This window comes from Asterias rubens, chromosome 16 (genome assembly GCF_902459465.1).
Source record: "Asterias rubens chromosome 16, eAstRub1.3, whole genome shotgun sequence".
Classification (NCBI taxonomy): Eukaryota; Metazoa; Echinodermata; class Asteroidea; order Forcipulatida; family Asteriidae; genus Asterias; species Asterias rubens.
Window position 1 is genome coordinate 2,770,012 of NC_047077.1, and position 110,619 is coordinate 2,880,630.

The following is a 110,619-nucleotide window of genomic DNA, read 5'->3' on the forward strand; positions in this document are numbered from 1 at the left end:
ACGAAAATGAGCTAACGCTCCAATTAAAAAAAATTTTGTTTAGCAATGGAGCTGTTTGACGTAATTATTTTATTAGTGAGTTCATTTCAAGTTTTAGTTTAGGCCCGGCACAATTTTTCGTATGAAGTATAATAATACACACAGAGGAAAGATTACACAACTTGTGTAAAATATTACCTGTTTTAGATGTAGTGGGCGAACACCATAACTATTAGGTAAAACTTTACCCAACAGGCGTTGGGTAATATCTTGCTTAATAGCTGTGTAAAAGTTTACATAAATATTGGGTAGTTTTCTTTACTGAATTGTTGGGTAAACCCACTCATGTAAAATATTACTTAATTGTGACGTAAGACTTTACCGCTTTACAATGTAAATAGTTGTGTAAAACTTTACATCAATATTGGGTATTTTTTTTTACTGAATTGCTGGGTATAAATCCACTCATGTAAAATAATTACTCAATTTTGAAGTATAGATTTTACCGATTTTTAATGTAAACTGTGTGCCTTTAAAACTGGTAATAATATACACAATGCTTGTGTTGAATACTAGCAAAGTGTTATTTCATGGAGTTTAGGGCTGTAATAAATGGACACATCATAAATACTGAGACTTGGCGACTACAACATGAATTTCAAGATAACAACTTTTTAATAAAAATTTAATGGTAATAATATTAACAATCCAAAACATCACATGTGCAAAAATGGGTTTTCTGTATGTTTCATAATCAGTCAACAATTTCAGTGAATTTAAAAAATTACAAAAAATCTACCTAATTGGCAAGGTCAGAATAAATACTTCCAGGCTAACACAGTTTAAACTGTAAGGTTGTTCCATAAATCAAAACTATCACAACTATCACATCTCTTATGATTTTGATACGTATTTGCAAACATTTTGTGCAAGAACTTTCACTGCACCACCCGAGTTTCTGAAAACCAATTTTTCAAGATTCTTGCAGTAAACAACTGGAATCGTAGTTCAATTTTTAACAGATAGCTTAATATTTATGCACAATTTTTTACCCTTTTGGTAATGTTTGTATAAAAGTACAAGCTCCCATTGGGAACAATAATCAGCTCTCGAATATTTTTTTGTAAGGATAAAATGGACACAATAGCTTTTCAAGGCTTTTATCTGGCTCAATGCTCATACTAATTAAATGCGAAGGCGTTAGTTTTCGACAATATCATCAATCATTAATGATGAATAAATACAGTTTCCTTTGTGCTTACTAATTAGTATGAGCTAAATTATTTCATCAAAGCTAATGACGATGAAATAATTTAGCTCATACCAATTAGTAAACACAAAGGAAACTGTATTTATTCATCATTAATGATTGATGATATTGTCGAAAACTAACGCCTTCGCATTTAATTAGTTTGAGCATTGAGTCAGATTAAAGCCTTGAAAAGCTATTGTGTCCATTTTATCCTTCCAAAAAAATATTCGAGAGCCGATTATTGTTCCCAATGGGAGCTTGTACTTTTATACAAACATTACCGAAAGGGTAAAAAATTGTGCATAAATATTAAGCTATCTTTTAAAAATTGAACTACGATTCCAGTTATTTACTGCAAGAATCTTGAAAAATTGGTTTTCAGAAACTCGGGCGGTGCAGGGACTAGAGGGTTAACTACAATGCTTCTGGAATGGTCAAATTACATTAATTGGCAAGGTCAGAATAAATACTTCCAGGCTAACACAGCTTAAAGAAGAACTCCAAGGTAAAAATTCAATTTTGGGTTTGAACAATTTGTATGGGGAATTATTGGTTTATCCTCATTGTCGCTAAGCAATCAAAACGGCGTTGAATTTGACATTTTGACAAATTTGACAAAACTGGAAGGGTGTTGAATACAAATTTGAATTTGACCTTTGAGTTCCTATTTAAACTGTAAGGTTGTTCCATAAATCCAAACTACAAGGGAAACTGACTGGGTAAATTTGTAAATGATTTTTGGGGTTGAACAAAGAATTGACTAGAGTGGGATTTGATAGGGACACCGCCAATATAGGGCTAGATAGCTCAGTTGGTAGAGCGCCGGCACGTTAATCCGGAGGTCGTTGGTTCAAATCCCACTCTAGTCAATTCTTTGTTCAACCCCATAAATCCAAACTATCACAACTATCACATCTCTTATGATTTTGATACGTATTTGCAAACATTTTGTGCAAGAACTTTCACTGCACCACCCGAGTTTCTGAAAACCAATTTTTCAAGATTCTTGCAGTAAACAACTGGAATCGTAGTTCAATTTTTAACAGATAGCTTAATATTTATGCACAATTTTTTACCCTTTTGGTAATGTTTGTATAAAAGTACAAGCTCCCATTGGGAACAATAATCAGCTCTCGAATATTTTTTTGTAAGGATAAAATGGACACAATAGCTTTTCAAGGCTTTTATCTGGCTCAATGCTCATACTAATTAAATGCGAAGGCGTTAGTTTTCGACAATATCATCAATCATTAATGATGAATAAATACAGTTTCCTTTGTGCTTACTAATTAGTATGAGCTAAATTATTTCATCGAAGCTAATGACGATGAAATAATTTAGCTCATACCAATTAGTAAACACAAAGGAAACTGTATTTATTCATCATTAATATTGATATTGTCGAAAACTAACGCCTTCGCATTTAATTAGTTTGAGCATTGAGTCAGATTAAAGCCTTGAAAAGCTATTGTGTCTTTTATCCTTCCAAAAAAATATTCGAGAGCCGATTATTGTTCCCAATGGGAGCTTGTACTTTTATACAAACATTACCGAAGGGTAAAAAATTGTGCATAAATATTAAGCTATCTTTTAAAAATTGAACTACGATTCCAGTTATTTACTGCAAGAATCTTGAAAAATTGGTTTTCAGAAACTCGGGCGGTGCAGGGACTAGAGGGTTAACTACAATGCTTCTGGAATGGTCAAATTACATTAATTGGCAAGGTCAGAATAAATACTTCCAGGCTAACACAGCTTAAAGAAGAACTCCAAGGTAAAAATTCAATTTTGGGTTTGAACAATTTGTATGGGGAATTATTGGTTTATCCTCATTGTCGCTAAGCAATCAAAACGGCGTTGAATTTGACATTTTGACAAATTTGACAAAACTGGAAGGGTGTTGAATACAAATTTGAATTTGACCTTTGAGTTCCTATTTAAACTGTAAGGTTGTTCCATAAATCCAAACTATCACAACTATCACATCTCTTATGATTTTGATACGTATTTGCAAACATTTTGTGCAAGAACTTCTTTAACTACAATGCTTATGGAATGGTCAACATTAATCAGATGCATCATGAGATGAACAGTAAGCCCTGAACTCTCGAATAGTGCTGCTCTTCACACCGCCTTTGAGTTCAAACACAACCAATTCAATGAACTCCCAAACGCCAGAACACTCCTCCTGGTAGCTCAAGTCGAAGACAAAATGTGTTTTGAAACACACATCCAGTGCTTTCACAAGGGATGACTGTTCAAATGCATTTGCTCAAAAATTACGAACACTTGCTGTGGAGCCAGTGCAGACCCACCTAATATCAGCATGGTTGCGATCTGGTGTCCCTGTTGATGTCTTTCAAATACTGGTCCAAACTTGTGTTTTCCTGCATAAAGGGGAATAATATTAAACACAATAGGTTAAATTTCAATGGGGGTGCAGTACAAATTGTATGACACGTGTATATTGTCTGTAATGAACTTAAAGTATTGTAATATTACAATTAAACCAATTTTGCTGTAAAATAATGATTTAATCTGATTGTCTTAAGGATGGGGTACACACAATGTCAGATTAAACCATTATTTTATATCAATAGTGGTTTAATTATCATATTACAACACTTCAATAGAGACAACGTTCCAGTACTGCAATGTATGTGCAATACAATTTGTACATGATGTACATGCACATAAATTTAAAAAAGTACAAAAACAAATTGAAATAAAATAAAATAAATAAACAAATACATAGGGGCTTAAAAAATAAACAAATCAACAAAAGGTTCAATGATGGAGACTTGCAGTTCTGGAATAAGGTGATAGGATCCCAGGAGGAGAGATAATTTTGGTGCTATTTTATATGCAATCCCACATAACAGTAGGCTACCTGAAAACTTTGATTTTTCTTGATCTTTATCTGATTTTTCTTTTTGTTCTTTTTCTTTCGTCCTTTTTTTTTGTGTGGGGGGGGGGTGAGATTTCTTGAATAATTCCTTTAACAGGTTAAAATAAACAAAGGGTAGATGTGTTTGTGCGATTCCCCTCTCCCAGAATTTGCATTTTAAGTCAGTTGTATCATTTGTCAGTATCTTGTAAAGACAAAATGTTGAAAAGTTATTTGATTGTTCTTCTGAACAAATGAGAGATTAAAGTTAGCCCAATCATTGGCCTGATGCACCGTGGCTGTATGCAGTGGTGGTGCTTTAACACAGTGGCGATGTACATGTGTACAATGGTCTTCAACGATGCATGCTGTACGTGTACTATGTGCACAATACGGGGACCATTGATCAGACCTACGTATGTATTTGTGATATTCAAGTCACTGTTCAAAAGTGTTGTCAGTCAAAATATGACGTTCAACTGTCCCTTTATCTGTGCTAACTCGTGCTAACGAGTCGTGTATAGTCTATCACTACAGATAATAACATCAATACAGAAATAATGTTATAGTACTTACCTTCAAACGTCTCAACTAAATGAGGGAAGTTCCACTCAAGAAGGTTTTTTTTTTCATGAGATCCATTTCGTTACGTTGTGTGTGGTTACACTGTGGTACTGCAGAGCGCGACCCCAGCAGACAAGTCACACGCTGCGTATTTTGCACAATACTTGAGTAAAATATCGTGGTTTACTAAACACCATGTAAACTTTTACAACCAGTTCAGTAAAATTTGCATAATATGTGTTTAAAGTTGCTAAGTTATGTAAACTATTAGTTTTACTAACTATTTGAGTAGTTTTTTATTTACACAAACATTTTGTTTAAATTTTTCATTAATTTTTACTTATGTTAAGTATTTTTTCACTTAACACATTTAACATAACTTTTTTTTACCATTCTTTTTCTGAGTGTAGGCTATGTTAAATTTGCATCTTCATTTTCGTTTTGAAGTAAGTTTACCTCTTTTGGGGGGATAGTACGTTTTATTTGTATCGGTAATATGGCTGTTAACTTGATAGCAATATTGGTCAAATAATAAACTATTGTTTGTTTGCAGTAAATGCCGCCCGTACTTTTCCCAAGTAGGTTGGCAAAACTTGCGTCTGTGACGTCATATAAAAAAGCAAGATGGCGGACCCACGGCAAGAGCGCCGCCCACGTTTAACGGCATCGTATCGTGGCTCTTTGGTCAACCCTGTGTATATGATGGGAATATTTCAGCTCATAATGGCGTTGATTATTGGTGTTGTGGGCATGCTGGCATCTTCACGGACGTGTGCCTTCAGTATAATGTGGGTGTATTTCTTTATTTCTCTTTGGGTGAGTGAGATTTTGTGATTCTTTAAAAGTTTAAGTTTAGTGTTTGGAATTTAATGGTAAAAGGTTTAAGCATTGGAAATTACGTGATTTATTATTTATTTTAATGTGCTGTATAACTGTGCTTTCCGAATCCTACTAGAAAAACGCGACCCCTGCATTTGTGAAAGTGCTGCCTTTGTTTGAAGTAATACGGAGACCAGTGCTATTACGGGGACCAGGGGGTATACCCCTCATACGGGGACCAGTAATTTGGGTCATTGTACTAAGAGATTATTTAAAAAGATGTAGACAAGTACAAAGCGTTAATATATTACACAATGAATATATATTGAAAATCGTGAACAGACACGTTCTTAAGAAGGTTTTACGTTTATTTGTGACTCAAAATTTCTTCAAATCCTCGATTTATTGTTTTGTGTTGACGTTTCTTTTAGTATATTGTGGCAACTTCTGTTGGGCTGTCGCCAACAAGACGAGGAATGGCAGAATGCAGTTTAAAATACATGAAGAGAACGGTAAGGAAATTGTAAATGTTTGTTTTTATAATTTGTTGCAACTGTATGTTTAGTTAAAACCATTGTTAAACAAAACAATACACTATAAAAAATACTCCTAGGTCAGTAAATGACCTTTTTCAGTGGGGCCTGAACCATTTCTGGGTCAGTTTGACCTTGAACTTGTGTCAAAACGAACACACATGGGTCAAACTGACGCAGAGTATGAGTTTAAATCCAATGTTAAACCAGTTTCCGGGTCAGCCTGACCAAGATGGGGTCATGTCAGTCTGACCCAGAAGGGTCCGGGTCAGTTTTCGGGTTTGGTATGGGCTCAGTCTAGGCAACAACTAACTTAGGAAGTACAATGTTACATACAAAAATAGTGAATAAATAGTTAGTACTTATATTTAATTTAAAAAACTAAGATTAGGCCCTACTGGATTGTATAGTTCATAACAATGCAGCAAAATCAAAGTTTTAATAGATGCAGTTGGAAAGGGACCCATATTCAGCGTAGGTTTGACCCCTCTCCGGGTCAACTTGACACACAGATGCCTTTGTATGTTGAATGCGTGTATGTTTGTGTATCATACTGACCCACAAATAGGTCAGCACTGATACACTTAAGCGGGCCAATAGTGACCCGGAAGTTTTGAGTATCTTGTTTTTGATTTTGTTTTTTCCATTTAGATGAAACTCTACAGGTTGATGTGTACAGCGGGACTCATGTTCGTACTGGCTATTATGATCATAGAGCTGATTGGTCTACTTCAGGAACCAGAGGAAGCTAAGGCAAGTCCTTTTAATTTTGAAAGTTATTTTTTTTATCACCATGCCAGGGCAGAGGGTACCCGAGCGCCCCCCCCCCCCCCCCGTCTCCAATTGCCCATACTTTGATACACTTTTTCCCTTTGCCCAAAACCTCAAAAGAAAAACAGTCATTGGTTTCATTATAAAAAAAAATTACTGACAAAACAAAGTTTTCAATAGTTCAATGTTCATTACCCGATGTCCTTTATTTTGTCTTTCATAAAGACAAAGGGATGGAGCTGTGTAACGATCCATCTGATTCTGGTTGGTGTTGGAGTTATAACTGTACTCGTCACTATCGGAGGAATTGTGACGTCAAGCCGAGTCATTGTAATCTACACTGCATTGCAAAGAGAGGTTGGTCGTGTCTGCTGCCCTAAATTGAAACTTTTTACTTATACGATTCCTGTGGCTACGAATCCATTATTGTAATTTCTATAATTATATTAAGTTGTACATTGTGACACTTAATGGGAGACTTTGGAACGCTAGGTGGCAGCAGACTTACCAGGTAAATTTCCATTGTTTACGTAGTTCTGAGCATGTGCACATTACCGAGAACAATGGATTTTACCCGGTAAGTCTGCTGCCACCAAGCGTCCCAAAAGTCCCCAAAACCTACTGCTTCCTAACTAATGTTTTCAACAAGAAATTATTGTCACTCTGATATCAATTTTCAGCTAGCCTCGTTTCTAAGGCCGTTTCGCCGAGGGCCGAAACCCCAAAATAACAAACTCAAAGTAAACTAAGGTGGCTGCGACTGAGGGGTCAAAACACCTTACAAAATACTCGGCGCAAACAAGAAGAAGATTCTTGTTCTGACTGGGAGCCGAAATCACAAATATAAAAACTTTAAGAAAACAAAGATTGTTTCGGCTGATGGCTGAAACTCTCAATTAAACAATCAAGGAACTTATTATTTCTGTCATTGTTGAAGGAACGGAGATTTTATAAGTTGCATTTCGGCAAAGCATTTAATGTTTAACAAAACTCAACTTACTAAAACAAAAATTGTAAATTTATTTTTTGTTTTTCCCATCAGCAGGAAGGAAGTGTATCATTTTCGGTTCAGTCAAACACAATATCAGCAAACCTCGGTCAGACAAATTTTGCTTTGAATCCGGGTAAGTGGGTTTGTTTGGTTTGTTGTTTGTTTGTTTGTTTGTTTGTTTGTTTGTTTGTTTGTTTGTTTGTTTGTTTGTTTGTTTGTTTGTTTGTTTGTTTGTTTGTTTGTTTGTTTGTTTGTTTGTTTGTTTGTTTGTTTGTTTGTTTGTTTGTTTGTAGGGGTGTTTGTAGGGGTGTTGGTTTGTTTGTTTAGATGATCTTCCCGTCAAGGGAACTCCCACAAGGGGATATAAACACCAAGCTGGCAGCAACCAATCTCTCTCAAACAAACACTGGTTTAACTTTAATGATTATTAATTGCACAAAATCAAGAAATTGTGACTCAATAACTAAACGTCAATATCCATTGACCCCAGTAAAGTCAATGTTCAAAATGGCGGCTTTTAGTTATGGTTATGGCTAGTTAAGGCATAGCCATTGAGGCTTGTAAGCCAGTGTACTTCGCTTCGGCTAAGGCTACAAATCCATAGCTGCAGAAATAACACTTCAACGTAACGGTATGCAATGGTTTTTATTAAGCGCGCCCTCTGTTGAGCATTACAGTTGCAGTTTCTTTAGCTAGCCTTGCTTTGGTAGTGGAAAGGCGAAAACTTTTATTAAACAGTAACTTGGTGTTGTCATCACACTGTTTGTTTGTTTGTTTGTTTGTTAGGATAGTTGATAGTTTGCTTGTTTGTTTCCTTTTTTATTTAAATAAATGTATTACTTATGTTTGAAAACTAAATAAATCATAACTTGGGCTATATTGAAAAACTACTTTTCTGTTCAAACTATTTTCTTCATTTTGACCTAGAACTTATGGTGCCGCCTGCATATTCGCTTGTTGCTGACTTGCCACCTACGTACGATGACGTCATGTCAGGGAAGGCTGATGGATTAGAACAGGGTGTGAGCGATACGAGAGATGACATATCAAGAATACATAACAATGGGTGACCTACTAGAGGAACCAATGTCTAAAAGTACGGCTTAGACATTTTCATATTGATTTATTATGTTCTCCTTAATACTTTTCACTGCAGCAGTTATGTAGTATTACTAACGTTTGTTTCTTACTTTTAAAGGTTCTGGGTACTTTTTGTAAGACACTAAAGACAAGGTTCACAGATTTCCATTAAAGGACACGTTGCCTTGGATCGGTCGAGTTGGTCTTTGAAAAGCGTTTGTAATCGTTTGTTATGAAATGTATGTTGTTAGAAAGAAGTTTAAAAGTAGAATACAATAATCCACACACATTTGTTATACGATAACGCGACAAAGGAATTTTCAAACGTAGTTTTGAGAACGTGTGCACGACTTATATTCATCAGCAAGTTGTCACATATCGTTGAGATGGATATCTTGAAAGTTCACTCTCGAAAACCATTCCCTCAAATTTCAGAACGTATGGTGTTCTTAAACAAAGCAGTAGTGCTTATTACAACTATATTACATTTAATCGATAAGTTAATGATCGAGAACGACACGAACATTCCAGTGCGTTGGTGCTGGGGCCAAAGATACAAAGTAATTTTACTAGATACATGTAGATAGTAGTAGTTTCTTATTGCATTTGATTGACAAGTTTTGAACTAAATTCATCCATAGAATAGAAAAGACACTTACCTGTATCCATTGAATCACTGCCTGATTGCATAGTCCATCCCATCTGCTTCAACTGACAGGTCGACTTGACTTAGTGTTGACTTCAACTGAGGGTCGACTTGACTGAGTGATGAATTCAACTGAGGGTCGACTTGACTTAGTGTTGACATAGTGGAATGGTCACCTTTTCGGAATATTCCGGTAGAAGTACAAGAGTTAATACAAAATGTTGACCAGCGAGTCGTTTTAAAGCATTTGAGCATGTTGAGTATATTCCACAGCAAATTAGATATTCCTTTGTGTACAAATGAGTAAAAAAGTCTCGACAGGATACGGAAAGTTTTCCCACAACACAGCGGCTCAGACACAAGACATAGCCTGATCCGTTGACTGTATACGAAACATTACACAGCATCAAGTGAACAAGATGGCGAAATTGAGCTATATCTATTGGGATCATTCTTAGCAATGGTTACAATGGGCATTGTTAGTTTTGTTGCTCTCTGAAAGGTTTCCTTTGCGCATTTCACATTCCAGGACTAGTTCCCCACCTTCTGTACTCTATTAGCTATGCCTTAACTAAGAGTAGTCGGGTGTACATTCAAAAGGGGGCGTTCTAATGTCCAGCCATTGTTTTTTATTGTCGGGCAGTGAAAAGAACAGATGTAGACTGGAATGGCCAGGTATTGCATCGGCATAAAAGGTATATGGTGCGACTAGTTTGCTCATTGTTCTACTTGAGGCATGTACGAACAGTTTGTCTTGAGTAATTGTGTCTTTAAGTGTTTTTAAAGGCACTGAACACCTTTGGTAATTGCCAATATTCTCACTTGGAGTATCCCAGTATTATACGCATAAGATACAACATCTGTGAACATTTCTGATCAATTGGTCATCAAGTTGCAAGAGAATAATGAAGGGGAAAAAAAACCCTCGTTGCACTAATTTGTGTGCTTTTAGATTTCTAAAAGCTTCAGATCTAAAGTCTTTTAATTGAGTAAAAAGTTACCTCATTCTCAAAAACTATGATACTTCAGAGGGAGCCGTTTATACAATGTGTTGTACTATCAACAGCTCTCCATTGCTTGTTACCAAGTAAATTGTTATACAAACCATTATTGTGAACAATATTACCAAAAGTTTCAACTGCCTTTGATATTTATTTTTTAAGCTAAAAACCTTTCTAGACACTGTAGAGATAGTTAAGCAAAATAAATAAATGAAGAACAAAATTTGCCCGACGTTTCGACCCAAGCAGGGTTTTTCTCGAAGGCTATTTGGCAACAACAACAACATCACACAACATAAACATAAAACCACAAACAGGAGAATTGGAAATAAGTAGTTTGATGCATGTGTGTTTAATATAAACAATAATGACAAAATAACTACGAACATATTTTGAACACAGTCAGAATTGCTAACCAACATCCCTGTATGTTTATTTATTATTAATTATCATTTTTTTTTAAAGAACGATCAGCGTGTTTATAGACCATGTGACCTATGACGTCACATGATTATATAATAGCCACAGAGCCTAGAATTCCTGCAGGCTTAATTTGTACACAGCTCAATGGAAGAAAATATTCAATCCTATATTATTTTACGAACATTTCATTGTCTGATATTAAACAATTTTTGATACGAAAAGGGGGCACCTCTTGAATCTATATGAAAAATGATACGAAAAATGTAAACATTTCCCTATTATGACCGGTGTTCTTAAAGATGCTATGTCAGATTTTTGGCCCCAAACATTAAAAAATAGATTTTTTTGAGAATATGGTAACAAAAGTTTAACTTTTACTTTTAATCGTCAGGAACCTTGACAAAAATTTAAAACGTTTCTTATAAAACACATAAGAATTGGTCACGTGATATATTGTAGGGATACTGACAAAAACTAATTTTGAGCACTTTATTTCACTGCTACTAATAATTGGCGGACTTTTTCGAGCAATGGCTCAAATGAAAGCTTGTAACTTTCTCGACCCCCATCAAAATACCTATTGAATTTTAAAATCCAAATTTTGGAGTCAAATCGGCCAAAAATCTGACATAGCATATTTAATGCTTAAACCTTATAATAGCGCTTCATCACACCCATGGGGCATATCAAAGTGCGCAGTATTTTTCCTGCAAGGTATGTGGAGCTACGTTTTGAAGTATGACGTATTATCCTTTAAAGCACCATATGGTTTGAAGGTGCCGTGGCGCAATATGCTGCCGATCAAACCAGAGACCTACGGTATTACGTCCTATCTGAAGGACACATCAATGGTGGTTTAGTGTCTTACTTAAGGAAACAAGTGCTAGACTGGGACTCGAACCCACACTCTGCTGATCAGAAACACCAACGCTCGAGTCCGATGTTCTTATTCAGCGAGAATCTTGCCTGCCAGATAAAGCCCTGGAATGTACTACGTCATCACTCGTTGTGTAAACCAATGTTAAAATGTCTATACTTTTGCAGTCTATCATAATATTTTAACTTTCAATGCTTTAACCACCTTACTATTGTCAACACTAACATTCCCTTGAAATGTAACCATATTTAAAGGATTTGGGTACTTTTTGTAACACAAAACAAAATGTCCACAGATTTACATTAAATTTACACCGTTTGAAGATAATGATAGTAGAAAGCGTACCTTAAAATATTAGTTGCTGAGGTAATAAAGTTTTTGAGAAATGAGTAAAACAATGTCATGAAAAAACCTTTCCACATGCTTAAATATTGTTCGCGTCATGATCACTGAGACAAGAATTATTTTCATGACAAATTGTTTTACTATAATGTCTCAAAAACTACAGCACCTCAGCACGTAGTATTTTAAGAGAAGCCTTTTCTACAGTCTTTATCTTCAAACTGTGTAAGTTGAATGTAAATCTGTGGACATTGTTTTTTTTCTGTCCTTTAAAAAAGTGCATAGACCCTTTAATCAAACTGTAAAACCAAACACTGCAAACACTGGAGTGTTAAAATTTACACCGTGTGTGTTGTTACAAAAAAATATACCCAGAAGAGAATCAATATAGCATAAGGTGTTAAATTAACACCAATGTAATGTAACTAAGTTTTTAAATAATTTGATTTTGTTTTATTTGTTTTTTGTTTTATTTTGGTATATGTGACACCCGTGGTGTAAGTTTAACACATCGGGGGTGGATTTCACAAAGGTGAGGACTAGGACTAGTCCTAGACAATGCTAAGAGATAGGACCATCAGTCCTAAGTTAGGACCAGTAACTCATCCTAACTTAGGACTGGTCCTATCTCTTAGCATTGCCAAGGACTAGTCCTAACTTAGGACTACCTTTGTGAAATCCACCCCGGGTTTTGTAGTGCACACAATGAGATTAATGAAACTATTTCGGTTATATTATATACATGTACATAGGTGAACACAAATATATTTACGTATCTATGCAATAGTTTGGATATACAATTTGTGTAAACATATTATGGATAGTATAGTATTAAATATATTAAATATAGATATAGGTATAACATTTTGGTTGAATACACTCTCACCTGGTTTATTGATATTACTGTGAATAATTACCTAACGCCAACAGAGAATAATTATGTAAATGTTTTACAAAAACCAGACGACCGAAGACAATTTCTAACAAATCAACAAATACAATTAGCACCTTCAAGAAAAAGGAGGGCGATGCATTGCATTGCAGAAAGTGTATATTGGTGATTTATATTAAAACAGCACCGTTTGAACTAACTGTAGTCTGTATTATCGTGCGTGATTAAACATTACAAATAAATTAACAATAGAGACTTTTTGACGCTAGGTGGCAGCAGAGTTATCAGGTAAATCCATTGCTCTTGTGTTCATGCTCGAACAACGTTTCCTGAATATCTGACGATAAACTTCGTGGCTCGTGATTAATGCCAGATACCGGCCTCCAAACTGGTGTGTACATTCACTTTTGACCTACATTCATTTCACATAGAGATACGTAGTTAAATTATTCACTAACGTTACATGCAAGTACATCCACATGCATGTACTGTATTCAAAATACCCAACGTGATAATACCCACCACACATGGACAAATGCAAATGACCAAAAGTAAGCTTTCCATATTCATTGTTTCGTAGCATTTGTTATTGCAGTTGTCTCTCAAAAAAAAGTTCTAAATCTGAGGTCTCGAAATCAAATACGTGGAAAATTACTTCTTTCTCGAAAACTATGGCACTTAAGAGGGAGCCGTTTCTCACAATGTTTTATACCATCAACCTCTCCCCATTACTCGTCACCAAGAAAGGTTTTATGCTAATAATTATTTTGAGTAATTACCAATAGTGTCCGCTGCCTTTAAGGAGAATGGACGAGAAAGTGTAGATTCGTGAATAGAACGTACGAGCCGAAGACGAGTACATTGTAGTCACGAATCTACACTTTAGAGTATTTTTATTCTCTTTCCCCCTTTGGTTTTAATAACAGTTTCAACGAATTGGGTTTCTCAAAAAATAACAACGCTACAGTTAGTCTATCTCGTTTCGTATACGATGTCAAACGACGGTTGGTCACATTTTATGATTATTTTACAAAATAATTAGGCATACTTTAACGCTTGCAACATTATCTAGTTACGTCAGTTTGTTTTAAATTGAACGATAACCTAATTATTTCAGCTGTGTTTTGTTGCACTTCATGCTATCTTTCAGTTTGGAAAGACAGTAATTTTCAAGTTGAACTATTTACTTCAGTTAAATCTGAAGTAGATTTTGTTACGAGTCTACACTTAAGTGTAGGTTCGTAACGAAAGTGTAGATTCGTGCAAACTAACCTACACTTTCAACAATAGAGTGACGTCACAGAAACAGTTCAAAATAAATGAATTATCAGTGTTTTTTGGAAAAACTAAAATATAAAGCTGAAAAATGCAAAGTTTTCGTTGATAATTTATTGTGCTTCACAAATAAAATTTAAAAAACACGCCGATATACACATTCATCTCTCTCACGATAGGAACAACAATAATCTATCATAAACTTTCAGGAGTTGTATTCATGGCAGTGGACACTATCGGTAATTATTCAACATAATTATTAGCACAAAACCTTCCTTGGTAACAAGTAATGGGGAGAGGTTGATAGTGTAACACATTGTGAGAAACAGCTCCCTCTGAAGTGACGTAGTTTTCCAGAAACAAGTAATTTTCCACGAATTTGATTTCGAGACCTCAGATTTAGATTTTGAGGTCTCGAAATCAAGCATCTGAAAGCACACAACTTCGTGTGACAAGGGTGTTTTTTTTCTTTCATTATTATCGCGCATCTTCGACGACCGATTGAACTCAAATTTTCACAGGATTGTTATTTTACGCATAAGTTGAGATACAACTGTGAAGGCTAGTCTTTGACAATAACCATAGTGTCCAGTGTCTTTAAATGCAAACTAGTTAATGGCCTGACGTTTCAACCCTCGAGGCGTCTTTCTCGAACGCTAATTAATAACAACATAACACACACCCCACATAGACAGGTATACTGGTGTAACAGATTTTGGACGGGATTGTTTCTAAAAATAACTTGCACCTAATAATAAGAATTAAAAATAGAACTATACATACGGGTATTCAAGATAATTCCTTTAAATAAACAATTTCAGTGATAAACTCTATACTTACAAATCCCCAGGTCAGATTTGACCCGGATTCCGGCATTTGTGGTTCAGGACCCATGTTGGGGCTCGGTTGACCCGGAAATGGTTTATGAAATGGGATTTTGACTCCTATCGAGTCAGCTTGACCCTTTCTAAGTCATTTGATGCATATTCCGGGTCAATCCCACGGGAACCTCAAGTCTGACCCGGGAATTTGTCAATTGTAGGAGATAACTCCACGTGCAACTTCTATATTATTATATTTCAGATTACTCAACACTACACTGCACTCGCCTCCTCTACAGCCTTACCAAACACAAAGGTCATTCATTCTCGCACTAAATATTTGCGTACTACCACCCAAGCATTCCTGAACGAGCAATAGTCTATAAACAGCAACTTACATACTTGACTACAACTTTCTTTATGTTCAGCATTGTTAGAAATATACTTTTGAACTTTGAGACTAAAATTCTGCCTCATGCAACTCAAAACTGCAGGGCTTTAAAAATATAGATTTTAACTCGGACTCTGCGTTAGCTTGACCCATTTCTGGATGAGATGTGGGTCTGCCCCACCCATGGGACCTGGATCTGGGTCAGTTCTGAACCAGGAGGTTTAAGGGGCATGTCTTACGAGGCAGTTTACAAGCAACCATTTCCAGACGAACTCCAAGAAGAGAATCCATTCACATTTGAATGTCCACATTATTGGGATCGAAAGACATTGTGTGAGAAATGAAGCAAGTGGTTTTAGAGTGCTCCTGTAGTATGCACTGCAGTGGGTTGCCTCCAAGTTGCCTGTAAAAGTTGCCTTCAAGTTGCCTGCAAAGTTTGCCTCGGGTGACAAGGCTCTTTGACACTCTAAAAAGCGCAGGCTGTAGGTTTTTTTCGCATAACGATCCTCTAAAATGCGAACTTGGTTCGTTTCTATACTTTGGAGTGATACTGCGTACACTTGATGATTACAACATTGGGCATTTAGAGAACAGTGCCATTAGCTCCGCAATTTCCCACACAGCCCAAGATGGAGTTCAAATAGATTCCTACGTTTCGAAAACGCTCCTAACAATGAGTGGTTTGTAGGTACTTGGACACCTTTGGTAATTGCCAAAGCCCGGTGTTCTCACTTAATGAGAAATTAACTCTTTCTTAAAAACTCTTTTACTTAAGAGCGAGCCGTTCTCACAATGTGTTATATTAGGGAGGTTTCGCAGGCGAACGGATACGCATATTTTAGCTATCAGTAACCTACGTGTAGCGAGCAGGATATCAGTGTCGTCTGCACGTATAGCGGATATCATTAGCAAGTGGCTTATGACGTCATACTGATGACGTATCCGTCGCAAACCGTATCCGTGTGCATGCGAAACCTCCCTACTATCAACAGCTCTCAATTGCTTCTTACCAAGTAAGTTTTCATGCTAACAATTTATTTTTTGAGTAACTACCAATAGTGTCCAGTGCCTTTAAACATGTGACATCTGTGAAACATTTCCGCTGGTTCGCCTCGTCGTGCCGACTGCAGTGAGTGTAGTTAGCCGCATGGTTCCCGACCCCCGTTGAAAACGCCGTTTATTGCACATAATCTGGAAGAGGCAACAGTGTTGTCTGTGCTTAGAGCTCATAATAAAAATAATCCACGGGTTTGTACAGGAAATAGTAAGCTCCATGAGAAAGCTGACAATCCGAAGATAGTCCATTGGCGAAGGGTATACCGCCTCGTACGTCATAGACTTTGTGGCGTACGCTTTCAAGTGGAGATACACAAAATGCGGTAGCCAAAACACGGCGAACAGAACTGTGATTAATAACACGATCAAAGCCAGTCGTTTCCGAAGTCGACTCTGTTGAACATGACTCTCCGAGTTGCCGAACTGTTCGATGCTCTTGTAGAGCGAGTGAGCAATACGCACGTAGTAGCCAGCAACTATATTCAGAGGTATGACGTAGCCGAGAATAAAACGCACGGTCACGAAAGCCTTTTTGAAGCCGAGGTCTTCGGGAAGCTGGTTGCAGAAGTGGGATTCTTGCAAGTAGGTTGAGAAAATGAAGGCTGGGATAGCGAGGAGTAGGGATGCAGTTACTACTACAGCTGCAGCACAGAGGCTATTTGCTGAGCATGAACCTCTCCTCCGGCGTGTCTCGATGCCTCTCACGATAGCGAGGTACCGCTCTCTGCTCAGGGCAGCCAGACTGAAAACGCACATGCTCTGCCCTGCATCCTCAACATACGCTTTCAACTTACATGTGAACTCAGTCGACTCCCATTTGGGGTTCAATTCCTTCTCAATAAACAGAGGCGCGACACTGAGAATATACAGCAAGTCCCCAACTGTGAGGTTTATGATCAAAATATTTGGCGCGTTGCGGAGTTTCTTGTGCCTCAACACGAGGTATATGATGCTCAGGTTGCCCAGAATGCCGAATATGCTAAATATCGCCACGCCGATCGGCCCGGTTTTTCTGTCAGACGTCGGGAGCAAAGTGTCGTTGACATCGGAAGAGTCCCAAGAGAAGCTTTCGTAGCTGGCTTCCATTGTTCAACACTTGAACCTCAATGAGGGTACTGGTTTTGCTCAACAATTGAACCTCAAGGTACCTCACATGCGTTGTTCATTAATTCACCCTCAATGTACCTTACATGTTTTGTTCAACAATTGAACCTTAATGTACCTCCCATGTGTTGTTTTAACAGTTAAACATTGAAGTATCCCACAGGTTTTGTTCAATAATTGAACTTCATAGTAACTCACATGTTTTGAGCATCATTCTCCTCGGCAAATTTTATTCCTTTCCCAGCAGCGAGGACTGAACGGAGAAATATGAGTGACCATCTACATTGAAACTACTCATGACCCTGTAACAAAACAAAAACAAAAAAAATAAGTTAAAATACAGTAAATTCCAAGAAATATTCAGTGTATCCGGACATCATAAGGCAACCATAAGCTCAATGTACCTCATAGGTCCGTACAACAATATTGAACTTCAATATACCACATAGGTTTTGTATAACATTTGAACCTCAATATACCACAGGGTTTGTACAACAATTGAACTTCAATATACCACATAGGTTTTGTACAACAATTGAACTTCAAAATACCTCGCAGGTTTTATACAACAATTGAACCTCTATAACCACAGGATTTGTACAACAATTGAACTTCAATATACCATATAGGTTTTGCACAACAATTGAACTTCAACATACCACATAGGTTTTGTACAACAATTTAATTTCAATATACCTCACAGGTTTTGTAAAACAAGTAAACCTCAAAATCCCTCACAGGTTCTGTATAACAAGTGAACTTCAATATACCTCACAGGTTTTGTATATAACAATTGAACCTCAATTTTCCTCGCAGGTTCTGTACAACAATTTAACCTCAACATACCTCACAGGTTGTGTACAACAGTTTAACATACCTCATAGGAGCTGTACAACAATCGAACACCAAAACACCTACTAGGTTTTGTACACAAAACCTCTGAGCAGTTATGTTCGCCAAATGAACCTCAATGTACATCATAGGTTTTGTACACATCAATTGAACCTCAAAATAAAATACATCAGAGGTGTTATTCAATAACTGCTATTTTTTTTTACTGATGCTCATTCTTGCCGGCTCACTTTAATCCGAAAAAATACGAAGTAAAGAAAACCCATTGGTCGAAGCGTCTATGTGTCCCGAGTATAATTTGAACCATTATGCTGTATCATTTTAAAATGAGAAACTTTAACACATTGGAGCAGGTGATGATAAAGTCCGTTCGTTCACCCATGGGTCCTATCCATGACATGTGATTACGGCTGCATCAGTCTAATGTGTGTTATGAAATGTCTTAGGATGAGGATCGCAGACAGGTTGGTTGAGCAGACACTCCGGCTATCCATGCAGTTATGTTCCTCATATCCCTAATAAACTCTATGCCATCTTTTAACATTAATCTTAATTAGCATCACCACAAATACCCATTAGGAATGATCCCCCCCCCCATTACGTTTAAGCTTTCCCCAGTTGCCCCGCCCCAGATTAACAGGACTGGTGTCGCCGGTTTGGAGCCGGATTCTTAAAGTCTTAAGCCCCTTTCACACGAGAGTCATTTAGCAAGGGTCCCTTGCTAACTTGAGCTATGATAATAATTTACCTCGTGTGAAAGGACGAACAATGTTTTACTCTCAAAGTTCCAATGTAAAATATTGTCAAACATTAAACATTTGACAACCATGCTAAAATTAGGCAATTTTGGGCAAGTTCTGTCGTGTGAAAAGGGCTTTATTGTTTACTGTTCACGATGTGATGTGTTGTGTTCCGCCACTCATTTTTTTTCTAGTCTTGATTGGACACCCATAGAGAGTGCAACAACGACTGCTTTATAGACCATGTGAACTTTACAATAAGCGCAACCTTGTCCATTCCTTGGCTGGTATGGCAGGCAAGAGTGGTAATATGGGAAAGTTGACATTTTGTGTCATAGTTTCCACATAATCTAAGAGTTATGAAAGTAAAAGCTGGTAGTTTTGAGACGGTGCCCCCTTTATATCACAAATTGAAAAGAATTAGACAGTTCCATCTTCATAAAATATAAGATTTTGTGTTTCCTTCCATTGAGCTGTGTATATAAATCATGCCTGCAGGAAGTCCAGACTTGGTGGCTCTTTTGTAAACATGTGATGTCACAGGTCACATCGTTTATAGGCCGACTATAAATAGGAACTGAGCAAGTCTGTAAAGTGAAACAGATATATCTTCATCAGACATTCGTGTTGCGGACACATAAACAGTTTAATGCTGTTTTTTCATCAAGCAGACGCCGTATTTAGCCGAAACTTCCCCGCAGATGCCTAAAAAGGCTTCAGGCCTGGGGCCAATTTCATAGAGCTGCTTAAGCAAAAATTTTGCTTAAGCACGAAAATAGCTCGCTTATTTTACACATGTTACTGGCTAAAACTTCATGCAATATACATTGCTTGTGACTGGTATTTAGCTGTTGTTTACTTAGCACACCAATTGAGTGGAGTCTTGGCAGGTAATCTGATTTTACTAAGCAAGGTTTTTTTTTGCTTAAGCAAAATTGTGTGCTTAAGCAGCTCTTTAAAATTGGGCCCTGAAGTATTTTAATATTCGAGTGAGAAATAACCTCTTTCTCAAAACTACGTTACTTCAAACGCTACATGTAAATCAACATCGAAAAAACCTATGACCCTACTCCTTTAAGTTCACCTAAATAGATTCCATCAGTCGGACATTTTAATTTGTATATTGCTGGCCTCCAGTCCAAAGTATAATTAATGTCCACATGCTAACGGAATAACACCAATATCCTGTTCCATTATAGACAAACTTCTTGTCAAAAGTTTAATTAAACTAAACCATTTTTGTGATCATCTCGTCGTTGTATGTAGCAGAGGGCACTCGACGAACCTTAAGGAAATGAAGCGAGGGTCGCGAGGGAATTGGACCAGAGCAGAGCTTCGCTCTCTCGAATAAGGACATACAGAAAGCACCGTGATTTTTCTAACATCAACCCACGACAAAAGAGGGGCATAGAACCCTCGAGGCTTCACCGGGGCTTTTTGACAATAAGACGGGGGGAAACAGCGGGGTCTCTTGGGGTGTACCTTCTTGGCGGAGTTGACACATGATATCCTGTTTCTCATCATACCAAAAGAAAGGAATTCCATTCGGAGAAATCAAGGTAGACGTCTTGTCGACGCCGTTGAGTACACTATATATTTTTCATCAACTCATGACTAGTGCTTCATGTTATTGTTAAAGGCAGTGGACACAATTGGTAATTACTAAAAACAATTACTATCATAAAACCTTACTTGGTGAAGAGTACTGGGGAGGGGTTGATAGAATAAATCATTGTCGGAAACGGCTCCATCTGAAGTGGCATAGTTTTCAAGAAAGAAGTAACTTTCCACGAATTTGATTTCGATACCTCAGATTTATAATTTAAGGTCGGAAAATCAAGCATCTGAAAGCACACAACTTCGTGTGACAAGGGTGTTTTTTCTTTCATTATTATCTCGCAACTTCGACGACCAATTGAGCTCAAATTTTAACAGGTTTGCTATTTTATGCCTATATTTATATACTTAAAGCGAGAAGACTGGTCTTTGAACAGTTACCAATAGCGTCCAGTGTCTTTAAGACATGCGGGGAATTATCAAAAATTCATTCATATCAGACTATTGATCGTCTTCAAAAAAAGTTTCTATATTTTCAAATTGCTTAAATTCGTCATGGGGATAAAAATAACATGTTTTGAAAGTGACGATACGAGCTGCATTTTCAAAAAATAACTCTGTTTAAAAAGATGTTAACGTGAATTTGATTCCGCAGGGGAAAAACATTTGCGAAGAAAAGATGGTTCACCGATATCAGATCTGTGTTCCGACATCCATTTGTTCCGACACTCCTATGTTCTGACATCCCTGTGTTCCGAAAACCTTATGTTCCAACAACTTACATTTCGTGATCTGCAGGCTATATGGGTTAGGGTAGAGTTCAGATTGAGTTATTGTCAAGTTAAGGGGTCGGAACAGGAATGTTTGGAACATAGGGATCAAAGGCTGACATTCGAATCATTGGTCACGTGGGTTGTTTGAACTACCCGTGATGTTAGATACTGTGCGCATGCGTAGTACATGAGCAGGTTAATTGCAGGTCACTTAGAGAAACAAATTGACGTGGATGTATAGTGATTTTAATTCACCTCAATGGTTTGACGTAGAATTAATAAAATACACTGAGCCTGCTGTCTACACACGCGGTGTTTGTACACACTTCAAAATGTCAAAAATATTACGCGGAAAGTAAACAAAGAGAGTCAACGGGTAATACAAAGAAAAACTTAACATAATAGTTATTTTTGTTATTTTTTATTACAGTTTCAAGGTTGTTTTAAAATGCACAGTGTACCGTTGTTTTTTTTTAACCGTTCGATTGTTTTAGTTCTATCAAAATGTAGATATTTCATACAATAAAATTAACATGTGAAAATTCAATTTTAAAAGGTGGTTGTGTTTTGAATCCGAGAAGCGTTTTAGTTGACACTATTGGTAAATGTCAAATAAAAAAACCTGAGAAAATTTGAGTTCAATTGGTTGTCGAAGTTGTGATATAATTATGAATAAAAAACACCCTTGTCACACGCACTGGTGTGCTCTTTTTAGATGGTTGATTTCGAGACCTCAACATTCTAAATCTGAGGTCTCGAAATCAAATTCGTGGAAAATATCTTCTTCCTCGAAAACTACATCACTTCAGAGGGAGCCGTTTCTCACAATGTTTTATACCATCAACCTCTACCCATTACTCGTCACCAAGTACGGTTTTGTGATAATAGTTGTTTGTAATAATTACCCACTGTGTCCACTGCCTTTAAAGGCAGTGGACACTATTGGTAATGACTCAAAATATTTGTTAGCATAAAACCTTTCTTGGTGACGAGTAATGGGGAGAGGTTGATGGTATAAAACATTGTGAGAAACGGCTCCCTCTGAAGTGACGTAGTCTTCGAGAAAGAAGTTATTTCCATCGAATTTGATTTTGACACCTCAGATTTAGAACTTGAGGTCTCGAAATCAACCATCTAAACGCACACAATTTCGTGTGACTAGGGTGTTTTTTCTTTCATTATTATCTCGCAAGTTCGATGACCGATTGAGCTCAAATGTACACAGGTTTGTTATTTTATGCATATGTTGAGATACACCAACTGTGAGGGCTAGTCTTTGAAAATTACCAATAGTGTCCACTGCCTTTAACCATGGTGCACCGTCGACTTGCTCCAAGATATATCTTGTCCAATGACCTATCCGGTCAGACAACAGGGCTTAATGTATTTGGTTCACAGATCACCAATGAACACGACTTTTTAATCAGCTGCATTTAAATTGTACATTATACCTAAATAGAACACGATATAATACCGTATTTCCGGTGGAATTGGTGTAACAAAGAAACAATAATAACCAATACTTATGCAAATAGTGTGTGTCGGCCTAAAGGTCTTTTTTTGGGGTCAGTCAACAGAACCAATTAATTTATGTATTACCTGATTATATGTATACCTTGTGGATTATTGGGGAAAACCACACTGTTAACATATAAAAATACTTGTAAATTAACGGGTGAATTCTTAAAGTCACCTGGAAGTGGTATTTTTCAAAATAAAGCTTTTGTCAATAATATATGTGTTTTGATGAGTGGATAAACAGTTAACTAAGGTTTAAAAAAATCAGTTCTTATGTTATTTACAAATTTAAGAGTAGACCCCGACCCGAGAGGGCGCTGTTCGTGACGTCATCGTATATCATATAAATCGTGACAAACAATTACTAAAAAAATTGTTTTATTGTTCGTAAGCATATACTCTTATGTTTGAAAAAAAAAATCAATTTCCAGGTGACTTTAAATGCCTAAAGTCAAAACAATCTTTTCAAAGTATAATTCTTAGAAACACCTTCCTTACAATAATTAGTGACACGTGTTTTACATTTGCACGGTGGAGGTAAAACAAAGAAAGGTTTGCTGTAAACAAACCTGTAGAAAATTCAGGTTTGAGAAAAGGTGAAAAAAACAGAGCAATCTTTTCAGGACAGAGTGTTAATCCGTTGTACATGCTAAAACAATTTTCCTGAAATTGTTTTACTAATTTCTCAAAATCTACTGCACCTCAGCAAGCAATATTTGAAGGGAAGCTTTCTACTATCGTTATCTTCAAATCGTGTAAGTTTAATGTAAATCTGTGTACTTCTGTATTTTTGGTCGCTCAAAAAATACCCAAACCCTTTAAAGAAACTTGATTTTTTAATTAATAGCAGCACTCTAAAGTCTTGGCCCGCTCTAGACGTCTAGGTCCTTCAAGAACCTCGTTCAGAGTTCCTCGGGAAACACGATCCAATGGTAAGGGAAACAAATTGGATTAATAAAAAATTATATAAACAAGAAACCAAGGAGAGTTTCAATGGTGGCTTACTAACCGATATATATATATATTAATTAAAAAACCACCGTGTTGCGAAACTCTCTGCGTCTCCTGGGTGGCTTAAGGTGCCTCCCAAAGAAAACAAAAACACATGACTTATCTAATTTTTGACAACCTTCATTTCATTCTTGATATTATTATTCGATGTTTATTGTTATCATTAGTCGAGTAAACACAAAGCCGTTGGGAAATTGAAGGGAGAGCTATGGGATCAAACGACCATCCCCAAACCCCAGAACAAAAATAGGTCTGTTGATTTTGTTTCTAATTAATTGTTTGATATGAAGCAAAGGAAAGGAAAGAGGGGTTGCATAAAGAAACTAAAACAGCTTGTAGATGATAACTGTTTTTATAGTGTGTTTGTTTATCAAATAAATGTAATTTTGATAATAATGAAAGAGATAATAATGAAAGAAAAAACACCCTTGTCACACGAAGTTGTGTGCTTTCAGATGCCTGATTTCAATACATCAAAATCTTATTCTGGGGTCTCGTAATCAAGTTTGTGGAAAATTACTTCCTTCTCGAAAACTAAATACGTAACTTCAGTAGGAGTCGTTTCTCACAATGTTTTATACCATCAACAGCTCTCCAATACTCGTTACCAAGTCAGGTTTTATCCTAATAATTATTTTGAGTAATTACCAACATCGTCCACTGCCTTTTAAAGGAATAGGCCCAACCTCTAAACTATTTTTTACTATGTTTCAAAACTTTGTATCCAGATGTTTGTTTGACACACCTCTTCTCCAGTAATTTGAGCTGTGATATTCGACTACGAACCTCGTCAATCAAGAATACACTTAGGGGTATATGGGGGGGGGGGGGTGGATAGAGTTTTTAGAATATACGGTCAATTTGCGTATAGGATTAGATTGATATGTGAAACAATGCCTTGTTCGCTACAAATGTGCCTGTTCAACTTGAGTTCATCAGACAGAATTCAGAGTTGCTATTAGGCCCATTCACACGAGTGCGATTCTCTTGGTAGTTGGTGCTGGTCAAGTTCTGAATGGGAATTAACGCAGTATCAATCACAATTTCAGATGTTCAAGTGCTATGAACGAAAGGAAGGGTATATTTATTTTTCAGATATTGTTTTGCTTATACAAAGCTTGATAATGCTAAGCGTCTCATGGTTGTTGGTGCTGGTATCAAGCTGTGAATGGGAATTTAAACGCGTTATCAATCATATTTTTAAAGTTTAGCTTAAGCAAAATAATTATATGAGATATGTTGCAGGTCAATCGTTTCTGCTAAACAAAGCTTGATATATGCTAAGCATCTCATGGTAGTTGATGCTGGTATCAAGTTGTGAATGGGAATTTAAACGCATTAAGATACATATTATTATAAGTTAAGCTCAGCCAATTGGATACGTTTCAAGTAATTGTTACTGCTAAACAAAGCTCGGTAATGCTAAGCAACTCGTGGTAGTGTGCTGGTATCAAGTTGTGAATAGGAATTTTAAACGCATTATCAATCATATTTCAGAAGTTAAGGTAAGCAAAAGAAACGGGGAATGTAGCAGGTCACTGTTTCTGCTACAAATCTTGGTAATGCTAAGCATCTCTTGGTAGTTGTTTTGGTATCAATCTGTGAATAGGAATTTAAACGCACATAAGATTCATATTTTTTTAAGTTAAAGTGCTAAGCGAAAGGAAGGGGAAAATTGGCAACCACTCCTCGTCTCTAGTATTAAACTGTCATGATTAAAGAGTGCTCCCACATTGTTCAGTGACAGAAATACTGACAATAATTATTCAGATAACGACCGGAGAGTGCATAAGTCAAATAGAGCCGAGAATGTGATAAGCGAATCCGCCACTTTGTCATTTCCAAGTTTCACGATCAATCAAACTGTGATTCTATTTCGGGTAGACAGAACTCAAATCACACACATGGCAAGCAACAAAAAATAAAATAAAAAAAATGATTGATTACGGTTCCCAGTGCATGTTTTTTTCATTACGATGAAGTCTGCTGAAATGATTGGCAGTATTTCCCATGAAATTGATCGTCCATTCAGAGACGATGATATCGGGAAATATCTATCTCGTGCAGTAACTGCCTGAAACAACTTGGGGTTTAGTCCGTTGATCCTGATGTGGTCGGTTAAAGACCCTGGATTTTATCGGTAATTGTCAAAGACTAGTCTTCACAGTTAGTGTATGTATCTCAACATATGCATAAAATAACAAACCTGTGTAAATTTGAGCTCAATCGATCGTCGAAGTTGCGAGATATAAATGAGAGAAAGAAAACACTCTTGTCGCACCATGGTCACACGAAGCTGTGTGCATTCGGATGCTTGATTTCGAGACCTCAAATTTCAAATCTGGGGTCTCGAAATCAAATTCGTGGAAAATTACTTCTTTCTCAAAAACTACGTGACTTCAGAGGGAGCTGTTTATCACAATGTTTTATACCATCAACCCCTCCCCATTACTCGGAATCAAGGAAGGTTTTATGATAATAATTATTTCGAGTAATTACCAATAGTGTCCACTGCCTTTAATTTAATCACTGAGATTTAGTACTTTTTACTGCAGGGAAGCATCTTAATTAAAGGTATACGTTTGGTAATCACAGACTTTTAAAGTCAATGGTTGTACAAAATATTTGTTAAAAGCTTACATCAGGTTCCGAATAAATCATTTGAGAAGTGGTGTCCTTTTTAAAATAGGAAACGCCTGGGTGCCAGTTCAATTTCAAGAATAAAACATCGGGCACATTTGCCTCAAACATTGTATACATGATGAGCAATAGGCCTTTAAAAGGATGTTTAACTTTGATAGACTTTATACAGAGAAGGTATACGTTTAGTAATCACTGCTCTTAAAAGTAATGGCAGTATAAACTATTGCTTGGAAGCCTTTATACATCACCTTTCGATATGTATATCGAACCGTGATATGTATATGTAACTGTCTCGTATAATGTTGCATATGTCAATCTGATGTCTACTACAGTTTACGTCCACTCCGTTTGTTTGTCTGTTTTTGATTCATTGTTTTGTTTTGTTTTGTTTTGTTTTGTTTTGTGTTTTGTATTTTGCTTTGCTTGGTCTTTATTGTTTACTTAAGTCTATTTTTTGTATGTTTAAGGCATTCCGTTTATAAGCTTCGGCTTCCTGGGTTATGCCTCCACGTATTAGTTTTATTGTATCTATTGTTTTGTTCACAGATTTACAATTAACTTACAGGGTTTACAGAAGATAATGGTGAAAGAGTTCGCTTGAAATATTATTCCACGAAATGCTTTACATTTTGGGAAAACATTAAAACAACTATCAATTCTCGATATCGAGAATAACGGATTTATTTAAAACACATGTCATGACACGGCGAAACGTGCGGAAACAAGGGTGGGTTTTCCCGTTATTTTCTCTCGACTCCGATGACCGACTCCGATGACCTAAATTTTCACAGGTTTGTGATTTTATATATAAGTTGTGATGTTTACCGATGTTGTGCGATTGCTTTAAAGGAATGTCCGTTTAGTAATCACTCTTAAGATAAATATTTTGTTAGGTATACTTTGGTGTTTAACACAAAACCTCTATATTTAGAGATTAAAAAAACAAAAACATGGCCTAGGTCACTATCCTCCAAGAATGAAAAAAATTATTACAATCTTTCACTGACTAGACATGGGTACATTTCTGACATTTTGTGGCAAGCTGACCATCTTTGGGATATTTGTCAACGGAGGGTTTCACATTGTGCTATTTCCCCAGTTGATTCACCAGTATTCGCCTTACAACCCCGTGCCAGACATATCTCGGCATAGTCTCTTGACGTTATTATAACATTGGCTGACCCTTAAAGGCACTGCACACATTTTGTAATTGTCAAAGACCATTATTCTCACTTAACTTCACTCTCTTCCTAACATATGCATAAAATAAAAAAAGAGATGTTTTTTATTTCATTATTCTCTTGAAACTTCAAAGACCAATATAGCCCAAATTTTCACTGGTGTGTTATTTTATATAACAAGTGAAAATACTGTCTTTTACATTTACCAAAAGTGTGCGGTGCCTTTAAGCCTGGCTCTGTGGATGTTCTTAAATGGGATCAGAGCTGGCTATCGCTGCACCCAAGAGATCACAATTTGTTGTTGGACCTTTAATTACTCCAAAGTTAAAATGCTATCTTTAAAACATGACTGATGAAGACATTTATTTGTATTAATCGACACAGTTCGCATTCTGATCCGTCTCGGTTGACAAGTACAAAAATATACATGTTTTTTTAAATGATTTATTGCATTAAAGATACTGGACACCTTTGGTTATTGTCAAAGACCAGTCTTCTCACTTGGTGTATCTCAACATATGCATAAAATAACCAACCTGTGAAAATTTGAACTCAATTGGTCGTCGACGTTACGAGATAATAAAGGAAGAAAAAGGTCGTGTGCTTTCAGATGGTTGACTCCAAGACCTCACGCGTGAGGTCTCAAAATAGATTCAAATATTGTACTATCAATATAAACCACAAGGGAAACTGACTGGGTAAATTTTGAAATGATTTTGGGGGTTGAACAAAGAATTGACTAGAGTGGGATTAGAGGTATCCTCTGTGCAGCAAGAATTCCTGCCGTCGATCGATCAATGTTGCCCCATTGACAGCTGCGAGTGACCCGTACCAACCCATCTCACAAATTACCCCCACGGAATGATCATTAACTGCATACCACGAACATCGCACTTTTACCTGGCATTACCTGGAATGTTATTATGATGGGGAAGTTGGGTGTATCACCACTATACATAAACTCTCCACTACATAAACTCCCATAGACTACAGCGCAAAATGCAAAATTTTCGAAAAAAAAAACACGAAAAATACTTTAGAAGTCCCACATTTTGTTTTAGAGTAGACGGGAAATTATTCATTGACTCGAACTTTTATCCTCTGCTAAAGTTGATATGGGGAGTCCAGGGGTCCGTCGAATTATTTTTCTCTACGAAAGATTACAGAACAAAAACACCACTATACCGGTGTAATTTTCCAAACATTCGAGCATCATTCTTGCAAAAATGTCCCTACACCTCTCGGCCTGTGTCATCCAAAATACCTCAAGCTGGAACTCAACAACCCCAGGTCACAATTGGGCAAACTCTTTACACAATGCATTCCTTTTTCTTCGCCTCTCAAATCTGTCAAGAATATAATATGTTCAGGGGTGGATTTCACAAAGGTAGTCCTAACTTAGGACTAGTCCTAGGCAATGGTATGAGAAAGGACTGGTCCTAAGTTAGGACCAGTAACCCATCCTAACTTAGGACTGGTCCTATCTCCTAGCATTGCCTAGGACTAGTCCTAGGACTACCTTTGTGAAATCCACACCAGGCCCTAAACACAATAGTAAGGACGACGCTCCGTTTTCTCCTACTTGGTGTGCACCCTTAATATCACAGGGCGTGGAGGTATGGAGGTGTTTTACTCCAAATTTTTAACTATGTAACTGTTCATGTAATTCTGCTGCTGGCAGCGAATTGAATAGAATGTTAATAAACCATTGAATGAATAAACCATTGAATGAAAATGAATGAATGTATGGTACCCCGACTGGATTTTATTTCCAGTGGCTTGCTAAGTCACCGGGTTTGGGTTCGAAACCTGGTCATGACCCCTGAACGAAGTACTTATAACTATAATTGCTTTTCTACACCCAGGGGTAAATGGGTACATGTGAGGGCAGAGCTGGTTATTGTGATTGATTATAGCTTACTGTATATGCTACATACTTGGCAGTGCAGGCTATGGACTCCCAGGGAGCTGAGATGGTTTAAAGAATGAACTCAAATGACCTAGTGACTGGCAATAACTTTCAGGAGCTATGTGTAAAATAAAATAAAATTAAACAGGCAGATACCAGCAATACACAATTGTGTCCAATATAATTATTGTCAAGTATGACCTTGATACCACAAAGAAAATTGTGTAGAAATGTTTTATGCAAATACGCTCCTGCACTTTTTTAAAGACTAATATTATAGTTTCAGCCTGTTCACCCTAAATACTTCCGCGTCACACTGCACCTTAACCAGTTGAAACAGGGTGCCATACAAAATGGCTTATAGTTCTTACCTAAGTATTAGAGGAACTTGCTAAGCACCAGGGCCCAACTTCATAAAGCCTGTAAGCACATAACTTGCTACGAAGAAAATAGTATTGATGAGCAGAACCAGCCCAAGCTACATTAAGTTTGCATTGTTGGGGCTGGTGTACGAGTAAATTTTTACTTAGGAAAGCTTAACAGCTTTATGAAATTGGGCAAAGTTATGTTCAATATTGTCATGAATTTAGGTCCAGGTTGTTTGGGGGGGGGGGGGGGATTCTGGTCAAGGAAGATGCGCAAGGGGGTGGGGTGATACACATGCTATGATTCTGGTCTTACATCGGATTAGGCTACAGAAATATACAGAGATAAGGTAACATGAAGATTCATATTACCTCATTATTTTACGGAACTGCTTCCAGAGGGAAGTGTTTCTGTTTGAGGGGGGCTTTGGGTTCAAGCTTTGGGGCTTGAATCGTTTCTGCTCTTTCCCAGCTTTCTACGTTTAATATATATTTGACTTCAATTACTTGAAGGGTTGACATTACTGATTAGCAGATGAAACCAACCCCATTCTCAGATGTAGTCTTGGTTCAAGAGGGCCTTATTGAATTGGTCAAACTGAAGGGCCTACGTATGTACACAAACGTTGCGACTATGAGTGATACTGGACAACAACGACTTCCAACGAGACTATACACATTTGAAGTATATGTGCAGACATAGAGCTTTCCTCCGATTCAAACATATATCAAACTAAGGTATGCACTGTAACAACTGGGATGTTATCAGATTTAAATGTCACGGGGTGTTTAAAGTACACTTATTCCAAAACAACTACGTTTGATTCTCTCTGTACCTAAACTTGCCATCGGAACTTTTTAAATATTTCATTTCAAGCAAAAGTAGCTAAAATTCGGGAGGAAACAAAATACACTAATTAACACCTTTAAGCCATGAAAATTTTGTGTAAATCTGTGACAATTTACTGTTTTCAATCTCGCCCGCTGTGCACATCTCTGGTTTTTGCAACTTAATGAGTAAAAAGTTAGTTGTGATCTCCGAAGTCCGAAGCCAGATGTTTTGAAAAAGGCTGACACATTCTGATATGGTTTGTAACTTGACTGCAATAACCAACTGAGCTTTACTTTTTTCAGGTTTGTTATTTTATAGTGAATGTTCAGTCAGAGTGCAAAAACTGTGGGTTAAATTTAATTTGCAAATTACATTCACTGAAAGAAAACAACGACAACTAAAAAAGATCAACCCAAGGATAAAAATAATCTGGACTTGCTGAAAGGAAACATACAATCCATGACCAAAACCTCTTCACAAACAACTGCCAAAATTTAGACTCACCAATGAAAAAGAACCAACGACCTTCGCATTAACATGCCGGCGCTCTACCGACTGAGCTATCTAGCCCTATAATTGCGGTCTCCCTATATCTTTGTTCGGTTCGCCGAAACTGCAATAAGTTGTCAAAACCAATCAATGATTCTAAACGGCAATTTTTAATTCGATCAATTCTTTCAGCATAAGACTGGATACCACAAACAGCACAACGAACCACAATTAAACAAAGCCAATGAATCAAACTAAAGGAACAAATAAACCAATTACATACAACCAGTCAGATCTGTATACAGCAAATCACACGGGAATAGAAGGCGTGGTGAGGCACTGGACACGTTTAGTAACTGTCAAAGACCATTGTTCTAACTTGTTGTATCTCAACATAATGCATAAAATAACAAACATGTGAACATTTTAGCTCAATTGGTCATCAAAATTGCATGGTATAGGCTAAATGCTAACGTGTTAAAAAAGAACGGCAACTTTAAATATATATTTTGAGAAGCTTTTCACTTCGAAGTACTGCAGTTATCCAAAAAGATATCAGTATTTTTATCCAGAAACAAACAATCTGAGGAGCGATACTGACAGATGCGTTCCAACGTTTGAGGAGCAGAACATGGTGGCCGTTCAGATTGAAAACAAGGTAGGCGTTCACACGTTTAAATTTTGGTAGTGACCGCCCATTTCTATCCTTTCTACCCTAAACGCCATAACTTCCTCCCCATTGAGTATTTCAATTGCATGTTATTTTTTTCCTGCGTGGACATAATCGCTCAAGACTTTCGTCAATTTCTCAAAAACGCTACCACCTTTTGAAATGATTTTTTACAGGTTAAATTTATACCCGGATATACAGCTACATATAAGGAAAGTGCAGGGCCCAAATTCATAGCGCTGCTTAGCGGCCGATTTTGTGCTTACTGTGCAATTTCTATTCCATAGCACTGCTAACCGTAAGCACACGAAAAGGCATGCTAACCTTCCGGTGCTTACCGCACGAAAATAAATGACGTCACAATGCAAATCCAAGGTAAACACGCAATATGGCCGCCCAATTTTTCTGCTAACCTGTGAAATACGCTAAGGCTTAAGCAATTTTTTTCTGCTACAGGAAGCACGCAAATTTGCTTACTGTTAAAGTCACCTGGAAGTGGTATTTTTTCAAAATAAAGCTTTTGTCACTAATATATGTGTTTTGATGAGTGGAATGTGAACAAACAGTTAACTAAGGTTTTAAAAAATCAGTTCTTATGTTATTTACAAATTTAAGAGTAGACCCCGACCCGAGAGGGCGCTGTTCGGGACGTAAATCGAGGCAGACTTTGCCTGTAATGCGTATAGTAAACACAATTGCAAAGTACATGTACGGACCAAGTCGTGAGTTTGTACGTTTCAAAAATATATATATATATTTTTTTTCCGGCAATGCCGACCAGGTGTATTGCTGCTGAATGCAGACAATCACTTTTTGAAATGTACCAACTCACGACTTGGACGTACATGTACTTTGCACGTGTGTTTACTATACGCATTGCAGGCAAAGTCTGCCTCGATTGACGTCACAAAAGGGGTAGGCGGAGTCAGCCCCCATACAACTTTTTATATTTTTTAAACATATAAATCGTGACAAACAATTACTAAAAAAATTGTTTTATTGTTCGTGAGCATATACTCTTATGTTTGAAAGGAAAAACATTCTATTTCCAGGCGACTTTAAACAGCGCTATGAAATTGGGCCCAGGTCTCCAAATACCAAACGTAAACGATCCCTTAATAAAGTTAACAGCTGTCCATATCGCATGCTGCTAAATTGGCAATTTTTAAGTCGATCAATCCTTTCAGCACATGGCTTGGTAACACAAAAAGCACAATGTAATGGCAATTAAACGAAGACAATGAATGCAATTAAAGAACAAATAAACCAATTCGGTACAATCTGTCATCGGACCATTATGCATAAAGTTAAAATGGGCGTCAGTTTAGTGTCCATGAAATAAATGACAAACGCTTCTAGGAAATCACCATGAGATCTTTACCTGCTTCTGTCCATGGAGGATCTCATGTTCAGTCGTTGTAGCCCAATCGGGCCAATCTTTTAAATCAAGTGTACATTGCTTAAAGGCTATGGACACTATTGGTAATTGTCAAAGACCAGTCTTCTCACTTGGTGTATCTCAACATATGCATAAAATAACAAACCTGTGAAAATTTGAGCTCAATTGGTCGTCGGAGTTGCGAGATAATAATGAAAGAAAAAACACCCTTGTCCACGAATTTGTGTGCATTAAGATGGTTGATTTCGAGAACTCAAATTCTAAACTTGAGGTCTCGAAATCAAATTCCTGGAAAACACTTCTTTCTCGAAAACTATGTCACTTCAGAGGGAGCCGTTTCTCACAATGTTTTATACCATCAACCTCTCCCTATTACTCGTCACCAAGTAAGGTTTTATGTTAATAATTACCTGAGTAATTACCAATAGTGTCCACTGTCTTTAAAGGCACTGGACATTACACTGTAAAAAGAAATATCAGTAGAATTTACAGCACCTTTACCTGGCAGCTAGGGTGCCAGGTAAAGTGCTGTAAATTTCACGGTGGAAGTTTTGTAAATTGAGCCTTGAAGTGGTAGTTTGCAAAATTTCCACCGTGAAGTTAACGGGACTTTACTTGGCACCCTAGCTGCCGGGTAAAGTGCCGTAAACTGTACGGATATCATATTTTAAAAAAAATAACAGTGTATTGATATTTACTCAAAATAATTGTTGGCATAAAAACCTACTTAGTACCAAGCAATGGAGAGCTGTTGATAGTTTAAAACATTGTGAGAAACGGCTTCCCCGTATCGTTGTTTTCGAGACCTCAGAATTAGATTTTGAGGTCCCGAAATCTGAAAGCATCTGAAAGATCACAACTTCGTGTGACAAGGGTGCTTTTTCTTCCATTGTTATCTCGCAACTTCGACGGCCAATTGAGTTCAAATTTTCACAGGTTTGTTAAAATTTGGATATGTTGAGAAACACCAAGTGAGAAGACTAGTCTTTGAAAATTACCAAAGGTGTCCTTTAAACAATACCCTGCTAAAATGTATGAACTCTAGCTATGGTTCATCACTTATACTGGCTTCGTGTTCACTCGGGTGGGGGGATCTATACAAAACTCTTTTTCCAGGAATTTATCAAGGGACTTCGGTCCACAGATCAGCGCCCAATTTCATAGCGCTGCTTAGCGGCTGACTTTGTGCTTAGCGATGCTAGCGATGCTAACCGTAAGCACACGAAAAGGCATGCTAACATTCCGGTGCTTACCGGACGATGACGTCACAATGTCAATCCGTGGTAAGCGCGCAATATGGCCGCCCAATTCTTCTGCTAATCTGTAAGATACGATTGCACATTAGAAAATATTTCTACTACAGTAAGCAAGAACATGTGCTTACCGTTAAGCAGCTCTATAAAATTAGGCACTGAATCTTAAGTCACAACGTAAAAGCCATGCTCGGCCCAATTTCATAGCGCTGCTAAGCACCAACATTTGCTCAGCATGAAACTTCTTCCTCGAGAAAAACAGGATTACCAACAAAATTTCCATTTGCTGCATATTGCTTGTTATTGGTATTCAGCTGCTGTTGTTTGCTTATCCTGAAAATCACGTGGACATTTGGTTGGTAATCCGGTTTTCACCAGAACGAGGAAGAAATTTCATGCAAAGCAAATGTTTGTACCGGATGAATCAGCTTTAACTGCATACGATTTATCACATGCGCTGAACAAATTACCCGGTACGAACACGGACCAAGCTTTCCTTTGCGGTGTTTTAATATTAAACAATGCTGATGGATTGCTTTATTAATCAAGGGTGAAGCCAGTCTGTCACAGAGCGGCGAGTCACCAAAACGGCATACCGTGGAACGAAGCGATCCACGGTATACAGTCAGACCGGGATAGAAAATGTAAATCAATCGTTCACGCCTGATACTAGATATGATTTAGAGTGGAATTATTTCAAATCCGTGAGGTATTGAGGTTAATCGCAAAGTCCTGTCACGTAACCGTTCATATTTAACATAATCTCAATTACGTTGTATTAAAGAAAACACGGTTTTGTTTTAAAGGTTATGCATATTAACGCAAATTGCTTTGTATTTATTTGGTGACATTTTGTATTTATTTATTCATTCATTTTGTGGTGTGGGTAGTGTGTACGACCACACACGTGTGCGTGGGTGTGTGGGGGCTAGGTATGAAAGTGTGTCATATTCAGTACCTTCCACACAGTAACTGCAACACAGAGCTGTGTGTAGACGTGTCCAAGTCCACATCGTGTTTTACATTCATACACTGTGTGGACCGATTTTGTTCTCGGGTCCACATGTAACACTTAAAGGTGTTTTGCAGTGTATCTCTCTAAATGCAAAAGAGTGAAGGCACTCTTTGAAGAGCTATATAAGGGACAACTCTTTCTTCGAGTTGTCTTCGACTCTTTGAGATTGAAGTTTGCATCTTTTTTGAGTGATTTTTTATTCTGTCCTGGAGTGAAACCCTTTCTAAAAGAGAGATAACCACCACTCTTTTAAAGCCATTGGACACTTTAGGCACAGGAAAAAATATTTAAAGTTCACAGATTTACAAATAACTTGCAGGGTTTACAAAAGTTAATGGTGAAAGACTTATTTTTAAATATTGTTCCATGAAATGCTTTACTTTTTGCGAAAACATTAAAACAATATCAATTCTCGATATCGAGAATTACAAATTTATTTTAAACACATGTCATGACACGGCGAAACGTGCGGAAACAAGGGTGGGTTCACGGCGAAACGTGCGGAAACAAGGGTGGGTTTTCCCGTTATTTTTTCCGACTCCGATGACCGATTGAGCCTAAATTTTCACAGGTTTGTTGTTTTATATAGAAGTCGTGATACACGAAGTGTGGGCCTTGGACGATACTGTTTAACGAAAGGGTCCAATGGCTTTAAAGAGTCATACTCGAATTGTAAAGAGTGGTGTTTTTCACTGTTTTACATTAAGAGCGTAGAGAAATAAAACCATTCTGAATTATAGTTGTTATCATTAGCACATATCCACTGTCGAATCCGTAAATTCGCACACAGTCTGTCAATGCGTGTCGATGCATGCACGATTTTTTTAATTTTTTGATTTGACCTGCTTCGAATGTTACCCCGAATTGTCTATGTTGTTCGAATTCCCAAATGGACATGGCGCACAATTGAATATTTCCCATAGGAAACAGCGGGAAATGGATGAAATTTCGAGTTAATATTTTGCTACATTACAAACAGGAGAATGGCATTGGATTTCGATCCGCAAAAATGGATCTCCAAAATGTATAGGGTAGACAAACTAATGGGGTGGCCTATGTATGACATTTTTATACAATACTATTTATAAAAGAATACTATTTAAAAATGACAAATAGTATATAACCACTTTTAAATATTTCGATAAACACACATTGTAACAACCACCGGTGAAAGTTAAAAAAAAAAATCAGAGAAAACTCAAAGAAATGTCAAATCCTCAGAAGTTTTTGGGGGATTCAGTGAAGGTTACGATATGTTTATGTCTGATGCTAAACAACGGTGAATTGTTCATACACTTACTTATTTATTTATTTTAATTTGGGTGGGCTTATCCATTTTGCTTTATATGCATTTGTTTCATTCTATACGCAGCTTTTATTATTTTAATATACGAACATAATCAAACAATATACTTGTTTATTTGTTTAATCATTCATATTTTATTTTGTATATCATTTATGTGTATTGATAATTTTTTCATTATGGTGTTTTTGAGTTTGTTGTTGTGTTGTTTGGTTATTTATAAATTTATTTGTATTTAATTTTCAAATTAATTTTATTGTGTTATAATTTGTTTGTATTTCTTGTTTTTACAACCTTTTTTGAGCGGGTGTTTTTATAATAGATGTTAAATTTGCATCGGGGATAAAGAATAGTACTCAAATGCTCAAGTGTTGACACTGCTAAAGGGAAGGTACACGTTTGGTAATTACTCAAAACAAATATTAACTTAAAAACTGACTTGGTAACGATCATTGGAGATCTGTTGATAGTATAAAACATTGTGAGAAACGGATCCCTCTTAAGTAGCATAGATTTTGAAATAGAGGTAATTTTTTACGAAAACAATAAAAGAATTCTTCTAGCTAGAAATCTTTTATTCCTATCTGAAAGCACACAAATTCGTCCAACAAGGGTGTTTTTTCTTTAATCATTTTCTCCCAACTCCGATGACCAATTGACCTCAAATGTTCACAGGTTTGTTATTTTATGCATATGTTGAGATACACCAAGTGAGAACACTAGTCTGTGACAATTACCAATAGTGCACATTCCCTTTAAAATAAGCCTAGTAATAACATGTTTGCGATATAGGACTTCGTGGATTTCTGTACCTGTTGAACAAGACCAGTTGACACTGTGCAAACATTTTTACATCGGTTCTGCTCTCCATACAAGTAATGGCGATTTTTTATGAATCTAGTTTTATTCCTAACGGACTGAACGAAAACAACTTTGGATTCCTAAATTAAAGTATCTCTGTCATAACAAATATATATAGGAATTATGGGTTTATTTGTTTTGTAATTGAAAGTGCCTTTACGGGCAATCATGACATAATCTATACGGACTCTAAATTAAGTTATCACGGTTTTAAGGAAACACTGTGTATAAAAACTCCCTCAAACGCGTTTACTTTGTCAGCTGATGCTGGCGTTGTCTCAACCACATTGTACAACAGGGACAAATTTTATAGAGCTGCTAAGCACAAAACTTTGCTTGGCATGAAACATGCATGCTGGCATAGTTTTGTCCTGTTCCCTGTTAACCAAATCACTGCCTGTGTTGATTGACATCCTTCTCTACGGGTGGCATGGTCCAGTTTAGGATATCGTGACATGAGCTGACCAGGGCCCGATTTCATAGAGCTGCTAAGCACACAAAGTTGCTTACCATGAAATTTCTTCCTTAATGAAAGCAGTATTATACCAACCAAATTTCCATTTGTTGTATATTTGTTGTTACTGGTGTTCAGCATCCTTAGTGACTACACAATCAGTCAGTCAATCTCCAATTGGTAGATTAACCAAACTGTACAAAACAACTAATTACGTAAACGAATAAACTCAACTAACCCATGCAATACCTGGACATGTAAACAACACTAAATAATGAAATTATTCAACAAATCTTAATCTGTTATCAATCTGTTATCTGTTACAAATTATCTCACTCCGTAACCAAGGAAAAAGACCAACTACTCGACAAAATCAGACTCTTAATTATACTATCATCTCCTCAAACAAAGAATGCTATACCGTTACTCCTTGTCTCTGAGAACAATAGCAATCTTGAACTTACTCCTGCTACAAGTAAAATAAACCCTGACGCCAACAATTTTAAGTCACTCCTTGAAAAATAGGATTTTAAGTGGGGCTTGCATGCATGAGGGTCTGCACGTTTATAGCACAGTGGCGGTGTTTTGTGCACTTAGGACAAGACAAGACTAGACAATACCTATCGAAACTAATTAACGGCACGTGCACCGTTATGTTGTATCAAAACACGTGCATCGGTTGAAAGGAAAATGATATTTTCATCGACATTTATTTTTTTAATTCGTATCACCTTTGTTACAAATCGAATCAGAACCGCGTTGGGGATCATTTGCAATGTATGTTATGGACAACCACCACTTAAATCTGAAATAATTCCGTAACGCCCTGCGCTGGACCCAACATCATCTGCAAGATCATTTTTGCAGAATGGAACAAACTACCACAGGATATTCGCGACGCACCAACTATTAGTATTTTTAAGAGTAAACTATAAGCTATGGATATGAGTAACATTATCAGGGGGGGGGGGGACTTTATGTAAATCATTGCTGCTCAGTCACCTGCTGGTGTACATTCCGATATGTGGAGGTTGTGCAGATTTCACAAAGTGTCAGGATCTCGTCTCATCTCGAGTTAGGACGAGTAACTCGTCCTATTAGGATTAATCTTAAGGTCTGCATGCTACAGTGCAGGGTTGGAACACGTCCTAAGTCCTAAGATTAGTCTTAAGTTAGGAAGAGTTTTGGTGAAATCGACGGCAGAACCAGAACCGGAACAATCAACCACCATGAAAGTCATGACAGATACTGAGCTTAACTTCAAAATCTCGTTGTAATACTTTTGAATCAAACTTTTCCATAAAGCATTTTCTATTTTCGGAAACAAGTTTAAAGGTATTAGCCTATACAGGAATGGTGAGGCTGACAAAATAGTCGCAGACAGTGCTCGTGTTTTGTGCGTTCAACCGTATACATGTATTTGAACTAACATAACTATTGTCAGGACAAAACAGTAAAACCACACACAATATTTTCAGCATGTAAACAAACTGTAAACACAAATTTAGAAGCAACCGAGGTTTTCAGATAAAGTTTTCTCGAATTATGACTTCACTTCAGAGAGAATTGTTTTAGAGAAAAGTTGGTTCTAATATTATAAACTTGATAATCAGTGAGCTTTAAGACCAAAATAAATACAAAATTATGTTATTTTGTTTATTCTAACCAACCCTGTGTAATACCTTTAAACGGGGCCATTATTGACAGGTAAATAACAATAAGGGACTTACCCAGAGTCTCATCCAGACATCAAGGGAACACCTTCCACTACCGGAGAAAAGAACGAGCAGGAACAGCTTGCTCCTATAGCTGATCAACCTGGCTCTAAGCTGACACTAATGCATAAAGTAGCACCCAGCAACACACCATGTCCGACAGCGTCTGTAATCGAAGAAATCACAACATGTTTTAAGCTAGGATCTGGTTTCACCGAGGTTGATAAAAATAGCGTGAATTAGCCAACTGGGGCACGGCAAACAGGTAGCACCAGCCCCGTCTCATATGTGACCAATAGAGGGGCAATCCCCGGAGATACCACTCAAAGGTATCCCATCACATGTAATCTCTGCCGCACTCCACTGTATAACTCAACTTGAGGATTTCAATAAACCAAAATAACACACTTTAATGCTGACTTTTGTGTGTAGACTGCTCCTGTGTTTACTCCCAACCCTGCCTGTTCTCAGATAATGTTTGTCTGTTTAAGAATTGAACCACGGACAAGTTGAATCCAATGTACGTGACTCTCCTCCGTCGTGAATGAAGTACTGATTGAGTTGTCTGTAATGGTAATAAGAACCCTATCCACCGTCGGTCTTACCCAATGCTCTTCTCGGCTTACTCTAAATCTCCGTGTTATGAAAAGTCACTGGATGCTTAAAGGGCTGTTGTACGATGTGTACATGATAATGGTACGATAAAAGTTTACGGGTTCGGAGTAAGCGAAGTTCACGACCAGAATTAATCAATAACATAGGGAACTATTTTTCTAGCATTTCTCTACGAAACAAAACCTTTGCAGACAGTGCGAATGTGTCTCCTTGACAATTTCACAGGCCTCGTTAGAGACTTGGTTTCTGTTGAGGACGCAAATGTGGCTGTGTCGTGATAAACTTTAATGTCAGTCCAGCCAATTGATAGTTTTACAAATTATGAATGTTACCATCTGTCTATATCAACATTTGATAATAACAATAATGAAAACTTATCAAGCGCACAAATCCACAAAAGTAAAAACTTACAAAATACAGTATATACACACATCAAAAAGTGAAGGTACAAAAAATATTTACTCGTAAACATGAAAAGATGAATCTTAAGGGTTTTTTTTTTATCAAATTGGCTTAACAGATGATTTAACTAGTAAGTGCAGGCAATTTGCTCTATAGACGTGGGGCAGCATGTGAGAAAGATCGGCCTCCTCATGAATGATTGGATATGGGCTCAATAAGGAGGCTAGAATTGTACTGGTTTTACAAGTTATGATTTTTGCTACCTTTATATTATATCAACACAGATAAAACAATTTCTGTGAACAAAGGGGAACATGTAATAGTGGGACAAGACTAATTTGCAATCTTTCAGAATGGCTTGACTCATATGAAGCGCAAATAACTTCAGTTTACGCAATACAGCTGTGCGGCACCTAAATGTAGCCCGAGCCATAGATGTAGCCTGACCTAAATGTAGCCTAACATGTACCTAGATGTAGCCCGGACCTTGGTTCATGTTTGGGGCTACATTTAGGTCCGGGCTACATCTAGGTACATGTTAGGGGGCTACATTGAGGTCCGGGCTACATCTAGGTACATGTTTGGGGGCTACATTTAGGTCCGGGCTACATCTAGGTACATGCTTGGGGCTACATTTAGGTCAGGCTCCATTTAGGGCTCGGGCTACATTTAGGTGCCGCACAAACGACAGTGGATATGGTTTTTAAAATTGTTAGCTTAACCGTCTTTCTGTACCAACACTAATATACGGCTTGTCTCTGAAAAGAGGGAATATGTGATAGGCCTACTGGGAAAAAGACTAATTTGCAATCTTTCAAAATGTCTTGATGCATTGCACGAAGTAACCTATACATTCCTTCAGGTTACATCATAGACCCTAACATGATAATGACAGTGGATATAGATCACCGTGTTAAATAAATTTCATTAGAGGGGGGAAGTTATCTGTCAGCGACTCCCTTCCCTGACAAGCAAAAGATGGGGACTTTGATCAAGTGACATGCAGTGTTGCAATAATGAACTCTCCACACTCCCTTGGAATTGCTAGAGCATTAGGCCAACAAATAAAATTGTTTGTCTTTTGTCCTCAGACCGACCATCATTTTGCTTTGTGACCATTTTTTTTTTTTTTTTTTTTTTTTTTTTTGGGGGGGGGGGTCCCTTTTCCCCTACCTTGCAATAAAATCTTTCCCTGGTATACCCGGTAAATCATTCATATCTACAATCTACACCAACACTATACAGTTGTATTTTTCGTTTGTAGTAACACTATGTTTAAATCTACTTGCTAGGTAGATCATGTTATTTAAAGAACTTGTCATTCTACTACCGCGGAGTAGAGTTTTGGAATTCGGGAGACTAGTTGAAAGAACTGTCCCGCCTAAGTATCAATATGGGCTACTTTATTTTCAAAGACGTGAATTGTCACAGTGAAAGTGTCGTGCTTTGAGTGTGGACTTAAGATTTCAACATCAAAAAGAGTTGAATTTCCCAAAACACTATCCTTTAAAAATATATATCAACAAAATTCGACCGGCCGATCCAAACTTTTGGGGACCCTCTATGGGCAAACAAGCGATTATATTTTGTTGGCCTTACTGGAATCTCACAAGGGTCTGGGTCTTGGTTGGACATTCCTCAATGTTAAGGCAATGGCTGAATGATCTCATTTCTTATTACCATGAATGAGCCCCATGAAAGAAAGGATATTAAACACACAGTGGTTTGTTTGTTTTTAGGACATTTTGTATTGTGATGCTGTCAGTTAGCGTTGTTTTTTTTTCTATGGTGTGTACACGAACATTGATTTGTTGCTGTAACCTAGTACTTTTTCAGTGTATTTATGTAGGTTATTAGCCGTAGAAAAGTGCGCTGCAACGGCTGAAGTGAATCTCTTTAAAGGGAAGGTACGTTTGGTAATCACTCGAAACTACAGGCAATAACAACTTTTGGTTAAAGGCAGTGGACACTATTTGTAATTACTCGAAATAATTAGCAGCATAAAACCTCACTTGGTAACGACTAATGGGGAGAGGTTGATAGTATAAAACATTGTGAGAAACGGCTCCCTCTGAAGTAACGTAGTTTTCGAGAAAGAAGTAATATTCCACGAATTTGATTTCGAGACCTCAAGTTTAGAATTTGAGGTATCGAAATCAAGCATTTAAAAGCACCCACCTTCGTATGACAAGGATGTTTTTTCTTTCATAGTTATCTGGCAACTCCGACGACCAATCGGGCTTAAATTTTCACAGGTTTGTTATTTCATGCATTATGTTGAGTAAAGTGAGAAGACTGGTCTTTGACAATTACCAATAGTGTCCACTGACTCTAAAGAAGCATACAGCAGTTTTTAATAGCATAAAGCATTTTGAGAAACACTTCGAAGTAATGTAAAAAGATACCAGTTGTTATCCCCAAAATTTGAATTTGAGAAACGTTACTGTCAGAAACGTTTCTCGGATTACGTTTTCCAGTTACAAATCTCTTTAAAAGGAAAGTTTACGTTTGGTAATTACTCTTAAAATTAATGGCAACAACAACTTTTGGTTAGACGCCTATAGACGGCAGCTAGTCAAAACGTCATGCCATCAAGTATTTATCTGCATAAATACCATAGCCTTTTGGTTGGCAAGCAGTTTGCAACATCTAATTCTATTTCCTTGAAATTCAGAGAAACTGCTATTCACAATTTCAAAACAGCGCTTAATATGTTAATCCTATGAAATTAGCTTTATGGTGAATTCCTCCCAACAATCTGAGCTATTATTCGCATTTTCTTTATAAATCGTTGACGAGCAAAAGCCACTGGAGCGATGTTAATGAATTTTACTTCACTCAAAATCAGTTCTGGTATAAAACCACCATCCTTAGGGACAATATGTACTTTGTTATCACGAAAGGGTCTCCCAGAAGTGGATACATTAAAACATCTCGTTCGGTTTTTCTATTAACGCTCATATCCAGTGTTAAAGGCACCATGGTGGATTCCACAAAGAGTTAAGACTAGTCTTATCTCGAGTTAGGAAGAGTTAATCGTCCTAACTTAGGACCAGCCATACGTTTATTACATCTCCTAGGACTAGTCCTAAGTTAGGATTAGTCCCAACTCTTTGTGAAATCGACCCCAGGACACGTTTGGTAATAAATTGTCAAAGAAAGATCAGTGTTCTATAACTTTGTGTATATCTCAATATATGCATACAATAACAAATCTGTGATAATTTTGACTTAATTGGTCATCGAAGTTACAAGAAAATAATGAAAAAAAAAACACCCTTGTTTCACACATCCCCCTGTGTGCTTTCATGATGCCTGAGAAAGGCTTCAGGCCTGAAGTCTTTCTCAGATTCAAATATTCAAGTGAAACATTACCTCTTTCTCGAAAACTATTTTACTTCAGAGGGAGTTGTTTCTCGCAATGTTCTACTATCAACAGCTCTCGACCATTTAAAACTGCAGTTTTTCTATCTGGTTACTTTTTTAATTTACAGCATAGTTCGACAATTTGCTATAGAAACACGATTTCAAAGCAACAACTATTTCGTTACCATTTTTTCCCCAAATTGTGAAAAACGTGCTCTAGATTTTACGAATCAATCTAATTTGTCATTTGGCTAATATTATGAAAATGGATGAATTCCACTGCTTTATATTGCACATTTTTGTCAGATTACGTTTCAAGGGATAACCAAATCCACCCTCCTCTTTTTCCCCTTGGTTTGAGCAGCAAGGTGTAACAAATCTATCCCTTCCACTTCTCAGCTTGGTTTGAGAATCACTTGATAACAAAACTTATCCCCTCCTTTCTCGGCTATTGTGCACCCGATTCTTACTTTGTTCTCCCATAAACATGTTAGATGAAAAACAGCATATTTTAAAAATTAGATAACAGCTTTAAGAAAAAATGCTATATAATTACCCAAAAGGTGTAATTATGAAAAACTGTAGTTAACAATGAACCTGCTTTATGTATATTCTGCGTGAGTACCAAACTCCAGTGCCTTTAATTTTCACGCAGGGGAAGTTAGTGTGGCACGCGACTGGAAGGAAAAAACAACAGCATGAGATACGATGGGTCAGGGACGGGAAGTCTGATGCGATACTCGAGTGCAGACCCTCGGGTTTTGCGAAAACATATGGCATTGGAATCACTTCTTCCCAGATGACGGCGACAGAAAAATAAAACGAAACTGTTTGCCAATGATGGTTTTAAATTACGTCTGAAGTATGTGCTCAAACGAGTGTGTTCATTTAGGTCCTACTTCCTTTTTACTTTCAGAGGGTTTATTTTTAGACTTAAGTTTTTGCTCACATTACTTCTTCAGGTAAACAAAACTGAGAGTTACTTTGTGTCAAAGCGTATTTACATATAGAAACGACTACACATTCTGATACATAGTGACAACATGCAATGTTGCAACAGTCATTGCATCTTTTAACAAAAAGAGCAAAGCCCAACTACCAGTAAATCTCAAAGGCTGTACAAAGCAGAATCCAAAAATCAGAGTCCAGCATCCTCCTGAAGACGATCAGAGCAACCACCGGTTCTTCTCAGAACCAACAATTCTCAAAAGAGATTTACAAATTGTGCTTTCACAAACCTCACCTGATTATACTCCCACCATGCAAAGTTTCAAATCCTACTCACAATATGAACATTTCCAAATTTTTTTTACCAAACCTCCTGAAGACCATCAGAATATACTGATCGAAACGTCGAGTTGTTAACTACCGGTTCTTTTCAGAACCAACACTAATCAAAAGAGATTTACACAAATGGTGCTACCGCAAAACCTCCAAGAATTTACTCTCACCCTGCAAAGTTCCAAAACCTACTCACAATATGAAAGTTTCCAGAAGAAAAAAATGTATCAATACCGGTTCTTCTCAGAACCAACACTGCTCACTATAAACCTCTCCTGATTATACTCCCACCATGCAAAGTTTCCAATCGTACAAAAAAAAACATCAATACCTCCTGAAGACCGTCAGAACATGATCGAAACGTTGAGTTGTCAACCAAGGGTTTCTTTTTAGAAACAACACTAGTCAAACTAGATTTGCACATGATGCTACCGCAAATCTCACTTGATTAAACTCCCACCATGCAAAGTTTCAAATCCTACTCAAAATAAAAAAGTTTCAAGAAAAAAACATCACCTCCTGAAAACCATCAGAACATACAGATCGAAACGTTGAGTTGTCAACTACCGGTTCTTCTCAGAATCAACACTGCTCACAGCAAACCTCACCATCTTACGCTCCCACCATTCATAGTTTCAGACACTCCTCGCAATTATCCATATGAATTTTATCCAGAAACAAATTTATCATCTCAAGTCATGCTTTGTCAAATCCTCTGCCAAATCTAACTTTTCTACAACGACTAATGAACGGTTGAGAACAAATCAGACCTCCAATTGTAGGTTTCTCGGATCAACATTTTGCACAATAATTGCTCTTTGTGTGAAACTGAGGATTTATGGTTTGAGGTGTGGAATCAATACCCACACATCAGATGCTGGGCTCATTAAAGTCTGAGCATAGAGCGAGGACACTGGATGTTGGTCTGAGCAAATAACAAACAATACGATGATAAGGGATCAGTGTGCATCTTCAGAGTATTTCGAGTATCTTGAGCTTAAAGGCGGTGGACACACTCAAAATAGGTATTAGCATAAAACCTTGCTTTGTAACGAGTAATGGAGAGAAGTTGGTAGTATAAAACATTGTGATGACGGCTCCATCTGAAGTGACTTAGTTTTCGACAAGGAAGTAATTTTCCACGAATTTGATTTCGAGACCTCAGTTCTCTAATTCAAGCATCTGAAAGAACACAACTTCGTGTGACATGGCTTTTTTTTCTTCTAAATTTCACTATTTTGTCGCAACTTCGATGACCGATTTAGTTTAAATTTTCAACAGGTTTGTTATTTTATGCATATGTTGAGATACAGTAAGTGGGAAGACTGGTCTTTGACAATTACCAATAGTGTCCAGTGTCTTGAACGAAGACGTGTATTGAAAACACAAACATATACGGGAATGGCAAAATGATAACATATTCAATGACTATTATGAGCAGGCATAGGTGAAACGTTGAGACCCATGTTAAGAACTCACTCCGGGGTAGTGAAGTGAGCAACGAGAAATCCCTTGATCCCTTAAAATAGTAGTGGTCGACATTCCGACCCTCCAGAAGAATAACTCTTTAATGGCCGAACGACAACACAACAACCATAAGGAGCTATGACAGAGACAGTGTGGACAGATTTTTTTGTTAAGCAAGTCGCCAGACACACAATGCCTGAAGGCCACTTCAAGGTGTGGGCTATAATTTATTTTTGCCAGGACCAGTTGCCACCTACTCCTGGGGCTGAAACAGGGTTACCCCTTTTACAGTCCATATTATGATGTAGGCTTGGGTATCATCCATCATCAGCCTGGCTGGTAGAGCAGAAAGCACTACCTCCCAACTTTACGAAGCAATCAAGGTTAATGACACAAGTGTCAAGACCGGGACTCGAACCCACACTCTGCTGATCAAACACCTGAGTCCAATTTCATAGAGCTGCTTAAAGTAACAAATTTGCTTAAAAGAAATTGAATTTGGAAACCCACCTTTGGTTTCAATCATGTTAAGGCGTATCATAAAACTAACTAAGAGGTTTTTGAGATAATTGCCGAAAATCCATTGGCGGTTATGTCCAGAAACGTCTCACGCAGAAACGTTTCTCATATTGAAATGTTTTTGAATCCCTCTCTGTAAAAAAAAAAACATTCTTTAGTAGGGAAATGAAGAGAATTATCAACAGCTGCAGTTCTTTTTACCAGGTAAGTTTTTATGGTCATTAATTTTTGGAGCAACTTACAAAAGGTTTCCCTCACTGAAGTGGTTATGAAAATATTGAAATATGAAGACAAAAAATCTATACAAACTACAAACATGATATACACCTGACGATCATTTTTGAGTAAAAGTAATTCAATTTCAATGTGCAATTTTCAATGTGTAAATTTAGGGGAATGGCTTAACTATTTCACCTTTTTTTATTTTTTTTTTATTACCAATTTGCCTTATGTAAAATTGTTGTAATTCAGCCTTTGTGCTGCGAGGTAATTTTTGTAATAAACCATTTTATCTATCTATCTATCTATCTATCTATCTATCTGACTGGTTAATTATCGAATACTGACTACATGATATGAACCATGTATTAAAATTAAACAATTAATGGAACATGGGCATAGGTTTTGTCAATACAATATGAGTAGTGTAGAAACAGCTGCACTCGCACACATTGGTAAATATACATGTATTTTGAGTGACACGGGGTTTGATTGCAAAAGATATCGGGGCCCAGTTTCATAGCGCTGCTCAACGGTAAGCAAATTTTCGTCCTAACTGTCTAGGGGCCAATTTCATAGAGCTGCTTAAGCAAAAATTGTGCTTACGCACGAAAACAGCTCGCTTATTTTACACATGTTACTGGCCAAAATGTTATGCCATATACATTGATTGTGACTGGTAATTAGCTGTTGTTCACTTAGCATAACAATTGAGTGGAGTCTTGGCCGGTAATCTGATCTTACTGAGCAAGGATTTGTTTGCTTAAGCAAAATTTTGTGCTTAAGCAGCTCTATGAAATTGGGCCCAGAAGAATTTGCTTAAGCATAAGCGTATTTCACAGGTTAGCAAGAAAATAAGGTTCCCATCTTGCGCGTTTTGCATCGTGACGTCGTGGAAATACGATTTGGAAAGGTTTGCGGTAACACCATGTAATGACTATCTCTAATGAGTTGGGTTGGTTCTGAAAAGAACCGTTGGTTTCAACTCGACGTTTCGATCAGTATGCTCTGATCATCTTCCGGAGAAAGCAAGTCTATGTGTTCGACTGAACCGACTGCGCACAGCACCGCTTCTGGCGGTGCTCGTATCGCAACGCCCTATGAACTGCCTAGCATGTTTCTACGAAGTGTTGAGAACAAAATTCATTGAGTTCGCGAACAGGGACCAATTTCATAGAGCTGCTTAGCACAAAAATTTGCTTAGCATGAAATTTCTTCTCTGATAAAAACAGGATTACCAACCAAATTTCCATTTATTCCTCGTATAATGTTACTGGTATTCAGCTGTTGTTTGCAGTCCTGAAAATCGGGTGGAAATTTAGTTGGTTATCCTGTTTTTATCAAGGTAGAAATTTCATGCTAAGCAAATTTTTGTGCTTAGCAGCTCTATGAAATTGGGCCCTGATCTATGTTGTACCGTCGCACTACATTCAAAATTACAAATGTGTTCTCCAGATTCATACAGTCTGTCAGCCAAGGGGCTTAACATATTTATTACGCGATCTTATCAGCGTTCACAGACCTGCTTATTGCGTTGTCCATTAAACTGCAGAAAAAGAGCAAATCATGAATAATTTTTTGACGCAAACTTTGCAGGGATCTTGTGTCGACCTACAAACAAACCTCTGGGTCAGGACCACAGACTCTAGGGGCGTGACCCATTTCTGGGTCAGTATGACGTGGAATCTGTGTCAAAAAGACACAGAAATAGATAAATGCCGCAATATCCGAGTTCAAAATATGCGTCAAAATGACACAGAAATGGATCAAAATGACGCACTATCCAAGGTCAAGTCTGTTTTAAAATACCACATAGGCCTAAATGGATCAAATAGACGCAGTATCCGAGTTAAAATCTGCGTCAAAATTGCAGAGAAGGTGATCAAAATGACTTTGTATCCGGGTTCGAATCTGCGTCAAAATTGCAAAGAAGTTGATCAAAATGACGTTGTATCCGGGTTCGAATCGGATGCAAAGTATCGAATGGCGTAATATCCGAGTTGAAATCGGTGTTAAAATGACCACAAAGTTGATCAAAATGACGCAGTATCCGAGTTCAAATTCCATTTTAACCACTTTCCGGGTCATACTGACCCGCAAAAGGGTCAGGACTGCCGGTACCCGGAATCCTGGTTAATTCTGACCCGGGACACAAATAATGAAACACAACATAATGACCTGCCTCCAACTTTCCGTGCGATTGCTTGACAGGCAAGGGTTGCTTAAAGTGACAGATTTTACATTTTGCCACAGAATTTCATCTAAGATAAGAATCAAGTATAGCAAAATACCTGTTTGAAGATTTGTTCTTGTCTTTGCCTCTCAAGAAATCCTGACAAGGATCATTGAGGCTCCATCTTCTTTAAGATTGTGCGTTGTCTTCTAATTTGCTGTTAATGCATCCAGGAAATTGTAGCCCTCTTGCAAGCACGTAATGTCATGAGTCAGCTCTCTTCTGTTAAAATTTAAAGAAGAAACAAAATGTCAAGACTTATGATTATTCGATTTTATAAATTGTGAGATAAAGGCGGGGTATACTTGTCTAAGACCAGTATCCTCATTTTGTGTATCCTAACATGCATACAAATCTGTGCAAATTTTGGCTCAATTGGTCACAGTGCTCTCAGATGTCTGAGAAAGGCAGTACCTGTAGCCTTTCTTAGTTTCATATTTTGGGTGAAAATTTACCTCTAAAACTGCATTACTTCAGAGGGGGTCGTTTCTAACAATATTTTATCAACAGCTCTCCAGTGTTGTAAAGGTACGTCAGCCTATCTTTTACATTGAGTTCAAAATCCATGTTCACATTTTTAAAGGGAGTGAAATGATACCTCCTTCTCTAATACTGCATTGGTGCAATACAATTTGTTGTATAATATCAACAGCTCTCCGGTGGTCTCAAAGGCAACTTTTTAAGGTCATTAAAATTTTGGAATAATAGCCAAAATTATGTACATCTTTGGCGTCATTCTGTAAAACTAGGTCAAAATTCTGTTGAGTTGGCTTCATTTTGGTCTAGATATACACTCATAACATGATAAGGAAACAAAAACATAAGTACGTCTTTGTATTATTGTTATTTTTTCTATCTTGAAAATGTTTGCTTACACTTGTCGTGAGTAGATTGTCCCCATAACTACGGACATTATTCCATGACCCTGAATTGCCCCGGTCGCTGCCCGGGCTTTTTGACGCTATGGGTCGGCGTAGAGGCACGTACAAGTCACGCTCTATTTAGAGAAGGGGAACTCGAGTAGGCTATAACCCAAAGCAGTTTGTATATGGTTAGAAAAACATTGATTTCCCCCCCCCCATTCAATGTTCTACTGTTCAATGGATAAGTCATGACAAAATTAAGGGTTTGTGTTTTAAGGAAAACTGGGCAAGATCTAACGACAACTTTTTCCTCATTTATATATATGCGCGAACTCTGAAAAATCTACTCCGCGGTAGTAAAGCGTAAAGCAAGACTAATTCTAAAAAGAACAAAATCTACCTAGCAAGTAGATTCACACAAGGTGTTTCCACAAAACAAAAATATATATTATACCATCTCCGCAAAAGATTGGGCTAACATTTGGAGCCAACTCCAAATGACTCTTTACACATCAAAATATGACAATACAATAGTTTGGTTATGAAGCATGGGATTTGAAGCATTACTATAGGAAGCAAGTTTCCACTAATCTGTTTCAAATGAGGACTAAAAATACACCCACCAAATCTGACAGTTGAAAAACTATGACATTGTATCCCACTCCTGATTTGAACACAATTTATTTCAACAAGTCCATAGGTCAACCAGCACTTCGAGTTAAATGTACACTTATAAATCTTGTTACACAAACATTGATAATGAGTAATGGAGAGCTGTTGATAGTATAACACATTTCGAGAAACGGCTCCCTCTGAAGTTTTTGAGAAAGAGGTGGTTATTTCTCAATATTGAAATACTTCGGGCCTGAAGACTTTTATTAGGCATCTGAAAGCACACACATTGTGCAACAAGGTTTTATTTTTCTTCATTATTCTCTTGCAACTTCGATTACCAATTGAGTTGAAATTTTCACAGATTTATTATTTAATACATATTTGGACATTTGTGCAACAAGGTTTTTTTTTCTTCAGTATTCTCTTGCAACTTCGATTACTAATTGAGTTCAAATTTTCACAGATTTGTTATTTTATACATATTTGGATACACCAGTTGCGAATACTGGTCTTTGACGTTTACCCAATGCGTCCAGTGCCTTTAATCTTGTTCAGCAAACACAAGGTTTTTTTGCTCTTCTTCATAATTATCCACATTGTCAAAACGAGACCATGTTAATTTAATATCTCCACCTGCCAGCGAATTGTTGCATGATCAAATATAACCTAAACGACTTTTCTCTCTCTAACACACATGCCCTTTATCGGAGTCAACATTGTCCGAGTTCTCAAACATCCGTTTTTCCCCCTCTCGGGCTAGACCCCCCCCCCCCCCCCCCACTCGACGCACTTCAAAAATGGAACAAGTGACATATGCTAAGTCGTCATCTCGCGAGATTTTATCGATATCGTGGCATTTGCAAGTTTCAGGCCGGAGTGTATAGGAGGAGAGTGGGAGTGTTTTCTTGAAGGGGTTTAAGCAGAAAGCATCGAGGAAAATGTACTTAAAAATCACTCGCAAAAAGTATACTCGGTGCTGTAAAGTAATACATCTACAAGAAAACCTGAGTTGATGATGAACTTAAAATGGTGAATAATAATAACGAGGAGACATGAATAATTGTGTGTTTATATGCACACATTATATCTTCGGAGTGGAATAATATATAGCCAGCATCAAATCGAGCCTTTATCCTCAAATAATCTACCTTAATTATTTGTCGGGCATTGCTCACAGTGCAAACAGCACCGAGGAAATGTGCTTAAAAATCACTTTCAATATACTCGCCGTGTATGTATAAAGTAGTACAAATACAAGAAAACCTGGTTGATGAACGAATGGACATATTGTGTTATGGACACGGTTTATCCTAGGACTATATGTTAGTACTACACTGGAATGATATTAAGCCAGTTTCAAATTGAGTCCTTTACCTCATACAATCCACATTATTTGTTTGCATTGAATTGTATGCTCAATGCAACCGACTATTATGTTGGCTTATATTATTGATCATTACAAAGGCTTTGAAACTCTTGGCGGGGAAGACAGGTTTAAGTTTTTGATGGACACTCCCGATGAAGCGATTATTATTATTATTTGCGTTGCCAAGTACTTCTTTTTATTTACTGTTTTAAAAGAAAATCGACTGTGTGACTATTTGTTTTTGTTCTAAGTTAAACTCCTGTCTCTGTATTTTATAATATTGTTACCCTCCCCAGTGTTATGGGTTGTGTTCCGTTTGGAATAAAACATAATACAATACAATACAATTAATCTTTAAGTTAAAGACAAGGTATACGTTCAAATGGTAATCATTCTTATATTAAAATTTACTCGGTTAGAAGTACAGCAGATTTTTCAATAGTATAAAGCATTTTGGAAAATATTTCACTTCAAAATAATGTGGTCATAGCAAAATGTATTGATTTTTATCGAAGTTATCGTGTACGTACACGATACCTTTGGATTTATCGTGTCGTTTTTTAACACAATTAATCAAAAATTCGACACTTGTGTTACCTTGAAAGGCTTTACACAAGTGAGTTATGTATACACATTCAACAACAACACACAATTAAAATGGTAATTTGATAATTGACAAACCTTTCGTGTTTCGTTTTTTTTTTACATAAGTGTATCAAAGAACATCCGTGATAAGCCAAACACCGTGGGTGTGCAATACAAGTAAGTGCTATGAATTTTGATTATATAGATGGGGTCATAGATAGGTTTTTTGCCAACGTGATGCTGACTTGGAAGTGTCGTGGCCGAGCGGTTAAGAGCACCGAATGCAAACTATGGTGTTTCGAATCCCACAGTGGTGACACGTGTGTCCTTAAGCAAGACACCTAACTATTGTTTCGTCCTTCGGAAGGGGGACGCAAAGAGAAACGATTCATGCATGAACCTTTTTTCAGACTCGAAGGTTTTTCCAAACCTTGTTACTTCGAAGAAATTCTTTAAAAAAAAGATTTATACTATCAACAGCTACAGTGTTTCTCCTGAAGTAAGTTTCCAGCATATTAAAGTATGATACCAATAAAGGATGTGCATTTATAGAGTACAAATAAAAATGTTAACAATTTTTTTCACACAGCATAGTTCATACAAGGTCGGAAACTCCCTTTGGAATAGTTTTACTTGAAATGCAACAGTTTTTGAGAAATTAGTAAAACAATTAGTTTTGATCTTGCAAGTCCAAAACTCAATGTTTGAAAACAGTGGAAAATGTAGGGTCCCCCCCCCCCCCTTTACTGGTGACTCCAAGTCCAATGACCGATTGAGCTTTAACTTTCACAGGTTTGTTATTTCATGTTTGTTTGGGCCTCATGAAATATGGCTACTGGTCTTTGATAATTACCAAAGTTAAACACGTTATCGATGGTAATTTTTGACAAAATGGAATAATGATTTCACATTATGATGAGCTTAACACAATGAGAAGTGAAATCATCAAAACATTTCCTTGTATTCTAAATAAAGCCTACATCTGTTATGCATATATAATTATGTATTCGTTATTCACCCCAAGTTGTACTGTCATTAATGCGCCATCTACAGTACTCGCATGTACAATAGTTGTGTGTGATTTGTACACATTCCTTGTTGCTAATTCAAGAAACATATGTCAAGCACTTAATCCTATAATTACATTTTTTTTTTTTTGATTCATACAATTCGCTTAATTCACATCTGTTTAACCCTTGCTCAACCCACCGAACCATGTCTCATTCCAATCAGATGAACGTTCTCTACGTACCCCCAAGAGCATTTTTTCGAAATTTGATGCATAGATTGACTTTTAAAAATGAGATTTGTTAGTTTTTCTGACTTTCCTCTTTATAAATTACGGTAGCGTATTGCCAAAACATGAATACGTGAAACGTTTGAGGTACATGCTTTTTATTCATAAGGTTGCAATAAGTTTCCGTAATAAATTAATATAACACATTGTATTGTTAAAGAATTGAGTTTGTACAAAATGTATGTTGCTATATAGGTCTATACAGTGATCAGTAACATTTAACTTACATTTTTAAATCAATATTATACCATGATCAACGGGAAAGTATACTTTTCTTCCTCTTTTTTTTAACCGCTCGATTGTTTTAATCCTGTGTATAAATTTTTATTTTAAATCTTCGGACATAATTCTTTGTTGGCAGGGGCCGTCCAGGGTAAGGCAAGAGTTTTAAAAACTGTCATCAAAGCGATGTGCCCTCCCAGACCCCTCCAACAAAAAAACATACATGATGATGTATACAATAAAACTAACATGTGAAACTTTTAATTCGAAAGGTGGTAGTGTTTTTGAGATATCGTCAAAAATCCGGAGCGGTTTTCTACACGCAGCAAGAATAAATCAGTAACGTTTCTCCGATTTAACATTTTGGGGCTAAAAACTGATACATTTACCACATTTGGCCTACTTCATATAGTGAAACATTTTCGTTAAATGCTTTGTACTATCGAAAGCTGTTGTAGGCTTCTAACCCCAGGTACTTTTTACTGCCATTAATTTTAGGACTTATTACCAGACGTATAGTTTCCCTAAGGAAGGTACGTGGGAGCCGCACATTATTATGATCTCGTTAGTCAATTTATTTATAAATGTCAAGGAAATCTCTCGGATTTAAGACGTATGTGTTTGACACTTATCTTGTATAACTTGACGTGAACACTTGCTTTTGTTACGAAACTCGGAGCACTGCGCATTGCCTGACCCCGGGTCAAATCGGTCCCGGGTCGACTCTGACCCCGGGTACACTCTGACCACGGGTATACTCTTAAAAATCATTACAATGGCGGATGTTATGCAAAAAGAAAGGTGAAAACATATAATTGTAAATTCATGGTACAACTTACCAATTTGAGTTACTTTGGCTGTCAGATAAACGGGGAGACTGTGTGGGACTATAGTAAATCTAAGCTAGGCTGTGGAACGATTGTTTTGGCAAGTATGGCGACCAACCGTTCGTCACACTCCGTTTCACCATTAATGGTGCAGAAACGGCGAATGAGTTAGATAGAACTGGCTACCAGTCGTGATCAAGTTGCTCTGTACTTCTGGCGCAGTGAACCTACACCGGGTATCTGTGTTAAATTGTATAGTCCCGCGAACTCTGCGTTTCGTGAAACTGGGGGTTCATTTATAGTCCAGGGGCCGATTTCACTAACGTCTATGTTTGCGATCATCGCTAACACACTTGCGATGAGATCGCAAACCTCAAAACCATCGCAATTGCGATGTCGCTAATTCTGCGTTTCACTAAAGTCATCGCAATTGCGATGACGTTAAAAGGGGAATAAAGTTTTTGTACGAGGCTAATAGTAGTGACCTTTGACATCCCGCAACAAAATCGTCGGTCGTCGCTCGAAATGAAATGGCACGGTGCAGTTTATATGTAAGTCGTTGTCATGTTGGTGCATACGAACTATTGTGGACGATTTTTAGGCAATCATTTACAAAGGGTTAAAGCATTTATAGGCCTACGGCCTCTATTATAATTTTAGATTTTAATAAACAGTTTTCGTAAATCTGTTCTTACGGTGGGGGGTTGATGAAAATTCTGACATATCTGTCTAATAATATAGCTTCACACTGTCAATTTGCCAATACATCACACATTTTTTCTAAAAATTATGGTTAAAACAATCGAACCCGTATAGTATCTCCTGTTTACCGATATTAAGGGGCTCTTTGCTGCAGTTGCGTCACTGATAGTTGTCATCGGCAATCTGAGTCTACCAGGTAAAAGACCGCAAGACTAAAATAATGTAGTGCACTCATTTTACTCTAAATCACGGGCAATTTATACGTCAAAACGTACACCGCTATAACTATAAGCACATAATGGCGCAATGTATCATAAGTTTGCGATGAACTTTTACTTTGCGACCACTAACATGTCATCGCAAGATTGTCATCGCTAAATAAAACTTTGCGACGAGTATATTCATCGTTAAGTTTTAGTGAAATCGTCGGCTAAAAATCCATCCCTAAGTTGCGATGGATTTTAGATTTAGCGATCGATTTCGGCGTTTGCGATGACCAAAAAGCGTTAGTGAAATCGACCCCAGACCGATTTCAAAAAGGGCTCACTTTAAAGGCGCTTGACATTATTGGTTATTACTCTAAATATATAATAAGCATAACAACTTATTTTGTAAGGAGCAATGGAGAGCTGTTGATAGTATAAAATATGGTGAGAAACGGCTCTCTCCGAAGTAACGTAGTTTTTTAAGAAAAAGGGAAAGTCTCACTCAAAATATTAAAAGACTTCAGGCCTGCCTGCAGCCTTTTATTGGGCATGTGAAAGCAAGGGTATCTTTTTTCATTATTTTCTTGCAACTTCGATGACCAATTGATTCAAAATGTTCACATGTTTGTTATTGTATAATACTGGTCTTTGACAATTACCAAATGTGTAGGCCTATATAGTGCCTTTAAAGCAGAGTTGCAATTTAAAGGGAGTGCATATCGTTTGGTAATAGGAAACCGCCGTTTGTTTCTATCTTGTATAAATGTAGATACAAGTCCATAAAACTAACCCGTGACAAAAAAAAACCAAATGATGGTAGCACTTTTGAAATATTGCCGAAAATTACTGTCAGTCACGCTTCTTTCAAAGTTTGAGGGATACAAGGTGATACCTTTTTCTATAACCGTTATAGGACAGTACTATATGACGTTTTTATTGCCATTAATTTTCAGAGGCTATACTTACAACAGACCCTTTAAATTCTTGTCAACACTTCATTCCACTTTTGACAATACATGAATAGACTTACGACGACCCACTTGTAAAAAAAATCAATTTGTTACTGACCGCTGACTTGATCCAATTCCAGATTGATCTGGCACATTCAACTCTCACTACCCCACGAGAATAAACGTGTTTTCGTTTCAGCTACGTGCTTAAAAGCAGGTTACGTCGTTTCTATACTGTTAGTACAACGGGTACACCTGGTTCCCGCCTACTCAAAAGATTGTGCACTGCACACTTAAAAGCACTTGACATCTTTGTTAAAGCATTGGACACCTTTGGTTAAAGCACTGGACATTGCACTTACATTGTTTTATGCTCTATCAACAGCTCTGCATTGCTTTTTACCAAGTAAGTTTTTATGTTAACAATTATTTTTTAGTAACTACTAATAGTGTCTAGTGCCTTTAAACCCCTGGAAGTGTGTCATTGTTATGTCACTGTTTTCCAGATAAATTTGGCTTCGGGCAAAATTTTCAGAATTTTGATTCTGTGTACTCATACGAATCCAAACAAAATTGTGAGCCGTGACTTTTAACGAGCTATAAAATGCACTCACTGTAAAGTATTACAGTCTTGATGGTATACCTTTGTTGATTCAATCAGACATTAATAACAAAAACTTACCTAGTAAAAAGTACTGGAGAGCCGTTGATAATATAACACATTGTTAGGAACTAAGCCCTTTCAAGTACATGTAATGCAGTTTTCAGAGAAAAGGTTAATTAAATAAATGTTCACCACAAAATTTGAATAGGAGAAGGACATCAGGCATGAAGCTTTTCTCGGGAATCTGAAAGCACACAATTCTATGATGATTTTTCTTTTATAATTTTCTTGCAACCTCGAAAACCAATTGAACCCAAAACTATTTAATGCGTATGTTGGGTGACAACAATTTATCGCACAAATTTTGGTTTCGCAAAGGGAACCGACCGTAGTGTTTCACGGCAAATGCCGTTTCATATATTATTAACAGATATATTCCATGATTTGTATATTTGTTTGTTTAGATGATCTTCCCGTCAAGGGAACTGGGCAAACTATTTATTTTGGACATAAACGCCAACCTAGCAACATCCAATCTCTCTCATACTTTAATATTTAATTTGCTTAACGACTACGGTTATGAGTTGCATAAAATCAAGAATACCAAAATTGTGATTAAGTAACTAGACGACAATAATTATTCTAGTCATTGTGGAATTAGCTAACCAGCTTGAAGGATTCGAACCCACAACCTTGTATTAACAAGTCCTGCAGCCGATTTCACGAAATGTAGGATCAATCCGATCTCGAGTTAGGACGACTGACTCGTCCTAAACTTGGGATGGGTTCCATGCGTCTATGACTACGGAACTTAACTCGTCCTAAGCCCTATATCAATCCTAAGAGGGAAAGAGTTTGGTGAAATCGACGGCTGCAGTCTAACCACTAACGTGCTTCAAAACCATACCAGTAGTTTGTTTACGGTAATTGTGTGCAACAACCGTACGATTTCTACATTTTTTTCTTTCTTCTAAGATGCATCTTTACGAGTCTTGAGGCACCATCGGCCATTCAACTGAATTTGAAGATAATTGTTCCAACATAATGCAATTATTAAATGGAAACGAACGTGACTTCTGACTTCAAACTGGTTCACAAAACTGATTGTCTGGTTTCATAGTACAACACAAATTCATCGCAATTCATCAGTGCATGCACGGCCATCTTACTGTTTGATAAGTCCCAAGTCCATACGGAATTAAAAACTAGCGTCAAGAGGAAAATGTATATCAATGACTGAGAATATTTTGTTTCTTTGGAGAGGGAGGGAAATTTAAATTAAAAAAAAAATATCAGTAGAGTTTGAGTTTCCGGATGCAGACAATATTAATCTGTCCCGAAAAAAAAAATATCCGAATCGTATTACAGACAAATACATTCCTAGAGCAGAAAGACCAGAAACCTTTTTATTTCCGTCAAAGGGAACATATCTTTGGTTTTTGGAAGTGTCCAACCCTATAGTCAATGGTGATCGCGTTGTTGAGATATCGACGAACTGAAACCCGGAGCGGTTATGTACAATCAGAAAGAATAATCCGTAACTAAAATACACAATCTGAGAAACGTGTGTTGCAGTAACCATTCTCAGATTTAATTTTTGTAAGTATACAAACTGACATATTTTTTCATAACCACACTTATCGAAGCTGCCGTATACCTCCATTGCCATTAATTTTAAAAGCAGTGGACACTGATAGCTAAGCCCCGTGTTCATATAACCCAAAGTATTTCAAATTTACCCATTCACTTTCCCTTGTGTTTTATAACTTGTCACTTTATTTGGTGACACTAACAGAAATACGGAATGATACAGATCTATATTCGCCTAGACTTGGTAAGCAGTGCATGTTTAGTTATAAGCAGGACAGATCTTTTCAGAAATGTATCTTGAATTCCGCAGCAGATAGCAATACCTGGTTCTAAGAGAAAAAATCTACACAGCAAAGTAGATAACGGTTACACTATAACAGAAATAAAGAATGATACAGATCTTAGCAAGTAGGATAAGCAGGACAGTTCTTTTCAGTAAGTTAGTCTCCTGAATTCCGAATCTACTCCGCGGCAGTAGAATAAATAGCAAGAACCAGTGATAAAAAAAAAGAAAATCTTAGCAGTAAAGTAATATTATACAGATATGGTGATTCCACAAAATGAATGTTTGCTGAATACATTTATAGAACAACTTTTATTTGAATGTCCTCTTTTTCGGGGGGGGGGGGTGGCCCTTGCGCCCTGACCCGTCCCCTGCAAGCATAAATCTGACCATAAATCAAGGACCCCGTTTTGCTCTTTCATTGTTTTTGCTTTTTTTTGAAGTTCAGATGCCATCTTAACATCTGTTGAAACTTTTCTGTCGTGTAGTCGTTTGGTTTGGGAGGTTTTAAAGTTTCTTTTAGCGACATCCCCAATTGTTTTGTGTATGCCTATAAATAGTGTAAAAGTGAAAAGAAAATGCCTCACTCTGTCCATTTGGTTAACCCCAGTTTGAACGCGTACGTGTAAATGTCAGCTCATTATAGTGTCCAGTATTTGGTATATTATTTCTCTAATTATTTAAGTTCTTATGGGTCACAATGCCCTTATGCGATACAATCCATTTTTCTTCTCTTTTCAATATCAGAAAAACAAGTTCACTTTGGGGATTTATTTGATAAGTGATTTTATGGTAAAGTACAAAATTAAAGACCTCTCCGCTCATTAAAAGGTTTTAATGATCTTCCTGTCAAGGGATTTCGGCAAACTCCCAAAAGAGATACAATCACCAAGCAGGAAACAGCCAATGTCTTTCACGAATACAATCATTGGTTTAATGTCTATGATTATGAGCTGCACAAAAAAAAAAAAAAATGGTGATTCAGTAACTAGACAACATCAAGCTATTGCTAACAGCGGTTAGCTCGGTAGGATTCGAACCCACAACCTTGTAACACCAGCCCAGCAGCCTAACCACTGGACTTTACGCATTCTGCACTAGATGTCTAAACTGCTTACAATCAATCTCCCTCACACAAACATTGGTTTAACGTCTATGATTATGAGTAGCAGAAATCAAGAAAATGTAATTCAGACGGCAATACTTATTCCAGTCATTGTGAATTCAGCGGGTTGAGCTTGGTAGGATTCAAACCCAAAATCTCGTGATTGGAAGACCTGAAGTCTAAACCATGCACTGGACTTTACGCAACTATGTCTTTCAATATTGGCTGTGAATACCTTGAATCAGACAACTAGCACTAGGTTTGGCAGGGGGAAAAATACTAGTAGTTCAAATGTTGTATCAAATAACAAGCCTCCGATTAGCTTGGTAGAATTTGAACCACACACCGTGTGATTGCAGTCACCGAATAGCCACTGGACCTAACGCATCCTTTACTAGATGTCTAAACTGTCATTGAGAGTGAATAATGAATCAGATAACTAACACAAGGTTTCGCAGAAAGAATAAAAAATCTACTATAGCAGCGCGAGTGTTGTATCAAATTACAAGCTCCAATTGGTAGGATTCGAACCCACAACCTTGTGATTACAAGATCTGCAGTCTAACCACTGGACTTAACACATCCTGAACCAGATGTCTAAACTGTCATTGACAGTGAAAACCTTGAATCAGATAACTAGCACTAGGATTTGCAGGGGGGGGGGGGGTAACTATAGAAGTTTGAATGCTGTATCAAATATAAGCCTCCGATTAGCTTGGTAGAAGTCGAACCACAAACCGTGTGATTGCAAGTACAGCAGTCACCGAATAGCCACTGGACCTAATGAGTAGTGAATATGAATCAGATATTAATAGCAAAAGCTATCGCAGAAGAAAAAAAACAACATACAAGTTGCTCATGTGTTGGATTATATTACAAGCCCCAACCCCATTCTTTTGTGTTCGTCTGACAATTCCACGCAACCACACCCTCACACACCCATTTCAAATCTTGACCAGGCGCGCCGGAGATAGTTTAACTTTCATTTTACACTACAGTATGTATACAGCACAGAGAAAGAGTCCTATAAGACTAAAGAACATCCTCATAGCTTGCTGAAATTTGATAAGACAAAAGCAATTGAAAGGTAAAAGCTTTTGGTAAAACTCGTACAGCACTGGCACATTAACTTAAGAAAGGAAAATCACAAACTTCACCATTAAAAACGCTCAAGCCCTACCTCAACACAAAACCTAATCTTACCTGTATTCTGTACACAGTGATCTTTCAAGCTGGAGCTCGCGAAGAAGTGACGATGAATGAATTATAGATTTGCAAGACTTTCCTTCCAAACCGGCAAAAAGGAAGAGAAGACTAGTATTGATTCAAAGCGAAGTCTGCCCGTAATGTACACCCTGACTCGCGTCCGTTAGTCAGCTCAGCTGAACTGGTGGTTTGTTGCGCAAACACGGACCAGCCTGTTAAACGCAACGATCCGCGACACTCAGGCCCAAGGTTTGGATATCGAGTGTATTTGCAGTTGTGTTTATCCCCGTTGAGTAGCTCTCTGAACGCGTAGCGATCTAACTCCTACAGTACCGACCACAATAAAACAGCTGGAGACGTGGAGAGTCACGGGTGGCGTGTAGCACGTGCCCAGGTCTGGTGAGTGTTATACCACGGTGTCATCGCCCGTTTGTTAACCATATCAACGGACTGTCTTTTTCTTTACTACCTACAAGCAGAGCGTGTAACACGTGTTCATTTACGACAGGTTTTCCTGAGGATGAGCCGGAAATTCGACTGTGTTTATTTTACAGCGTGCGGGATGGGTTGGTGTTTTTCATATTTTACTTTTACTATTTTTTTCTTCAATAGTACAAGGTTTGTCAGAGACTTTCATCAGTTGATCAAACGGGAAATCTCAATATTGTTTCTGTGCTTTGGAGAACCATGGATGGGAAACACAAAACTCTATTTGTTTAGTTTTTGGAACGGTAAACGTTCAGTAATCACTCATAAAAATTAAATAACAACAAAAAAACTTTAAAGGGACGGTTGAAAAGTTGGCTATAGAACTTTTAATTTAATAAATGACAATAACAAACTTACATGGTTGGACAACATCTTTCGATAGTATACAGCATATTGGGAATCATTTACCTCAAAGTAACATGATAATCGATGAATATATCACTTTTTATCCCCCAAAGAACAAACGTTTCTTAAACTGTGTATTTCAATTACGAATTATTATTCCTAAACCCTCCGGCGTTTCGGTGATCTCAAAAAAAAAAACGCGACCACCTTTTAATATGAACTCTTAGTTTGAGACTGGTTAGTTTTAGTGTTAAAACGAACGGTTTCAAAAGCCCAAAGTGAGGCCTATGTTTTCTTTCATTATCAGAATAAGTGCACGTTCATGGTGGATGTATGCAGACGTTTTCTTCTCATAATGAGACAAGCAAACCCAATCAAAACTGTCAAATTACTCACCGCACTGATGAGTTTTATTCTGACATTTAATCGCAATAACGATGCCTACCAAAACACCATTGCCTGCCACTTTTTCTTTACAAAAGTTACTCAAATCGTCATTCTCGCTCGCTCCCCCGATCAAATCCAAGGGGAAAACTGGGGTATGGAAACAGCACAGCTACGGGGGGCACTTCTATTATATTAGTTTTAAAGCTAGCACTCCGGGCATCTTGTGGTGTTTTAGGAGGAAGCGATCACTTTGCGATCGACGCGGCATGTCTAGGAGACCCTGGTCTTACAGTACCCCCAAGGTACCCCGCTAGATGAAAGATGATAATAATAACAAGAGTTTTTAAGGAGGAATCATGCGCCATCGTTTATTAGTCGAGAGTTTGGTGTAATCACTTCTACTTAAGAAGGGAGGAGATTTGCTTAAAGGTATGTTACAAAGAATTAAACTATTTCTGTGACATCGCTCTATATTTAAAAGTGTAGATTATTTTCGACTCGCACATTCCATTCACAAAGCTACACTTTCTCGTCCATTCTCCTTTTACTGACGAAAAACCAATGACAGTAATCATAACAAGTGTACATTTTGCTGATCCAACTTTTTGAATTTATACACTCTGAGAGCTTCTGGGTCCCATGGGGTCTGATCCATTTCTGGGTCAGTGTGGGCCGGAATCTGGGTCAAAAATTACCCAGAACTTGGTCAAACTGACGCAGAATCCTAGTAAAAGTCCCCCCTTTCAACCAGTTTTCGGGTTTCCAATATTAACCATAGCTTGTTTTAAACTTTAAAACGTAATCAACTAACAAACTAACAAACAAGACCAAACTCAAGATCAAATAATTCACATTTATATTTTGACAACATGCTAATACCCTGGAAAAGCATGGATACTAATTCACTTTAAACGATACTTGCGAGACTCATTGTGAAACACACACATTTGAAGTACATTCAGAAAACAAAAAGTCACTTCGGGAGAGTTAAACCACCTGATTTATCTGTCTCCCACCTTGTTTTATAATGAAACAGTCCAACCGACGTAAAGTATTTTCATCTTATATAAAAGTAAGGTATACTTTGGTAACCACTTTTAAAATTAATGGCAATAAAACTATTACCAAAGGTATACTTTGCCTTTAAACCACTTGATTTTTCTGTCTCCCGCCCTGTTGTACAATGGAACAGTCCAACTGACGTAAAACACTACCTCTCGAAAATCAGTGCTCGAAAGAAAAGCATGGTTTCACCGTAAGCTATTGTCTTCTTAATGCAGCAGTGTGTTGTTAATAGGAAATGATCCAAGCTCAGTGGAGCTAATAATGGTAAAGCCTGTTTGTTCTAACTCACTACATCGGTTTGTTTGTAAACGCAATGGTAGTACATCCTGATTAAACCACATTATCAACAAGCCCGGTAGACCAAACTCCCCACAGGGCACTACAGACAAAACATTAAATGAAGGACCTAAAATTTTAAAGGTACTGGACGCTATTGATAATTACTCAAAATAATTGTTAGCCTAAAAACTTACTTGAACAAAAAAAAAAGAAGAGCTGATAGTATAAAACATTGTAAGAAACGGCTCCCTCTGAATGAAGTAGATTTTTAGAAAGAGGCAATTTCTCACTTATATAATATTAAAGCATTTTGAAGACTTTTATAGGCACCTGAAGGCACACAAATTTGTTCAACAAGGTAGTTTTTGTTTCATTACTTTCTTGCAACTTCTAAGACCAATTGAGTCAAATTTTTCACAGATTTGTTATTTTATGAATGAGTATATGTTGGGATGCACTATGTGAGGATGCTGGGCCCTGTTTCATAGATCTGCTTAAGCACAGAAAAGAATAAGGTTACCAGCCAAACTACCATAATCACCTGTACAATCTATGACTGATATCCTGCTCATTTCTGCTAAGCAGAAAACTTGTAAGCGATATTTTCTGCTTAAGTAGCTCTATGAAGTTGGGCCCTCTGGTCATTGACAATTACCAAAGGTGTCCAGTGCCTTTAAGCAGTGAATTAAATATGAAATATGGCGTGTGTGGTGGCGTAAATATACTGGCCGGATATTTTGGATTGTGATGGTGCGTGCGATTTGGGAGAGAGGCGAGGGGTGGACGTCGATGATACCCCACCCGAGGCGTCAACGAGTTCCAAGTCAATAGGTTCATCGTGATGACACTGCCGTTGAAAATCCTTAAAGGCACTGGATGTGTTTGGTAATTGTCAAAGACCAGTCTCCTCACTTTGTGTATCCCAACATTTGCATAAAATAACAAACCTGGGAAAATATGGGCTCACTATTTGCCATCGAATTTGCAAGAGAATAATGATCGAAAGAAAGAAAAAAACACTCTTGTTGTATTACTCTGAGTGAGTGCTTCCAGATGCATAAAATAAAAGGCTTCAGCTGAAGTATTTTATTAGCTGAGTGAGAAGTTAGTTCTTTCTCCAAAAGTATACGAATACTTCAGGGGGAGCCGTTTCTCACGTTTTATTCTATCAACAGCTCTCCGTTGCTCTTTACCAAGTTTTTATGTTAACCATTATTTTGAGTAACTACAAATAAAGTTCAGTGTCTTTAAGCAGAAGACACCGTTTGAAAAAAATCTGCTAAGCAAACATTTAAGTGGGGCACCCACAATGCAAAATATATGTAACTTGGGCTGGTAATGTGTTTCAGCTAAGCAAAAATATTAGCGAGTTTGTGTGCTTACAGGCTTGAGCTGCTTAAGCACAAAAAGTGGCTATGCATGAACAAAATTAATAGATGGGAATTTGCATCGGGGATAAAGAAAAGTTTTGGTTTTACCGATGAGTGTTAGCACTGTATATTCCTCTTAAACTACATTACTTCAAATGGAGTCGCTCCTAACAATGTTTTAGAATATCAACAGCTCTCCAGTCCTCTTTATCAAGTAAGTTTTTACGGTCAGTAATTGTTGGAGTAATTACCGAAGGTATTCACTTCCTTTAAAACGCTTTTGTGATTCACGGTGATTTCACTTTAGCATCGACAGCATCAACTCATGCAGGAGAAGCATCACTATTGCCTTTTAAGCGATTATGCAACGAGCATTATTTATTGAAAACTCAGACCGTTGTGTGAGAAAGATTAATTGGAAATGGAAAAATATGGAAGTCATGTTTTCTGCAATTCTGCAAGCAGCCGGGTGTGGGTCCGTAATATGATGACTTTCGGGGGAACTATAAATAATTCCTTACAATATACGCAGACAATTTGGATTACAGGTATCATTCATCAACACCTTATTTATAAAGTAATTTACTTATTTTATTAGTCAATAATTGTCTTTTTATAACACATCCAGGTGCACAATCAGCGTCAATAGACCTTTCTTTTGTTTACAAACATTGGGGCGAAACCAGCGCATGCGCAGTTTCTGGTTGGCAAGTTACTTTATAAAATGTCGCCTGACAGTACATGGAGACTTTGGGCTTACAACTTAACAAGTCGCTATAGAGAATCGTACAGTAATTTCGTGAAGAATTTCAGATTCAGTATGTAGTCAGCGATGACAGTTGTGAGTGCTTGGGTTGTGATTAAAACAACTGGATATGTGGTTCTGCGCAACTGTGTGTATGCATGGCAGGTAAGCCTCTACTAGCACGTTGACCTTGTTGGCGTTCTTTATTAAACTTTTAACTTAGGCAAGCGGGCATTTTAAATTTGTATTTTCATTTAAATTGTTTTTAATTTCAAACTAGGCATAGGGCCTATCTCTGTTATTTTGGGGAACAGCGTGAAAAATACGTAGGGACCTACACGTATTTATACCGGACCACTGTTACTGTTAGTGTTGCTTTAGCCTAGTTGAGTAGTTACTTAGTACGTTGTTATTCTTGTTATATTCGAGAGCCATTGCGGTTTTTATTATGAAATATAATTGCAGTTGAATTGCAAATTTATAGCGGTCCAAATGTAGATCAGGGGAAGGGTAATTTTTTCAGTTCACAATCACATATTTTGGTAATTCAATTCAGTAACATTTATTTCAATGCTGTCATTCATAAAAATAAAAATACAAATTAAAAAGTTTCCTCAAGCAAACTCGCCCCACCGGCCAAACTATACATACTGTGGACAATCACTCCATATCCGGATGTACTCCTAGAACTATTGCGGTTTCGTCTGCTATCGTCTCCCGTTACTGGAGACGATAGCAGATGAAACCGAAATAGTTCTAGGAGTAATCTGGATGATGGTAATCTAGCTTACTTGCCCACGAAAATGTCATCCTCGGGCAAGGTCACCCCAATAAATAATATATAAACAGATCATCTCCCAACGCCTGCTGCCTATTCACAATTATTTATTTTCAATTTCATCTATGAATGAAAATAATGTGTGTAAGCAAAATACCGCTTTTCATCCATGAACCCTTTAGTATTAAGCCATTTGACTTAAGTTTGCTTCAGTGACCATGGCGACTTGAGAAATAATTTACAGTTAATCCAAGCCAGGGGGCGACTTTGCCGGGGGTCGACAATGCTAGGGGCGAAGCTTGCCATGGGGCGCCTTTGTTGAAGGTACATTTTTCGGGGCGGTCTTGTTTCCTAGGTTGAGAGTTGTCAATAGATGTAGATTTGGGCACGTAACCTATAGGCTACCAAATTAATAACAAGCCCTGCTTTTTCTTTTAGCTTTTTAATCAGCCTTGGAGAAGCGTGTAGTCTATATTGCGGCAATACTGTTCAAGTTGGAGGCAGCAAATCGGCTGGAGTATACGACCCAGGCCTGCACCGAGAAAGCATCCATATGGAACCAAGATTTTCTCAAAGGAACAGGGCTCGAACCATGTACTGTCAAAGATCTTCATTTTGTTAGGATTCGAGAACTTTTTCAAAATTATTTTTGTGACATTGTTCTACTCATTTCTCAAAAACTACAGCACCTCAGTAAGTAATATTTTAAGGGAGGCTTTCTACTATCATTATCTTCAAACTGTGGAAGTGTAATGTAAATTTGTGGACATTGTGTTTTATGTTAGAAAAGAGTACATAGACCCTTTAAACCACGTTATGACAGGTGTGGACAGATCAGGTCAGTAAAATCTAACGTGGATGTCACTTTAAAAGCCACTCTAGAAAGTCTTGATCTGTACACACTTCGACAAATTAACCCAGACGCTTGTATATTTTCTCTCGTTCCAAAAGAAGATGATAAGGAAACAGTCACCTTCAGAAAATGAAAATAACATGAAAATTAGGCGGGAACAACAATAAAGAAGGTCCAACAATGAGATCAAGCTGTGTGCACAAAAATATTAATTTCATTTTTTGAAACAGTTCAAATAAATGTACAGTTTTTTAATATGTTTTAAATACATTTGTTCCGCAGAAAGGTTAAAGGCACTGGACACAGTTGGTAGTTACTCAAACTAATTGTTAGCATAAAACTAACATGGTAACAAGCAATTTCGTATTAAATTTTGATGGCGAAGAACCATTCAATGATCAATGTATCATATGAAAGTTGATAACTTTTCCTACCCCTACCAAATAGCAATGTACCACATTAAAAGGGGCTATCTCGCCTGTCCTGCAGTTGTGCATGGAACTATATAAACTAATGATGAACCCACCACTCGGTGACCTACACCCTGGGCACCCTCGCATCTACATCCTGGAAGGGCATGTCCATGCCTGGGATGTAGGTTATCATGTGGTGGGTTCATCAGTTAATATTTCCATGCACAGCCGCAGGACAGATGAGATAGCCCCTTTAATTTGTGACCTTAAATTTTGACCAAACTATGGCAATGCATCTTTAAAAACAAATTTATTAGTGTATTACTTGCACATATTTTTTAACAAAGATAATTTATTCCACCTTTAATCTTGAAGTCTAAATATGTATAATTTTAACAAATTATATTTTACATCTAAATAATTTATAATAAATAAGTTTGGATAATATGAATAAATAATTTAAAACGAATACAACCGTGTTTGTATCCTGATTTGGTTTGGTTTGTGAATGTGCATGCATGATCAATTACTGTAGGGCCTTTTTAGACATCATAGAAACAAATTGAAATCCACAAATATTTGATTTATTGTGTTGTAGCTGCAGCTGAATGTCAAAATTAAACCTGCATCAACCCATAATAGTAATAACCAGTTTTTATGGAGTGCTTTTCACACCCATAGGGCATCTCGAAGCACTTCCAACATAATTCCCCCTGGTCATCACTGTGCATTAATTCAGTTCTCAAACCATCTCAGCTCCATGAGAAGTATACAGCATGTGAAACAATAACAAACAATTGTATGTGCTACTCGGCTACATCAATCACAAGAACCATCTCTGCCATCACAGGTATCGATTTACCCTGGGTGGAGAGAAGCAATTAAAGTTAAGTGTCTTGCTCAGGGAAACAAGTGATTCGAACGACAAGGATTCGAACCCACACTGCTGAACAGAAGCACCAGAGCTAGTCTATTTAAACCTTGTTTCCTCTTTACCCACATAATTCTATTTAACAAGTGTTGTGATGTAGAGTAGCTGTCTGTTTGTGCTCGAAGTTTGAGATCTGATGTGTGTTGTGTAAACAATTCAAAACAGTTGATTATTTCTGTAGCTTTCCTCAATTTAATTTATTTCTTGAAAGCTTTTGGAAGATATCTTCTTGCTGTGTGTCTGTTAGGCCATGTGATCAATGATTTCAAGCAAGACGACATGTTTTTTATCCACAAACTAAATATTTAAGAAGCACTCGATCTCATCGTAAGCCTCCTTCTCCCGACTAGGCCATCCGTCGACTTGTCTTGACCCCAAGTCGAGTTGTCCGATGGTTGAATAAATCATCCGTCAAGTTGTCCGAACCGTTGAGTTGTCTGAACCATCGAGTTGGTCGAACGGACGAGTTGTCCGGCGGACGAGTTGTCTGGTCTCCGTTCTCCTGGTCACAAGGCGGACATGGGTTCGGGTTATTACAATGTATCTTTAACAGGCTGGTGGTGGTGATGAAGCTTTCCTGTCTAGTTTCTCCTTAGAGGGCTCTTGTGTTATTGTTCCTGGTATTACTACATTGCTGTATATAACAAATTAAAGAAGAAAACAAAATAAAAGGTTGTGATAACCTCTGTAGTAAAGCCTCAAAGTAGTATACAGAAAAAAAGTCTTATTCCATACATACCTATACATTAATTATTATAATGGAAGTGTAGGAATAATAACCTAAGGAATTTAGACCCTTTGTTCATTGTTTCCACCAGGTGTAGAACCAACCGATAACTAAACTAGCCTAATTCCTTCCTTAATTAATTACCTGAACAAAATTTTGAACATGTAAAAAGTAAACGTTAAATAAAGTAGGCCCCTTCCATTTTGACTTTTAAAATTATCAGTTCATTGGCAAGTGACGTTAACCCTTCTTTATATTTTGCGAGCAAAATGTGGATAAATGAAAATGTGTGATACACGTGTTGTGGGACTGTGTGTGAAAATGAAAGAAAAAATGCACTATTCTCTATATAATTCTCTAAACCATTTTTGGGAGGTAGATGGAACAGGAAGAAAATGTGTGATGTCTCAAATTTATTATTATGAGAAAACTGGCAGTTCTATGTGACATTGTTTCCAATATGAATAATCCAACCATCGAGGAAAACGCTAACTAACAACATAGACTAGAGTCTGTACTTGCTAACAATAACACGGAAATAATGAATGATTTACCAGACACAAAGTGGTCACACCATGCATGCATGCATCCCCCATGCATATCCGGTCATCATCATGATCATGTCAATCTATTCTATGCCTGTTGCGCTGGCGGACGTGTTTCGGCATCTATCCACGCTTTATTTTGATCCTGAAACTTGTCAACTTCAGGGAAGCGAAAGAACTTTAACCCTTCTTTTGATCCAAACCAATTTTTGCAGCAACAGCGGCTAAGAACCATGATTATTCGACTGTAAAGTTCGTATCTGTATACATTTACACACAAGTAAACAAACTTTTGCCAACCAAGATGGCGGAATTGTTTTGTCACGTGACTCGTAACGTGTCAAAAGAAAGGTCTATAACCCAACATACAGTGCTCCGGTCAGAGGTGGGATTCGAACCAGGTTCCAAAGAGGTGAAAGGCAGGGAAAGAAACCACTATACGTCAACGAAGATTGGTATACGGTCAAAAAATCAACATTGGGTTCGAATGTGAAATCAGTGCTTATAACAGTGATTTCACAGTGACTAGATTATCGTCTAGTTATTGAATCACAATTTTTTTATTTGTGCTATTCCTAATCATATACGTTAAACCAATGTTTGATGAGAAAGATTGGCTGTTGCCAGCGTGGTGTTTATATCTCCTTGTGGGACAGACAGACAGACAGACAGACAGACAGACAGACAGACAGACAGACAGACAGACAGAAGTCATAGGTTTGAACCCCACACCCAATGTTGGTTGGTACCCATTACCATACAAGAGTATAGGGTGTTTTTGGCAGAGTGATGAGGAGAACGTCTCGCCTCGCTTTCGTGGGAGTTTGCCGAGTTCCCTTGAATGGAAAATCATTTAGACCGACAGACAGACAGACAGAAGTAACAGGTTTGAACCCCCACACCCAATGTGGATGGGTACCCATTGACCATGCAATAGTTCTGGGTGTTTTTGGCAGAGTGATGAGAACGCCTCGCTTCGCTTTCGCTAAGTTCCCTTAACGGGAAGATCATCTCAACACACGGGAAAACAAGCCATGCAAACTCTGTCTTCTTCACGACTAACATGCTATTTAGCCTCAGGCTATCTAAAATTGGCACACACATCCTGATTGGTGGCATAATACGTATGACAGTTCTGATCCAAATCTAAGATCACTAGTCCAATATCCCCGGCCGTAAATTGCCACCAACCCCTCCATCGGTCTCCATCCCATCGGTCCGCTGACCAATTCCCACCCATGCCCCGTTTTAGAATCAGGTTGAACGCATCGTGAGTGACAAGCATGCCACTTTGATTACACGCTCAACGACAACAGCAAAAATAGTCGCTTTGAACCACAATTCCAGGAGAATTCAGATGAAGAAAGGTATCCCTGACTTGTTGGAAAAACAAATTAATGAAAGCGCTCACCCAGACCCAAGAAGGGTTTGAGAAGTGTCTGTCTAATTCCTCCATGACCACAAACACAGGTTATTTACCCGGAGGCGACAGGACAGGAGCAATCTAAGAAAATTAGGTGGCTATTTTTTTGGTCGCAAGGAAGATAATAAATGGGCATATATTTTCTTCAAATAATGGTTGCACGTATGCGAATATGGCATTACTGAGAAGTTGAACAAAGTAATGGCCACCTTAAAAAAATAATAAAGCAGCAATTCTTCTGTAAGATTCATTGGTGGTTTTCTTTTAGTTCATTCGAGGTAATTTTTGTAGATTTTTTTCTTTAAAATATTCTGGTTGTACATAAAATGGAATTATGACATTTCTAAGAAGTTGAACAAAGTTTGGACGTAAAAAAATAAAGCAACAAGTCTTCTGTAAGATTCGTTTTTTGTTTGTCTTCTTTTTTCCCCGATTGCATGTATGGGATTATGACAATACTAAGAAATTGAATAAACACAAACATTAATGGACACCTCAAAAATGAAGCTTCAACAAGTTATAATTATAAGATTCATTTGGATATATTTTAGAGTTCATTTGAGGTAGTTTAGGTTTATTTTTCCTTCATTTCTTCCCATTGCACGTATGGGATTATGAAAATACTAAGAAATTGAACAAACAAATGGACACCTCAAAAAAAAAGCAACAAGTCTTCTATAAGATTCTTTTGGGGATATTTTGAAAGCTCATTTGAGGTAGTTTGGGTTATTTTTTTCTTTAACATTTCCGGTTGCACGTATGGGACTTTGACAATACTTAGAAGTTGAACAAAGTGGATGAACACCTTAACAAAAAGCAAACACTTTTTTTTTATCAAGTGATATTTGATAAAAATGTATTAAAATGTTTTCAATAGGGAAATTAACTTTACATGAGATTAAAGATATTTTAATTGTGTAAACACAATCATTTTTGATTATCTTTTTCCGATACTTTCCAGAAAGGTTCGCAAAAAAGCCCTGTTACGTCATCACTCATGTTACGTCATAACTATGTGGGAGCTCCGTTTTGTACAACCGCCGTGTTGCAACATGGATGAGCAACAAAGCAACCTCCTACAAATGACGTCACTAAAAGGTCAACTTTAACAGAATCCATTTTTTGCAGTGTATGGTACGAATCATGCTTTCAAACACTGACCAATACATACAAACCCTTACTCCCCGAATTAAGATATTCAAGTCCAAAGATAAATCTATAACAGGATATGTATCACAAATTTATGATACTGTCAAAATATTCTTATGCCAAGAATTCTTCTGGAATTTCATCGCAGCTGTTCAACATACTGATCTTCGTAACTTGATAGAATCTGCAGCTTTTGATCCATTCGACTAAAGCTTTTAATATTTCGACTTTTTTTTCTTTTTCTTTTGGAGTGCAGTTTTTTTCGTTTTCAAACAAAATCAATTTGCTTCTTTTCTTAGTGGAGGATTTCTGTACGGGCGTCACTTATGGATATTGTATCCATTCTCTACCGTGTATTAAAAAGACACTTCTACCACTGTCTGAAAACTGATGAGTCGTATACAATTTGATACTACTGGATCGATGTTGTAAGATTTTGCGGAAAGGGAAGAATCACATGTTGAAAATTATTATCATTGTATGCGATTGTGTGTGAATCTCTTCTTTCAAGTGCGTGTTTCCTGCGGGATTCTATACTTCACAGCGTTTATCACGGAATTGTCATATTGAATGAACCGGATTAAAATGTTAGGGGCCTAGTGAAGTTTAGTATAACCAGTTCTGATGATTTTCAAATAAGCCGTCAGGTTTTTAAAGATACTGGACAGCATTGGTAATTGTCAAAGACATGTCTTCACAGTTGGTGTATCTCAACATATGCATAAAATAACAAACCTGTGAAAATTTGAGCTCAATCGATCGTCGAAGCTGCGAGATATTAGTGAAAGAAGTTGTGTGCTTTCAGATGCTTGATTTCAAGACCTCAAATTCTAAATCTGAGGTCTCGAAATTCTTAGGTCTCCAAATCAAGTTCGTGGAAAATCACTTCTTTCTCGAAAACTACGTCACTTAAGAGGGAGATGTTTCTCACAATGTGTTATTATACTATCAACCACTCCCCATTAATCGTAATCAAGTTATTTTGAGTAATTACCAATAGTGTCCACTGCCTTTAAAGGCAGTGGACACTATTGGTAATTACTCAAAATAATTTTTAGCATAAAACCTTTCTTGGTGACGAGTAATGGGGAGAGGTTGATGGTATAAAATATTGTGAGAAACGGCTCCCTCTGAAGTGCCATAGTTTTCGAGAAAGAAGTAATTTTCCACGAATTTGATTTCAAGACCTCAGATTTAGAAATTGAGGTCTCGAAATCAACTATCTAAACGCACACAACTTCGTGTGACATGGGTGTTTTTTTCTTTCATTATTATCTCGCACGTTCGATGACAGATTGAGCTCAAGTTTCCACAGGTTTGTTATTTTATGCATATGTTGAGATACACCAACTGTGAAGGTTAGTCTTTGACAATTACCAATAGTGTCCACTGCCTTTAAAGGTGGTGGATACAATATGGTTGATAGAGCTGACAAAATAGCCGCATACAGTGTCCATGCTTTGTGTGATCAACCAACCCTACACATGAAATAATAAACCTGTGAATATGTGGGCTTAATTCGTTGTTATGTGTGAGTCAGGAGAAAATAGTTTTTGAAAACATGCACAATTTTAACACACATTGTCCTGATAAATTTGGGTTTAATATACCAGATCAGGTTTTCAGATACAGTTTTCTCGAATATGAGAACAATTTCATCAAACACAATCATTGTTCTTATATGAACTTTATATGGTATAAGCTTTCAGACTACAATATTGATAGTTGATGTTTTTATCCATACAAATTTATATATATTTGGTTTACGGTAACACCATGTGTGTATCTACTTGACAGGTAGAGTTTGTTCGAATATGGTTGCACCCGCAAGTTTACAATTTAGTATTAATATTACCTCTTATTTTTTCACACCATGCAAAGCTTCAAACAAACACTATTTAGGTATCGTGTTGTTTGGGGTCAATTTAAGGTAATTGGTGTATCCAGACTTAGACAACATAGTCCAGCTCGTTGCTCATAATCACACATTAGTTGCTTTGGGATTTTAGCTCAGTTTTCGCGCTCCGTACTAAAATAATTTATAACTGCCCATTTATTTTGATTAACACAGGAACTGTCGCCAGCATGTCGCATCTTCTTAATAAGTCTGATGGAATGCAATTCCATTTTGTGCTAGTATTTTGATCTGTTTCGTGTCCCAGGACGACGGGTTGGCCTTCGGTGTAGTCCTACTTCGGTGCACTATTTGAAGCGGGTTATATTATTAAATAGCACAATTTAAAAATATTGACGCTGAGGAAGTTGTACAATAACTACTAAAGAACCAAAACAAGCCATTATGAATAGCCGTGTAACGCTGATACGCGCCATTTCCCGTCAGTAAAATGGCCAACCGTCTTTTAACTGTCCACTTCGTTGCACCAACAGTTACTGATAACTTATACGGGCGACTAAAGCACTTGTGGAGTATACCATGGGAATGCGTGCTAAAATAAACATGGGTTCTAATTTGACTGTAAAACTGTAACGACAAGAGCGCAACTTTTTAAAAGCAATTCTGTTTTGTTTTTATTTTCAATTAAAACTAAAGCTGAAGTTTGTCTGCAAACACATCTTAATTGCCAATAAAGAGGAGATAATGGGTCGGGGGGGGGGGCACTTTGCACGTATAGTGAATACGGCCTTTGCAGCCGATTTCACGAAACGCTATAATTTATCGGGTCTCGAGTTGGGACGAGTAACCCGTCCTAACTTAGGATGGGTTCAATGCGTCCTATTGTCTTTGGATGCGGAACCATAACATGGTCATAATTCCTAAGAGTAATCCTAAGTTAGGAAGAGTTACGGTGAAATCGATGGCTGGCCTCTGGATGGACCACATCACATTAACGGGAAGCTTGATGGCGTCATTTTGCGGGGGAGAATAATTACGAACTATTGGGTTACAGTGAAACTTTTTATAAGTATTAAACATGTAATCTGGTCAGACACATACACGCATGTTGTAATTCCTTTCTATGAAAAAGGGTAGGTTAAATGACAGATGTGGTGGTACCATTAAAATGGATGATATAGTCTTACACTTGTCTTATAGAATTTAAACAAAATATATTATTTAGAGTGACATCAAAAATACAGTGAAATAGATTCAAATAGAAATTAACTTATCAAATAAATTCGTTCTCTATTAATTTTTAATCAAGTCCACGAGAGAAGAGACACCAATTTGTTAATACACCAAAATCGTTCACTTCAAACGACTGTTTTTCTCATTATAGGCTGTTTTTAATGTCGCCTCCAATTTAATTGTTATGAATATCAAATATTTTGTTATTTTCAAGGTAAGTTATTAGATATCATTACTGGTGGAAAATTATTACATGGGACTGCAGACCGTCTGTGTTCGTGACAGCACCAGGCGCACCAGTGCACTGAACTATAAGATGAAGTTACATTATTGCGTTCCTTCAGCACGTTCCTTCGACTGCTGATGTGCTATAATCTGAACGCAATTATTTTACAAAATACCTTCTGAAATCATTGCAATGTTCAAGAAGATGAAAGGTCTACTGTTGTTTGTTCCTAACTTAATTAAGCTCCTCGTTGGCTTATCAGAAACCTAAACAAAACCAGTTGATTTCGGTTGTTACAACAAAACATAAACAAAGTGTTTATGCTCAAAACTGTACATGCTTTTCCACTATGCCACAACAGATTTCAAAAGCCCAAACTTTCACAGGTTTTTTGGTTTAATACTTTTATGGTTGACCTAAGATGTATGTTCTAAATAATATGATAACTATGTAAGTCATAACTCCCAAGAAGTCTAAGGAGGTCGGAGTTTTTTGTCAATGGTTCTGTGTATTAAATTATCACTCAGTCATTTTCAACACTCACTCGTTGGCTCCCGCCACATTTTTAACTTTAAGAAACTTTAGTCAAGACGCACGTGGGCCTGATAAGACACCACGGACAATAATAGGATAAGGGTTCGATGACATACAGGAGTAATATTATCGAACCTTCGGTGTACACAAATCCACATGAATACTTGATAAAGAACTGTGATACCGCAATAAAGGACTGTGAATACGTAATTAAAAAAATGTGAATACGTAATAAAGGATTGTGAACACGTAATAAAGGATTTTGAGTTATGTAAAAAAGGATCGTGAATACGTAATTCAGGATTATGAATAATTTATTAAGGATTGTGAATACATAATACAGGATTGTGAATACGTAATTCAGGTTAATGAATACGTAATCAAGGATTGTGAATACGTAATTCAGGATTATAAATAATTGATTAAGGGTTGTGAATACATAATACAGGATTGTGAATACGTAATTCAGGTTAATGAATACTTAATAAAGGATTGTGAATTCGTAATTAAGGATTGTGAATACGTAATAAAGGAGTGTGAATACGTAATAAAGGATTGTGAATACCTAGTAAAGGATTGCGAATACTTAGTAAAGGATTGCGAAAACGTAATAAAGGATTGTGAATACGTAATAAAGGATTGTGAATACGTAATACAGGATTGTGAATATTATAATTTCCTTTCGTTGTCCTTTAAACGAATTGTTGGTGTATTAGATACATAGTTTTCATTTTGCATACTGGTGCAGAACCAGTTGCATAGCATTGGGCCACAAAGCAGTTTGATTGGTACCCCAACTCGCATATAAGTAACAACAATAATTACAGAAGCAAATTAAAAACAAAGTTACCAAGTTTACATCTGTCCTAGTTTCAAGAAGATGCACTTTCATTGTAAAAGTGCACTTCGTATAAATGTAGACCACTTCATTTCCAATCGACCTAAATCAGAGAACATTAATTTCAAAACTAATTGTCATTGACTACGGGGGAAAGGTATAGTCGACAAGATGCCTTGGTTAAACGATTTCACATGCACTCTGATTTGATGAGATCTACTTACATTCCGTGGCTGGGAAAGATGGAGTCATTCCAAGAACTATCAATTCAATTAGCATGGATACATGCAAAAGGTTTAATGTCTGTCCGTTTGTTTGGTGTATGTTTCATTACTATGCTGTGCGATTTTTCAAAGCTTTATTCAAAGTCATCATGTTCGAAGGGGCCCATCGCATAGTCCAACCCATTCTCATGAAAACTCGTAAAGTTTTCTTCTGAACTAATATTCATTTCAGTAATAATTGAAGGTCTATCTATGTTTTATACACATTGCCTTATCAGCCGTGTTGTTTTAGGTGTGGGTTTTTCTTTCTTTTTTTTTGGGGGGGGGGGGGTTTCAGATACAGTTTTCTCGAATACAACTTAATTTTAAAGTCACCTGGAAGTGGTATTTTTTCAAAATAAAGCTTTTGTCACTAATATACGTGTTTTGATGAGTGGAATATGCACTCAGAATTGTTTCTCATTTTAACATGACCTTGTATATGAGTGACTTTTGTTGAAGAAGACACTCAAGCAAAATGGCTTGCTTCAAAGTTACCTAAAACTTATAGACCATGTGAACTTTCTTTACAATAAGTGTGACCTTGTATATTCTTTGAGTATTCTGGCAGGCACAATAATGCACAGGTCATATGGGAAAGTTGACATTTTGTGTCATAATTTCCACATAAATCCAAGAACTATGAAAGTAAAAGCTGTACATTTTTTAGATGTCTCCCTGTTCATCTTATCAAAAGTTGATAAGAATTATAGACAGTGCAATTTCATAAAACATAAGTTTTTATGATTCCTTCCATTATGATGTGTACAAATCGTGCCTGCAGGCAGGAAGTCCAGGCTCTGTGGCTCTTTTGTAAACATGTAATGTCACAGGTCACATCGTCTATACAGCTATAGATTTTCTTAAGTGATATTTTGGCTCTTTACACTTCAGGAACCACTGACAGACATGTGGCCCCTTCTCATTCCAGAGGGAGAGGGGGGTCACCTAAGTTTATGAGCATTAACAAAACAGCCAATTTTACATTTCATGAACAACTGACAGACATGGGTGCACCATCTTATTCCAGGGGGTTACTTAGGTTTATGAGCATTAGCAAACAACGAAATTGACATGGGGCCCTAAATGTCTTGAACTTAACAAGACTGGCTTTTTGGTTTGAAAATACACATCAATTTCACGCCGAATGTCACCAATAAAGGTACCTGTTCCCCGAGCGTCTTCGTCTTCGCAGCACTGCAGTCACCCACTCGGGTAGCTAACAGGCTGGTCTTTAGCTCAGGCAGACAGACGACTGTTTCATTCACAGATGTATTATCCTTATGGAAGGTTTACGTTTGGTATTGGTATTAAATACTGACTTTGGAATTAATGGCAAGAAAGTCTTTCGGCAAGAAGCCTTTTACAACAGTATACTTAAAAAGCACTTTGAGAAAGATTCCATTTCGAAATAGAAACTACTTCGAAATATTCATCACCCTACAGCCATGATCAGTTTGTATGCCCCAAGTTTTAATCTGAGAAGCGTTTCTGCAGTTACCCTTCCCAAATTGTATATTACTATTCCTATTCTCTCTGCCTATTTCGCACCGGAATATCGGCAATAAAAAACTCAATAATTTTGTAAAATGACATTTTAGTTTTATTGTATACGTTTACATAGGATGCAGTCGAACAGTTGAAACTAAGATACTTTTCCTTCAATAAGTGAGTGGAAAACGAGCAAACCCAAATGGATGCCTTGCTCAAACTTGCACTAAGTTTGGATTTATAATGTATACCTCCAATCTGTTGCGCGATACATTGGTGTGCAGTGCGTGATCAGAAGGGGTATGGGCGGGGCTTGAGCCAAGAACACTCTGTCACTTCTGACGTATTCCAAGAGTGCACAAGCATCAGCTTATCACTTTAGTAACAAAATATACATTGATTTACTTGTCATGGGTTATAACTTTGAAGATGATTACCAAACATTCTTCCCTTTTAGAGAAATGTTAATGAAACTACTGACCCCTACCCCCCCCCCCCGAAAAAAAAGCAACAGTGCGCACCTTGTGCCGAGCGAAAAAATGGCCCGAAACAGAGACTTATTACCATGGGAGAGTTACACCAATAATGTTGGTGTCCAGAACAGACATGTTTAGTTAATTACAGATTTATGGGTGATGATTGCTAAAAACATGTTGATGCACATTACTCCTATGAATGAATTAGCCTACACTGAAGTATATATATATTGCCTCCCCCAATGGACGCGTAGTGCTCAGAGCGTCCGTGGGTCCCACTAGACTTAAACCAAAACCTTTGTTGTGAGCCTTCGACTTGTTTTTGTAATGTAAGGAGTCTATATAAGTGGAAATATTTATCAAATTAAAATGTCCTCGATGCCAAAGTGTAACCTAGCTAGGTACTTCAGATACATTTGCGAAAAGGAGCAAAACGTTTTTTTAGGTTGACCAGTATCTTTTAGCTCCAGTTTTTCTCAGTGACAAATTTCATAGCGCTGCTTAAAGGCACTGGACACTATTGGTAGTTACTCAAAATAATTGTTAGCATACAAACTTACATGGTAACGAGCAACGGAGAGCTGGTGATAGTATAAAACATTGTGAGAAGCGGCTCCCTCTTTTTAAGAAAGAAGTAATTTTTCAGTAACATAATTATTTGATTTGATTTCGAGACCTCAGAGTTAGATCTTGCGGTCTCGAAGTCAAGCATCTGAAAGCACACAACTTTGTGCGAAAAGGGTGTTTTTCTTACATTATTTTCTCGCAACTTCTACGACCAATTGAGTTCAAATTTTTTAGGTTTTTTTTTTTTGCGTATGTTGAGATACACCAAGTAAAAAGACTGGTCTTTCACAATTATCAAACGTGTTCAGTGCCTTTAAACTATAGCTGCATAAATATTTGCTGAAAGGGATGGTATATGTTTGGTAATCAATCTTAAAATTAATGTAAATACTGGACTTAGTTACTGCAGCAGATTTCGATAGCATAAAGCATTTTGAGAAAAATTGCAACTCGAAGTAATGTGGTTATGGAAAAAGATGTGTTTTCCTGTGCTTAGTATTTTTTGTGCTTAAAGGCTTTACGAAACTGGGCCCAGGTCATTCTTTGCATTTGCACTAGATTCCGCAAACTTCTTATTTAAATCCGCATGCCGAAGCCCACGTTTACCAACGTGGGCCACACGTTAGATAAAATTGAGTTTCTTGGACAAACAAAATCAAGATTTTATTATTTTATGGGTGACATTCGCGAGTCGTTTGCTTAGTTTGCTTGTCGTCTTCGTATTTCCAATTATCTGTTATATTAGCTCTCTGAAGCCTATCTTGTGCAAACTCCATCTGGTTTCCAGCACAAGGATGTTTTGTATGCAAGTTCGCCCCAAACAAAGCTAAAAAACCACTCTAGGTAAGGGGCTACAAGTAGAAAATGATGAAACATTGAAACTAACTCAGGGGAACTGGAAGCAGGAATTGATATTCATCTGAAAACAGTCCAGATTGAACGATGAGGGAAACATTCACCAGTTATAGCAGGGGACTGGAATGGCAGTTATTATACGCTAAATTTAAAACACTTGGTCTAAGGTTAAGTGGAGCTTACTCTACTATTACACACTGATCTCTATCTAAATATAGCAGTTGTACATCCTGGATTGGGAGGTGTTATAACATAATCTTAAGGTCAAGATACAAGATAAGCTTGCAAGGGACGTACGGTTCTAAAAAAAGCACATCTTCACACTCAAACTGGGTCAGGTTGAACAAGAAAAGTGTTAGAAAGTAGACTTAAGCTCGGATTCTGCGTAATACTGACGCAATCTGGATGAGTTCAACACATAGTCCCGGTCACACTGACCCTCAAAAGAGTCAGTCTACCTTGGACCCGAAACAGTGTGAATTCTGACCAAGATTAGGGTCAATTCTGACCGGGAGCTTTAAGAGGTTAAACGCGTGCAGCCGGACATTCAGAAATGCACACTGCTTACACCGACAACTTTTGGTTTCTTCAATATCTACTACTGCTACATCACAACAATATGTTTTGCATACAACATTTTAGTTAAACTCACACCAAATGAATGTTGTGCACAGCTTTTGAAGGGTAGATTGCAATTACTACAAAATAACTTTGACTGAAAGTACATTATATTTCAGTGAATTATTTAAATTTTTGTTCCGGTTATTCAATCGTAAGGTTGAATTGCAACTTTGAAGCAGTTTGAGGCAACGCGATCTGCTCACCGTTGAACATGAGTTTTAATGGGTCTTTCCGACAGTTGAACTCGGGATAGGGTCGTCAAAATTTGCTTTCGTTTTTCGGGGCAGTCACAACTGCACACATGTGAAGAGGTCGATGCAACAGTGTTTCACATTACAGCCCCCCCCCCGTAATAGATTCCAATGACACATTTGTCAGTTAAAGACAAATACAGGATCAGTAAGTATCGATCAGATGATTGATTATAGTTTCGATAGGAAAACCCACTGTTCATAAAAAAAAAGGTAATCAGTCCGAACTACTACTAGTCTAAGCATTAATGTCATTTTGTTCTGCTAATTTTAATGTGCCAATTGAATATGAGGGAATGTTTTCCTTTTATAAAGTCCACCTTTCATCTCTCATGTCTAATTGAAATAAAATAAATGACTTACCCTCATGGTTGCATAAAGACACTTCGAGACGTGAAGATCAAACTAAAAAACAAAGCAGAAAACAAAAATTTAATCGTTGAGTCTTCTATAACTTTAAAGGCAGTGGACACGTTTGGTAATTACTCAAAATAATTGTTAGCAAATTCTAAACTTGAGGTCTCGAAATCAAATTCGTGGAAAATTACTTCGTTCTCGAAAACTACGTCACTTCAGAGGGAGCCGTTTCTCACAATATGTTATACTATCAACCTCCCCCCCCCCCCCCCCATTACTCGTTCCAAAGTGAGGTTTTATGCTCAGATAATTATTTTGAGTAATTGCCAATAGTGTCCACTGCCTTTAAGCATTGTGCTAAAACATGAACTTCATATCAATAGGCTTCAATCCTAAAAGTATACAATGTTGCTGTTATCCTTACGAATCATTGCATAGTACTATTAAGTTCAATAAATTGTTGTATTTAATATTTGAACGGGGGACATAGTGTCATATTATGTGCAGATATTTTTCGATTTTTTAATGTGCAATTCCAGACGTCACTCCGGGGCCTGCTTGGACCCCATGTACTTTCATGTCATAATGTGGAAATTGAGTTCTAGTCATAAACGCAAGTGTTTCCTATAATCGGGTGTCTCCGGAATGCTCGACTGACAGGCTCAATTTTATTTGCCATAATTCAGCTAAAACTTGACCTATAATGTGCGACATTGTATATTCCAGGATAAGCTCTTAACCCCAACTCCCTGTGGTTCAAAGGGAAGTAATAGCATACGTCCTAATCAGTTGAAAGCCATGTTTTTGTGTACAAAATGTGTTAGGGTTAATCTCTTTAGTGTCCAGTGCCTTCTCAAATTCAATTTTGTATTATTATGTCGTTGGGGAAAATTCAATATTAACCAACTGGGGAAGGGACCCAAAGGAGTCACATGGGATCAGCACGTGTAGGAAAAAATGCAGTAAGATTTTTGTTTTACAAAATGTCTGAATTGGCGAATAATTATGAGCCACCGTATGAGTTTGCAACTATTTGACAACATCCATGTGGAGTTCTTGTAGAGTAGACCATCATGAGATTGTACATGGGAAAGGGCATTTAGGTTGGCAATCATGTTTTGGTAAGCATAATTTTGTTGCACTTAGCTATACTATATGCTTAACAGAAAGGCAGACAGACCACCAACTCATACATCCAACGACTGTGGGCCGACCATCGCTTCAAATTGTTCCAATATTCAGGTCTAAAAATTTAAATCTTAGCTGTTAAAAGAACACAAAATTCTTCCAAAACAATGATTTTGTATCGCCCCTTGATGTTAATTTTGATTATCTCTTGTGTATGTATTTTGTGACAACACTCATGGTGTCAATGTTCAACACCCCAGCTTTTGCAGCGTGCTTCGTGTCATCGTGAAAAACGGTAGGCCGTGCTTCTTTCTTTTATAATGTTGTGATACCGCAGGACATGGAAGAGTCGTCTGTAAAAGGGCAGTTGTGTGACGGGGGCAATTTGTCACAGGGAGTACGTTGCTTGCTTTCCCGGCCGTCCACTCCTAATGAAGCCCACACCAAGGTCCCGGGTTTGTTTAAGGGCCACAGGTTGCCGTCCCGTCACTAACCTGCTCGCGTTTCTTGGCCCTGATTAAGCAATTGATCAATCAGCTAAAAGTTGAAGATCCTCCACACAAATGCCCATTACCTGTCCAGGCCACTTTATGCTGGATTGCACGATGCCTTTTAAAGAATTATCCCTCGCTTTGAAACACAAGTTGGTTTAATTAAACATCCTTTTGGCACTGATACGGCATCTGTCATGTCCGTGTGATGTGTGATAGATGCGTGTTGTAGGCCGAGAGCCATTAAAGGTATGAACAATATCGCAATGAGCAAAATGGCCTGCCCACCTACTCGAAGGGAGACGGTTTGGACGGGGGAAGCGTCGAAATGGGGAAGCGTCGAAATGGGAAAGCTTGGACGGGGAGAGTGCCAGTCAAAAAGGACGGCCTCGCTGCGAAAGGGTTTGTCCTGTACTCAACATTGTGCGACTGTTGTCACGCGAATCCCTGTTGTTACGTAAAGATTGGTTCAGATGTCAGACAATTATTGCTTTACAAGCGCATAGAAAGCACGACAAATCTAGGCTTAGCAGATTACGGTCCCAAGCGAAAATACCGTGTCACGTGCTTGCACATTATGTGACTGGTTTACTGATTACTTTTGCTTAGCAGAAAGAAGCTTGTTCGGTTCTGTTTTGGCTCTTTTTTAACATCAGTCTTATCATAGTCGCCATTACTGCCAAAAGCCCCTTCACATTTTATTGAATGATTTTGTTGTAAAAATCTTCAGATAAGAACATGCAAAATATGGTTTAAAGACAGTGGACACTATTGGTAATTGTCAAAGACCAGTCTTCTCACTTGCTGTGTCTCATCATAATATGCATGAAATAACAAACCTGTGAAAATTTGAGCTCAAGTGGTCTTCGAAGTTGCGAGATAATAATGAAAGAAATTTAGGGCCACTGATTTTCCGCGATCGCGGAAAACGGACGGAATTCGCGGAATCCGCCCTTTGAAACGGAAAACGGGATTTCAGAAAATTTGATTTTTTTTTTTTTTTTTTTTTTTCTTGACGCCAAAACTATTGAAATTGCATTCTTTATTAAGATTCTTTTTGTTAAACTAAAAAGGCATCAGAAATCAGACCATTAAAAAGTACGAGATCGTAACCGTGGATCATTCTGTTCTACTTCACACCATCCTCAATGTTTACACACATGATGTACACACGTTGTTAACATGGTTAAGCGAAGGGCATTATTCGCGGCACGTTTTAAACATTTTTTGTTCACCCAAATTGCATTTTCTCCCTCTCTTTTACCAACAATAATACACAAACTAGCTTACCTATGATCTATAAGAACACATACAATGTTTTTTCATCTCGGAAAGGTCTAAAATAAAACCGTAAACTGTCAACATTCTGTCGCCAAAGCGAAAACAAAATGGCTGACATTTTGTTTGTGGATGGAGAATGGTCACGTCCATAGACTTGTTCCCAAGTCTTTGATCATGCTGAAACAGCGCCCTCTTGTGGATACACTCCTGTCATTAGACTACAATGTGGCTGATGCAGAGAATCAACTGCAGTTTTAGACTTGGAATCAAGTCTATCACATCATGTGCATTGATACTGCAGTCACAGTGCAACCTTTTTAGAACAGCAGTATACAAAATAATCCACAATTATAAAAAAAAGTATTTTTTTGAAATTTGTCAGTTCAAATGAACATTTTACGAAGTCAACAGTGCAACTTATCTCAAATTGATTTTTATAAGTATGTCCCTGGGTATTAAACAACCTTTTATCTAATTAAAAAAACATGAAACGGAATTTTTTGTGCCTGAAACGGAATTCATGTTTTTGCCAAACGGAATTTGCACTTTTCTGAAACGGAAAATCAGTGGCCCTAAAGAAAAGAACACCCTTGTCACACAAAGTTGTGTGCTTTCTGATGCTTGATTTCGAGACCTCAAACTCTAAGCTTGAGGTCTCAAAATCAAGTTCATGGAAAATTACTTCTTTCTCGAAAACTACGTCACTTCAGACAGAGCCGTTTCTCACAATGTTTTATACTATCAACAGCTCCCCATTACTCATTACCAATCGAGGTTTTATGCTGATAACTACTTTGAGTAATTACCAATAGTGTCCACTGCCTTTAATAGCCTGACGTTTCGACACTGGTAGAGTCTTTATAACGGAATGAAAAGGAAACGAGAAGAAATAAAGCTCATGTATAGCCTACCTTTTAAAATAAATTGTCCGGGTCAGACAATAGTACTAACAAACTGCCACCATTGATGTTTCAGACCAAATCAAACCAAAACTACCAATTTACCTTTAAAAATGCAAAATGTAAAACTTATAACGTGTTTAAGACGCTCAGTTTTCAAGGTACGAGAAAATTCGTACTCATACGTTAATCGCAAATGTCGCCCTCTTATAAACATCCCTTAAAATGCTCGAACCTGCTTTATTTTATTAATATGTGGAATTACTACGGCACGTGGTAGTGGCCAATGCTAGGAGTCTATATAATGACTCCCCATACAACATCTCAAATAATTACTGAATCCATGTCTTGTTCGATATAAATTACTTACATCAAAATATTGAAATTGATTGTCATCGTGTGAGTAGGTCATGTTCAGGATGCAACCTTGCCGTTGATAATGACAATTTAATAAAGATTAAAGAGAGTTAAAAATGGGTCAACATAATTTAATGAGCATTTCATCTACAGCAGTTAATATCCTTGCCGACGAGTGCTCTATATTTCGACAACCCTATGCTCCGACCCCCCCCCTAGTTATTATTAATACAACTAACTTAACTATGAACTATAAAAAAATACATCATATGAGAAAGAACTATGCGTGAGGTTAAAAATAAATAAATATGATGCATTTTATTGATACTTCGCCGTGTGAAATGGAACAGTCCAAATTTTAGCTCGTGATTATAAAACTTGTGCAATAATGTACTCATAGAGCATCCAATATTTGTAAAAACACACATGGTTTGGATTTATCATGTACGTACACGAAGTTTTGACTTATCGTGTACGTAAACGTAAAGACAGGTTTTCCATTCATGTGGTGACAATACGCTCCCGTATCTGACAAACGCAACACCTGGTTGCGCCAGCTAGCTGTGGCAGTCTGCAACAAATCGATTGGTTTTGGGCGGCTCTACGGCCCCTTTGATGGACCATAGAGAATGATGATGATGATGATCTGACAAACAGTGGCCCCCCCCCCCTCTCAAAATTGATGGCTCGCTACAACTTCGCAAAATCCGCCCTGACAAGTAAAACACCTCCACGAATGAGCCTGATCGGTCATTATAGGTGATCGGTCTTTTTCTCACTCTGTGTGCCGCGTCTATGAAATAAATTAATGTAAAATCATCGGTTTCTTTCATCCAATGTAAAGGGGACGTATACCTTTGGTTTTTGGAACCATTCTATTTCGTAATCCTATACGTAAAAACCGAAACTCCAAGGCGGTTAAATCCACACGGGAAGAGTAATCATCATTTCGAAAACACAATTTGAGAAACGTTAACAATTAATACATACGGTACTCAATGTGAAATATTATATTAGTACGAGCGAAGCACAACTGCGAAGCGTCCTTTATTTATCAATATAGGACTCCTTTACTCTGGAGTGCTGGAACATTATGGTAACATGGCAACATAAAGTATGAAACGTGACGCATAATTCACCAATCAAATGACAAGGAAATGCGGTACTAAATGAAATTATATTTCTGGTAGAGTTTAATATTGTTCATCTATTCACACTATCCAGTACAAACTCTCTATAAAAAAAATAGAATAATGAGAAAATCAGTTTGGTTTGTATACGGTGGTTTTGTTCACTATAGACTTTATTTTGTCATTAACTGCAACTAACATTATTCTGATTCACCTCGCAAGCCTAGAGCATACTAATTTGGGTGTCTAAAATTTGAGAGTGACAAATGAATTGGTTGAGTAGCGACCACCGAGCTTCAAGTAGGCAGCTGTGTCTGAGAAACACACATTCTTACACTCTTTCTTGGCTCATGCATGTATTTCAGTCAATTAGTCTACTTTCAAAACAAGCTCACTCCAAAACCGCACCAGAGCCCGAATTAATTTGTAGTCATTTTACCCCTATACAAATCACATGTCAAAAAGTATTGTAATGTCAGTCGTGTGAGCAAATCTAAGCACACTCAAACTCAAAAATGTATCCCAGCCCTATTGGATTCCATATTTTGTCCCTGCATTCAGCAGTTTTTCCCTTGGATTTTGTACACAAATTTCCTTAAAGAGCACCCCAGTCTTGAGAATTACGATGGACATCTTTTTTTTTACCCCCCTTTTACTTACACATGTCCAGTGTGTTTTACAGAGTTAAAGAATACGGGGTTTTTTTCTTATGTATCCAGAGTGTATCCTGTGGGTGCAAATAAAGGAAGGGCCATTGTGGGTCAATATACCCCACAAAGGTTTTCGTTGTTCAACTTGGACTCCACAGAGAAATTCTCAGGAAAAGGAAATAATAGAACAACAATGGCAGGACCCCACAACTGATCCTTAAGGTTTGGTTTGTGGGTAGATACACATTACAGTAGGGACCTATGTAACAAAGTAAAAGAGGTCATGAGTCCTCGGTATGGTGTGGAGGTCCCCAAATGGAAAGTTCGTACAAAAACACTGGGAGCTGTTGCCAATGAGACTATAATTGTGAATGACTTTTGAAGAAGAAGTCGATATGGGGTTATGATTTGGGCTCATTCTTCAAGGCAGGGTATACTTTTGGTAATAACTAAAAAAATTAATAACCATAACAACTTTCTTGGAAAAAAGCACTGGAGAGCTGTTGATATTAATATAAGGCATTGTTAGAAACGACACCTTTTGAATCCAATATGTAATTTAAAAGAGCATGGGAAATTTGTACACCAACAATTTAATCTAAGAAAGGCTTCCCATGTATCAAAAATCCAGAATATGCAACAAGGGTGTTTTTTTTAAAGTATTTTCTTGCAACTTCGATGACCAATTGATTCCACATTTTCACACTTTTGTTATCTTCTGCATGTTAGTATACACTGAGTAAGGATACTGGTCTGTATTAACCAACAAAATAGCCTGCCCTTCATTTAAAGATAGGGCCATATATAGATGTGTTACGTTACACCAATGTTAAAAATTCAGGTACTATGTACACAAAAAGTCATGTGAAAAATTCAGCTGAATACAGTGTCTGCTTGCTGAGAAAACAGCAAACAAACTGTCGTTACACACATTACTGTCGTTTTTACACAATAAACTATGGAGCACCTCCTGAGATGCCCCCTCCCTGGAGCAAGAATGCAGAACTGAGGACCTTGCAGAGAACAATGATATTGCTAGGAGCTTTGTGGACACGATAAGAAGAAGAAGTTTCACACAAACGTCGAATTATTCATCCACGTCTGAGATGACGAGTACCAGCCACATCTCTGGCCGCAGCATTCGCGAACGGACACAAACCTGAGAAACATGATTAAACCGTTTCTCTCATTCAGATGTGGGGATTTTTTTTGGTAAATCCTTTCTCAAAATAGCTCATAAACAGCCGCAATTCTTCTCACCTATAAGATAAGTTTTGATGGTCATCATTTATTTGTGTGTTATAAGGCGGTGCGGTGTAAAAACTACTTCTCAACTTGGCATATTGGATATACTTGTCCAGCGTAGGACCTACTTGTTTATAATGATGATATTTCTTTCTTTTCAGCTGTGAAATTGTATATGTTTTAATATTTATGAGAGAGTGCTTGAATTGTACAGTTGACATATAAAGTGGTTATGGCTACAGTATATTAGACCAAAAAAAGATGGAGTTTTGAGAAAACGTGTTTGCAATTTGGGCTATACTAAAACTTCCTTGGGCACATGTAGAAAACGCACAGTTTACTAGTCCATTTGGGCAAATTTTCTTTTACAGCTTATAAGTGCGAGGCATCCATCTGTCTATACATCATTCACAAAAGCCAACAGCACCTTATGGATGGGCAAACATACATTGCTAATAAAACGCTCGTGACACGTTGGTCTGTGTACCTTTTGTAGGACACAAAACACAATATCCACAGATTTACATCAAACTCACACAGTTTGAAGATAATGATGGGTGCTGTAGTTTTTGAGAAATGAGTAAAACAAGTCACGAAAATAATTTTAGCACGTAAAACGTAATTTCATGACAACAATGTTTTACTCATTTCTCAAAAACCACAGCAGTTCATCAGCAAGTAATATTTTAAGGTAAATCTTTCACATGATCTTCAAACTGTGTAAGTTTAATGTAAATCTGTGGACATTGTGTTTTGTGTTACAAAAAGTAGAACTTTTAGTTTTGGAACAGTTCGATTGTTTTCATCTTATACATGTATATATATTCAATGAAACTGACATGTTGGAATTTCATATTCATTTGGTCGCGTTTTTGAGGTATCTCCGAAAATCCGAAGGCTTGCTAAGAATGAAAAACATCATCGTTTAATAAAGCTTACTGATTATGAATTTCATACATAGAACGATAATTTATTCTTTGAAAAAATCTCTCTAAGAAAATGAAGTAACAGCAGCTGATTTCAACTATTACAACCTATACTTGAGGATAATTATAATGAAAATTGTAAACATGGTTTTTTACTGTTCCATGACTCCACAAATAATTAAGTCACAAGTTTCACATGTTTAAATAAGAAGGTATAAATCAGGTATAAATCAGACAACATGTCAGCCCTAACCAGTGTGTAATGCCTTTACGAGCGTGTGTTCTGTCATGATCATGCTTGTTGAATAAGCAATGCGGTAAAGCTTCAAAATCTCATTTGTGACGGGGGCTAGTCGGGTGCTTTGAGTACGATAAGATGGCAATTTGTCACCTGACTTTCAAGTATCGTGGAATCGGTGTATCTAGTCAAGGATCTATTGGTGGTTAAACCGTGTTAGTAAATCGGGGAGATTTTGAAACTGGCAGAGATCTGCATACGGAGCTATGGAGTGTCACCCATCATGCTATTTAAGTACTTATTTTAAATTGTCATACAGTTAAAACAATTGGATCAGGATTAACCCAGGGAAGTAAAAGTTGTCATAAAAAAAAGAGTCTTCCACATTTTTGAGACTGCCATATGATGACGTCACAAACGTAAGATGTCGACATCCTGAGATGATTTATCCCTGGATGTCAACAAACTGAGGTAAGATGTTGACTATAAACAATCTCGATTTAAAAACATCCCGAACGTAGGATGTCGAATTCCCGAGATAATTAATCATGGGATGATAACATCCTGAGCTTTGCTATCAATAGACATAGCTAGCCAAATAAACGCACTGGACAATATTGGTAATCTCAAAATAATTGGTATCACAAAAGCTTACTTGGTACGGGCAATGGAGAGACGTTGATAGTATATAAAACATTGTGAGAAACGGCCCCCTCTGCTGAAGTAACGTATAGTTCTTTAGAACGTTTCTCACTAGAATGTTCGAATTGAATAAGAGACCTCAGGTGACGTCTTGAATTCAAGACACCTGAAGCAACTTGTGCAACAAGTGTGTTTTTCTTCCATTATTCTCTCGCATGCTGTGATTGAACCCAGTTTTTAGTCTTGAGCAATAATTATTTGCAAATGATTCACAAAATAAACCTTAGTATTGTTAAGAGTGCAAGTGGAATGGTCTAATGCGCATGTGCAAACTTCATCCTATGATTGTTTGCTTTGTTTCCACCAGTTTCAACTCAATTTTTGAATATTTGTATGTACCTTATTTTACAAACTGTGATTATCAGGCATAGTTTCCAGATTTGGTTGGCAAAAACTTGGGCTGTGGTTGCAATTATAGAAAGGTCTATATGGAAAAGTGCACGCGTTTTATGCGCGCTCTGTGTACGTGTGCACGATTCTCAGCAATTGCATTTCACGCATGCAGGTTTAATCAACTTTGGCGGCCAATGCAGGGGGTCTATTGTTTTTTATAATTAATTGATTGTACCGTTAAGATTACATCGTGATGTAGTGTACTATCTTGCAGCACCATTTTCTGTTTCTTTCTCTGAATGCCTTACTCATTTGTGACAAGAGGCATCGATACAGCGCGCTGCCCATGGGAGCGAGGTTGATGCATAACCCGACTCCGGGTACGATTCAAACCCTGGATTATGAACAAATCTTCCAGCACAAACCTGTAAGATCGCACATTTCCATAGTAACGATGCGATAAAAAACCAGATACGGATCACAGTGCATTGTGGTGTTGAAAGTATTGGGCTGTATTGTTTCACCATGGGGCAAGGTTTGACGAGAGTGTCTGTAAATGAAGCAATTAAAGGAACACGTTGCCTTGGATCGGACGAGTTTGTCTATAAAAAAAAACGTTTGTAACCGTTTTTTTATAACATGCGTATGGTTGGAAAGATGTTTTAAAAGTAAAATACAATGATCCACACAAATTTGCCTCAAAATTACGAGGCTTTCCTTTTACTGTGCGAACTAACACGGTCGGCCATTTATGGGAGTCAAAAATTTGACTCCCATAAATGGCCGACCGTGTTAGTCGACGAGGTAAAAGGAAAACCGTGCAATTTAGAGGCATGTTTGTGTGGATCATTGTATTCTACTTTTACAATATCTTTCCACCCATATGCATTTTATAAAAAACGGTTACAAACGCTTTTCAAAGACCAACTCGACCGATCCAAGGCAACGTGTTCAATGCAACAGATACAAGATGTACGAGGGCCGAGAAAAGGACTATAGATGTGAATATTTCCACACTTTCGACATAATTATTGTACTTTTATTTTAAAGGCAACGTATACATTTGGCTTTTGGAACCGTTCGATTGTTTAAATCCTGCATAAAGTAAAACTAACCTGCGAAAATTGATTTCAAAAGGTGGTATAGTTTTTGAGGTATCGCCAAAAATCTGGAGCAGTTACGTTCCCATATTATATGAATAAAAAAAATCCGTAATTGGAATACAAAATTTCCAATTGAACACAAGTTTTCAGATACAATCGTCTTGAATATGACTTCACTTGTGACTTCAAGGAGATATATTTTACCAGAAAAAAATGTTCCTATTAGGGCCTGTAAACTTCATGTCAGTAAGCTAAGACTGAAACTAAACAATGATATTTTATCGTACCAATCCATACAAACTCTACTTTTGCCACGATTCGGAGAAGTCACATAATTATATATGGCGTACACGCATACCCAACTTGAAACTCATTACTAAACATTGATCATGTGGACATGTCAATACAATCAATCATTCAGTTCAGAATTGCAATACAAATAGTGTGTAATACTGATTATAGATGCTATGTCAGATTTTTGGCCGATTTGACCCCAACATTTTGATTTAAAATTCAATAGGTATTTTGATTGGGGTCGAGAATGTTACAAGCTTTCATTTGAGCCATTGCTCGAAAAAGTCCGCCAATTATTAGTAGCAGTGAAATAAAGTGCTCAAAATTATATCTCGTGACCAATTCTTATGTGTTTTATAAGAAACGTTTTACATTTTTTTCATGGTTCCTGTCCATTGAAAGTAAAAGTTAAACTTGTTTTCGTTAGAGCGGGTGATACTCTTTGAAATACCATTCACTCAAAAAAAAATCAATTTTTTAATTTCCAGTTCCTTTATTTCATCTGTGCCCAACTTCACGGTGCTGCAAAATGTAGCTAAGCAAAATAAAATTATGCTTACCAGAATAAGGTTATCAGCCAAATGATCGTGTTACATGTACAATACGTGACTGGTATCATACAAAAAACGGTACAAGGAAGCCGGCCCGTAAATGGGGGGGGGGGGGGGGGGGCAAGATTCAAATATGCTAGTGAGAAAATACCTATTTTTAATAAACTACGTTACTTCAGAGGGGTTCGTTTCTCATAATGTTTTATACTATCGACAATTCTCCATTGCTCGTTAGTCGATACCAAGTAAGTTTTTATGATAAAAATATATAAATTTAGAGCAATTAAACGTATCCAATGTCTTTAAGCCCTACTACTAGTACAGAACTAAGAACAAGGATTGGAAAGTTGGGCAAGCATCCTCTCTAATATGATGTCTCGCAACACAACAATCAGACCCGCTAATGATTCACAAAAATAGACAACGAAAAAGCTCTTTATCGCAGTCATCTTTGACACAGAACAGACAAGTTTTAGGATTTAAGTTGTCTGGACTATATTGGTCTAGAAAATATTATTCGAGGTTGATTGGCAGCGTATGGGACTTGCGTTCCAGATCGATTTTAGAATGCATGAAGTAGTTCACGTTACAGATGATCGCGGGATTCACTGGTGAGTGAGTAGATAGGCCGAAGTAATGCAGACATATTGACTGGGACTGATGCACCGTCAAATAGGAGTTGATGATAGGTCAAAAGGTGGGGGGATATTTCACACTCGGGAACGTTATTTTGTTTTAATATAAAAGGGGGGTAAATGATGGGTGTTTAAAGACCGTTGTGCTAACGTCTGTGGCAATAATAAACCGGGGTCTTTGAGAGTAAAGTCTAATGCTGAGCCATAATGCCCATCGGTAAATTCCTCCATTCAGCACACAAACACCGTAATTACAGGTTTTCAAAGTTATAGTTTGCGGCCACGATATTCTTCAATGTCAAAATGTAACAACATGGTCCTATAGTTAGGTATAGATTGTAACAAGGAGTCTGTGTGGTAAACACGCTTAGGCCTAACATAATTATTTTGGTTAGCCGGGCGTTGTTTTAAAAATGGTCGTGACGTAATGCACAATGCCTGGAATAACAACAAGTTTGAAAACTGATACGGAGCCCGTAAAGGGAAAGGCAAAAAGTACGTTTATTTTTTAGTTATTTAGCTGGTCGTGCAATGACCACGAACACCTCTGTTTTTGTTCTGTTTAAAGGTCATGCATAATAATTAACGCAATTTTTATAATCTTTATACTCGACAATTCTTGAGCCAAAACTCAAATTCAACAATTTTGTTACCAAAACTTATCATAAATGTTTTAAAATTCAAATAATATCAATAACATTTCTATTGTGAAACTTTGTCAAAATCGACGATGCGTTTGGAGAAGTAAATAATGTGCCGTTTGTAGTCGGAAAATACTGTGTCCAAGAAAAGCCATCGTTTCACTACCGTTGTAATCCTTCAAACTTAAAAATGAACCTTAACCACCAAGACGGGACTTGACCAATGACGTCATGATAGCGTCATCACGTTTCGAATAATTATTAAATCGGAGTGTTGTTTAAGTACAATTGATAACTCCTGAATCACATGTGGGTTACAACAACCCATACATCATCCGAAAGTCCATAGACATGTTTGATTTTGTCGCTGACTAAAAACTATTAAAAAAGTAATATTTTCAGGTTGAAAGGTAAAAATCATTTGATGACATCATTATTTGGTGACGTGAATTACATACCTTGTTTTTGCATGTAATGGAACTAACTTTGTAAAGTGCTATTGTTGTTGTTGTTGTTGTTGTTGGACTTTGATTTCGTCTTTAGTCTGTTTTCATCCTTTCCCACTTATTTGAGGTCAATTTTATCCTAAAAATGTGTTCTGTGTACAACAAACAAAATGGTGTCTCACATTGCCTGTTGTGTGTGTTCTGAAGCATGATCACTATGCAATCCACTTGGCACTTGCATACTGTGCCTCTGACCTGACTAAAAACTGGGAACTGACCTGAAATACAAAGTGAATGGCTAATACTGGATTTGAACTCACGACAGCTTGAATCTATACGCGAATAAGAGTCAATTGTTACCAACCTTGTTTGTGTGCGGTCCTTTTCATTGCATCGTCTTTTGCTCTGTAGACTTTTGTAGTGGGGCCATGTCAGTCGATGTCTGTAAGATTGACAAAATCAATAATGTTAATATTTCACTTTATTTTTGATTTGTAGATCTAGGAAAAACATTAAAATGTGTCCAATTAAGCTATGGTGACTACTGCTGCACAAAGAGGTTGACGTATTACAGTCAAAAATGCCGCGGCCTTCTCAGAGAATTCACAGCAGTTTTCCTCAACAGAGGGCGGTATTCGTTTTTAAAGGATTTGCTTTTGACTTGACAGGTGAAAAAAAGTAAATTAAAAAACAAATATTATTCAAATAATAATTTATTTAAAAGTCTTATCTTTTCATATTGCCTGTAAGAACTCTTTGGGAACGGAAGAAGGTAAACAATTTTTTTAATGAGAATTGCATTATGCCTAGGCTGTCGAACAGTTCGGCGTGTCGCTAAGGAAAAAGTATAAAATAACTGGGGTGCATCCCGTCCATTCCACCTAAAACAGGGGTTTTGTAACTAAATAGTGTTTCGATTAATACAAACGTTGTGCTTTGTCATCTCACTCATGCTACTTGGTACATGGTAAGTTCCACACACAAATTATCACAAACAAATTTTTAAATGACAATAGAATAATATCAGGGCTCGAGTTTTTCACCGGGACTGCAGGCCCGAGGCAAGTGGTCTATTCCGGGCCGGGCCAGAGATTTGTGACCGGACAAGTCATGTGGTCTTGTGTTTTTTTCAATTGAATAACAATACATGTACACATGGTGTAGTCTTGCAAACAAATTTTTAAAAAACATTCCGTAATTCTGTTGAGTATTTTATACAAATGTACATTAAAAGGATGTGACCTCTGACGTCACACGAAAACCATAACATGATTCGCGCGCATACCGCCGGGCAAAACCTTTGTGTGATGGCAGCCAGCTAGAAAGTGTACGCAATCTTTACTTTGACCATGGAGGAAGAAATTGACTACGCAACTCAGTGCCCGGCGAAACAAGACGTATATAGTATTTTGTCAACAGAGGGCGGTTTGAATGTAAACATAGGTCACATCGTCTATACAGTGCGTTTATAAAATAATGATATTTAAAATAATAATTTGATTCTTGTCATGTGTTCAAACAAGTCTGATCCATTCAAGCCTTGTGAAGTTGTGGTGTTGTGTATTTCGTACGCCGGGTTTCAAGCCCTGATTATATTACAACTCAACCCAAACTTCACATAGAATGTATTTTGCACATTATTTTGGAAAAGAAGACCCAAACTTTTAATGGGTAAATAATTATAATTAATAATGAATGAAAAAGTGGTGACAGGATACGGAAACTTTCCCCAACTACTCACCATACGTACAAACATGTACAAAAAGGAACACCATGGTTCAATAATGTGGTACTCCAACATGCATAGTCGAAAAACAGTTCGCCATCACTGGTATAATTAATTGAAATAGCTAGGTACATGAACATGTACCGTATAATAGATCCGCACTCGTGCTGTGCTTCTTATAAAAAATCCCTACACGTGTACATGTATACTACATATTGTTATGTAATACAATGTCACAAACACATTCTTGACAATAATGCAAACTCCAGCTCTCTATTGTATCAGACGATAGGGCTGTCTCGGTTTGTATACTGCACTGTGTATAGCAAACTAAATAAATTGTGTCAAACGCAATGCATCAAAAACGCAAATGAACTCCCCTGCTCTTGTAGCCTTTGTGAGGTATGGTGGACACTATAGGAGTGCACTGTTTCTTTGGTGTCTACATACAAACTCACACAAACCACGTAGCTAGGCCCCTAGTCATACCTCAAATTTTTCACAATAGCGCAACATATGAATACAAACAAAATGTGTATTTTGTACTTACATTGCGTGTTGACATCGATAGACGTGACCAACTCGTGTAGGTTTCACTCCGTCGACCCGAGTGGTCACTGACTATAGTGTAGTTACAGGTTTTCAGACATTTTGATACAGATATATGCCACCCATCTTATCACCGTAGTTCCACATAGTACGGATACAACTCTCAGCTCATATTCAACATAAAATATAATTCACGGACGTTTTTCACGGACGTTTTCAAGTCTTCCCGCTTCCATATTTGCAAAACATGTCAACACGTACAACGTGCACACGTGAGAAATGACAACACTGGTGTCTTTCGTTTAGACTCTGTATTGTTAGGTAATAACCATGCCGCGGGTACCAGCCACTCAGAAGAGACTTTTGACACAAGCCCCACCCCGTTCGTGCGGGCACGTGCCTGACGTCACTGTAATTTCTGACTTAACATGAATAATTCAACAGCCAGGCCCAACTTGGGCTTGAATTTTGGTAATTTAATTTCCACAAAAGTAACAGCCTTGTCGTTGAAAAAAACCACATACTATTTTGAAAGGACTAACACTGCACGCATAATATACGTGTTTGGTTCTACCTCCATGGTTTGAACACCCAAAAGAAGATTTATCAAAGATCTATCGAAGATTTATTACAATGGTGTTAGCAAACCATCCCATCTCGGCGGCCGTACTGGATTTTGTCTTTTAGTTTTCATCAGTCAATGGAATATTATTTTTAACAAGCTACATTATGTAATTATTTTGAACTTTTCAGGCCAATAACTATCGTCAATCGGCCCTCGTCATTGAATCAAAATTATGGCAGTGTCCCAGCTGGGGTGTCCGCCTGAGATTTGGTCCCCCATTGGAAAATAACGTTTGCTGAAGGAGGATGTTTCAAAAGAGGGCGCTATCGGAAGTACTTTGTACACATTTTGCCATAATGGGAGGGGCGGGACACAGACTCTCCTGCCACAGCAGCAATATCAATTTTTAAGTGGAACAGCTAAAATTTACACAATGTGTGCATGAAAGGTTAGGCTACGTCAAAAGCCAACCCCCCCCCCCCCCAAGTGTGACGTCACATCACATTGACTGGCTCAATGGGAGGAGGCCCAGTCGCACTGCAGCGATAAACGCAAAGAGAACGCATTCTATTGGTTCAAATGCTCCACACAGAATATTGTTCTTGTTTTCGGGGCCCGTGTGGCCTGGTTTCAAACTGAATTGCAACCGAACATATTATAAATAATACTTCACTGATCATGTATTATAAATAATACTGAATGTATTATAAAATAGAGGGCGCACTTGAAAAATTTACGGATCATCCAAAATATCTGATTTCTGATAAATAAATTGTTTAGGTTCATTAACACTATCATAAGTCAGCATCCCCTCCCACCCCTCTCAAAAAAACAAACCTTTGTACTGGAGGGGGGATATCGTTATTGCTACGACACAGGCTTCATTTGGAGTAGCAGGATATAGAGTAGCTAACCTTCCCCCACCCCCCTTTCCAACATATTTGACATCACGATTTGTGGTGTAGTATTATTCATACACTTAGTTCATACACTTAATAAGGGACACCAGACAAAAATACTATTTTCCTATTTTTTTTATTGATCGCCAAGTCACTGAATGCACTTACGTTTTATAGACTTGATTTGTTATGCTCCCAAACCCAACAGTCCAAATAAAATATCAACCACTGCTTAGGGATTAACTTATACGACGGTTTTATTTGCTCTTTGAGAAATAAAAAAAGATGAAAGTACAAGTTGGTTTTTAACTTTCGTTTCTTAAATATCAACTTATATATTTTGTTTGTCTTAAAAGACGCCATAGTAACAAACACATTAAAAACATCAACTCAATTTATGTATCCAACCAAGTTTCTCAAGTCTTGTTGTGAAAAACAACCAACAAAAGATCAATTTTATTTCCGTTTCATATCAGGCAAAATGGAGTGTGGGACACTATTGCAGAGTGGAACAATTCATCACCCCCCATCACCCTCAAAAGAAAATTGATAACATGGTCGGTCGATTTAATATAACAAATACATGTACATTCACTGTACAGCCACAATTAACATCAATTTTAAGTTATTTTATCCAATATTTAACATGATGCGTCTTTTCTTGACTTTGACCTTTTTTATTTAACGGAACTCAGCAAGTGTGACTTTCGTTTCCAAGCCCACCCTCTGCACAGTTAAGACCATTTTTCATCTTCACAAGTTTCTTTGATGGAATTGGCCAAAATAATCCGACTCGAGATACTTTCTCGTATGTAAAGTACTTTTTTAAGTGCTGCTTAACCACACACAAAAATGAATTGCAAATTGAGTGCTTGCTTTATGCTTTTAAAGTTTGCTTTCCTGCGAAAGAACTTCCTGTGATTTATACTACTTTCTCCTTTACCCCTTGCTTTCAGGGGATCTTGTACTTTTATAATTTGATTGGCTAGGCATTTAAGAACATAGACAGGGGCAATGCTTGTTTTCATTGTATTTGGTTGTATGTTACGTGCCTTCAAAACAGGCTTACAGGCAGAGGCTAGGAGGACCTGCCATCACTTCTTCTTCTGTGCCTTCTGTGCGGACTTTGTAGTCTTTCCTGATGCCTCCTTCTTAGTGACGCTCTTGATGACACCGACGGCTACGGTCTGTTTCATGTCACGCACAGCAAAGCGACCAAGTGGGGGATACTCGGCAAAGGATTCAACACACATCGGCTTGGATGGTGTCAGGGTAACGATGGCAGCATCACCAGACTTGACGAACTTGGGGTTCTCCTCAAGGGTCTTGCCGGAACGACGATCGCACTTCTCGTGGATCTCTGTGAATTTACATGCGATGTGAGCAGTGTGGCAATCCAACACTGGGGCATATCCGTTGTGGATTTGTCCAGGGTGGTTCAGGATGATGACCTGAAATGAGAAAACAATGGTTTATTAAATGATTTGAACAATTTCCCTTTAGTCTTGGTTCTTTCAAGTCTTAGGGAGGTTTTGATAGTACAGGGGTGGATTTCACAAGAAGTTTGGACCAGCCATACGCTTCTAATATCTCTCTAGTCTCAAGTAAGAACTAGCTCCAAGTTAGGACTTGTCCTAACTCTTAATGAGCCCAGGACACATATCCAAAGTTAACACCACATTTTTAGCGCAATAACTGCCCTTATTCCTTGCATTGATGTCAACATTGGATCGGGAGTTTTTACCTTTACGTAACCAAATACTTTTTTTGCCAATTAAAGTTTATTCAACGACAAAAAAAGTCATGATCTTTATGGTGTCTGTCGTGATAAAAGGGGTAATGATTGGAAGCAACAACCACCCCCCCCCCCAAATAAAAACAGAACAAATCCACAGGGCATATATTTTACCACGCTTCATGGAAACTCTCTTAACACGCAAGACCTTTGCAAAAGTTTTGATTCAGTGGCCGGACAAATAACATTCTGATCTGGGAAGAAAATCTGTATTTTTCACTTCTGTTGCTGTCGATATTTATTTTTTAGTCTTAGAGAAAGGGCTCTACTGGGGTTAAAATGTCGGGCCAGCAACAAGATGAACTTTTAGATATGTTTACCTGAGCTTTGAAGGTTTCGGCAGCCTTGGGGGCGTCGTTCTTGCTGTCTCCAGCTACCATACCACGGCGGATATCTTTGACGGAAACGTTCTTCACGTTGAAACCAACGTTGTCACCTGGCAAAGCTTCAGTGAGGGCTTCGTGGTGCATCTCCACAGACTTGACCTCAGTGGTGAGGTTAGCTGGAGCGAAGGTTGCTACGGTACCAGGCTTCAGGATACCAGTCTCAACACGACCGACGGGCACCGTTCCAATACCTTACAAGCAAACAAAGTATAAATTTAATTATATGATGCTGAAACCTTTTAGAAGGGCAAGGCTACTTTCATTTTGCTAAGGGCACTTCCATTGGTAATCTTTCCAGTCTATGGGAAAATTTTGATGGGGCACCTAGGCCTAGGCAACTGCCTCCGCGTAAACACAGGCCTGTTTAGTAGTAGACTGCAATAGTTTCAAAGAAATGAAGAATTGATCGTCTACTTTGAAGTAATCCAGCTTCACTGGGCTCCAAGAATACAGTAACAATCCAAACGATACAATTAGGCCGTTTCAATGCATATAACCATAAGCACACAAAGGTATGCATACCTTCCAGTGCTTACTGTATGTAAATTTGCCTACGGTTAGCAGCGCTATGAAATTGGCCCCAGTATGGTCTGTTCAATCATTGGGCCACTTGGTAAAGCCTTGGGGTTTGAGGCGATGAACCAATGAACACTTACCTCCGATCTTGTAGACATCCTGGAGGGGGAGACGGAGTGGCTTGTCGGTTGGTCTCTTAGGGGGAAGAATGGAATCGAGGGCTTCAAACAGCGTCTTTCCGTTAGCATTTCCTTCTTTACGCTCGATTGCCCATCCCTTGTACCATGGCATCTGTTAACAAAAGACAGCATAACGGTTAAAACATTTTAAATTTTAACGGTTTGGGGTTTTTTTAACGCAATTTTGCCATTATTTTTCTTTAGAAACATTTTCAACCAAATTGCCTTTTTATTTTTAAGTAGCATGTTGGATCACCTTACAATTCAGAGTTACTACTGTGTGCATAACAAGAAATTGTAAGCTAGGTTTGGACTGGCGAGTGCTTTCCTTCCATCAGGAGTTCTGTAAGGTTCAAGGAGAAAAACTTCCAAGAGCAAAGTTTCTTCTTTTTAAACTGGAGCCAATGCATTTAATGCCAGTTTCCTTTAAACAAGCCACTGCCCATTTAAAGCCATTGTACACTTTCTGAACAGAACAAAAATATTATTCCATGAAATGCTTTTCTTTTTGAGAAAACATTCAAACAATTATCAAATCTCGATATCCAGAATAACGGATTTATTTTAAACGCATGTCATGACACCACGAACTGTGCAGAAACAAGGGTGGGTTTTCCCCATTATTTTCTCCTGACTCTGATTACCGATGGAGCTTAAATTTTCAGTTTTTTTTATATTTATTTATAAGTTAAAGGCAGGCATGATACTTCACAGGAGGCAAGTGCCTCTATGCCCCTGGCCATTCCTCATTAAGTTCTTCTTTCAAGAAAATGCCTTGGTGCCCTTCTCTAAGCCTTACCCTTCTCCTTTCAAAAACAAACATACAGGCCAGAAAGCGTCTTGTTTAAATTTTACTAACATAGGTTGATCACTCAGTGCAATCTTCGAAGTGATATTCTTCACTTACCCTCTCAGATGGCTCAATCATGTTGTCTCCATGGAAACCTGATATGGGGACGAAGCAGACAGCCTTGGGGTTGTAACCGACCTTCTTGAGGAAGCCACTTACTTCCTTCGTGATCTCACCGAATCTTGCCTGTAACAAATTATTTCAAGCCATTTGGTTAGCTGCAGGTATTTAAAAAAAATTATTGTTTAGTAACCGTTTTAAGTTTATTAGTCTTTTGGGGGTATGGGATGAGTCATTGCTAACGAAAAAGTCTGAAACTGGGTTACAAATTCCAAGATATGTTGAATTCTGGCATTTCCACCTTTGATAAACTAAGGAGTCATAGATTCAGAGGATCTTTTGGGAACCGTATCTGCAGCACTAGAGAAGTAGGCTGACATAAAAAGTCTGAACTCAGATAAAAGACTGACAAATCTCATCCCGGAGTTTAAGGATGCACTGTTTGGTTTGGGTATGTACAGATAAATTTACCCAAAAAGTGTTGTATTCAAATATGCCTTTTTAAGGCACCCTAAATAAGGGGGCTATGCATACATGAAGATGAGAGAAAAACTTTCCGTCTTTTAACTTGACACGCACACACATTGGAGAATAGCATTTGTTATATTACCTCACTGAAGGGGGGTTCAGTGGTGTCCATCTTGTTGGCACAAACAATGAGTTGTTTTACACCGAGGGTGAAGGCGAGCAGAGCATGTTCACGAGTCTGTCCATTCTTGGAGATACCAGCCTCAAACTCACCAGTTCCTGATGCAACCATGAGGACAGCGCAATCAGCCTGAAAACATCAAAAGAAAACGATTAGGTTTTTAGTAAGCTGGGGCGGTTCCTTCGGTTACCCGGTTCTACCCGGTTCCAAATTGAAAACCGCACCGGCGGTTCCACTCTTCTGTGGAACCGGGTACCCGCTTTTGTCATTTCCATTTTTAAAAGACCGAGTCCCAACTATAAAAGGCTCTGTGGAGCCGATCCTGCGACGAACCGGCTCTAGAAATTGAGGCTTGATGTTGAAAGCGGTGACCGCAGATACAGTGTGCAAAGGCTTCAAGCCGACATGAGTATCAACTATCACGTGTGGCTGCATACACAGTGCACAGCCCCCTCCAATGCATAGGCATCTATACATGTATATCTCATGCATATACATGTACATGTACAGAGTCCAAAGTCCAAATAGACAGCACGTTGTGATTGGCTGCCGATATATCCATATTCATAAAAGCTTGCCCCATCCATGCACAAAACACACAGTACTGTAGGCATGCACTACGGACGTACTGCACAACGGACGTACTGCCGGCTAAATCAAAGACTTGGTTAAATGCAGGGAGAATAGGTGCTCGTTGGCACGATGTCTGATTGACTTGGGGTGGGTATTCTGGTATTTTCGTTAAAAATAGATTGGCTCCAATTGTGTGTGTGTGAGCTCGGGACCGATGTCTGATTAACTTGGTTATTTTCAGTTAAAATAGATCGGCTCAATTGTGTGTGTGTGAGCTCGGGACGGGCGGCTTATGTTTTATATTGAATTGGAACCGGGTATGTCTCAGAACCGAGCTTTTTTTCGGAACTGGAACCGAGCACCAAATTTCTGGGACCGCCCAAGCTTAGTTTTTAGAACAGTTTGATTGTTTTAAATCCTGTAAAATGTAGATATTTAAGTTCACAATCAAATTAAGGAGGCAGCTTTTTAGAGAAGGTAAGAAAATCTGGTGCGGAAAAACACTTTGAAATTGTTGAGTTTCAATACATACATTAAGTGCACGATAGAATCGAGTACAGGAGAAAAGCATAGACCGTGTCACCTTTAAAGTTGAATAAGACTTGGTTAAAAGAACTGGTTATTGCCAAAGACCAGTAATCTCACTTGGTGGCTCACAATGTTTAATACTATTAAGAGCTCTCCATTGGTCGTTACTAAGTAAGTCTTTAAGCAAACACTTGTTTGAGTTAAGCTTGGGCGATATCAATTTATTTTGTTCACGATATATCGCCGACAACATATCGCGATATTCGATATAATCGCGATTAATTAAATTTGACATCATCAGTCTTCTAACTCCAAGTGAAAGTTGTAGAAGAGACAGTCATAGCATAAGAGAGGTGTTCTAATGACCTATTCTTCTGGTTTTACTCCAAACCTATTTAATCGATATCGCGATATATCGCGATATATCGAATAAAACCAAATCCATCCGATATCGAAATCGTTTCCAAATTAATATCGCAATATTCGATAATATCGCCCAAGCTTAGTTTGAGTAATGACCACGAGATAGCAAACAACTCTCTCTGGCAATCACTGTGCTTGTATCATGCTTGCTCAACTTCTTCGCAAGAATGACTTACCTGAGAGGTACCAGTGATCATGTTCTTGATGAAATCACGATGACCTGGGGCATCAATGACGGTGATGTAGAACTTGACAGTCTCGAACTTCCACAGGGCAATGTCGATGGTGATACCACGTTCACGCTCAGCCTTCAGTTTGTCCAAAACCCAGGCATACTTGAAGGAACCTTTTCCCATCTAACAAGCAAAACATTTGAATTAATTTATCGTAAAGTGAGCTTATACAGTTTTGTTTTTTAAAAGTATAAAATCAGGGTAATTTCATGCATTTGTTTACAATAAGTGTGACCTTGTACATTCTTTAAGTATTCTGGCAGGCACTGTATTACACTGGTCCTAAGGGAAAGTTGACAAATTCATAATTTTCACATAAAATCAAGAGTTTCGAAAGTAAAAGCTGGACAAGTTTTTGTGCCCCCTTTCACCATATCAAAAGTTTATACAATTTGGACAGTGCAATCTCCATAAAATTTATATTTTCTTCCATTGAGCTGTGTACAAATCATGCCTACAGGAAGTCCAGGCTCTGTGGCTCTTTTGTAAACATTTGATGTCACAGGTCACATCATCTATAGAATATTAATCCTTTGACATTTACCTCCTGGGCTTCCTTCTCGAACTTCTCAATGGCACGCTTGTCGATCCCACCACACTTGTAGATGAGATGACCAGTGGTTGTTGACTTGCCGGAGTCGACATGGCCAATGACGACGATGTTGATGTGAATCTTTTCCTTAGGCATTGTGCTTTTGATTGGTGTTCACCAGTAACTTGGTTTGTAAATTGATATTGTAGAAGGCTGCAAGACAGAAATTATTTAACATTAGTTTTTAATTTATACAAATTTAACTGCCAAATATGTATGTTTACAGCAATCTCCCCGACCATATGGTGCACAAGTGACGCAACAGCTATAACAATTCAGGGATATCAACATACACAAGCGGATTGGCCAGAAAAACATTGTGTAATCCACTGGTCACACTTCATTCATAATACACCATGAATGAGTCCTACAAAAATCAAAGTTTTAGAGCACCTATGAATTTTTTGTAGGCCTTTTTTTTCTTGTGTAGTAAAGTGGTTTATGATTGACAGTAAGAACATGTTGACAAGTTTTTTACCCTCGAAAATATGTGCGCCATTTAAAAAAAAATCAGCCAAAAATTCCAATCCATAATTTGGAAATTTGAGTGTGCCATGGATTACTGAATGCATGAATGATTCAATTAGCACATCAATTGATATGTAATACCAGAACCCTGTTTTCTAAGGGTAGGTAGTATTTTGTGCAATATTTTCTCTGAAAATGGGTAAGAAGCAATGCTTTAATCATAGAAGCACTGTCGAGCAGTTCACGTTCAAACCAGAAAAGATGTTATCTATTTTGATGTGTCATTGCTTGCAGTTAACATTTATAAGTTTAAGTTTATATATTTTTATATATTTAAGTTTCTCAGGCATTTACAAGCAAACTTTGGAGAAAAAAAAGTTAATATACTAGGCACTTGTTTTGTTTTTATACCTGGGGGAAAATAATTTGTTGGGAGGTATACTCTTTCATACACCAATAAGTCACAATGCAAATAGCTACTTGTACTAGAGGTTATTTATGTTTCATTCAGAATTTCAATTAAATTCTGAAATCATCAAGCTCAGCATCTAATCACAGTTAGTATACTTTGGCATTGAGTACATGTCTCACATCAAAAATATGCCTGTCTAGAACGGTTCGATGCCATTTTGTAATAATCATACTATGTTGCATAATTGCTAGTCATTCGATAAGTCTGTAGTGCACCCAACTGTGAAATCTGGGCAAAGTGCAAGAAAGCCTAACATGACAAAATGCTAACTATTCATTTACAGTTGTGCATTAATTGTTAGTAACATTCAGCACAATAAAACTCAACTAATCAAAGAAAACATGCAGTTTCATAATGCCCTATGGCCAAGGCTCTAGTAATTTGCACACAATTATGAAATAACAGAGAACAGCTTAAACTGTGGTGAAATTTGCACATTATGAAAAAGTGGAGGATTTTTTTTGGCTTGTTTTTTAACTGAAGAATTTAACCTCATGTTTTCACTTTTGTATTACCATTGTTTCCTGTAAATTTCATACATTTGTATTTCCTTGTTAAAAGAACAGAGTTAAGAAATCCTTACAAACAAATAAGCTATACCTAAACATTAACTGACTGCCCCTACTTTTATTTGCATATCTACCTCAAAGATAAACCTTGTGAAATACAGTTATTTATTCTTCGTTGTATAAATTTAGAGTAGACAAAGGAATAATTTCTAAATTCTATTTCACTTTGGGCCTCGCAAAACATGCATGACATGATCTAGTCACTGCAACTTTTGTGTAAAAATTACCACATGGTTTTGGATTGAACAAAGAAAAAGTGATTAGCAAACTGCAACATCCAACAAATCATTGCTTTTGAGTCCAAAGCAATGATTTGTCTACAAGTACATTTTAAAAATACAAACTTAACCATCTACATCAAAAAACTTTTTCACCTGTAAGTTTTTCAATTTAATTGTTCTCGTGTGCCAACCAGTTTAAGACTGTTGCCCAGGAATTCATCATCAACTTTTCTACGTACTACATCGAATCAAAGGAAGGAAAAGTTTCCATATGGCGCCACCACTTTTTCATTCAATATGAAGTAATATAGTATCTAATTTATCTCAATGAGATATCACTTTTTGTAAAAATGAGTGAAAAAGTGGTGGCGCCATACGGAAAGTTATCCCAAAGGAAGCCGATATCAACAACCCCAAATTATTACAAATCATTATTACATTTTTCCCATCCTTGCAATGGATTATTAATTTCAATTGTTTTGTTCTAATTTCTCAACATAGTTAGCCTAACATTCATTCAGACTAAAACCATCTCTCACTCAATCAATTGGCAATATCTATGGCATGCAACATGTTTGATGTTCGAGAAACAAAAATATTTTAACTTTTTTTTACTGTTTCAAGTTGGTCAACATTGAGCAGTTGAGATTATTTAAGTAGACGCCAAAATTACCAGACAGCCATTTAATCTAGCGACTGTCTAGCTGTCTACGTAATATCCGCGCTAAGGGTTCAAGTTACAATGATGAGTGGGCTTTGGCCACAAGGACATGTTTGCAAGACAAGTTTGCACCTTCGACAAATAACAAAATGGCCTAAAATTACTAATGTAACAACAATCAAAAACCAAATTCCAACAACATAACTTATTAGTTGGACATGTAATACAAACCAGTTCACTAGAATTATAAAATTAATAATGGTTAGGTTAAAATAAAATATTTAATTTGACAAAGACGTCACAAGAATGTCACATGTAAATGAGCCAAAGCCCAAATACCGGTGAAACATATTTCACTAAATTTATCATTTTTTCAAATTACAGAAAAAAAATACGCAAACCCATGTTTTCTATGTCCTTCAACGTATCTGCCGATAACATCTACGTTACATGATGGATGATAAAAACCTGAAATTTAAAGGGATAAAAAAACGTACTGACCACCAATAATGAAACGCTTACATACCTGATCCGCCACGTATGAAAAGGACCGAAGCAAAGGCAATCATGTGGCATTTATACTGACAGGGAGGGGTTGCATGTATTGACGTCATACTCGCAATTGACGACCCCCTGAAACATTGCGCAATGGTCTTGCAGTGTGGGGCAATGATACAACCTCGTTTGCAAAAACATCAACATTTTCTGCTATGATTCCCAAAATCAAACACAAATTTCTCAAAAGTGAACAATAATGTACGTGTACAATATTTATGAACCATTATTCCCTGATAACATCAAATTTCAAGACGAACAATTAAA

The 110,619-nt window shown here is 37.5% G+C and overlaps 3 protein-coding genes across 3 annotated transcripts; 1 reads left to right on the forward strand and 2 right to left on the reverse strand.

The window, feature by feature from the left end:
* The first annotated feature begins 5,272 nt into the window (after nucleotides 1-5,272).
* LOC117301028 lies at nucleotides 5,273-8,866 on the forward strand. Its single transcript, XM_033784912.1, has 6 exons — nucleotides 5,273-5,498; nucleotides 5,933-6,013; nucleotides 6,686-6,787; nucleotides 7,031-7,162; nucleotides 7,848-7,929; nucleotides 8,724-8,866. Exons 1-6 carry the CDS (start codon nucleotides 5,307-5,309, stop codon nucleotides 8,864-8,866), a joined length of 732 nt encoding a protein of 243 aa, XP_033640803.1. The 5' UTR covers nucleotides 5,273-5,306.
* Nucleotides 8,867-14,899: 6,033 nt separating this feature from the next.
* LOC117300856 (neuropeptide CCHamide-1 receptor-like) lies at nucleotides 14,900-62,804 on the reverse strand. The gene is made up of 4 exons (XM_033784705.1): nucleotides 62,765-62,804; nucleotides 50,405-50,568; nucleotides 40,260-40,410; nucleotides 14,900-18,006 (listed from the first exon to the last, which is right to left on the reverse strand). The coding sequence occupies exon 4, from the start codon at nucleotides 17,684-17,686 to the stop codon at nucleotides 16,616-16,618; it is 1,071 nt and encodes a 356-aa protein (XP_033640596.1). The 5' UTR covers nucleotides 17,687-18,006; nucleotides 40,260-40,410; nucleotides 50,405-50,568; nucleotides 62,765-62,804; the 3' UTR covers nucleotides 14,900-16,615.
* A 37,938-nt stretch (nucleotides 62,805-100,742) lies between these two features.
* On the reverse strand, nucleotides 100,743-107,561 carry LOC117300788 (elongation factor 1-alpha). The gene is made up of 7 exons (XM_033784589.1): nucleotides 107,359-107,561; nucleotides 106,758-106,937; nucleotides 105,019-105,186; nucleotides 104,406-104,534; nucleotides 103,460-103,610; nucleotides 102,738-102,994; nucleotides 100,743-102,073 (listed from the first exon to the last, which is right to left on the reverse strand). The coding sequence occupies exons 1-7, from the start codon at nucleotides 107,500-107,502 to the stop codon at nucleotides 101,717-101,719; spliced, it is 1,386 nt and encodes a 461-aa protein (XP_033640480.1). The 5' UTR covers nucleotides 107,503-107,561; the 3' UTR covers nucleotides 100,743-101,716.
* Nucleotides 107,562-110,619: the final 3,058 nt, after the last annotated feature.

Bases quoted from the DNA above. Each gene is read 5' to 3' on its own strand.
- LOC117301028 (XM_033784912.1), top strand. From the start codon at position 5,307: ATGGCGGACCCACGGCAAGAGCGCCGCCCACGTTTAACGGCATCGTAT. The intron at 6,788-7,030 runs GCAAGTCCTTTT...TCTTTCATAAAG, and splicing joins AGGAACCAGAGGAAGCTAAG to ACAAAGGGATGGAGCTGTGT. The intron at 7,163-7,847 runs GTTGGTCGTGTC...TTTTCCCATCAG, and splicing joins ACACTGCATTGCAAAGAGAG to CAGGAAGGAAGTGTATCATT.
- LOC117300856 (XM_033784705.1), bottom strand. From the start codon at position 17,686: ATGGAAGCCAGCTACGAAAGCTTCTCTTGGGACTCTTCCGATGTCAAC.
- LOC117300788 (XM_033784589.1), bottom strand. From the start codon at position 107,502: ATGCCTAAGGAAAAGATTCACATCAACATCGTCGTCATTGGCCATGTC. The intron at 105,187-106,757 runs GTAAGTCATTCT...TGATGTTTTCAG, and splicing joins TGATCACTGGTACCTCTCAG to GCTGATTGCGCTGTCCTCAT. The intron at 102,995-103,459 runs GTAAGTGTTCAT...TTTGCTTGTAAG, and splicing joins GGATGTCTACAAGATCGGAG to GTATTGGAACGGTGCCCGTC.